Source organism: Cottoperca gobio, chromosome 11 (assembly GCF_900634415.1).
Source record: "Cottoperca gobio chromosome 11, fCotGob3.1, whole genome shotgun sequence".
NCBI lineage: Eukaryota > Metazoa > Chordata > Actinopteri > Perciformes > Bovichtidae > Cottoperca > Cottoperca gobio.
In genome coordinates, this window is record NC_041365.1 from 7,179,274 (window position 1) to 7,299,421 (window position 120,148).

General features: G+C 40.1%; 3 protein-coding genes across 3 annotated transcripts; 1 reads left to right on the forward strand and 2 right to left on the reverse strand.

Annotated features, from left to right (window-relative positions):
* Nucleotides 1-963: 963 nt before the first annotated feature.
* Nucleotides 964-28,702, reverse strand: necab1 (N-terminal EF-hand calcium binding protein 1). The gene is made up of 13 exons (XM_029443946.1): nucleotides 28,558-28,702; nucleotides 26,277-26,301; nucleotides 21,192-21,300; nucleotides 19,296-19,321; nucleotides 18,906-19,003; nucleotides 12,961-13,097; nucleotides 10,608-10,729; nucleotides 8,204-8,280; nucleotides 6,950-6,997; nucleotides 4,793-4,905; nucleotides 3,492-3,569; nucleotides 2,403-2,494; nucleotides 964-1,169 (listed from the first exon to the last, which is right to left on the reverse strand). Exons 1-13 carry the CDS (start codon nucleotides 28,645-28,647, stop codon nucleotides 1,138-1,140), a joined length of 1,047 nt encoding a protein of 348 aa, XP_029299806.1. The 5' UTR covers nucleotides 28,648-28,702; the 3' UTR covers nucleotides 964-1,137.
* Nucleotides 28,703-32,424: 3,722 nt separating this feature from the next.
* tmem64 (transmembrane protein 64) lies at nucleotides 32,425-34,308 on the forward strand. Its single transcript, XM_029443960.1, has one exon. It carries the CDS (start codon nucleotides 33,259-33,261, stop codon nucleotides 34,024-34,026), a length of 768 nt encoding a protein of 255 aa, XP_029299820.1. The 5' UTR covers nucleotides 32,425-33,258; the 3' UTR covers nucleotides 34,027-34,308.
* Nucleotides 34,309-43,855: 9,547 nt separating this feature from the next.
* On the reverse strand, nucleotides 43,856-104,303 carry ripor2 (RHO family interacting cell polarization regulator 2). Its single transcript, XM_029443903.1, is given in 23 exon segments — nucleotides 43,856-46,469; nucleotides 47,921-48,011; nucleotides 48,271-48,354; nucleotides 48,474-48,673; nucleotides 49,398-49,571; nucleotides 50,099-50,260; nucleotides 50,739-50,871; nucleotides 51,000-51,162; nucleotides 51,473-51,657; nucleotides 52,259-52,765; nucleotides 52,768-53,028; nucleotides 54,041-54,170; nucleotides 55,006-55,154; nucleotides 55,388-55,513; nucleotides 56,192-56,235; nucleotides 56,423-56,486; nucleotides 56,942-57,091; nucleotides 66,089-66,142; nucleotides 66,560-66,583; nucleotides 67,410-67,488; nucleotides 67,656-67,811; nucleotides 71,283-71,403; nucleotides 103,923-104,303. Coding segments are annotated over 23 exon segments (3,237 nt in total). The 5' UTR covers nucleotides 104,002-104,303; the 3' UTR covers nucleotides 43,856-46,368.
* Between the last annotated feature and the right edge of the window lie 15,845 nt (nucleotides 104,304-120,148).

The following is a 120,148-nucleotide window of genomic DNA, read 5'->3' on the forward strand; positions in this document are numbered from 1 at the left end:
CTAGTAAGGATGCCACCTGGGCGCCTCCCTAGGGAGGTGTTCCAGGCACGTCCAGCTGGGAGGAGACCCCGGGGAAGACCCAGGACTCGGTGGAGAGATTATATCTCCTCACTGGCCTGGGAACGCCTCAGGATCCCCCAGTCGGAGCTGGAGGATGTGGCCCGGAGAAGGGAAGATTGGGGTTCCTTACTGGAGCTGCTGCCCCTGCGACCCGATCCCGGATAAGCGGTAGACGATGGATGGATGGACTATTACTATTATTATTATTATTATTATTATTTACTATTATTATTATTACTATTATTATTATTATTATTATTTACTATTACTATTATTATTATATCATCATATCGACTCTGTAAACGCACTGGTAGGATTAGGAATTAAGTATCCATCCCTGATACTTGTAAGGGCGCACATTCTATATTTTGGATCACCATAACACTCTAAACAATTGTTTCTTGATCTGTTAGTTTTTTGTTATTGTGATAGCAGACAAATAGTCAAACAAACCTGATACACAACAATATATCGTCTTTATTTATGACCAACATATTTTTATCTTATTTGAATACAGAAACAACAGAATAATGTTTTAATGAGCTCCCTGGAGCTGCTACAAATGATACAATTATATCTGTCCCTCCCTCCCTCCCTCCCTCCCTCCCTCTCTGACTCTCACACACACACACACACACACACACACACACACACACACACACATGCACACACACACACACACACACACACACAGCTCGCTTCAGTTCTAATGGTCTACCCCTGGCTGCAGATAATGTCACGTCAAACACAGTGATGATGTCAGATCATCAGATGGGTCTCTGTCTGATGAAGTCACAGCGTCGTCCATGAGTGTAAACAACGACATACGTGTGGACTATTTCAGACTACCACCTATAACTATGAAGGAACACAGAGGTCATAAATAGTGTGTGTGTGTGTGTGTGTGTGTGAGTGTGAGTGTGCGTGTGCGTGTGAGTGTGAGTGTGAGTGTGCGTGTGCGCGTGCGTGTGTGTGTGCGTGTTAGTGTGTGTGTGTGCGTGTGTGTGTGCTGGACTTCCTGATGGGTCGACAGGTTGTTCCCATCAGTGCAGATCTGTGAAAGGTGCTCGTCTATTTTCAGTTGTTGTTGTTAAGGACCCACCATGACGCTGTGTGGGAAAAGAAAAAAATATTCACTGACCCCCAAAAATAACACCAATCAATGAGACATGGAACACGCTCTCCTTTGCATGCTGTGTGTGTTTTGTGTATTTGTATGGTCATTTAAATTAAGATAAATGTATTCAGCACTGCCCTCTGCGCTGCTTGCAGCTGGTTATTATGTGAAACGGGTAATGATGCTTGTGTGACAGAATTAAGATCAATTTGATGTAATAATGCAGGAAAAATAACACAAAGACAATTGATTAGAATATAAGTGATGGAAAAAAATGGACAAAGGCAGTTATTATGAAAAGAAAAGGCTTGAAAGTCTAACAGGAGATGATTATCTTAAATGTAATTTGACATAAGATTCAATATTTATTCAATTTGAACAAAAAATGTAACAAGCTTTAACACAATAAAATAAAAATAAAATCTCAATACAAGGTCTAACTTGTTCCCATAGCACCTGCTTTGAATCGTATCAGCCCAATAAATGGCCGTTATCAGTGGTTATCAGCGTCCTAGATATGGGTAAGAAGGGTTCTGCTACACCTACGAGTAGGCTCAGAATGATGTGTACAGTTTGCCCCTTCTCAAGTGTTGTGGTGGTAGTTTATTATTTGATTATTATTAATGGCCATTTAATGGGCTGACAACATTTGAAAATTGTGCGCTGAGTTGCTCAGTTGTCATGGAGAATGACAAAGGTTAGATTATAACTTTTAAATTATATTATTTAACTTGTTATTGTAAATATATAGTTACATAATCAATTTTTGTTCATAACTATTCATCCTCATACAGAGGAAGGCTATGAGATGTGGTTGCAAGTTAAGTAACTGGACTTCTTGTTGAGTTTTCTTTTTCTTTTCTTTTCTTTTTATGCATTTTTTGGTCAAACTGCTTGAGAATGAACCATCACGCTCAAAATGTATCTAGTTCATATATACACGATCAAAGATCTCCCGCCATAACCTTTTAGTATCGTTGAAAGCTTTGGCCTCCTCACTAGAATTTAAAATAAAGCTCTAAGTGTTTGAGGATCACTTGTCTGCACAGCGTGTCTTGTGATTGATGACAGTCGTACCATAGGGCACCAGAGGCTGAAGGGTTTACCCTTTGGAAGTGTAAGATCAGTCAGGTGAACATGATCTTGATCTTATTAAATGTGTAAATGCGATAGGTTTGAGCGATGTGAGTGGAGAATCAGCGGGAGCTGTAATGAATGTTCCTACCAGGAACCAACATGGTGCTTAAGCTCTCAGGAGTTTCCAGGAAGTCCACGTTCCCCCTCTGGAAGGTCTTACTGTAGTTGGTCTGCAGGTGACTGTGCAGAGGAAACAGGAAGATTCACTCACTGATCATGGATTTATAAATCTACTTATTCATTCCCACCATCTGCTGTTTTCTATAACTAACTAATTAAAAACACCGAAACAGTAAAACATGTTCCTAATAATACGTTTATTTAAAAGTATTTCATACTTCACTTTTGTACCTCACGAGGCAATTTGAAGCAAGTTGGCTTGCAAAAATAAAAGCATGAAATAAAACAGAAACACTTATACACACATATTCACAATCTAGTAATCTAAAATTGGCAGCGATTTAATCCAATTTTTATTTGTTTGTATTTCTGATTAAATCACTTTATATTAAATCAGTGTAAAGTCAGAAAGCAATGCCTGATGTACACATATTTACAGTGCCAATTTACCTGCCTGTTAGCCTGTACGTTTATCCTAATTAATATTTAAAGTTTTGCGTTTTTAACTGTATAAAATCAAAGTTGCTAAAGGAGGAACATTTGCAAATTGTCTGACAATATGGCCACCTTTATATCTAATTTTTCCACAGTCACTGGGATAAAATAGTAATGAATTCCTAATGGTATGTTATTTAAAAATTGAAATGCATTAGTCTTCCCCCTCTGAGTATGATAATTCATCCTGAAAATCCCAGCAGCATAGTATATGTATTCATCATTGAAACATTTTGTTTCAAGTTCATTTTGAATATGTACTGTGGAAAATATCAAATTAAACAGGGCAGATTAAATTAATATAAAGAAATATATTAAAATATAAAGACATGAATCAAACCTGATGAATTTTGACCACAGGGTCTCAGTTTAACTTTCAATAATCCCTCTTGTATCTCTGCTCCCGCTGCTGCAGTGACACTCGTGATTCCCTCGTTAGTTTCATTAAAGCCTCACATTGTACATGGTCACTAAACTCTTAGTGAAAGAACATCATTTGGGGATTATTTGAGCAGGCCACGCTGCATTAGTCATGATGCATATGGTGCAGCCGGATACTTACTTCTTCCACACGTTGTTGTGCTCCCAGAATTCATAGAGAATGAAGCGTGATTCATTTGCAAGCCGCTGAACTGCGATGCTGCCAAATGCAAAACAGGAGAGAGCACAAGTCATGCAATCACTAATTAGTGTGCTACACCATGTCCCCGAGAACAGCCTCTCTGTCTGAAATGTTTTCCACGCTCTGACTCGGAGCAGGCAATACGAATCTATTAAATAATACTTTCTGTGGCTTCATCCTCAAAATATGAGTATATAGTGTTTTGTCAGAGGCTTTAGTGTCATTTTAACTTGAAAATGAACAAATATGACTGCGAATTTAGAGAAATGTTCCTGTTCATTTGAGCTGCTGGATTTTGTATGAAACCAAAGTGACAGTTAATGTGAGAAATGTTTTCGTGCAAATGTTCTTTCATCGACTGACCAAACGTGTCGTTGTCTGAAGCTACACTAGAGCCAGAGCATTATTACACTGATTAATTCAGTGTTGCTCATACACTCATGAAGAATTCTCATTGAAATTATGAAAGAAATTAACAATTTAGAGACCCTGTATTTATGATACTTAAAGTAATTCACATCTATGAAAAAAAAGATTCTTAAATCTCTAAACTACAGAAGGGATGATGTCATTCTATGCAGATTATGCTGCAGATACGGTAAACACAAAGGTATAATGTGTCGTTTTGTATTTAAATGTTGCTTAAGATTATCTTTGTAGTTAAGGGATGTTTCTTCTATCTATGTTCTCAAAAATAAAATGAAAGAAACAAATGCTAATGATGATTCTCACATACATGATCTCGGTTTGAATTTCATTAAACATCCACAAAATTACTGTATAAGCAAAGAATACATGTTTTTATCCAAACAGAACTGGGTAAGCAAATGTACATTTCCTGCAACTTCATTAGAACCTGCTTGTGAAGTAAATTATGTTATATGGATCACAAATTTGCCTCTGAAGTCTTAACAATCTTAACAATCTATACAGCATCTGTCATGAGATGCTCAGTTAAGAAAAATCCAAACATTTGACCAAAACAAAAAGAGAGAAGTATGTCAGAGGGGAAAAAAGGAAGAAACCTCATGAAGAGCAACAAGATAATATACTAATTAAATGCTAATTGTTACATTTTCGGTGCTGTGAGGACTGGTTTTTACTTTTTCTTTTGAATGTATCTGTTATTCCTGTGTCCCTCTTTATAAAACATTATGCAAAAATGTTAAAAACTAGAGAAGAACACAAATATCATGTTGTAAATCCCTGAGACAAAGTGAACAAAGAGAATATAAACTGACTGTAGACATCCAGTCTGGGCGCAGGCACACTCCATGTACTGTCTGAGAGCCGAACGAAACTCCTCCAGCTCCTCCTCCAGCACCGAGAGCTGCCTCTGGACTATCAGGATGTGCTGCGAAGACAAAAAAACACAAAGACACACATACATGTGAAGGCACGCAAAGTCAGAAGGTCAGGATCTGCTTCTGGTGGAGAGAGAGTCTGACAGAGCTGGAGGTGGTTCAGAAATCTACTGGCAGGGTTTTACATTGGTGCAGTGAGATAAAAGAAAACTGGCGACTGATGCAGAACTGTGAGGTGAACACCGGGACATTTACCCCCTCCTTAAAATAAAAAAAAATAAAAAGAAAAAAGGATAAATCATATCAGGTTTGAACGACAGGGAACAAGACAACAAAAAGACCTGCCATAATCATTTCCTGTGGCTGATGGGGAATTCTTGACAGAGGCAGAGAGGCTGATGGGAACAGGAAGTGAACGGCCTGCCTGTTGTGTGTGTGTGTGCGTGTGCGTGTGCATGTGCATGCGTGTGTATGTGTTAATGACGTGGGTCAGTGTGTGACTGATAAAACGCCTCAGGATTTTCTCTCAGTGGCTAATTTAGGAGAAACACACACACACACACACACACACACACACACACTAGGGGAAACATGCACTCAAGCGTGTAAACACAGACACCAACACAGTCACACTGTTGTTGGTTTTCTCTCGGCAGCACATTTATTCCCAGTGACACACACCAATTACATATTGATTAATTCACACACTGAGATGTCTGCATGATGAGACATGACAGTTATAGAATTAAAAATTCACATGCGTGGTTTAATTTATGTTGCTGTGCTATGATACTCCTGGTATACATGTTGGGATACTAACTATTGATTTAAATAAATGTGAAATTAATAATTGTATATGTACTTTTCTCTCTTTTATAACATTAAACTAAATCTTTTTGATTTGTGGACTGGTGGCTAGAAAGAACAAGACATCTAAGGATGTCATTCCGTCATTTTCACTTTTTTCTTACATTTTATAGACAAAACATTTAATAGATTAATTAAGGAATTGGCAGATTAATCACTAATGAAAATACTCAATAGTTGCAGCTCTAGAAAGCTCATATTTCACATGTGAAATCAGCAATTTTCCTTCTTTTGTATAATAATAATTGATGAAAAAGTATATTTTCCCTATGAAATATAGTATGCCAGGGGTCAGCAATCACATTCAAGCACGGGCCCGTTTTTTTGTCAATTATTTATAGGGGGGCAATGTGTTTAAGATTCAAATATATTTATAAAACATCCTTACTTTGGTTGATGCCTTAGATAAAATCTCTCATCTGCACACTGTTTCAGTCAGACCTGTGTGTTTGCTTCTGTTTTGGTCAAACAAGCTAAACCTGACTCAGACTGCGCTTGTGATTTAATTCAAATGAAGTTTTTTGGACTTTCAGCACCATGCTTTGATTAAATAACCTGCAGCAGCATGACGCACAGTCATCTTTTCTGAAAATCCCGTGTCTACATCAAGTAAATATATCATGTGAAATGTCCAAAAAACACGACATTTGAAACATATGAAATTGCAATTTAACTTTCCCCCTACACACTTTATTTTAAACAATCTTTAACCTAAACTTCCTTCGAAGTTGCTCAAAATATATGTGTCCATCGTCACCAATATTTAGTATTAAGGGTCTTAAAATATATTTGATTTATAATCTCTCTTTCTCACACACCTCCATTCCTCCACGTCCAATATTAAGTCTTTAACAGAAATATTGAAGATGAAGACAGACGGAGGGAAGAAGGAATATCGACTGTCAGTTTTCAGCCCTGCTGTTGCTATGACGACTGCTGTGTGGAAAATTTTAGCGTGGACTCCCTTTTCCAGTAAAACTACAGCGTGTGAGTACAGAGTCATACAGAGTCCTTGTATCTTATTTATTTCCATCATGATGTTTTCTTATGATGTTTTTATGCTGTACATGTTCTAATGTTATATTAGGCTATGTGCTGTCATGGGTGTTTTTGTGGATTATTTAAAAAATGTTGTGCTCAAAGCAAATCCCCCGAGTGGCAATAAAGGTTTCATTTATTCACCGCATCAAAAACATTAGAAAAGTAGATTGAAGTCAGAAAACGAACCGATTTGCTCTCCAAGACCTCCTCTTCAACAGGCTCGAGGCGAATCTCCTGCAGAACAAATGCACAATGATATGATGCCCTGATAGTGATAAAGGTTGCGTCCTGTTTTGCACAATCTCTTTCGAAATTTCTTAAACCTGCAATAACTGGCCACTTGGGGACAGCGCAAATGCAATCCATATTTAAATAAGTGACAATAAGTTCGCAAACGATCAGATTGCAACGGTGCAAACAAAGGGAACCAAGTTGTACCAGCAGGTCACAAGAGGAAGACGTTTGTCAGAAATCGGCTGTAGTATTGGCCTGCATGAAGCATTATCATTTTGATATGTTGTTTTACTATTTATTCTTAAGAATATTCTTGTGTGAAATGTTTTGCAGATAATTGTTTATTAGCATTTCTTGTAGAGGCAGCAATCAGCTCAAATCATCATCACCAAACAACAGGGAAAGAAACAAATTACCACAAGGGAGCAATCAAATCACTCCACAAGATTAAATAGCACTAGGGAGACACAATCGGCCTATTAACATGAAAAACACACGGTGGTTCATCTATACATATAGTGTGCAGACTTCCTTTTGGCATATATTATGCCTATGTTATATATTCTTTGTCTTGCAACGGACTATTTTTGCCTGGATGTGTGCACACTTGTTCCCTATTCTGAAGCTTTATTTACTTAACACATTTCATACAGAGGGGACATTCAAAGTAGTGAATTCATTGCCAATGCAATACAAGTAATTTAGTGCTGCTTACACTGTAGTCCACACATGAGAAATTAAATCATATTGGTTTGAATATAATCCAAATCTTAGTGATTATTTCCCAGATAAACCTAGAAACCCCCTAAAAAGAGCCAGAAGATCCAGCTCCCTTCAAAGAGCCGTAATTCCCATCACTAATTTAAACAAAATAGAACATTCGCTTTTTACATTTTCCTCTCAGATTTATGGACTAAAATGTATATTTCATGCTATGTTCAACATATGCAGATAGCAGCTGGGAGAGTTTGGTGCAGCTCATATTTCCCGTATACTGTACATATGTGTATGTGTCCGTGCGTGGGAGGGTGTAGTTGGGTTCAGTTAATTTGTTGATTATGATTATCTGGGTTAATTTGAGAGAGCGATGTAAAGACCAGATGGTAAGAGGAGACAGACGAAGATTAAAAACAACAGAAGCTAAGACGAAGACGGAGGCAGGAATGAGAGGCGATTACGGAAACAGGTTAAAAGGAAGGAAGTCACCTTCTTTTCGAGACGGTCGATAAGCCTCTGCAGTCTGTTGACTTGGATCATCCACTGGCTGTCTTCTTCATAAACACCTAGTGACACAGACATGGGCCAGAGAGAAAGAGTAAACAACAAAGGTGAAGGGATGAGAGCTGCTGCACACATTCACTGTATTTCAAACACGTTTTCCTCCTTTGATTGTTTCAACGGAATACCTCTAAAATTGTGGCGGCGTTCCAGAAGGCATTTCCTGGTTTCCTTTCATGTAATGCAATGCACGAACATGTCAATCAATAGAAAAGCTTTGAGGCCTGTAATCAAAGTTCATAAAGACTCACATATCTCCTAGCAACCACTGCTGGTGTCTTAATGGAGGTCTAATGGAAAACTGACTGTGCAATCAATGATACATACAACAACCAGGCGGGGAAAATAGAAACAACAGAAAGAGCTGCTGAGGTGAAAGATCAAGAAGTGAATCTGATGATAAAGGGAATTTGTCTGCTCATTAAGATGGTTTGAATACAGTAATACAACGGCTGACAAAGCAAGTGCCATTTCTCATCACGACATATTCTCAATTAGAACTTAGAAGAAGTCCATCTAAGAGGTGAGCAAGCGCTGCTTTGTTTCCGGTTTGTATATCTACAGTCCCAAGTCTTTCGGTTTCCCTTTTTTGAAAGTCGAATTCAGGCTACCGCCACCTGCTGGTATGGAGAGTTATTTCTCTCACGCAGGCGCACAACTTACGTACTAGTTGGGCGTTGGCTGTAGTCTTTGCGGTGTGTTCAAGTGCATCTTTTGGGCCCAGATAGTCGTCGTGAGGTGGCGTAACAGTCGGCCTTCATCGCCGCTAGTTCTTTGATGTCGGTTTGGTGTGTCTTGGCCTTTAAACCTTTGGAGTCCGGGGCTAATTTGGCTGTTTTCGCATACTTTTGATTCTGCCTTACTAAACCCCATTAAGAAATGTTTAGCATGTCAATGTTTGGTAACTTTCTTTTCAGCACAACCTCACCTATATAACCAGTGTTCATGTGAGTGTGTCTACGTGCTCTATGCGGTCAGCAAAATGAGAGTTGCTGTTTCCTTCTGTGTCAAAAAGCGTTTGTGTGACTTTACTTTGTGTGCTGCTCTGCGGTCCGCTGTGTAGAGTGTTTGGTGGGGTCGGTGCAGAATAAGCGGGATGCCACGCTGAGTGGGCAAATGCTACATTTGAATGTGCAAAAATATTTTGTTATCAACTTTATATCATCGTATCTCCGTTTTTACTTGGTCTATTTGCATGAAACAAAGACTGGCATAGAGTTTCAAGCCAGTGCTTTCGACAGCAATGTTGGCCGGACTGTTGATGCATCCAAGAGCTGGAAATCTTCAATATGGCTGCCAGATACTGTCTTATTATTGTGATTCATCTGTGGATAGTTCACTATCAGTATAAGATGTTCAAATATTTCTATATTACCTATTTAATACCTACAGAATTGCTTTTTAAATATAATACAATACAACTTTATCACCCACCATAGTGGAAGTCAAGTTAATTTATAAGGCCCAAAATTCCAAATTTGTCAAAAGAACACAAATTATAACATCATGTTACAGGCAAATATTACAGGATACCTTTCTATAATAGTAATCATATCAGTAAGATTACAATTATTATGTTTTACTCCGTTTGCATTGAGAGTAAAGGACTCTGTGGTTATTTCTGGATTCATTCATGTTTAATGCTTTTCGCACCGCCCAATGTTGAAGGAATGTCTGCTGTGTGCCGCCCTGCGTGAGAGAGAGTGTGTTGTGTTAATGTTTATATATATATTGTGCACTGGCAAAATGTTTGGACACATTTTCTTTTGATGCCTTGGCAACATTGTTCTTGAAACTTGCATCACAAGTCAAATAAACATCATCGAACAAACTGCAGGCCGGTGCTCTGTATCACAAACCAGCGAGCGCTAGGCTGATCAACTGTATACTGTAGCTGCTGATGTGTACTCATGAGGTGAGTTTGTGTTCAGTGATTCTCTTACTTACAATGAAAGTATTTGCACACTCACAGCACTTTTAAATTGAGGTCTTACATCTCCAAACCTCCGTCTGAGCAGCACAGACAAAGAACCAGAGCATACAATAACTTTGGATCAACACACAGGAGCACACGAGAACACAACTCTCCACTTCAATCTCTCTCTCTGTCTCTCACTCCAGTTTCTCTCTCACACCTTCACGACCTCCCTCCCCTCCCCCTGTGCTCGGCTCTCCGGCCTGTGGAGACACACTGACTCCGGCTGAGCAGCTTTTTTTCTGCCAGCTGCTACAAGACAACACAAGTCAAGAGTGGAACGCTACGGTATGAAACAGGATGCACTGATTATTTATTTATACAAACAACATTGGACAGCAGAATATTTAAACCCACTTGAATTGACGAGACTGAGGAGAGGGTTGTTGGGAGAGAGGCTGCTGTTCCTCTGAAGCCTCCGATTGGAGCGACGACCCGACCACTGGATGGACAAAACCTCTGGCTTCAGGGGGCCCTGTCTGCAGTCAAAACAGGGAGATAGTTATCAAAATATTTGAGCATATTTTCTTTTAACTGTGTTGCAGTTGCATTACAGTTCAAATCCTTAAGAACATTGACATTTGATGACCTTTCGTTCTGTAGTTTTTGTGGTGCACTGCACACACCACATGGCAGATGGGCCCAACAACATTCTTGGCTTGAATTTGGTCTCAGCTGACTCTCAAACATAAATATAAAATGAGACTGTAATTTAATTAACTAGATAAATAGAATCTGAAAAGGAAGTGCAGTAACTCAAAAGTGAAAAAGAAGAGGGATAACGTTTTATTATTATTATAATTAAATATTCTTTTGCAATTTAGGTGACAGAAGCACACAGAATAGATGTCTCAAGTTGTCTTGGTAACATTATATCTGTACATGTATGTTGTGTTGGTCTGACAGTGAAGCTAATGCCAGTGACAAGGTACATGCAGCCGCAGGGTGACATCACCTAAGATTTATCTTCGTGCTGTCAAGTTATTTGTTCCCGTATTTTGAGAAGACCTCAGGGTGAGTGTGTGTGTGTGTGTGTGTGTGTGTGTGTGTGAGTGTGTGTGAGTGTGTGTGTGTGTGTGTGTGTGTGTGTGTGTGTGTGTGAGTTTTGTGCAAATGGAAGAGCAAAAAGGATGCATTGTTTGTACATACAAAATCACAAAACATTAATATACAACATACGTGCAACATGATATAGAATAATTCACAAATAAAACAGGTGTTCGCTAGAAGCAAAGGTGCCTCTTGAGAAGAACAACCCCGTGTCTTTATCACCACATTCTTTATGAAGCTATTACATTTGTCAATAAATGTTTCAAATGTATCATATTTACATGTTTTATTCATTGACTGTAAATGAAACGTTGATGTAGCCACTGTAACGTCACCCATCATTTTGTGGACTACGGTTTTGAAGTCGCAATCTTGTTTTTTTAGAGCCAGAAGTGACCATATTTGGATGAGACAATGGAGCTGGGGAGAGATATGCATTGCTATGCCTCTATGCTGATTGACAGGTTGTTGTGGTAGCGACTTGTCAATCGCAAAGTAGCGACTAGTCACTCACTAGTCAAATGTGTGCTTGATGGAATCGATGGCGGGTTCCTCCTGGTCTTCCAGTGAGTCATACTGTATTCTCCGCTATGCTGCAACTTTAATTGCTCAAACCCATCTGAGATCAGTATTAGAGCAAAGATCAGCAGTCTATGTATTATCAAGTCCATCCCACCGCCTTTATGTCAAGTGGGACTGAGTTCTAAAATCAAGAAAATGATTACTGAAATATCTTTATAGGGCAAATGTCAACATATTACATAGATGAAAGTAATATCACTTTTGAAGTGAACAGCACAAAGCTACACGCTCAGCTCTGAGTCATACCATGCATCCATGAATACAAGCTCCCGTTGGTCCTCTTTACAAATTGACCACAGAAACCAATTTGAAGCCACCAGAGAAACAGTCTCGTCCTCTAGATGTTTGGAAGAACAGAGTGATTGCATTTAGAGGCACGGGGGAATTATTAAAGCGTGCTTGAGAATGATGCTAGAGGAGAAGAAGCTGCTCTGGGACTGAGAGAGTGTCACACTTTGAGATGACATGAGAGGGAAATAGAGAGAAGGAGACATTTAGAGGATGTGAGGAGAGGAAAGAAAGAGTTGTTGGAAGTCGCTCAGATGTTATCCAAGCCCATCATTTTCTGCCTCTGAGAATAAGTGTAAAAATGGTCATGATGAGAAAAGGGACACAACAATCCTTTTAAACTGAACTTAAGCAAAAACATGTCAAACTGGAAGAAGTTGGCAGCAAATCGCTGCCCGGTTGTTGAAGCTGTAGCTCAACTGTGAACACAGACAGGTGGCGAGATGCAAAAAGAGAGAGCGTCATCACCTGTCCTTTAAATAGCTTATAGATATTACCTGCAGGGGAGGTCCACCTATATGTACACACACACACGCACACTATTATTATTTCAAGCATCTAACTAAAAACTGGAAGTGCCAAAATACATTTCCAGGTTTTAAAAGTACAGGGTAGGAACTTGTTGTTGGACAGTACATACTTTAAATGTAAAATGTGGGATATAAATTAATATGTGTGGTTTGGACAAAATTGTTACACTGCATGTGATAACTGTAATTATATGTGCCATTGAACAATACAATTTGTCCAAGTTTTAAGTACCAATTATATGTGTGAGATTAGCGCTTACTTCTCCTGGCGAGTCTGCTCGGCTGTGGTTTCCATGGCACACTCAAGAGAGCTTTGAAGTGAATGAAGCTGATTGGTTGTCTCCTTCAGCAGGAAGCGGGTCACAAACTGCTCAAGGTGGGTGGACTCCTGATACTCCTGTCAATCAAGAGGAAGAAAAGGAGGTGGGGGAGTTTGAGTAGGAGGAATGATAAAAAGAAAGGATGTTTCACATGCAATCAAAAGTCACTCAATGTCCAGACCTCCTCTGCTAATTGAAATATGCCAACAATATTATTCATTCAGAACATATTACATAAGAGAGCTGCAGGAGAGGATAAAAGAAGAGGAAGGACATTTACAATCTGGGGTCTCTTATCTGCTGAAACCTGCCTCTTAAATAGTGTTTAGTCAATCTTAAATGGATGATAAGAGGACAGCAGAACAATACAAGTTGAATAGGGAAGATGATAAGAACTCAAGATATATGAATGCCTGAAAAGTGGGGAGTTTTAAATGAGTGCACTATATTAACAAGTAAAAACCGGGTTAAGATTGTGAGTTTCTGTATTCTTTCATTTTACTTTAGACAGACGTGTAACTCATTCAGTCATTCATGTCATTAATGAATCGTGTCTGTGCCTCAAACTTGCCATTGTGGTTAATATTCTCAAACAATACTGGTTTGACTTTGATAAATGAATGATACAAAATCTACTTTGTCAAGCATAGAACTGGATTTATTTCCAGTGTTGTCCCAGAGGGCCACCGAGCATTTAAACAAGATGAAAACAGACTTTCCATCTCTGACATTAAAGGGGTACTCAGGTGATTTACTTCTGCACCTTCATAAAGTTGGAGGACTTACAAAAGACATGTTAGAAAAAGAATGATCCAGATTTGGTGCAACAGAGGCAGAGATATCTTTTGGTCCCTAGAAGTAATCAAGCTTCAAAAACAACTCAAGATAACATGAAACCATCAGTCATGATAAACTGAGCTTTATGTGTAAGTGGAGTGCCCCTGTAGGAAATATTATATAATAGGAACTAAACATTTTAAATGTTTTAATCATATGAGCAAAATAATATATTTTACAGCAAGCAGATGACATGTATTATAGAAAAAAACAAGTTATAGGACATTATACAAGATGGAATTTGAGTGAAATATTGAAGGACAAATATAATATCACAATGTTTTTCAGTGAAGGAAACTGGGGTCGTAATTAATTAATTCCTTTGGTGATTGGTGCCACATGTACCTGCACAAGGTTTTAGTAAACAACGTGTTTACAATGTGAACATCAAAACATTCATTTGCATATTCAATCAAATTCACATGTAAGAAATGATTTCCTCCATACCGAGTATTTCAGGCACAATCATTTTGTGAATAGCATATTTATCATTTCTTGTATTCTCGGGAAAAAATCAAACTCAATGACATTTTGGAGAGGCATCATTTGCAATGCCTGGACTGAAGCAGGAGGGCTGACTGCTGTTTGGGATCTAATTAAAGGAGAGTGAATGATGCTCGGTATAACAGAGTTTGCTGTTTGCACGCCACACCTGCTCCCACATTTTGAGCACAGTGACTGTTTGTACACTCGACTAATAACGAGGGGTTTGAAAGGAAACACTAATGCAAGTTAGATGAGAAAATGACTAATGCATGAACATGATTGCATGGATGGCAAAAAGAGAAACATGGAGAGAGAGAGAGAGAGAGAGAGCGAGAGAGAGAGAGAGAGAGAGAGAGAGACAGACAGAGAGAGAGAGAGAGAGAGAGAGAGAGAGAGAGACAGAGAGAGAGAGAGAGAGAGATTGGTAATTACTGTGTTTTCTTAAAGTACAATGAAGATGGCTTTAAAAGGTGGGTTAGTTTATCAGACTGTGGAAGTGCACACACACACACACACACACACACACACACACACACACACACACACACACACACACACACACACACACACACACACAGATCTAATTACAGCATGTTCCTGTAACTGCGAGAGAGCTGAACTCTTCTCCAGAATACAGAGCAGATCATTAGTCTCATTAGGCTTTACCCATCAGTCCTGTCCAATAGCACATCTGACCAAAGATTGAACAATTTGTCCTAACACAATCTCTAGCTTCCACAGTGCTGCTTTAGAAGAAGAAGAGAAAACGGTAGATGTTATTTGATCCCCTGACATTCTGACTATCAGCACACACACACCTGCACATTCACTCAGTGAGAGTGAGTCACGACAAAACTGGTAAAGGTCAGTCTCCTGGCTACTATTGAGCATAGGTTACCTCCTGTGAACTGTGTGTGTGTGTGTGTGTGTGTGTGTGTGTGTGTGTGTGTGTGTGTGTGTGTGTGTGTGTGTGTACCTCCCCAATCTGCAGTCATTTTAAACTGCTTAATGCCTGATGTCTTTTAGCCTTTCTCCTGATTTTCATTAACGCTAAGATTTGTCAGTTGGTTAGCTTAGCTAGCTAGCTGCACAACCGACACACCTGACAGATACAAGGTTTAGATAGTTAGAAAAAAACACTTACTGTACATTACTACTAGGCTAAGTTTGAACTTGACAACAGCTCCTGGTGCAGATTACATACAGTATGTCCATTTTACCATCCAACCACAGTGCTTGCTGGTATTGTTTTTATTTAATCTTTATAATTAAAAACCTTTGCATTATGAACATGCACCACTAAAACTACAATAAACTGTGAAGCGTAAGAACACAGCAACTTCCTCTCGCTGCAGGTGAGAAACACCTGAGACCTGCTAGTAAAGGTCAACGCTAAAGGAGGTTTTGCATAGGAAGGCTGTAAATAGCTTTGGCAGAAATATCTGTGAACAAAAACTGCTTTGATTTAGAGACACAATCTTGTTCCAGCTCCCCCGCACATGTGCATGGATCTTTCATGACACAAAAGCGCACACACAATCAAGCACATTAGCTTGTACGTAAGCTAACACAAATACACACTGACAATCTTCCAATGCAAAACAAGAGGAACACCTCACAAATGCACACACCAGCCCCCTCACACACATCCACAGCCAGAGACCGCCCACTCATATACATATACAGTTAAACAGAGATGGTCGAGCTTTATTAAAGCAGCATCTGTTCAGCCTCGCTCAGCCAATAACTGCTAACAGAGAAATGCAGCTTGTCATATGTTTCTTCTCTCTCTCTTTTATTGTTCTGTGACAAATAAATAATTTCACACACCGGCGAGACATCAGCAGTGTGTTCACAGTCTGGCGTTGTAATTTGATTTCAAAGGTATTGCCTTGGTCAATAACTCCGTAATTCTGTTCAATTTGTGCAGAGTAATTTGTTTTCATTTGAGCACAAATATCCATTTTAGACTGTATATCTGTGATGGAACAACAGTGTGTGGATGGGAAAAACCTCATTTGTGAGTTTTTCCTGTGCACTTTTCTCCTGAAGCTTTCAAAAGTCCACAGCAGGAAGAATAATCTTGTTTCAAAGGACAAAACTTTACAATAATACTAGACGCTGCTGCTGCTGTTTCTCCTTTCTCTCTCCGTGCTTTCTCACTTACAAGTCTCAGCTATTCTCTTGGAGAAGAGAAAATGATTTGAGGTGCAATTTCATTCTCGCACTTCATAAGAGCTTGGCAGGAGTTGCGGTCTTCATGAAAGATTGCAAAGGAATTGCAAAAGTTTCATTTCCTTTGCACAGAGGAAGGCACATGTATTTCACTTTTGTTCTGCTGAAGGTCCGGCCCTTTTTGAGAACCTCATTTCAAGAGAAGTACCTTTCTCTTTAGGTGAAAAGGTTATTTCAAGGAAGTTGGTTCTCAACTACTTTATAGCAGTAGTAATTTACTTCATGTTTGGTTATGTGTATCTGTTGAACTCGTGTTTTATTCGATGCAATTTCTCTTAAAATCTCGCCTCACTGCCGACTTTTTTCTTTTCATTAAGTGTCTTTATCTGCAATTGGCATTTATCTTTGTCACCACAATTCGTAGGTGTTGAAGTTGGATTACTTCATGTGTTACCTCTCTCTGTCATAACAAAACAACCACCATCAGCAAATGAACGTTTTGACTCCCACTCTGCTTCTGAAGCAGCCATAATGAGACATGTGTGATTTAGTGCAAATCTGAGTGGCGATTTGAGTTTCACAGCTTGTGTTATATGTGCCAGATGAGATACTGCAGATAACAGAGGGTGGTAGAAAGAAAAATAAAATCTCCTTGCAGACACAGTGTGTTAGCCGCCTCTCTTCCTCATCCTAACATAATTTCTCCTCATCATTTGTCATCTGAGATCATTTACCTTCATCTCTCTCTGTTTGCCTTGTTAATCCCTCTCCAATAATATAAAAAGGTTCTGCTACAGCTCTACAGTAAGATCAAGAGGACTTAAAGCTTTTTCCAAAGCATGATCAAAAGCTTTTTGTTTTGTATTGCAGTCAAAACTCATTTAATTCCTCCTCTATGTTGGCTACAAGTACAAAAAGACTCATGTTTTGTTCCGTGGGTCAATTGGTAGCATGCATGAGCCCTGGTTCATCCTTTTTGGCTCTGTAATGGAAATTTTGACTAATGGGAGATCTGAGGAAGCCAGTTGAGCAGCAGAGGAGCATGCTGGGAGACATTTGCAGCGTGGAGTTTAGGCCACACTGTGAGTAAATCAAACATCTCTTATTATTATTATTATCATTATGTGCACTGCATGAGATGTCAGTGTGATGTTCACTGTGTGTGTATGAGTGTGTCACAGAGATTTAAATAAATAAAATAATACGGATATGAACAGATAATTTGCTCTGAACAGCATTTTCTTTCAGTGACCAGCTTCACACAATTTGCCATAAATGTTACACCCCTCTCTTTTCAGAGTCATCTCAAATCAAAACACACACACACACACACACACACACACACACACACACACACACACACACACACACACACACACACACACACACACACACACACGGATAACTCACTCTTAACAGCTGAGTCAGGATATACACCACAGATAAATGTCCACAGTACCATTTAGAAATGATATATAATGATTGTGGCTCATCAGATTGAGGCTCTTTCTTGTGTATTTAAAAGTAATCCAGGTGGTTATTGTCTGTTAAATTTGAATGGAAACAGCTATGGTAATGTTAGTTTATTTATATAGCACATTTTCAATTGAGGTTTATAGTAGCCAAAGCAGCAATATTGAGGTGTGGATAGTATTAGGTAAGATACTCAGACATTGAGAATGTTTAATCCTTGACTGCAGTGCAGGATAAAACTTTACTGATGCTCATAGTGCGAGGGATGACACTGCAGATTGGACGGTCCACCACTTTAGTCAGGACTGAAATATGTCAACTATTTGATGATTTGCCATGAAATGTTTTATGCATAAATTCTGCATGTCAGGATTCCAAATGATTTTGATCCTGTTACTTTTATTAGCACCATCAGCAAGGTGACATTTATGGCTACTGGATGGATTGCCATGAAAACATATCGATGGTGCCAAGAGGATGAACCCCGGTGACTTTGGTCACTGACCTTTACTCTAGCGCCACCAACAGTTAATGTTAAACCTCCTTTTCCATTTACTCTATAGATTTCCACCTGGACCATTAACAGTAACACAGATTTAATTTGACTTGGTTTGGACTTCAATTGGTTCAATTACACATTGTGCATTATTATGTGATACATGTGGGCAGATGGTCAACATATTATGTTACTCTGTATATTCTGTGAGCATCTAAAGTTTTGCATATATGGGGATAAATGGCAATGTAACATAGATCTAAACAGTGTATGTCTGGAAGACACCCGAATAATGATATGATTAAAGAACATTACATTTTACACATACATAATAGGAGCTTTGGAATACACCCTAGTGTGTTATGTTGAGAAAAGCAGGTTTATCTTTCCAATGGCGGTTTCATTTATATCATCTTACCTTCTTTGTTTTATCCATGGCCTTCAGTATGGACATATTCAGGTCTTCTAAGGCAGCGAGAACATTCTCATATTCACAGAGGTGCTTGGAGAAATACTCTTCACACCAGGAAGAAAAGAAAAAAAGAAGAAACATTTTGTGAGCTAAACAACTAGGACAGGGCTGTAGGTGTTTTGTTGAAGCAGCACTATGTGACACCCCAGTCACACAGCCTGTAGGGGTTTGGTCAAAGAGCATGTGACCACATCTTACTTGGTTCTTATCTTATGCTGGGAAAAATGTCAAACAGCATTTGTGTCTATGGTGTGCGTGACTGTGAGGTAAAGCTAGATAAAGCTAGAACAGTACAGCTTATTTCTATTAAAAGTTGTAAGAAAAGAATCAACTTACCACAGAGTTCATCGGTGTCCACATTGCTAAAAAAAGAAATAATGAGAGAAACATTTTAATAAAAACAATTCCTCAAAATAAAAAGTTTCCGAGATTAAAGGAGGTGATAGATTAATATTTCATCTCTGTAAAAACCTTTTCTGGACCGACTATGATTTGGTGAATTATTGTATGATGACAAATGGGGCCGAGTAAAATATGTCATGAATAATTGAATGTTTTAGTTGCTTTTCCCCCCAGAGTTGTGCCTTAGAGACCAATGGTCCAGACAGTGACTCCCTCACAGGATGCCTGAATGTGCATATGTGAAACAGAGAAATAGTATAACCGTACGACTTGCTTAAAGAGACACTTTATTCCTTGTTACAATGAAGGAGGCTGGGGAATTTCACCAGTTTTAATTCTATTCAACACATGCTCAAAGCTGTCGTTCACAAGGCAGAGAGTGCTGAAGCGTTAAATCAGTCCAAACACTAACACTAACACTAACCAGGGGTTAGACACTGAATTGAGTAAAAGGCTTTTACTTGGGTGGCTTGAAAATGGGTATTTTTGGCCTTTTAATGTCCATTATCTATGAATGGACCATGCACAAGTGAAGCATTGACTACAACTGTATTGTAAAGAGGATGAGAAACATGATGAACCATAGTCGTGTTTTACACATCATAGTCTTTCTGTGTAACTGCAACTACAAATTATTCATGCACAAATTAAACTGTCTGCGCAATGTCTGTGCTTTTTTACAATTTAAATAACCGAGTAATCTTTCAGTGTTCAACGTCAACCTGAGCCGGCAAGCCAGGCAGACCACACAGCTTAAGTGACTCATTCTTTAATCAATACGGGATTCAATTTGAGACTCTCTAATGACTTCCTAACACCTATTGCATCTGTGAGATGAACACAGAGGAAGGCAGATGTTTGTTTTGGTTTAACCGTTGGAGTTCTCTGTGATTTAGCGCAGTGATGACGACGATATGTCAGGTGAAGGTGCAAGTAATATACGTTTGTTTGTGCATCTAATTATGCTGTTGACATATAGGAAAAACTTTGTATAGCTCATTGCATAGAACATTGTTTAACAAAGCTTTAGTGGCTAACACGTAAATTACACATCTTAAGATACTCTCATATTGAGGATAACGAATTGTATCATGGATAATGAGTCATCGGTAATGTAATGATGTCTCATCTCTCTCCCTTTGACTGCGGAGCCTTTCAATCAGCAGTGATACCAAACTAATTACAGTAAATACCATGACTACCGATCCCATCACTAGAGAAGCCCTGAGAGGCAAGCTAGAAAATTAATTCTGGTGATCCGTTTTCTAAGTCTTATTTACTAAATAGTTTGTTTATGACTTAATAACAGGTGTAAAAAAGTAGTGCAACATTGAGTAAATATAATTTGAGCATTAAGTCAGTAATGGACTGTCTGCGGTGTATCCTTTGGATAAGAATCCTCTGCCGTGATGTTATGATCTATATCTTCAAATAAACCCTGATTCAAGGTGTTCCCCCATCCCTGAATGTGAGACTACGTTAGCACAAGAACATTGGATATAATTTGATGGAACACAAATTTAACAAAATGCCACTTCAGTTCCATTTAGTCCATTTTAGTGGTACGCCTTCCAAATAAAACACTAGAAGGTCGGGAGTTCAATACCAGGCTGCCACCATTGTACCCCTGAGCAAGGTACTTAACCCTGAGCTGCTCCAGGGAGACTGTCCCTGTACTTAGTTCAATGTAAGTCGCTCTGGATAAGAGCGTCTGCTAAATGACCTGTAATGTAATGTAATGTCCAAACAGCGTCATCCTCCATCATCCACATCTCAATTCTGACCTCCATAGAATAAAATAATAAAAAGATGATATAATGAATTACTCACTCTGTGTTGTGAGTGTCAATCGTGTGGAAAAGCTCCTTCAATTCCTCAGCTGTCAAGACTCCATCAGAGAAGTAGGCTTTGAATTCATCAAAGGAAAGCTTTCCATCATCTGGGGACGGAGCACAACATGATACTTGTCAATAGAGTGTCAGGACATCCTGTGAGGTGAAGTTTCTCTCCTTGTATAAATCAAAGACGTCAAAGGTTCAAATGAGCATGGGTTTGTTGTCTGCAGCTGTGTTGGACATAAACATGTAATGAAATGTATCATGGAGGTGAAAAGATTGAATTCCTCATCTTTACATAAGGAAATTGGTGTAATAACGTTTCTGATAGTGACATGAGATAACCTAGATAAGACACAGCATGTTATAAACTGCAGGGGCTGAATCAGCAAGAGACGGCATCAAGCATATAAATCAAATTCCCTTCACATTGGACATAGCGATAATACAACGTAACGAAAAAACTCCACAGTGAAACATTCTTCCTTGTTTTTATTATATTGTAAACCTAATATTCTTGATCACATCGGCTAATTACCTGTCATCTATCTAACCCTATACTTGTACTTCCTAAGCACTTACAACTCTTTCCTTATCCTCCTTGTCTTAGCGACTCTCGCTAAATCCTCAATTCTTTACGCTCCGGTCGGCTCTGCTAACGTTAGCTGCTGCAGCTCGGCAGCTAGCGATGGCATCTCCCTCTTCTGCTCTCTCCTGCTCGGTGTGTTTCATGTTTAGCTATTGCTCTGCCTCCTTTAGTGATAATGGTATGTGTATTAAATGTAGTTTATACGCAGGGTTGGAGGCGAGTTTTAGAGGGATAGATGAGCGGCTCCGCACCATGGCTAGTCAGCGGTTAGCAAGTGTAGCTGTTAGCAAGCCCCCTATAGTCGGTGCGGGTCGGCCAGTGGTATCTCCTGTTAGCTGTCCCCCGGCAGGGCCCGAGCAGCCGGGAGACTGGGTGACTGTCCGAAAGAAGTGTTATCAGAAGCCCACGGTTCACCACCAACCGCTTGCTGTTTCTAACAGATTCTCCCCACTCAGTGACACACCAGCTGAGAAGCCAACTCTGGTTATCGGTAGCTCAATTTTGAGATACATTCATTTTGAGACACCAGCGACGACAGTCACGTGCATTCCGGGGGCCAGAGCGGGCGACATAGAAGTACATTTGAAACTGCTGGCTAAGGCTAAACGTAAATACAGTAAGATTGTTATTCACGTCGGCGGTAATGACACGCGATTGCGTCAATCGGAGTGTACTAAAGTTAATGTGGAGTCGGTGTGTACATTTGCCAAAACAATGTCGGACTCTGTAGTTTTCTCTGGTCCTCTGCCAAATCTTTTGAATGATGACATGTTTAGCCGCATGTCATCATTCCGTCGCTGGCTCTCACGGTGGTGCCCAGATAGTGATGTGGGCTTCGTAGACAATTGGCGGACTTTCTGGGGAAGACCTGGTCTGATTAGGAGTGACGGCATCCATCCTACTTTGGCTGGAGCAGATCTCATATCCAATAATATTACAAAGTCTATTAGTGGACCTAATCCATGACAACCCAGAGTTGAGACCAGGACAAAGAGTTGCAGTCTTACACACTTCTCTGCGCTTCTTTCCGGGCAGTCATAAGTTTTATGCCTTAAGGACATAAAAACTTGGATGTCTATCAACTTTTTGATGTTAAACACAGACAAAACTGAAGTTATTATACTTGGCCCTAAACGCCTCCGAAACGCATTTTCTAATGACATAGAAGCTCTGGATGGCATTAACTTGGCCTCCAGCACCACTGTAAGGAATCTTGGCGTCATCTTTGATCAAGATCTGTCGTTTAACTCCCACATAAAACAAATCTCAAGGACTGCCTTCTTTCATCTACGTAACATTGCAAAAATAAGACACATCCTGTCTCAAAATGATGTAGAAAAACTAGTCCATGCAGTTGTTACTTCAAGGCTGGATTACTGCAACTCATTGTTATCAGGTTGTCCCAAAAAGTCGCTTAAGACTCTTCAGTTGATTCAAAATGCAGCGGCACGTGTATTGACAAGAACAAGGAAACGGGATCATATTACTCCTGTATTAGCTGCTCTGCACTGGCTCCCGGTAAAATACAGAATAGAATTCAAAATCCTTCTCCTGACTTACAAATCAATTAATGGTCAGGCTCCAGCATATCTTAAAGATCTCATAGTACCTTATAAACCAACTAGAGCATTACGCTCCCAGACTGCAGGGTTACTTGTGGTTCCTAGAGTCTCTAAGAGTACAATGGGAGCCAGAGCCTTCAGCTATCAAGCTCCTCTCCAGTGGAACCAGCTTCCAATTTGTGTTCGGGAGGCAGACACACTCTCCACATTTAAGAGTAGGCTAAAGACTTTCCTTTTTGATAAAGCTTATAGTTAGGGCTGGCTCAGGTTTGCCCTGGATCAGCCCCTAGTTATGCTGCTATAGGCTTAGACTGCCGGGGGACACCTCCCTGCTCTCTTCCTTCTCTTCCTCTCTCCTCCCCTCCCTCTCTTCTTCTCCCTCTCTATCTGTATGCATTTATGTAAATGTATGTTACTAACTCACCATCCGGGGTATCATCCCCGGAGTGTCTGTCTCTCATGTGGCAGGTTGCCACTGATAAAGTTTACGTCAGGATCATGAATCGTGACAGCGCCTGCTGACCTGGTCCTGCTGGACACCGGGAAGCCTTATTGACATTTTCCTGGATTCATCCATACTTTCTATTTTTTTTTTCCAACACAACATAATTTCTGTCAAATGTTGTATTTGTACTATGTTGTTTATCCTGTACACACGACATCTATTGCACATCTGTCCGTCCTGGGAGAGGGATCCCTCCTCAGTTGCTCTCCCTGAGGTTTCTTCCATTTTTCCCCCTTTAATTTTGGGGTTTCTTTTAGGAAGTTTTTCCTTGTGCGATGCGAGGGTCTAAGGACAGAGGATGTCGTAACCTGTACAGTCTGTAAAGCACACTGAGACAAATGTATAATTTGTGATATTGGGCTATACAAATAAATTTGATTTGATTTGATTTGATTTGAAACCTCATGGTAAAGGGTTCATCACCATTTGTTCCATTACACCAACTTGGTCATCTTAAAGAATCAGTCATTTTTATGCTTTGAAGCTCTGCAATTATGCTTAAAAATGAAAAGACTCAAGCTGAGTGAAATATTGATGAGGTGAAAATAAACAAAAATTCAAAATGAGGAGCAGCAAACTGAATAACCTGCAGCAAAATGAAGATAATCATTTTCCACACAGTTCTGGCTGCAGTCGTCTGTTTGTGTGACACGAGGCGGCTGAGCTTTAAATGTTCTTTGCTCTGGAGGTGTGTCTGTCATGTCACTATGTGAACAAGAGATGCGCAAACATAATCAAGTGCACAGTGACTCAGAAATAATCTTGGAACGGACATAAGTGCTGTTTGCATAACACTGAAAACAAACAAACATGTGGGATGACTTCTTAGCTTGCTGCATGACAAGACACATGTCATGCCATGTTAATAAAGAGTTCTGATAAGCTATTTTTGTCTCTGTCAAAATGTCACATGAAACCCGATTATAGTTTGTTCCTTAAGTAAAAACACTCAATGTGATGTGGTTTGATGGTGAGATACCAACAATGAACGTAGCTGTGTGAATATCTTACATGAGGTGTCAGCAGGTTTATGTTTGACATGTGTTAGCTTGACACAAACTGTCAGCATGCAGTCATACAAACAAATGGTCTCATCTTCAATCTGTAGGAAATACTTGACAGATGGTCAAATATAAAATCAGCACATTGTTAGTTGTTATCCTCAAGTCAATTAAATTAAAGCCAATTTTATTAATATAAATATAATATCACAAATCCCAACGTCGGGATTTACAATCTGTATAACTCTTTCTTTCCTTTCTGACCCTCGCTTTGGATAAGGAAAGCAACTCTCCCCAAAAATGTATGTGATTCATAAAGGTATCTTGCCTTCTTTGGATAAGATTTCTTACTGTGCATCTATCTGCGCTTTTATTTGCATTACAGGGCCATTAATGGAAAAAATATGTATTTAAATAACGTCTATACTGAATATCCCACCCAAAAACATGGAAGAAATGCATTAAGAACAAAACCTTAAGAGGAGCCAGATGAATAGTCTGGCACATGAAGGATTTCTTTTAAGAATAATCATTTTACATGACATTTAAAGTGTCAATCAGTCAGTTTCAGAGGAGCTGGTATGTTGATTTTGTTATCCATGTTTTCAGTCTTTATGCTAAGCAAAGATAATCAACTGCCGGAGACATATTTACTTTGCAGACATGAGAGTAGGCTCAATCTTCTCATCTAAATCTAGCAATACTTCCGAAAAAGTCAAACTATTCATTGACACTTTAAGTGATTCATAGAGACATCTTGTCTCCTTCTTTCAGCAAAAAAACCCAGAATGTATCTACACTTCTATTAGCATTTCAGGGCTATAAATGAAATGATACCTTAGTTATTCAAATGTTGTTTAGATAGGCATACTGTATGAAGGAAAAGGCTTTTAGAACAGAATCCTATATGTGAGCTTTGTGATTTACTGCAAGTATAACATATAAAATGTTATTACTGTTTTTTGACTGCAGACAAATGTAGAACAGTATATCCGACTGACTAGACTTCATAAATAAAAATACAATGCCATAAAATATAGAGATGTACTGGATTCAGGCTCCTGCGGTCTCTGGTAAACAACAAAACAAACTACATATTTTGATAATGCTGCACAAGATAGTGGAGATGAAACAATGGCGTAATTCTTTTCCGTGAACCTCCAGCTATACTAAGTCATTAGGTGTGGCCTGCCTTGATACAAATGTTTGACGTTCTTCTTCGTTAATGCTCTGATACTGAACATCAGTGGGTATGGTCAATTCCTGTTTCCATGGAAACTGAAAGAAGTCTCAGCACAAAGTCATGACCAGAATTTCATTGAGGAAGTAGTTTTTCAGTCACACGAGAAAGAGGTGCAAAACGTGGTGTGTGTGTGTGTGTGTGTGTGCGTGAGTCTGGAAGGACTTTTGGTGTAATATTTACCATTTTTATCAGCTCTCCGTAAAATCTGCAACAAGAAAAGGAAAAGAAGAGGGATGTCAAAAACGGTTTCACATTTTCAAAGTGAGTGTGAGTGTGTGTGTGTGTGTGTGTGTGTGTGTGTGTGTGTGTGTGTGTGTGTGTGTGTGTGTGTGTGTGTCATCGATCACACTCTCAAAAGCAGTGTGTTATTAAATTATTGATAGCGCTGTCCCAGAGTCCAGAGGAGATGAAGGGCAAAGTGGCAATGTGACCACCTCAACAAGCTCGGCCCACTTTCTCTCTTGTCAGGTTCGTACTGGTGAAGAAGAATCTTAACAGTCTTCCAGTCTATTTACACATCATCACTATAGGCTAAATCTGACAGCATAATGTGCACAATCTAAATTTTAAAATGTCATCCTTCCATTTTTGGATGTTCCTAGCTTGGGGGACTTCAGCTCTTTGCTACAAAAGGGGTAAAAATACTCATAAAAAAACATCCACCCACCTTCCTCTAGCTCTTGGCAGTCTGTTGTGTGCTCTGACTTACATAATTTGTTCTCCTTAAATCAGTCTTTGTCCCCAACCTATAATCTTCTCTCTGTCTCTATCTCGTTCTACCTTTTACTCATCTCTTGTCCATGTCTAATGTCTATCATTAATCAATTAAAGTAAATACAACTTTATTTATCTCTGCAAGGCAATTGTATGCAGCAGCAGCCTCGCCACCCATGTCAACAAATACATAAATAAATAAAGAACAAATACACAAAGTTAAAACTATTCTTAACACTTCTCAATTCCTTCATCCCATGAGGAAAAAACTATTTTTATCTGCTCTTTAAACTCTTCTACAGGCAAACTGCTCTTTCTGTACTTATTATCTCATTATTAACTCTGTGTTGTAATTGTATTATGTAATTCATTCTGAACACACAACATCTATTGCATGTCTGTCCGTTCTGGAAGAGGGATCCCCTCATCAGTCTCTCTGCTTGAGGTTTGTTCCATTTTTCGGGGGAGATTTTCCTTTTCCGCTGCAAGGGTACAGAGGGTGACGCTCTACAGATAGTAAAACCCGCCTGAGGCAAATTTGTCATTTAAAATATTGGGCTGTATAAATAAAATGAGATTTTGATTTGATGTGTATGACATTCATGCAAATTATATTGTTGAAAATCATTAAGAATTGTGGGCTGATTGAATTTACTCATACCGGGCTGATAACTCATCTCATCCTAATGAATATTTAAACAAATAACAAATCTGGCCCCACATCAGCATCAACATCTTAAATATAAAAGTCAAAAGAAGACACAGCACATCTTTTCAAGGATGAGCATTTGTGTTTTAATGACACACAGACGACTGAAGCTATAGGAGATGTCAAGAAACAACAGAAGCAACACTCTCGCCTCTGAAGACAAGCAATGATTTCATTCCCTGCGGAAGATAGAGCACCTGTTCAACATCAATGAGACTTTTGGTGTTATACAGATTTCCACCTTTAATAACTCTTGGTTTACCATGTAGGGTCTCCTGTCTCTGAAAACACTGAAAGCTGCCAACAGGTTTAAAGTTAAGACATCACAAGTGAACGAAGGATTGGAGGAATGAGGAGGAATATAATTAGGTGATGGTTACTGAGGAAGAATGCAGTGCCGTGATATAGGGGGGAGCACCTGAAAATCATTAGCTGATATGCATAGAAGACGTTATGTTATATTAAATATTTAAATCCTCATCATCTAAGGGAGAGCTATAACCGTTGAAAATCCTTATGGTATTCTTTAACCTTTTAAAACATTCTCAAAATATGATGTCCTGCCTAATTGAGCCAGATTTATTTTAGGAAAATCTGCATGAATAACATCCTGACTTTTATAAAAAACAAAAAGAATTTGAACACTTCTTTACCTTCTTATTTGGTTTTAAACACTGAAATGGATGGCCAGCCTTGAAACATTACATCATGAATCTAAATTAAGGGTCAGCCATGTCAAATTATTTAATTATATAAAACAAGGACCCCTCTGCACCATGCATGTATTAGGGGGATCCAAATTAACTTAGGTGATCAAAAAACCTCAAACAGATAACTATTAAAATCACGGAAACATAATGCATCTCTTGTTAAAATGCAATAAAAATCAAAACATCTTGGAAGCATGATAGTTGTTTTCCTTGAGATTGTTAGGTAGTCTAAAAAAGTATAATTTAGTCCAGCAGTATTTACTTCAGCTTTTGCATTAATAGTGAAACTAAAATACATTGTGTATCATTTCAAAATGTTTTTACTTACATCAATGAAAATCGACATTCCCTTTTTTAGCTCCATTTGAGCTGTGGGCTCCTCAGACACAGCCTGAACCTCCTCTGAACAATCCATCATTCAAAATGTAGCTTCAGTAGTAAACTGCAGAGGAATGTGTCGGCTTGAACCTCTTATCTGATCAAAGCCAATGGTCAAAAAGAGCGACTCTTTGACGCTGTCAAGTCGGACGGAATAAAACGCACAACTTCCGGTTTAACGTTTCACAGGTTAACTTTTTTTATTTTTGCTAGAATATCCTAACAAAAAGTTGTAATAAGCTTTGCCCTAATTTCAAATCACTTGTTTTTCAATCAAACATTATCTTAATTGTTATTTGGATACTTTTGAGGTCATTTTTTCCACCCCCCCCCCCCTACACACACCGACACCTCTGCTGAATCCATTTGCTTTTATTTTGAAAGTAACATCACTAAACTTCCTGCCATGTACTGGCTGTCTCTGTCGGTCTTGACATCACCTCAGCTGCTGCTACGATGAGTCCAAACCTGCGTCTCCGTTGGAGGACGCAAAGTGTCACTCAAATACAAATTATGTTTTGTATTTTAATATCGTCGTGCAGAGGCTAATAAACTAATAAACAACTGACAAATAACTGAAGAATACTGTGACAAATAACATCACTTTAATCAAACATATCGACAGTATCACAGCAAAATAAGCAGCAGCCATATGCCCAGATAGGAATGCTATATGTAGACTTGTATACGTTTTTATTTAAAAATATATAATGACCAGACAAAAGGCCATGTCAGCTTGAATGAAACAAGTCGTATATAATGTCCTCTCAGTGGCCTTAGACATTTCTTCCCATGGTAGACTTAAAAAAGGTGACATAAGAATACTTTTTTAATCGCCATATCATTTTCTATTATTCTTAATGATGTCTTTTATTTCATTTAAATATTTGATTATCTACTGTCTTTTTATTGTCTATTTACTTTCTTTTAAATGTGTTTTTTTAAAGCACTCTTATATGAAAGTGCTCTATTATTATTATTATTATTATTATTATTATTATTATTATTATTATTATTATTATTATTGTGTTGTTGTTATTATTATTATTATTATTATTATTATTATTATCATTGTTATTATTATTATGATTTCTGACGACTTTTTAAATTGAAAGACAAAGACTAACTCTAAATCTTATATCTTATATATTTCCAAACATACATGTGATCCTTTAACTTGACCATAGTGGTTGAATCTTAGTCATTATTTATGTTCGTATCGATTTATTTCATCAAGTTGTAACATCATAGTAACAACAATACAAATTGCACTTTGCACACATTCATCAGTTGAGAATAATAATATAGGAACATACACTTTAGTGAGAAACACTTTAGACACAAACAAACAGCTTTGCTTGTGAAACCGTCAGATGTAAAACCTGTTGATACATTGGATTAGATTGTTGTCAAGTCGTAAATGTTTCCACATAAATACAGAGTAACCCAACTCATAAATACACCCTGCAGGGTACTTGAATTGGTTGTAAAACTGTGTAACAGTTCCATCTAGTGGAGTGTTACAACATCACAATCCCACCATAACACCACAGTAAACATGAACATCTGTAAGTGTGAAGCATTTCATGTGATCTATGTCTCTATCTATGTCTGTTTATGAATTCCAAATGAAAGCCTTTGAGAAAGTGGAGGCAACACAACGTTTTTACTACAATAAAAAAAACTTTCTTTAACCACAGCTGGGAGAGTCAGGCGGTGAGCAGTGGTAGATGCATGAATGCACGTATTGTCTGCTTCACTCCCCTCATTATGAATTTATGGTGAGCATGCCAAGCAGGGAGATTCTCCTCAGGCTACTATATTTTACTGTATGTTCTCAGAAATATAGGAGAATATTAATGCAAACTCTATTGCATACTAGAAATCCTGATTTACTTTTAATTAACAATGTATGAATTCAATTTTGTGAATGTGTATACGTAAATGATTGATTGACCATACAATTCATGTCATAGAACAAAACTAAGTACATTTACTGCAGCACTGTTCTTGAGTAGCCTACCCTTTTGAGATGCTTGTGCTTCACCTTGTATTTCCAAGTTATACTGCTTTATGCTTCTACTTGACTTCATTTTAGACTTTTAATAATTTATTTGACTAGCTGTGGTTTAGTAGATGAAGGCTTTGCATTAATATATGATCTACTAAACAACCCAACAGTAGCATAAAGCGACCACCTACACAACTTTAATGCTGCTTACATGTTGATTTGTCAGTAAATCTAATAATATGAATTATATGATAGTATAGCCATTCTGCTTAATGTGAACTTCCGGTAGCCTTTTTCATAACATTTACATATTTTTACTTAAACAAACATTTGAATGCAAGAGTTTGACTTGTAACGGAACATTTTGATAATTTATAGTTCATTTTTCAGCATAGTTTAGAAACATTACTCCTTACAGTTAAAGTAAATAACTAATTGTACTTTTTAAACAAAAAACATGATAAACTTATAAAATATGATGCTTTGGGTTCAACAACCCAACAGTATAAAAAATCATTAAAGCTCCACTTCTGCAAGATACATTAAAATGTATGTTATGGATCTGTGTATTAAGTGTAGATGTTTACTGTGTTGATTTTATAGCCTACATAAGTATAAGATAAGTACATCTTCCATCACTGCTTCCTAATTGATAAGCTTCTCATTCTTGAAACTAGATATGTGGCTGGATTTGAATGCCCTATTCATTTAAGTAATCTATCGAAATAATGAATGGTAGTACTAAATGGTCGTAGTTTGTTTTGCTTATGTGGTAGCACAGTGGCTGACAACAGAAACCATTCATATATACAAATTAAAAATAACACAATGAAACAGGTTTATTTCAAAAACGGTAACAAGGCAATGTAAGCATGAGGCACTGTAGTACACATAACATAATAGATAAAGAAAAACAAATAAAAAGCAAACATAAACTAAATTAAAATTTAAAAAAACTAGGTAGGATTTAGGTAGCACATGAAGACAGTATATAGCGTGTATATTGAATTTTGCTAATAAGAAAGAAAAGGTGATAACATACCCTACATTTTCTTGACAGGTATTCCATCAAGAAAAACAAACAAACATATAAAATAAATTCATTTTTGAGTTTGAGTTGAGTATCTAACTTTCTGTTTAAAAAAAGATTACGGTCATAACAAAAAGTAAGGCACAGTTCCAAAAATGATGAGTTGTCATTTTATTTCTGTGGTGACAGAAGGAACGAAGAGGGTCAACATTTAGCCTGTATTTTACAATAACTGAATTAATTGGATAAATGCTCTGCAATATTTTCAGAAACACATTTTGCACCTTATTCGAAACATAAAAAAAAGGTTTTACTCCAGTTTATGCTAATATACAAATTATTCCAAACAAATACAGAAGCAGGTGTACTAGTTGTCCCTCTGTGTATTAATTCCCTTATACGTTTATAACTAGAGTTTGTATTAAAAAAGGAACTCCCTATGAATAATTCTGGTGGAGTAGTTTACATGAAAACATTCTTTGTATTTCCATTTTATAATACTTTATACTTCTGCTTTACTACATTTTAGATGAATATTATGAGCAGACTATAGATTATGATGTACTAAACAACCCAACAGCAGCCTACATAAAGCAGTTCAAATGAGTTCTAGCTCTACCATCAAACTACTCCATCCATAATGGATAATTGATCCAAAACAAACATAATTAGTCGTGAAACCTCGCAAAAGACTCTCGCGATGACTGACGGATCGCTGTGATTGGATCAGAACGTCCAATGGTTGGTCACGTGGGCAGAGGGTCACTTGGCATTCTGGGACACAAACAGTGGGTCGGTATGAAAAGCTTTAACAGCGTCAATAGCAGCAGTTTCTTTCCACTGTGGAAGAAGGCAAGCGACGAGAGAAACAACAACAGCCAGCCTGCAGAGAAAGAGCAAACTGTTTTTTTTATATCCGACTCGTGCGACTTGTTTGTCGCTTTGTTGTCCGGGAGAAGCAGCGTATGAGGAGGCCAGCTACGGAGGTTTAATCTCTGAAATGCAACGGTGGACTTTATTCATGCAGCGAGCTAGTTAGCTAACGAGAGGAGTAAGTTAGCCTTGTAGTGATTTATGGTAGTGCGTTAACGTTAGCTGGATGGCAATGTTGGTGGAGTCATAAAAGTTGTTGTTCTTGCATAATTTCGACTCTGGTCATCTCAGTCTAAAGAGCAGTTGGATTGTTTCACTCACAGCTTTCCTGCCCTGACAGCTCCCTCCGTCCATCGACTCTTCACTGTCCTGAGCTGAGGGGGGACAACTCTGAATATGGCGAGTGTTTCAAATAGAGACTACAAAACTGGCGCTTTTAGGTCACTGGACTGGCACGTTGACCAGCTAGTGTACCCAAGATAAACATTGTTAAATTGTACAATTCATGTAATGGTCAAGGAGAGTGACTGATTTCCTCTGTATGTCTCACTGCAAGCAATGGGATACCACTGCTAGATCCATCTTAAAAGCACATAGACCCTTGCCTCCGTTGAAGTTCAACAAATTGATATTGCTGGACATGGACTTGCGCTGGATGTGAAGACCGTCTGGAAACCTCAATCATCACAGCTGTCTGAGCCTTGCTGCGGGTCCCCAGAGCTTATTTGAGGGCCAACATGTCATCAATGTCAGGGTCCACGACTGTGCAGCTTTTCACCAAGCTTGTCAAGCATGCGGTGGGCAAGGCACAGATTCAGCTGAACCGCTGGCTGCAGAGGACTGCCACAGATGAGTGTGACAAAATTGACATACTGATATGCAGCGCCTTCGAAGAGACAGGGGCCGGCATAGGGAAGTCAGATGGAGACCCTGAGGTTATCAGTGACACCGGGGGAACGACCTTCAGCAACAGTGGAGAGTTCAGACACCCATGCTGTATCACCACCTTTTGCTTCAAGAGTGCCCTGCTGGCATGCGTCCTGACTGCTGTGTGCTTCTCCTCGGTTGCACTGGTTCGCCAATACCTCAAGGACCTACTGCTCTGGGTGGAGAGCTTGGACAGCCTCGTCGGAGCCTTGCTGTTTATAGTTGGTTTGATTATCGTGTCGTTCCCGTGTGGATGGGGATATATTGTTCTTAATGTCGCAGCTGGCTACCTCTACGGATTTGTGCTGGGCATGGGACTAGTTATGGTCGGAGTTTTAATAGGGACCTTTGTGGCACACCTGGTGTGCAAACGACTATTGACTGACTGGGTGCTGAACAAGGTTGGGAACAGTGAACAGCTCAGTGCTGTCATACGAGTGGTGGAGGGAGGAAGTGGACTTAAAGTTGTGGCCTTAGCGAGACTCACCCCCATACCATTTGGGCTCCAAAATGCAGTTTTCTCGGTGAGTATGAAAACACCACTACCAAGCCTTTCCTTTTCACTTTTTAATTTTTAGACTAAGCGATTAATCGTCTGGTCTAAAAAATGTCAGAAGATAGGGGAAAATGTCCATCCCAGTTTCTCAAAGTCCAAACCCCAAAGATATTTTGTTCATTATGATATAGAATAGAGAAAAGCCAGAAATCTCCATATTTGAGAGTCTGAAAATAGCAATTTCTGCCATTTTTGCATGAAAAATTACTTTAGCTTTCCATCCACAACCAATTAACCAATCCATAAGTCGACTAATCGTTGCAGCTCTACTTTTTACTTTAAGGACATCAGCCATTCATATAGTGTTTATTGTGAACTCATATGGGTTTTAAGCAGAAAGGTCACAGCAATGATCCAGGAGGAGAACTCTTTAACTCCTAGAGGGCAGTTCAACAAATCACTTGCAGTCATGAGAATCAAACCTGTGGCCTTTTTGATTTTAGAAAGAAACTATTTTCTTATTGCTAGACCAAACTACCACACAGGGGAAATCATAACTTGTCGGAAACCAGCCTCAAGGAAGAGACCGGGAGTATCGCATGTAGAATTTCAACATTTTAGTTGATGAATTTCGGACGTTGAAAATAATACTATTCACTATTCAAGGCAGACCACAGTCGCATAGCAGGAAAGAAAATATAAAGCCAATCCCCAGAGAAAGGGAACTCATTCCTCTTGTGGAAGGAGGAAGCGCTCCCATGAAATGGAAACTATTTTTGCCTAAGGCTATCAATTATTTTATCAGTTCGAACTATCAATATTACATTTGTAAGTCCTAGTTTGGATTTTCTTATTTGGAGCAATGTTTTTTCTGAACTCAATAATGATCTGGTGATGTTAACATCCGGTAGACTAAGTCTTGGACATTGTTTTGTTTTTTGTAAGGTAAAGCTGAAGTCATTGGTCAAGGCAACACAGACCATGTGGCCCACATTATAAAACTAAACAATACCAGGATATTGTTTTCACCTGCACTCCTAAACTAAACCCTTGACCTTCATACATGGCATGAATAATTTACGACTCGCTGATTACCCTTCTCAGTCAACTCATTGATGCCTCCAAATGGTAAAAGCCTAGAGGGATGTGTCACTGTATACTATGAAACCAGCTGGGAGGTCATGCAACATGAACAATGTTACGCCAGTGGTAATTTAATGATTAATGAAGAATACCGACCTACGGATGAACTTGATGTTATGTGATGTCAGGCCTGGCTCTCCAGAGTGTTTCAAGCAATACTGCTGCAAAAAAGCTCTTATCACTGTCTCGCACCAGGTTATACAATATCTCTCACATGGAGCTTGAAGTGCCTCATTAGTAGAGCTGCAATCGACAGAAAAATAATCCCCAAATACTTTGATATTTGATTAATCCTTCGTTATTTTTTATTCTTATTATTCTTTTTTCAGCCTCTCAAATATGGAGATTTCCAGCTTTTCTGTTTTTATATTAAACTTAATATCTTTACTTTTTGGACTGACAAAACAAGACATTTAAAGACATCGCCTTGGACTTTGAGAAACTGGCATATCTAAAAACATCTATTCACAATCCAACATTTTGACCTGACAAAGCTCCGACTGGGATGAAACGTTGTCCATCTACACAAATTTGATTTTGGAGTCAGTGTGCAGGCTTTTTCATCAATACCTACATGCAAGCACACCTTTTCTAAATTTTAAATATGAGGCTGCTGTCATAAAATGCATAATTTTAAAATGACTAAAATATAGCATAGAAATGTGTCCATGGATGAAGTGATTGACACGTCAGAAAGCAGCTGCTTTAAAGTGCAGTCAAAGTCATCGTCAATGCTGTATTTCATAGATTCTGTTTAAGTGAATTAGTGACATTTCGATTCCCTTTTAATTTTTAGCTGTTAAGGTCAAATACTGTTGAATATTGCACCATGTTTATAGAAAAATATCTGTCGAAGAGAACCAAAATGATGTTGAAGGCAGAAACCAACAGAAGCGCAAACATCCAGAAGTGGCTGCAAAGAGGGGAGCTTGAAAGGCATTTATAGCTAAAAGCATGAAGGAGTTGATGCACAGGCCTGAGGCAGAAAAAGGGAAAAATAAGATGACGTAAGTGAGATTCACAAGCACAGTAATTGCATGTTGCCAAACCAGTAAGTTTTCTGGGGTGACTGATTTACTTGGACATTTCTCGGGAGATCGGGTATTTGGCTTCGGCTTCTGACAGCTCTATATACACAGTCACAACCAGCCTACAATAAACACTCACTGGGTGCAACTCATTTGAAATATTCTCCATTGTGTCATAGCTTTATCGACCAAATAAAAGCACCCATTCAGTGTGTGTGCCCTCTCATAGTAGTGTTTTGATGTTGCATGTTACAAAGACTGTGATAAATGCAAAGGCAGATCCCACTGCTCTGATTGCATAAAAAAAAGTAAATGTTTTTTACTCGGATTTTATGCAGATGGGAGTGCGTTCTTCATACTATGGCAGTTTTCCTAAAAAGAAAAAATTGCGATATATCGCCTTGCTTGTAGTATTGCAATACATCGCAATATATTGTATCGTATTGCCAGATTCAATACACAGGCCTAATTGAAAGCTATTCAATATCTCTATCCCATTTTTAACACACAAATTGGTGCAAAATATGTTGTTCACAATGATATAACCCAAAACAATTATACCCCTACAGCCTCCTAAATTAGTATAGAGTTGAGTCGGCAACTCTGTTTCACAAGTGTAGTATTTATTACAGGTAAACTGCTGAGCTATTTATGCCTTACGCTAATTGTAGTATGCTAGCATTTTGGGCTGCCAAAAATATTTCTGTTGTATTTTATTGTAAAGAGAGAATTTGTTTAAATTAAGATTAAATAATACTGTACAATCAAACAGCTTAAGCGCCTTGCTACATGTTAGTATTGGATTTGTTGTACATTTACATTTTGCATTAGTGACGGTTGTAGGGCTGCATTACTTTCATTATCATTTTGTCTTTAAAGAATATTCCCATTATAATTTCTCACAGTCCCACACAAAGATAAGATATTCAGTTTATTATCACCTGTGACAAATATAAGCATCAAATCAAATAAAAAGCATTAATCGATTACCAAAATAGTTGCTGATTAATTTTTGCAGATTAACTCATTATTAATCAATTATTCATGTAGAGGGTTGACGTACACTTTTATCTGGAGCAAGTTGCTCAACATTTATGACTTGAGACGAAACTTACAGATAAGTGAAAATAGTAATTTGGCAACAGTGAGGTGAGATAATCCCAAGAATCAGATGACTGTAGGTGCTGCAGTAAATGTTTGTGCTGCACTTGGACATTGAGCAATTGGTTGGTATGTGAGATGCATCTCAAATTGAAATGGGGTTTGACATTAGAGCTGAACAATGAGTAGTGATTTTAGCACGAGTTAGAAACTGACGTGTTCTTGAAAATGAAAGATTTTGAAGTTCATTTTAATTGAGGATGCATTGTTACGGTTCTTTTGTCGCAATTAAGGGTTAAAGAAACTTTCGACGGTGTGTTTTTAAGTTTAAGGTCCAAGCTAAAAGAAAGACAGATTGTGATGTTTGTCCGTGGTTCATACTTTAGACTCTATGGTTTCGACATAACGCTGTCCAAAGGTTACAATTTGCAATGATCATGGCTGTAGCTTTAACAGTTGTCAGAGCATTGAACTTACTGTTTCATTCTGCAGAGGTGAACATGAGGTGTCAAATTAAACGGATTGTTTACACTGTGTTCCCTAGCAGCTGCCACTGTTACTGGCATTATTGGTGGTCCACAATCAGATTGCAAGGGTCCAATTAAAAGCCTGGCTAATTGACAGCCTAGTAAAATACTGTTTTTGTAAAACAGAGAAAAGCAAACAAATAGCTCAATCACAACTGCTACAAAAGTGGGTCATATTTGGTTGTATGCCAGTTTGCATTTGTCAAATTTCCATTGGCTAGTTTCATCTCATGACAGCTGTTTGTAAATGCAGACTCTGTGTTTGACTCAGTGTCATGACTTTTGAGATTTGCTCCCTATGACATATTTTAGGTTTACAGATTTGAACGCATACAGTGCCAAGAAAAAGAGCGTGAAGCCTTTGGAATTACCTGCGTTTATGCGTAATGCATCCATAAAATATAGTCTGATCTTAATCAAAGTCACTGTAATGCAAATACACTCTGTAAAGTAAAACACTCGGATAATTGTTTTCCAAATTAGCATATTTAATAAATAATCTCTATTAAACATTCAAATAGGAAACTATAACTTTTAATACCACATTTATAACAATTATGCAAAAAGGCAATGAAGTTCAAGATGAACCACTCTATCAAAGAGGTTTTTGTTTTTTACTAATGCGCCTGAATTTTGCACAAATCGTCTGTATCCTAATTACAGTTGAACTAGCTAGCATTCTTTTGTGTCCATAATCAATATTTTTAGATTAACAATGTATCAAATAGCAATTTAAAAACATTGTGGTTAACCTTCAGAGAACGATCACCACAATCTGCAGCTCTCTTCTGCCTCACTCAGCTTTTTATAGCAAGTTTCAGCTCATTGTTTAGCTGTCTGGCCCACAACTTCTCTCTCATAGCATTTAGCAGATACAGATATTTCCCTCAAGAGTTGGTAGAGACTAAAACAAGACCAACAAGAAGAATATTACTTTCATTATTTTTTATCCAAAGCAACATACAATAAGCATTCAACCATTCGGGTACAACCTCAAAAAGTGCTTCACTTCAGTTACAATGATCTACTTCAAGTGCTAGTGCTACAGAAAATTGGACTGGCCAGGTGTCCAGAAACACAACTCTAAATTAACAATAATATAGCTCCTAAAATGCTGAATGTGCAAAGAAGCAACTGTTTGCTAACAACTTAAATGGTCATTATATGTCATATGTCATATTCCCCCAAGCTGCTCCAAAAAACAGTTATTGCAGGTCTATTAAGTAAACATTCAAGGTCGGTGTGACTGGAGAAAATCACACAAACCACACTTTTTTTTTTAATATCCTGCTGGGGAAGTGAAGGTCAGAGTGGAGCCTTTTGCTGGGGAGTTTAGCCGGTCCTGCCAGAAGCAGGCTAATAAACTGAATCCCTCTAGTTCACCTGCCTCCTCTGCTACACTTTGACTTCCCGGCCCAGAGCATGTTCAAACCCATCTCTTAACTGTACAGGCTTGTTATTAAGCCCGGCTTATATTGTATCTTTATTATGTTATTCTCCACAATAAAAGGTGAAAATAAACCGTGGATGGGTACTTCATGGACCTCACAGTGGAGTTATGTGTTGTCTGCTCTGCCCTTGGTAAGCACTTTGCTGTGGATGAATAATAATAATAAGCTTTATTTGTATAGCACCTTTCATACAAATATTGCAGCCCAAAGTGCTTCACAGCAAAAGCATAACAATTAGTACAAGAGTACAATAATCACAGTGTTGATGTAAATGAGTCTGAAGTACCATTATAAAAATAGCAGAATTAAAATTGTATAAAATAGCAGAATTAAAATAGTATAAAATAACATTGGAAATCATGCCTAGTTTCGCTATCTGTGCCGTACTTAACGACCCTACTGCCGGGAAATCACATTCACCACATCATTCTTGTAAATGTTTTAAACTATCAGAGCCATATTTTGAAAGCATGAGATCAACAATGGGCCCCTGTGGCCTTTCAACTGGTTTACTGCCTTCGGTTAAAGCCAGTTTTCTCCAATACACATTTATCAGAGAAACTTCCTCTTTTTCCCGTGGTTAAACAGTGTATTTGATCTCAGGCTTTTCAAAAATGTACTCTGAAATGTATCTCAGTTACCTTTACACATTCAATGTTAAACCAGGTATAGCAAATATTAATGAAATCATTTAAATTAGTTTAAAGTGGCATAGAGTAGCAGCATTATAAAAATAATAATAATAATTCACCATTAAAAGGCTAAAGTAAAGAGATATAAAATATCACAATTAAAAGGCTAAAGTAAAGAGATATAAAATATCACTATTAAAAGGCTAAAGTAAAGAGATATAAAATAGCACTATTAAAAGGCTTAAGTAAAAAGATATGTTTTTAGCTTACTTTAGAAGATACTGAGCGAGCTTGCCTCCCTAATGTCTGCAGGTAAAGTGTTCCATAGCTTTGGTGCATAATTGCAAAAGGCTGCATCCCCGATTTTCTTTTGGATGTTTCTGGGAACATTTAATAAACCAGTAGTGGATGATCGTAATGTTCTTGGGGGCACATAGTTTATTAGAGAGTTGGCAGTGTAACTTGGTGTGGGTCCGTTTAAGGCTTTGTATACAAGAAGGAGGACCTTAAAGTCAATTCTAAAAGTTACTGAAGCCAGTGTAGAGCGGCTAACACTGGACTGATGTGGTCTCTCATCGTGGTTCTAGGCAGCAGCCTCGCTGCAGCTTTTGTATGAGCTGAAGTCTCTCCGTTGTTTTTTTTGGGAGGCCGGTAAAGAGTGCATTACAGTAATCGAGTCGGCTTGAGATAAAAGCATGGATTAGTTTTTCAGCATCCTTTTGATTTATAAATTGTCGGATTTTAGCTATATTTCTAAGGTGGAAGAATTATGTTTTTGTCACCTTGTTTATGTGGGATTTAAAGCTTAGATCTGAGTCTATGATAACACCAAGACTTGTGTTCAGGTTTAATCAAAGGAAGTTTCCTCATGTTATTCAGCGTCATCTCTCTTTTTGTTACAGGACCTACTAGTAGGATTTCAGTTTTGTTCTCATTTAATTTTAAGAGATTATTGCTCATCCATTTATTTATTGCTGACAGACAGGTGGTGATGGAGTTAATAGGTGTAGTATCATTTGGTTCAGCAGAGATGTACAGTTGTGTGTCATCCGCGTAGCTAAGGAAGCACACATTGTGTTCTCTAATGATGTCCCCCAGTGATAGCATGTATAGGGAGAACAGTAATGGACCGAGGCAGCTCCCTTGTGGAACTCCAAAGTGGGCATCATGCTTCTCTGACACATGATCTCCAAGCCTGACAAAATACTTTCTCCCTTTGATATATGTTCTGAACCAGTTTAATACACAGTCAGAAAACCAGTTTTTCTAGACGATTAATTAGGATGTCATGGTCGATCGCTCAGGTCTAGGACCTTGTTTATATCAGAGTTTAGTCTGTGGTCACTAATTATTTTAGTCAGAGCAGTTTCGGTAGTGTGGCATGCTCTGAAGCCTGATTGAAATTCCTCCAGGATGTTGTTTTCTTTAAGAAAGGAGTTTATTTGGACCGAGACTATTTTTTCTAGTATTTTGCTGATGAATGGAAGGTTAGATATTGGCCTGTAGTTGGTCAGCGTATTACTGTCTAGGTTAGGTTTCTTTAGCAAGAGTTTTACAACGGCTGTTTTGAAGGCGTCTGGGAAGATGCCCGTTAGAATAGACATGTTTATAATATTTAGGACGTGACTTGAAATGCTGTCGAATATCCGCTTAAAGAATGCTGTGGAGGTGGAGGAGTTACATTCATCACAGTTTTATGAAGCTCAGTTAATGTGATGCAGGTGAATGTTCCCATGGTTACATCACAATGTTTGCAGATGTTCTCTGTGTCTGCATCATAAGTGTTGCTGGCTCTGATTGAAGTTATTTTATTATTGAGGAACAATGCGAGTTCTTCACACTTTGATGCAGAGGACTGCGGAGGGGTGGGGGCAGTGTTCAGTAGTCAAGAATAGTATTTTAGAATTTCCAACATTCTCTGTGATAATCTTAGAAAAGCAATCCTTTCTTGCCAGCTGCATTGCTTTACCATAGGCAGTCATGGATTCTTTGTAGATGTCAAAGTTAACTGTGAGCTTAGTTTTCCTCCACCTTCGTTCAGCTGCTCTACAAGTCCTCTTAGTCTGAGTAACATTGCTGTTGTTTAACCATGGGGAGAATCTGTCAGTGGATTTCTTTTTGACCTTTAATGGAGCAACAGTATCCAGGGTAGATGATAAGGTGTTGTTTAGATTTTCAACCATGAGATTTAGGGAGCAGTCTGAGCATGGCTCAAATGAGAGAATGTTTCCTCTGCTGTGTCATCTAGTATTCTTTTTTTGACTACCGTCTCTCTTTTGGTCTTTGTTAAGAGTAGGTTAGCATCAAAAAACACACAGTGATGGTCAGATATTGATAATTCGATTACTGAGACCTTATCAATGTCCAGCCTTGTCGTTATCACTAAGTCTAGTGTGTTACCATGCTGATGAGTGGGTTCACTGATATTTTGTTTTAGATCGTAGCTGTCTAGTAACTTTTCAAGTTCAATGGTCTTGGGATCATTCTTCTTAATTACGTGAATATTTAGGTCTCCATTCAGGATTATTCTTTCACATCTAGTGATGCTGAGTGAAATCAGCTGAGAATTCCTGTAGAAATAGTGCTGAATATTTTGGTGGCCTGTACAATGTGATCATGAGCAAAGATAGTTCTGCTTTGAGCTCAATAGCAAGATATTCAAATGATGTAAATTCACCCAGGTCAATGTCATTACATACAAGCATCGCTGATAAGATAACGGCAATCCCTCCACCTTTCTTATTTTGCCTGACTGCCTGATAGTATTTATAGTTTGGAGGACACGTCTCAGTCAGTGTTGCCACACCAGTAATGTTGTTTAACCAGGTCTCAACTAGAAACATAGTTCTTTTGAACTATCAGATCATTAATCAAAAAAGATTTGTTAGACAATGATCTGACATTCAGAAGAGCCACTTTCAGCTGCAGGGAGTCTGTGATAAGAAGTAAAGCCAGCCCTGGTTGTGTACTGATATATCTAAGATAACCAGACGTATTATGTGCTGAGCGCTGATTATTTTGGCTGGTAGTAATCAAGACAGGAACGGCATGACATATTAGAACATTTTGGTGACCAGTTTGGGGGGGGTGATGTCCTTGAGTGTCCATGAGTGTACTTTTAGTGTACACTGAGGGGGAGGTGCGGGGGATGTCTGGGAGGGGGAGAAGATTGGGGGATGATGGTGGTGAATGATGGTTTAGAGCAGGGGGTTATTTGAGGTGTCAGTTTAAGACCATCTTTCACCAAATTGTTCATCCTGTCGTTAAAAAGGAGGAAGGGAGAGGAAGACGAGGAGGAGAGGGAGGAGAGGGGGTAGGATGCCTCAATGTTACTCCACAGAATTCCAACTTCATCCATGTCTGGCGGGGCAGTTGAGGGACTGGGGTCCTTGGAGTGCAGGCGTCATCATGGTGGTTATCTGGTGATGTGGGGGATGGTGTCTCCTTGCATTTAGCCAAAGTTGGGTGGCTAATGGCGTAATCCATGTTCGAAGTGAACAGTTTTTCACCAGATCTGTTGAGAGAAAGTCCATTTCTTCGGAAAAGGCCTCTACGCTGCCAGAACAGATTGAAGTTGTCAATAAAGTTCACTTTGTGCAGGGGACAGGCAATTGATAGCCACCTGCTGAGCCCCAAAGTTCTGCTAAAACGATTTACTCCTGACCTGGCTAGTGGGATGGGACCACTGAAGTATGTTTCAATGTGTTTAGAGCCTAGAACTTTTAGCAGTTCAGTAAAGTCCTGTTTTCGTGTTTCCTTTTCTCCCCTTGAGATATAATTTTACCCAGCATGGATAATAATCTTGGTCACAGATTTGTGGGTAAACAGCATTTCTGGAACTTTTTCTGTTATGTCACAGATCATTTCATCAGGGAAGCAGTATGTTTTGGTATCTTTCTTACCGTTAATGTTAATGTTAATGCCCGTTACAGTAGAGTTCCTGATAATTAGCGTTGCTGGCTCAGTGACATTGGTCTTGACAGACATTTAAGACTTTCATTATTAAAAAATAAATAAAACACAATTTGGTAGTTTTAATTATGCAAAAATAAACTTTATTGCAACTTTTGATGAGCAGAGGAAATACTGCTAACCACAATGGAGAAGTGTAGTATGCAATTAAATGATCAGTACAGAAGCAATTGACCACAGAGATGGATAAAGATCAATTTCTGAAAAGTGTACCAAGTTATTCTTAAAACCAGTCTCTAAATAATTAAAGATGTGCACATTTTGACAACTTGTACTTTGTGGTAATTAGGATTTGAACTGCCAATGACTCAACTTGACTTAACACTGGTAAACTGCAAGTTTGTAAAAAGAAAGTAACTCAATCAAAAAATAAATGGACCAACACTGAATGAGTGGATGAATAAGAAACTTTACCAAAATACTGCAATGCTATTCACATCATGGAAGAAATAAAAGTAACTGTTACTTAAAATATGGACAATGTTTTGCAAACACCTGTATATAAAAAAAACAAAAAACTTCTTCAGTTTTTAGTAACAACTTCACACACGTACAGATTATATTACAAAAGGAAAAATACATTTCATAAAAATATTACCACTTGCTTTTTTCAATATGGCTTTTGGACTGTGCAGTTAGAACCAAACACGATTCATATATTAAGGGTTTGTCTTATTTTTAAGTTGTGCTTTTAAAGATAAGTCTGAGTATTCTGGCCAAAATGCAAATGTTGAAATGCTAAAAATACATTCTCTTTAATGAATTATGAGCTTTTATAATTTAAAAATCACTTCTTCCTTTGGTTACAGTAAATCTTAAGTAATTAAAAAAGTAAAGTAACATTTCAAATATATAATGTCCCGTTACGTTCAAGACCTTCTGGGGAAAAGAAATCTATAATATTATTAGACTATTTGCAAATCTTAATCTTCTCCAAAACAGTAATTCATCCAATATAATTCCTTCAAAATAAAACTCCAAATAAAGTTAAACATGAGATCATTTGCATGATAACAACAAGTACTAGTAAGTACTAGACCTGATCCGAAATAGAACATAAATATACATTTCATATACACAACAATGTCCTCTGCACTATTACAGTACAACTCCAAAGAATATTAGAATTCCAAGTAAATAATAAATAAGATGTGTGAACAAATGTGAGTTTTGTCGTCGTGCACTAGCACAAGACTCAGTAGTACAGTTTCAATGACAAAAGGTGGAATTAGGCGCTTACCTCGGGTCAGTTTTTCCACATTGCAGTTAGGATGGAATTAAATCAGACCCAAAACAGGACACTTCATTCTGCAGCTTCTCAGAAGAAAAGCTTAATTTCTAATCCTGCCATTAGCTCACATACTGTGTGAATGTATTGCCCTGGACTTACTCCGTACCTGGTAGGAAAAATATTAACAAGAGCGTATTTGTGGAGACCTGCCTGCCTGCCTGCCACATCAAGGCTCAAATGGTCAAAGCTGACTTTCTCAAAATGTCTTCTCATGTCAGCTAGGTGCTAAAGAGTCACGTATGTACAGAGAAATTGCACTTGTTCAACTGCAAGTATGAGGAAACTCTGATATAAACTGCTGAGTGAGTGAAACGTGTGCACTGTGCTGACCTGTTTCCCATCTGCCCTTCAGTTTCTCCTCTTCCTCCACTGATAGATAGCCAAAGGTCAAAATCTTTTCACAACTGTAAACTGCTGTTAAAGTAGGGCTTTTAAACCACAACATCGCTTCCTCTTAGAAAGCCATTCTCAACTTATTAATGGTCCTACTTGCCACAAAACACACATCTTCCAAGTCGTACAAGAATCCCTGAAACACAAAATGGAACAGTACTAGAAAACAGAACATAAAAATATATTTCGAAAACAAGCACATATATTACACCGGCCGTGTAAAATATGCCATATTTACATGCCTTACAACAGTGCAAATCCTCCGAAAGCGCCAGAAAACATCTCTAATGATAGACAGTGATTATACAAAGATCATAGTTAGTATATTGCCACGTGACACGAATGACTCTGCAACAATCAAGATGATGGTTAATCAGTGAGTAAGTGATACAAGTGTTTTGTGCAGTGGTTTGTTGACAGAGCTTATGTGAAGATGCATTGCTCACATTCTAGTTTCCACAGTCTTTGGAGCGGCTTTGAGCGTCTTTGCGTCTAGTCAAAGATGTGCTCTCCAGTTAAACTCAACGTGTCCGGTTTGCTTGGCTCAGAAAGCAGGGAGTAGAAGGGGGGCGGGGGGTGTATGGGTGTCTGAAAGTGGACTTGATGGAGGAACTAGGAGTGCAAGTGTGTGTGTGCAGGAGGGGTATACTGTTGTGTGTCTTTTGTGGTTAAGACGGTTTGTTTGGTGTTAGTTCCTTTCAGGAGGCAGTATCAGTAAGAGCAGTGATCTAATGTGGAGATCCTTAAGTCTGTGCCAAAAAAACAGATCAATAAAGTGATCAGTCATTAAACAGCCCTGTGCCGTGTGGTAGCTTAGGGAGGAGCAGTGCTGTCCTCCGAGGTCAGGATGAGATATCATTTGTGATGTTTTCGGTGGCACGATGGCTCAGAAGGCAGTGGTGACAGCGTTTCCTCGTCGTGTTCCCAGGCGAATGATTTCCCCCGGCACCGTGTCCAGCTGCTCGTACGCCAGCCGCCCTTCCTCACCTGCCAAAAACACAAAGATCATCTTTATTTGTATAGCACCTTTCATACAAGAATTGCAGCCCAAAGTGCTTCACAGCAAAAACATAACAATTAGTACAAGATTAGACAGAGCATTTACAGTACAATAATCACAGTGTTGATGTAAATGAGTCTGAAGTACCATTATAAAAATAGCAGAATCAAAATAGCAGATAAAATAGCAGAATTAAAATAATATAAAATAACATTGGAAATCATGCCTAGTTTCCCTATCTGTGCCGTACTTAACGACCCTACTCCCGGGAAATCACATTCATCACACCATTCTTGTAAATGTTTTAAACTATCAGAGCCATATTTTGAAAGCATGAGATCAACAATGGGCCCCTGTGGCCTTTCAACTGGTTTACTCCCTTCAGTTAAAGCTAGTTTTTCTCCAATACACATTTATCAGAGAAACTTCCTCTTTTTCCCGTGGTAAAACAGTCTACTTGTTTTGAAATCTGAAACTCTGAAATTTATCTCAGTTACCTTTACACATTCAATGTTAATGGTGATATTTTATATCTCTTTATCTTAGCCTTTTAATGGTGCCACTTTAAATTAATTTAAATGATTTCATACATTTTTGCTATGCCTGGTTTAAAAGGCTAAGATAAAAAGATATAAAATATCACCATTAAAAGGCTAAGATAAAAAAATATAAAATATCACCATTAAAAGGCTAAAGTAAAGAGATATAAAATATCATTATTAAAAGTCTAAAGTAAAGAGATATAAAATATCACTATTAAAAGGCTAAAGTAAAGAGATATAAAATATCACCACTAAAAGGCTAAAGTAAAGAGATATGTTTTTAGCTTACTTTAGAAGATACTGAGCGAGCTTGCCTCCCTAATGTCTGCAGGGAAAGTGTTCCATAGCTTTGGTGCATAATTTCAAAAGGCTGCATCCCCAATTTTCTTTTAAAACAGAATGTAAGACGACACTTACATGTTTATGCACCAAAATGAGTTTAGTTTTGATAGATAATATTATTATATGCAAATTAAACAATAACAAATTAGATTTTTCCTAAAAAGGAAACCAATTAGTTGTTCAGTCTCATTTTCTTGTTCGTATATTTACTATTGCTCTTTAATAAAGCAAAAGTATTTCTTATGCGATTACTGAATTAATCGGTGGAATACTTGATTAGTAAAATAATTGATAGCTGCAGTCCTTCCTGCTACTTCTCAGATTGCAATGGTATCCCTGCCATCAATATAGTTCAGCTTTCACAACAAAAGACAAGTGAGATATGGTACAATCCATGCACAGGATTTAAGATTCAATAACTTTATTGCAACCTTATGAGGTATTGTTTGTGGTAACTGTGCATAAAAACAATTCAAAAATAAAAGAAGTTTGTAAAAGTCTAGCAAAAGACCAAAGCTGAGCAACATGTGATTTTCCATAAATGTCTCACTAACCAAACGTGAGCAGGGTTTCTATGGCGACATGGCGAAGCTCTTCATCAGCTGAATCACACAGCGAGACCACCGCCTTGATGCTCTCTACTGCCTGCAGACAGACAGAAAAGCTCTGTGACGAGGGCTGATTGCTGATTTAGAACGAGTCACGGTCAGTAAATAGAGGAGCAATGATTACAGTGGCCAACGTACATAGACATATTACTATGACCATCCTTTCATCTTATTGGGTATCTTTGAAATAGTATCTGTCAGGAAGAAACTTTGCCTCAATGAACACAAATGGAGACCTAAACCAGCTCCAAATCTACACAGTATCACGACTGTCGGTGATATAAGAGGCCACTGACCTGCAGACAGCTGAGAGCCGAACAGGCAGCCCTCTGGCTCTGAACTCCAGCCTCCGACAGCGCACGGGTGTAGCACTCCACTGCCTGTAGCACAAACATAAACATTCAACATGGCTTAGAGCATGTGTCAGAACTATTTGAAATGTAGTTTGCCTCTACACACACATCTCTCTAACATGCTCCCTCACTTTATGACTACTCACTCTGGTCCTGAAGTGGCTGTGTGATGCAGAAGAGAGGTAGTCGGCTGCTGCCTTGTTGACCCGAGGGTCCTCTGCAGTGAGCAGGGAGGCCAGGGCCCTCAGGGTGCTGTTTCTAGGCCACAGGGATGACACGGACACCTCCTCCAACTCTGCTAGACACTGAGGATAATCCCCACTGCACAGAGCCTCTGCAAACACATCTGAGTACGACACAAACGCAGACATGCCAGGAGGTTTATACTATGGCTATGACACCAAAAGATTATTTTTATTATCGATTATTCTGCTGATTATTTTCTAGATTAATCGTTCGGTCAATAAAATGTCAGAAAATAGTGAAAATGATCCATCCCAGTTTCCAAGGTGATGTTTCTAAATGTCTTGTTTCGCCAGTCCAAAACCCAAACATATTTAGTTTAATATGATATCAAACTAAAAAGGAAATTTCCATATTTGAGACAAAAAATAAAATAGCATTTTTTTTGCCATTTTTACATAAGAAGAAATACTTTAACAATTAGCAAAATAGTTGGCAAATATATTTCTGTCGATCAACTAATTGATTTGTCGACTAATCGTCTAGTTTAGACATTACATGTCCTGTACAGCGTTAAGCACAGGCACCTTTTCTGTACTCCTGACCTGACCTTGAAGTTTGATTCTCATCAATATCTTTTAAGTTTGAATCCAGGAATTTATTTAAGAAACACTCAATAATTGTTTTCTTCCTTTTTCACAATCATACTCATACTCAGCTGTGTTTTTGTGTGTTCCCTTCCTACTTTCTATTATGTGAAGGTGTTGGGTTCTTGTGGACAGAAAATCTAAGTGAAAAGTTGTACAAAATAAATCATAGTATTTGCACATGACTTGATAGAAAGTTGTAGATCTGTGTTGTGACTGTCATTCCCCCCCTTTGCTCACCTTCTCTGGCCAGATGCAGCAGGTGTGTCTCCATGTCCTGCAATTCATGCTGTAAGATGTAGCTGTGGAACTGAAACACTGTGAGGACGTCCTGGGAGAGCTCAGCAGCGAGGGAACTTTGTGTCGCCACCAAATCGTTCCTGTCCACCATCTCACCCACTACGACACCAATGACTGCGGGGAAAGAAATCTGAAGTCAGGGGAAATACTGGAACCACATTTGCTTTATGAAGATCTATTTAATATTAACTATGCATTTACTATTCATTTAGTCTCTTTAACCACGTTATATACATAGCATATTGTTATATTTTTTATTCTCCGTCTTTAATTGTGTCTAACCTGTTTTCATCAGATTCTCTGGGTTTAAATTGTGTTTAAACTTGTTTCTATTCAAATTTTGTTTTTATTCCCACAACATCTATACACATAATATATGTATGTCTTTATGTTTATATGTATATACATGTATGTCTGTCTTTGTGAAGCACTTTGGTGCAATACCTGTTTGCTTTTTAAAGTGCTACATCAATTAAATGAACTTGAAACTCAGCAGCTCCAATGATTTAATCTTCCCTCAGGGTAATATTTAAAATCAAATTAATGACTCAGATAAAACCTAACAGTAATTAAAAAAAACACAAACAAAAACATGTAATTTGAAGTGCAAACCTTTGGCTTGAAAATAGCAATGATCCAACCTGAGTCAGCGCTGTGTGGGTGTGTCTCCTGCAGCACTGCTGTGTAGCGCTGGTTCATGTGTTTGAACACTCTGTCCAGTGTGGTGTGAAAGAGTCCTGCAGACCCGCTGCACTCTGACCACAAAGTCATCAGCTGTGGGCGCTCTGCGAGGCCCGGGAGAACTGAGAGAGAAAAAGGACAAAACAGAAGGTCAGATGCTACAAACGCTCAAACCAGAGAGTATTTTCTGTTGCATGGTAATCATTTGTCATAAATACTAACATAAGAAGCAGTAACTAGTTACATGTAATGGCATTAAGTAATTAAATCACAAAATAAATGTAATTTTAATCCGTTACAGTTACTAAGAAAAGATGCAAGTAATTATAGTTAATAATCACATGTGTTAATTAATCTAAACATCGAGCTTAATTGCCCAGTTAAAAACATTTGTTTGAACATAAGTCAAATATAATAAATTACATTACTTATTACATTTCAAACAGGGTAAATAGGGATCTGTAAACTATTACATTTCAAAAGTAACCTTCCCAACAACAATTAATGGCAAAGTCTTGATCTTGCATTCTTGACAGGCAACGTTGCACGGTTAACACACATAACGATGGAGCAAAGTGGTTTTCACTTGTTGCTACCTACCATCAGAAGCAGATGTAATTGATCCCAGTCTGTCCACACTGATCTCTGCTAGCTCTTCTAACAGCTGAGTCTGTGCGGACAGTTTGAGGAGAAGACTGCGACGCTGCCACACACCTACCCCGCTGCTTAACAACTGCCATTACAGGTAGAAACAGAAAGGCATGTTGCAGTTAATGTCAACTATAAGTATTCATTTATACAATTTATATAATAACTATTTTTATTTATACTCCAAAAACATGATGTCACAAGGATCTCTACCTGTATGAGGTGATAACAGTACTGCAGGTGGATGACAATCGCCACGTCTAAGTTCTCGTTTCCAGTTGTGAGCGGCAGGGGGCTTCCTGCCACGCTGTTGCCCACCCCGGTGTCCTCTGTCAGGGCTTCACTCAGGTGTCCTCTGGCTTCTGGATGCTGGCCACTGAGAGGCAAATACCCAGAGTCACCACCGAGTGGCAGCAGCATAACTCAGAACAGTAATCTACTCTACTTATGATGTAATGGATTTCAAATCGAGTGCTGCTTTGATGAAAGATAATTCAGAATTTCTGACCAATTATTTCATGAATACTTAAAAACAAGCACCAAGAAGTGTCCTACTTCAGCTCTTACTGTGGATTTTTGTCTGTGATACCTCAACAACAGCATTTAATTTTCAGCGTAGACCCTTCCAAACAGCATTGAAACACCGAGATACAATAACATGCACTGTGTCAATGTCTCCCATTTACCCGATCCTTTCTCCGTCTGCATCAAAAAGCGGAGACCTCTGTGGGGTGGTGCTGAGGATGGCGTTATAGTCTCCAGTATCCTCGTCATCAAAGTCAGAGGTGTTGAGGAAGTCAAAACTCTCCAGGGCACTCTCCACTGTCAGACTGAGGCTTGACGACCGGCTCCTGTGACCCGGGAGACGACACTGTGAAGTGGAAGAAGAAGGGAGAACATAACGGGTCAGTAACTCTTTACTCTTACAAATAATGCTCAACCATTTTTTTCTTGTTGGATTGATGAGGAAGTTTAAGATTTAAAGATTATTTAATGTATTTAGTTACTTTTTTGGACAAGGAACCAAGTAAAAATATGTTATGTTCTTTCTGATGTTGACTTTCTCAGGGACGGCTTCATACCAGGAGGCAAAGGGACTTTTGAACTCTTGAGCTGCTCACGATGACACTTAACCTTTATATACTTACTGTTTTACAAACTGTTTACACCTCTATGTGTATATATTTATTGCTTCTCATTATGCACATACATTTACTACATTTCTGTTTACATTCAGTTTATCTATTTGCAATTACTATCCACAAATGTATTTTGTATACGTTTATATTTTAACTATTTTATGTCTAAGATTCTCCTTTACTTTCACTTGCATGATTTTCCTTTTTACATTTACAAATGATTGCTTCACTGTAACGGTAGTGTATTTTACAATCAATAACTTGAAGCCATGTTATTTTTCTAAGATCTTGTGCACATATAAATTAGAAAGGGAGACGGAAAGATTCAGTCACCTTGAGCAGATCCTCCAGACGCATCACTTCCTGCTCCAGGTCCTGCAGCTCTCGGCAGCGGTGGGTCAGAGACTCCAGCCTCATCAGCAGGCTGTGGATGGCCTCCTCCAGGCTGCTCTCCAGGAAAGCCCTGCTCCCCTCTCCTGCCCAGCTCAGACTTCCTCCTCCCTCCGTGGAGCTCCCACTTGGCGGCACAATTTCTGAAGAAGTCAGCCTTTTCACAAGCTGCCTGGTCAGGCTGCCCGCCTCCTCTGTGTCCAGTTCCACTGGTTTTAGTTCATCAGTGTGATCTAAGAAAACATCCTCTGGAGCCACCGTAGACATGTGGCCGTCAGAGCAGAGGGACGGAGCAGCTGAACCGCAGTTGGAGCCAGAATTTCGCTGGGACTCTGTGCGCTCCCACTCAGAGTCCTCTGCCACCTCAGCTTCATTACTGGCACAGGTGCCACGACTTCCTCTGCTACCTGTCTCCCCATCCTCTTCGTACTCCTCCTCCTCCTCCTCCTCTCTTCTTCTTCTTCTTCTTCTTCTTCTTCCTCCACTAAATGCTCCTCAGCGATGGAGTCCTCCCTTGTTGGGAGGATTTGTGTAGGTGAAAGGTCCATTTCTGGTGGGGTGACTGTGATTTCAGGGTTGGAGTGGCGGTGGGAGTGGGAGCTCGGGGCAGGGCTGGGCGTGGAACCAGAGGTTTCCGAGAAGGTGAAGGAGAGACGCTTGCACTCGGCCACGCCGCAGCCGCCATTCTCAAAGATATCATCTGGTAATGTGGACTGAAGGAGAGACAGCACAGTAAATATGTTTAGCAAAAAAGATGGAAGATTAAGATATAGCCTGAAATCAATACATATAAGATGAAAAAGTACAAAAGAAAGCTCTCTCAAAAGGAAGAAGAGATGGCAGACATACTTAAATCATCCACTCTAACTCCAATTTTCTTTCTAAATTCTTATCACCAAATCTCATAAACCAAGATAGAATCACATTAAAGTAAATCTGAATAGAAAAACATAATAAGATCACATGCAAATACACATGCAGTCAGCCACACATGGCCTTCTGCAGCCCACAGAAAGGGACTGGACAAGCCCAAGTGTGTCCACACCAGCAGAAGAATACATCCCCATCATGTCGATGAGGTAAGGGGCACACAAAGTCAGGTTAGGAGGGTCGAGGGGCCACAACACACTCACATAGACCTCCAGACTGGATTTTGGCCTTGGCCGGAGTGAGGCCAGGTCACCAAACGAGCGACTGCGCCTTAGCTTCTCTAGCAGGGTGTCTCGGAGCATGTGTAGGAAGGAGAGGCGCTGGCGCTCCACGGGATATGGCCGCCACTTCTTTACACAATGCACGCAGGCAAATAGGACAAGGTGTTGGGTATTCAAGTGAGGGCAGGTGAGTGAGATGCAGGAGGGATGGATAAACGTGTAAAGTGGGACAGAGTGTGGGTAAGGGGTTTTGATGTGGAAATGCGAGGAGAGGAGGATAGCAGGGACATGGGTGAGGGTTAGTTTAGGGGTAGCACTGGCGTTGCTAACATAAGCATGATGCATTAACAGAAGAAATGTGTACAATATAGGGTGCAGTCAGGTTAGTGTGCAGGGACTATGGCGGTGTAAAAGACCAAATGTCTTCTCTTTCGCCACAATTCTCCTAATTCTAACCCTAAAACACAAGTTAAGGGGTTTCTCTAGCCTAGATTGTGACCGTTCTCAGTTCTATAAAAACGACTGTTTCCCACCACACTAATGAAGCTAAACGAGGTTTGTATGTTGGACTCACAAAGAAGGAGGTGTCCTGGAAGGTGGGGGTCTCCGGCGTGCCCTGGCTGTAGACTGACACTCGTCTCTGCAGTGCTGTGGCTTTGCTCACGTTACCAGACGACAGAGTCAGGTCCTCGACGTCGAAGGGGCTTTACGGGGGAATGAAAACAAGACACTTTATGCAATTGCTCTATACGGGATACGTCTATGTCTACCTACATGCACTGTATATGTGATTTCTTTTTTTCCACAGAGGACGATTTATTTGCTTAGTAAACTTCCATAACCTGTAATAACCTTATTTCTCCACCAGATGGCAGAAAACAATAAGTCATGTAGACTGAATTTAAAGCGAGGCTGATAACAGTTACAGATATACTGAGATACTGACTGTACATGAATCCAAATAGGTTTATTTTAGTGGACTGAATGTCAAATAAAACAAATGTCTGGTACATTTTAATGTAACTTAAGCCTCCCAGTGACAGTGCTACAGCTATCTTATTACCTATACTGTGTTTTTATATTTAGAGACTTGACACTGTGAATTAAAGAAAAGTTGTTTTTTTGCATGTCTCCACGGTAAACAAAGAATCCAAAAACGTAGAAAAGTCTTGATGAATTGAAATAAATGGCCAAAACTATATCAAAACATCCGTTTACAAACTCTCACACATCTCGTGCAGAATAATAAGTCTAATTTATCCAGTCGTATGCTCCTAAACACATGCTTTCTTTGTTAAGACCTTATTATTGCAAACATTTCTGTACGAGACACCCATTTACTTCAATTCATCAAGAATTGTCTTTGTGTTTGGATTGTTCGCTCACCACGGAGGCATGCGAGAACTATGTTATCTTCAAGAATTCGAGGTAACACAGGGCGAGTACAAAAGCTCACGTTGGGGGTGAAGTATTCCTTTAAAAAGAAATCAACTAATTAAATAACTACATAACATGCTGTACGTATAAAAGTCAACTTACTACCACGTGACCTCCAGGTTGAGTTTGATGGTTCCCAGGTCGTTGACGTCCACAGCCACCACCTGAGGCATGGCAGTAAAAAGCTCCTTAGTCTCACAGATCACGCTGCCCACCAGCATGTGAGTGGCCAGGCCTTTCAGCTCCGTCACCTGATTGAGGAACAAAGAAAACATTTATTTACTCCTCAGGTCAGGAAAACAATAATACATCTGACATCAAGACATAAGTCAGATGATTGTTGATGAATGAATTCAATAAGGTCATGACTTATAATCAGAATGATCAACAATCGGTCCTGGATATTGTGCAATGAGAAGCAAATTTGATTTTTTACATTGTTCTTTCCTTTACAAAGTACATGTTTCTGGATTTCTTTCACCACCTTGATGTTGATGAGGTCAGTGATGAGAGGCATGAAGACCATCTCGTCTCCGTCCCAACTTTGTCTGGAGTTCACCTCAATTCTTCCCTTCAACTTCCACCGCTGGCGACCGTACCGCATAAAGATCTAAAGTTAGGAAGAAATGGGAAGGCAGTGTAAAAAAACCCCCCAAAGATTTAATACACGATGAAAGCCTCATAGAATATACTTTGTGGCAAGACTTTAAATAACAATAAGATGGGTCCAATGGTGGAAGAAGTATTCAGATCTTTTACTTAATCAAAAGTAGCAATACCACGAGGTAGAAGTAAAAGTCCTGCATTCAAAATCTCAATTAATTTAAAGTAATAAAGTATTAGCACCAACATTTACTTTAATGCCTAAAGTAAAAGTGCTCATGCAGAATGTCCCATCTCAGAATAATGTTTCATATTAATTATACATTGATTTTTACTCGATTGGTTGATTTCTATTTTGAATTATTAATCTAAACCTGCAAAGTAACTTGTAACTAAAGCCGTCAGAGAAATTAAGTGCAGTAATATTATAGAATATAATAGCAGGATAAAATGGAAACAATCAAGTACACGTACCTCAACATTGTAAGTACAGTACTTCAGTAAATATATTTAGTAACTTTCCACCACTGGATGGTTTTTATTTTATCATTTCATTCTGCTGGGATCTACCAAACTACATTTATTGCTTTAACTAAATGGTTTTTCAATATTTCACACAGGGATTTCAACATGAAAGTACAGTTGTTGTAACAGCCCTGTGTTACATAAATAAAGAAGAACTTGCCTCATACTGGTCTCCAGGACAGAGCCGAGCAAAGCCCGCCAAACCTGTCAGAGAGGAAATTATAAAATAAATGTTGTTTTCAAGTGACTTTAGTATTTAGCTGGATTTACAATGCAGGTGTACAGTAGGTAGGTTGTGTAGTGATTATTAGTTGTCAGCTCATCACCAGAAACATGATTGTAAATCAATCAACATTGGTATGTGAATAAGTTAACTTGTCATTTTTCTCACCTTTCATTTTGATATGAAACTCTCCGAGCAGGTTCTCCAGTTCGCTCTCGAACGTGCCCATATTCTGCAGAAGGGAGAGAGATAACACTGATAACATAAACAGCCCTTTGTTATGCAAGACAATAACAACAATAGTAATCAAGTTATCTTGAGAGACTTTGACAAAGACAGTCAACAGTAAGCTGCAGAGAAGGCAGGACGGCTGGTGTAAGCCCTGCAGGCAGGGGATGACAGATATATGGGTTACTGGGATTTAAAGGTCACTCTGTAAGTACATGACAATACATGTCAGTCTTAACAAATGACAGCAAGCAGTAATCTGTATTAGATATTTAAGTATGTTGTGGATATTGGCAGCTGTGAGCCAATGTTTGATGCATATTGTTACATTTTTGATATACACAGACTTTTGATTGCAAGAACCCAGTAGTAGAAGCAACATGCTGCACCCCATTTCTCTGGTGCAGGTGTCGAGTCATTACACCTTTAAACACCGAGGGGGATTCTCTATGCCAGTACCTCAGTGTATTCCTTGTAGCGGCGGTTGACCTCTGCGATGCTCTCTTTGGTGCCTTTAGTGGAGGGAGAGGCCGAGAAGGCCTGCTTCATCCGGCTGGCACCTTCCCTCAGACGGTTCTGGATGCAGAAGGCCTCGTACAGCTCGTCCACCTGAAAGCACAGACAGAGTCCCTCCATCTTTAATAAATGTTCCACAAGAAAGGCCGAGCATACATCCAAACACATGCATCTCTCACGTCCATTAGTGAGCACACTCAGAAATGAAATTAAGCAAGTCTTTGAAGTTTTAAAACCCTCCATACGTTAAACATCAAAACATCCCTGGGCAGGAGGCACACTTCCCCAAAAACTTCCAACTGACATCTAAATTATTCTGGATGTGTTCCCATCTCACTGGGATTCATTCAAGGATGCCCAACACAGCTTTAGGCTTAAGCAGTAGTCAGCAATGGGTCTGCAACTGAATGAAAATTAATTTTTGAAAATGAAACACTCATGAAATGTATAAAAGGAAGGTCTAATTTACATTTTACAATGTTCAAACTCCAGCAAAGAGGCTGCCAAGGTAAAGACACTGAAAGGGTTGGTAGACAGGACAGTTATCAAGAGAGATAAGAGAGAGAGAGAGAGAGAGAGAGAGAGAGAGAGAGAGAGAGAGAGAGAGAGAGAGAGAGAGAGAGAGAGAGAGAGAGAGAGAGAGAGAGAGAGAGAGAGAGAGAGAGAGAGAGAGAGAGAGACACGACTAGATAAACTGAGGAGTCTGAACAGAGCAGATACAGCTGGTATGTATCAGTGTGACTGTTTTCTCCAGTGGCAGACGCTTGTGTCGTCCAAGTCTGCGAGCCCAGTGGGACACTCCCAAAGAGGGGGAACAACAGACGGCGTTTAGAGCTCATTTGGAGACGTTTGCCCGACTTCAGTTTGCAGCACTAGCCTGATCTAACCCAAAACCCACAGGGAGAGGGAACGACTGCATCAACATCCTGCTGTCTTACTGTGAGGCTGAAATGTTGGAGTTTCAACTGGCATGAAATCACAGAGATGATGTTGTAACCACAGCAGCAATAGTTATATTGGGCCCAACGGTGAGAAATTAACGTTTCTGGAAAGCCAAAGGTGATGGAGCTTGTGTGGTCTAAACTCTGTTGCTACTTTCCTAGTTTTTACAAGGTAGCTTTAGAATTCTTTATTTATTTTAATTTGATTCTAATTTCTTAATTACCTAAATGCATTTTCTGTATGTTTTCTAGTCTTCTCAGTGTGTTTTCAGTTCACGAGAGTAAATTGTAACATTTTGGTCGCCTGAAAATGTACGTTTTAGTGTTCGGTTGTACTTTGGTCTATCCTTTTGTGTTACTTCTGGTTTCAGAAAAAAACTAAACGCAACCAATGGGTGATATCACGATGACTAAGTCCACTTGTTATATACAGTCTATGTTCAAAACCAGATGGTAACCTGATGGTGGTGCTAGTGGAAAAATCAGAGGATCACCAAAATCAGCAGGATTCATCCTCTGGGGACCATGACTGTCTCATCCATCCAACAGTTATTGAGGAATTTTAGCCTCGACTAATGTATTGGATCAACCGGCCTACAGTGCCGACTGCTAGTATGGCTGAAGTAGTCACAAATGATCAAACTACATGAGTCAAATGAAATGATTAGCTCCCAGAGCAAAGTAAAAGTCCATTATTTCAATTCAAAGAGCGGGAACAGAAATTAACTTTTGCCAAGTCATTCTCACAGAAACCACAATTTACCAGCAGTCCAGATTTTCAGCATCCTGTCTGTAAAATTCCCTGCCTATCCCAAATTCACATATGATTGAAGTGGCAGCCAGGGAAAACAAAACACCTCTGGTGAGCCTCATCAAAAGGAAATATTGCAGACTGCCTGATGCGAGCGCTGAAATATTGATGCCTCGTGCTCTTTGTGGCACTCATTAGGGAGACATGGGAGAAAATGGGCCATTCTGGCTCCTGCCATACTAATAGCTTCTCTGAGTGTTTGTTTGTGTATCTTTGTGTCTGAACCATACACTGCCAGTGACTGTGTATGTGGACATGTTTACATGCATTGAGACATGTTGTGGTGGGTGGGCACATGAGGGTTTAACATGGTAAAAAGTGAAAGTGGGATGTTTCTGTTCCAGAGGATGAGTAACAGAGCCTGATGATGTATAATAACGTATCTGGGCATAAATGTATACAAAAAGCATCCACACCAACTCCACCTCAAACAAACCAGCACCCTCCCACCCCTGACTGGGACCCAGCCCCGTCTGTCTGTCTGTGGTATGTGGTGTATGTGGTGTATGTGGTGTATGTGGTGCATGTGGCGGGGCTGCAGCAGCTGAGCTGAGCCAGCTATAAAATACCTTCCAAACACAACTGTTATTCTCGGCTCTCAGTTTCGTGCAGAGGTGATTCAGAGCCAACAATCGACAGCTTTAAAACACGTTTGTTTACAATAAAACAAGGGGAAAACATGAGCAGCACACTCAATATTTGGTTGTAGAAGAAGTCAAAAAGGAAAGACATTCATCCAGGGTCATTAGCACTGATTAAATCAAGTAATACTACATTATAGAGCTCACATAAATGAGTGGACAACTACAATGAGTTATTCATTTGGAGAATATTATGTGTAACAAAAGTGTGCCTGAACAAACTGGGGCTGATGAATAGCCATCATTCTTCTCAGGCAATCAGTAATCATATCATTATCAGCTCATTTGGCTAATTTTTGTCCCTAATTACAATAGCCCCTTGCTGCCTTCAAGGAAATGTCCTTGTGAAGGTCAGCCAAACTCCACTCCAGAAGACGGCCATCAGCATATTGCTGCGCCTCGAGCGCATTTCAACCCAGAAGAAAAAAAGAAACGTAAAAGGCAAAACACAAACAAAGACAAGACCGAAACCTCAACACAGGCAGATGGATACAATATGCAATAAAAAAACAGACATTTACATATATATTACACATTGTTATATCTGGCATAGACATATCAAGCTTTATGACTGTGTATTTAATATTTTCTCGTCCGTTGTCTTCTTTTTGTATTATTGAATTGTTCAGAAGGATCTAAAAATAAACACATAGTAACATATTAACTTACAGTTGTAGGTTTAGGTTAATTAGAAAATGAATGAACACCATCACTATGAAAAAGCATGGCTCTATGTACAAATTAATATCCAGAAACTTACTTTAATAAATTGTATTATTGATCATATTTGTTCATGAACAATATCATTAATTTAATTTTCTACAAACAAACAATTACAAACACAAAATATGGCACCAGTGTGCTCATTAAAAGGGTTATTTAAACACAACAATCAAACCTGCTTTAAAATTCATCCCATAGAAAAAACATCTGAACCTTCTTAATTAACCAGATGTGAACAGATAGTAAATGTAAATGTATTCTGCATTGAGTCCTGTAGTGGACACAAAGTCCCCGTATTAATTACAGCTCAGTTGGCCGACAAAAAATTAATGGCTCAGAGACGCAGAGAGGGATTACGGGAAACTCTTTAAATGGGGAAATCAATTATGCCCGGGGTGAGGATAATATCGTGTTCACATTTATGAAGGGTGAAATATCCATTTTAACTTCTTATTTTAATTCCTCCCAAGCTAATCCTTGTGAAATTACAAAATAATAATAGTTGTTTGGAGGTTTGACAGAGCAGTCAGGGGTAAATGTGGTGTCTTTTTATTAAAGTATCCCTGGGAGTTTCGAAGGATTGTCTCAGTATCTACTTTATATCGGACTTTAAACTGCAGGATTTTAAACATGAGCAGAGAATCTTTAGGATATGGTAGGAATCCTCTTAAAATATGGCCATTATCCTGGATTGTAGGATGTAAAGTACACACACACACACGCACACACACTTTGCCAGAGGGCGAGTGATTATAAGCAGATTAAAACAGGCGGGCCACATCAAACAGCATCAAACACACAAGACCCTCTCTGGGGAACTGTGGGCTGGTGTGTGTTGGCGGCTAGATTAGTATTCAAGGGAAGAGAGGAAAGCAAGGCCCCATATTAAAAAAACAAAACAAAAATCACATGCAAAGTATTTACAATCATTCTGGATTGAATTTGCAACATGATTAACACACAATTTCTCTCTTTGTTGCAGGAAGAGGAGGCGCTTGGCAGCCGCTCTTCTCACCTTCATTCTCTGTCACTCATCTCCTTAATGATGCCCTGCTGAAACTAGCGGGCAACACACACACACACACACACTAGACCATATCTCATGCAGGACATCATAGGGGTTGTATTGGGCCACCTGCTTCCTCCATGTGTGCCAATTACTGCTGCAGACATCTGCAGGCAGTCAGCAGCACAAGCAGGAACAAAAGACGGGGCTCACACACACACACACACACACACACACACACACACACACACACACACACACACACACCTTGCTGATGGATGATTGCTAAGTCATCCCTCACGGCAGCTGTCCTGAGCACAAACTCTGACAACACTTACTTACTGTAGCTCACAGCTTCTGAATATATAACTGTGAATGAACACCGTAAGTGCCTGACAATGTTTTGACTACACACTAAAATATATTCAGTTTAATGAGAAAATCCTTACTGACTGATCATCCAACTTTCGTTTCCACACATTCATTTTTATATTAGCTGTTGCCCATTTCCTGCGTATTGCTCTACTGAGAGAGCAAATTCTTTCTCTGAGGTTCTCATTACTCTACTGATGGAAAAATATATTAGGTGACGGTGGTTTCTCCTTCTCTTTACAGGCCGATCAGCACCACTTCTCTCCTAAACACATCGACACGGCTGCGCCACAATTACGTGCGCTGTAAGCTTCATAATGCTCGACATCAACCGACATATACACCGACACGATATATCTGCAAATAAGTTAATATCGTTGATGTATCGCTCTAGCTCAACAAAACATATTAACCACAACCGGCTTTTCAAACTGATAGATATACAGTACACATATTTGCCTGAAAGCAACTGATAGACCTGACAACTCTGTAGAAATTGATAATTGAACAAACGCGTAGTTTAAGAGCTCTGTTCAAGGCTAATTATCAGACTATTGTAGGTAACACAGCATCAACTACGGCCATTCTTTATATAAGGATGAGGCCTGCTATTTGTGTGTGTGACAGTGTGTGTGCGTGTCTTATTTAATTTCCTGACGATGCTTTTGTGGTTGGCCGATCCTCTTAGTTGGACGTTCAGCAATTGATCTTACTCAATAGCCATCTGCTGATGCTGAGGTTTGGGAAATGGACCTTTTGTGTGAGAGTGTGTGTGTTTGTGTGTGTGTGTGCAAAGTCGATAGCTGTTTAAAGAGCAAGCAGGGGGCATCATGGGCTGCCAGTTGACTTGGCATTGGCATGCTTTTTATTAATGAATCCAGCATGCATTTCCTCTTCCCCATTTCCCATGTACTTAAAACTATTTAATGTGCAGCCAATAAACCGCAAAAAGTCAGACAGTCGATGAAAAGACGAGGGTTTGGAGTAGGAGCACTTGCACATATTTAGAATGAAAGAGCACAGGGAGTGCTAGAGTTAACTTACTTTTCAGTTACGCTTTTCGCCTGAAAAGATAAATCAGTCACTCCTTCACATATTTACAAGTGCGTTCAAATCTATTTTTGCACAGAGCCCGAAAGAACAGAAGAGCTACAGAGTAATGTTGGATGCTAAGTGGAAAGGCTTTGAGTGTGTGTTTATTTGAACTGCATCCTGTGACAAGCTCACAAGACAGAAAAAGCAATGAATCTGCTGTTTTCACTTTGTTATAAAAGGTCAAAGTTGAGCATGCAGGCAGATACGTCTACTGAGTTTCTAAGACAACATCAGCGATTGTCAAATGACTCTCAGACAATGTTTCTATGTTTCCTCCATCTCCCTCCTCTCATCTTCTCTACACTTTCGTCTTCAACCCTTTAGAAACACTTCCACAAATCTGTCTGAGGAAGGTTTCTTTGTCTTCTGTCGTATTGTTCTGTACATGTGTTTGATTTTGGACAAAGGTGAGTTTTTACGGTCTGTCAGGATGTATGTGAACATAAAGGGTTCAGGTCACCCAATAGCTGGCTCCTCTGTTCCCCTTATGACTTCAAAGGCTTCGTCTTGGAGTAACCATGGTTACCTTCAGAGCTGCGCTGTTTTTTGGGTGTGTGTATTCTGATTGCCTGCTGTCCCGACTGATTTGATGCGCAGCGAGGGAGACTATTACAAGACTACAAAAAGGAGATATGGAAGAAATGTCATAGAGCTGTGCAACCTTGGATGGGATTAATATCCCCAACTGGCAACCATGGAGGAGACTACAAAGGGAGGAAATAGGAAAAAAGTTTCCCTACCTGGCAACCTGTTGCCTTAGCTATTAAAAACAGCTGGAAACTTCCCTAATACATCAACACATGAACCAGATAAGAGTACTGCACCGGGTCAGGTAATCAGCAAAAAAGTTGTGTAACAGACAAAAAATGATATAAATTCTTGGTCACGAGTAAAAATTAACTGAAGGATTTTGCAATATTTTTAACATCTAAATCAGCTAATACTATCATGCATAATCAGCTGTTAGGTTCTTTTTTTATTGAGCTCTTGAGCGCAGCCAGTGAAAGACTTTAAAGTGAGTGACTATGTAGGCTGTGCTTTTAATAACCTGTCGGGTCGCGGGGCTTAATAATAATAATAATAATAATATAATAATAATAATAATAATAGGGTCAGGTCTGGATTTGACTTGGAGATAATGTAGGTCATGGATCGGATTTGCAGGTGCAAGCGGGTTTGCAAAAATGGACCCTAACCTGGCAGCCAACTTGACAAAGTCTGTTGAGCGTGGAGTAAAAACGTAACACGAAACCATCAGCCACTGTGGAGATATAAATGTCTAAAGAAAACAGTATTGCACCATAAATGTGAGGGCGTAGGTTTCATGGATATACAGTATATCTCAAAAGTGAGTACACCCTTTAGATTTTTGCAAATATTCTGTTATATCCTTTCAGGGGATAACATTATCCTACTGAAACTTTGATATAACTTAAAGTAGTCAGTGTGCTGCTTGAATAACAGTATAGATTTATTGTCCTTTGAAAATTACTCAGTACACAGCTGTTAATGTCTAAACAGCTGGCAACAAAAGTGAGTACACCCCATAGTGAACATGTCTAAATTGTGCCCAAAGTGTCAATATTTTGTGTGACCACCATTGTTATCTAGCACTGCTTTAACCCTCCTGGGCATGGAATTCACCAGAGCTGCACAGGTTGCTTCTGGAATCTTCTTCCACTCCTCCACGACGACATCACGGAGCGCACGGATGTTGGACACCTTGCACTCCTCCACCTTCCTCTTGAGGATGCCCCACATGTGCTCAATTGGGTTTAGGTCTGGAGACATACTTGGCCAGTCCATCACCTTAACCTTCAGCTTCTTCAGCAAGGCCGTTGTCATCTTGGAGGTGTGTTTAGGGTCATTATCATGTTGGAAAACTGCCCTACGGCCCAGTTTCCGAAGAGAGGGGATCATGCTCTGCTGCAGGATGTCACAGTATATATTGGAATTCATGTGTCCCTCAATGAAATGCAGCTCCCCAGTGCCGGCAGCACTCATGCAGCCCCAGACCATGATGCTGCCACCACCATGCTTGACTGTAGGCAAAACACATTTGTCTTGGTACTCCTCACCAGGGTGCCGCCACACACGCCGGACACCATCTGACCCAAACAGGTTTATTTTGGTCTCATCAGACCACAGGACATGGTTCCAGTAACTCATGTTCTTGGATTCATTGTCTTCAGCAAACTGTTTGCGGGCTTTCTTATGCATCGGTTTCAGAAGGGGCTTCTGTCTGGGGCGACGGCCATACAAACCGATTTGATGCAGTGTGCGGCGTATGGTCTGGGCACTGACAGGCTGACATCCCACTTCTGCAACCTCTGCAGCAATGCTGGAAGCACTCGCACGTCTATTTTTGGAAACCAACCTCTGGATATGACGCTGAGCACGTGGACTCAACTTCTTTGGTCGACCCTGGCGAGGCCTGTTCCGAGTGGAACCTGTCCTGGAAAACCGCTGTATGATCTTAGCCACTGTGCTGCAACTCATTTTCATGGTGTTGGCAATCTTCTTATAGCCAAGGCCATCTTTGTGAAGCGCAATAATCCTTTTTTTCAGCCGCTCAGAGAGTTCCTTGCCATGAGGTGCCATGTTGTCCAGCATTCAGAGAGAATTGTGCCCAAAACACCAAATTTAACAGCCCTGCTTATCATTTACACCTGAATCCTTGTAACACTAACGAGTCACATGACACCAGGGCGGGAAAACAACATCATTGGGCACAATTAGGACATGTTCACTATGGGGTGTACTCACTTTTGTTGCCAGCTGTTTAGACATTAACAGCTGTGTACTGAGTAATTTTCAAAGGACAATAAATCTATACTGTTATTCAAGCAGCACACTGACTACTTTAAGTTATATCAAAGTTTCAGTAGGATAATGTTATCCCCTGAAAGGATATAACAGAATATTTGCAAAAATCTAAAGGGTGTACTCACTTTTGAGATATACTGTAACATCAGTATACTATAAGCTGTAGGTGGGTGACTTCAACATTTGACCTAGAGAAATACACAACACTGAGAACATAAAACCCTTTGAAAGGTCTCATCAATGTGTCATATTAAGAGGATATTAAGCTGGGGAACATAGGACCTATGGGACATAGACACGCTGTCGTTTCCACCTTTCTCCAGTCCTGCTACGTCAGGCTTAGCTAGCTCAGCTAACCAGCTGCTGGCTATAGATTCATACATGATGGACAGATATGAGAGAGGTATTGACCTTCTCATCAAACTATTGGCAAGAACGCAAACAAGCACATACCCCAAATGTCAAACCAGTATTGTTATTTCTGAGCAACATTGGTGCAAGTTGGTAGAGTGTGTGTGTGTGTGTGGAGATGATTAAAGTGAAAGGAGGTACTGAGATGTGAAATCTTTCCAAGTATAAATGGAGAAAACAAATCGGACTAAAGACTCTGAAAAGAACCCCAAACAGACGGATATATTTAACGCATTGGCTGATATAAATCACACCAGTTCTTACCTTGCTCATGTGAAACTCCAGACGTCTCATGTATCTCTCAATGCTTTTGATTTGCTGTAGAAAGACAGACATCACAATAATTAACTAGTAAAGAGAATCTATAGACTTATAGGTCCATATTACAGGATATAATGAGGCACACTCTGCAAGCCTGTCACAAAGAAAGTTACATTTGTGATTAATAATGATCATTAAATGTATGTGACAAGTTGGCAACATGTTTAACTAAATGGTATCTGTTGTTTTTATATGCAAATACAGCTAAATCCTCTCCTGTCCCATCATACACTTCCTCTCTCTGTCCTCCTTTTTTCTGCATCATTTTCCTCAATCCCTTCAGCCCCTCACTTCTCCCTATTTTTTTTTCCTTCCTTGATCTCTCTTCTTTTTCATATCAAAGATTCCCCCAAGGCCAGCATACACCAAACTTGGAGCGGTTGTTACAGCAGACCCTCTCCTCCATCAACTCACCTTGTCAAGATCATACAGCACTCCCTGGAGAGAAAAAAAACACACGCACACAATCACAGTTAGTACCGAAGGACAACACACCTGAGAGTGCTTAAGAAATGCAAAGCAGGCTGTAGTTGTCTGGCATAAAAAAAAATCCTGTTAAGCCGCCTTTCCAGTGGCAGCCTTGCCTCTGCATGTGCACAATATGTGTGTAACTGTGTGCAGTGTAACAATTCAAAATGTGTTTGCCATGTGTGAATCTGACACTAAAGTCAACGTATTATTATTGTATGTGATGCATTATCATTAAAATGAAAAATAGAACGGAGCTGAAATCTAAAGTGATCAAAGTGATTTTGGACTTTGAAAGAAATAGTTTTACATTTTTGGAAATACACTTATTTACTTTCTTGCTGAGAGATCCACTCTCATGCGTATACGTTAAATATTTAACTAGTCAGCAGATGATTAGCTTAGTGATTAGCATAGCCTCACCGCAAACAGGGGGAAGCAGCTTGGCTTGGTTTAAAAGTTTGAAATAAATCTGCCTACCAGATCCTCTAAAGCTCTAAACCTTCATTTGTACACTTACATTTTTGTATGATAATATTTGTTACTTGGTGAGCTCTAGATCTGGATAGCTTTGGACAGAGCCAGGCTAGCTGTTTCCAGTCTTTATGCTAAGCTAACACTTATTGTCACTTGATATTTACAGTACAGACATGAGAGGGATATTGATGTTCTCAACTAACTCTTGACAAGAAAGTGAAAAGACATATTTCCTAAACTGTCCCTTAAGATTTGGGTGAGGCAGGACTTATCGGTTGCTTTTAATGTAAATTATTGTACGGTAGCGGTATGATCTCACCAGGCGAGAGTTCCTCTTCATGTCCTTCATCAGAGACATGAGTTTGTCCAGCTCTGTTTGATGAACTTCAAGATACTCACTATGGGACAAAAAAGAAAAACAGCTAAAAGATTAATACAAATTCTAAAAGAAGAAACTTTGAACATTTGATTAGTTGTGTAGAAGAGGAAGACATACGTTGCATTGCTCGACTGAGTGAAGCGTGTGTACGCAGTATAAGTGTACATCAGTGTTTGTGTTACTCACTCCAGGCCTTGTTTGAGTGCATTGTAAACTTCCTCCAGTCTTTTGGGCTGTGGCTCTCTGGAGCTGCTGCCTCCCTTGTGTCCCGACAGGTGGGTCTTCTTTGGCTTGGACTGAGGCTTCTTCTGCACCGCTGAGTTCCCCATGAAAGAGTTACACCTACACACAGACACACACATTAGTGAGTGCAACTGAGGGTCCTGTGTGCAGGAATTTTCTTAATCTTCTCTGCAATGATGGATTGCGATTCACATTTTTCCAAATTCCTTATCAAAAATAGGATACAGGAAGACTTTCTCTTCAACTAAAGACCTACTGAGATGTAAAACAGTGGTCCAGATAGTTCAGAGCAGAGGTTTACAAACTGTGAGTCACACCTCCCAAGGGGGGTGTAGGAGAGTTGAAGAGGGAGAGATGTTCAGACTAACTCGTGCAGACACAACATTACATCTCATATTAAATATTTAACATGGGATTTCTAAAGTATTGCAGATAACCTGGCCTGTAGCTGCCTATAATAATGTAACATTAGATGAAATTTCTGTATTCTTACAGCATCGTGAACATGCCCTTGGGCCAGTCTCAGTATGAATTCATCTCATCTGTCCGTTAACACCAAGATAACTCAGTCAAACAGGACACAGCTCAACAGCGAACATATCATTCAGCAAAAACCTGTCAAACATGCAAAAGTGAACACATGCAAACATGTGCTTCCCAACCCCCACTTTCTGTGTTTGACCTGTGTAAGGCTTCTATTTATCTTCTGCCGGAGTGGGCTTACAAACACGCACCTCAGGCACAATCACACTCCAGGCAATCAATGACATTCGAGTGCTCTTCTCTCTCATCCCCACAGACCAACAACAGCGGTACTGACTCAAGGGGGGGATGCCAACAAATGTGCAAAGAGTTAAATTGAGTTCATTAGATCAGTGGTTCCCAAAAGGTGTGCCGCGGCACACAAATCCCGGTGTGCCGTGAGATTTTGAAACAATTAGGCCTATTGCATTTGACTGTACACAAGGTTATGAATGATTTTTTATTTACTTCAGTGTTTCCCCTAGGTGTACTGCTCTGCAGGGTGCTGCCTGGGCTGGATGAGGTCCGTGTGTAGCGCAGATTTTTTAAGTTCTCTCCTCACCTTTCCTCCGCTCTGTCTCTGACTGTAAGTGTGTGTGCTCGCGCACGTGTGTGTGGGTTCGGAAGCGGAGGTCCGCCCTTCGCAAAGCAGAGAATGTAAATACGCAAAGCAACTGAAACGTGCACATAAATTAGATAAATAACATAAGCGTTTAGTTTATTTAATAAAAGAACACCTGTTCAATGTGAAAAGTGAGTTGTGAGTATAATTTAAAAAAACGTCTTGAATTACAGGGGGGGGGGGGGGGGAGCGCAGTGCAGGGAAACACTACTTTATCGATACTTTGTCCTACACACTTATTTCACAATATAGAAACAATAGGTATTTTATGCTTTGGCCTAAATATAAATAAAACAATCATTAAACAAAAAAAAGAAATCTGTCAAAGCGAACTCGTTTTAGCCATTTGCGCATGGTGGGAGATTCTCCCATGATGTCTCCCATGTCTCCCATGGTGGGAGAGTGTGACACATAAAGGCTCTCTGCTAGTGTGAAGGAGAATAGCTTCTTACAAGGACCAGGCTAAATAAAGGTTCACAGAGTGATAACAGTGACACTTTGTGTTAGAGAGGGGACTTTGCCTGGATATGAACACAGGTGTGCCTTGAGATTTTGGCTTGGTCTTTGGTGTGCCTTGGCCACAGAAAGTTTGGGAACCACTGCATTAGATGATATATTTATATTAAAAGGCAGCGTCAGAGGCTTCTTTAAATGGTATCATATGTGTACAAAAGGGCTGCAACCCATGATTCTTGTCATAAATGCATCTTCTGATTATAATAAATTAATTAACTAATCGTATATAACCCGTTTTTCTCCACAGTATATCCATCTCACATCAATCCTCTCTCGCCTTCACATTTCAGCTTTTAAAACCATTATAGATTTAGCTGACAAATGACATTTCCCTAGATTTAATGAAACGATCCCAGAGTCATATCAGGGACACCGCAACAACCAATTCCAACGCTTGGAAGGTGCCCCGTCTTGCCGCGTGCCCACGCAGCACAAGTTAGCTAAGCTGCCTCAAATGTAGGCCATCGCTGAATGAGAGCGTCGCTTAGCCTTGGGGTCACACACACACACACACACACACACACACACACACACACACACACACACACACACACACACACACACACACACACACACACACACACACACACACACACACACACACACACACACACACACACACACACACACACAGAATGGTAACTTGTCAGTCGCCCACACGCCCGAGTCATTTCAACCAATTGCCCCAACTACTAGAGCGAAAAAGAGGGGGAAGAGCATCTTCAAATAGCTTCTCTAAGCAGGACCAGGGGCTGCTGAAGAGGACCGGGCGTCGACAGCCAAAAGATTGCAACAGATATTTGTGAGAAGGTTTTGTCTTGTGATGTTTGAGTGAGAGCCGTCAAAGAGGAAGGAACGCAGATAAAATCTCTCAAGAACTTTAGCGATCTCCAACATCTCAAAACCTACTTCTGGCTATGAATGAAACACTCATCCAGCAACTGTGTGGTTATTCAATAGAGTGCCGGTCACCCCTTAAGAATTCAGTTCCTTTACAGGATCTGGAGACTTGCTGTGGCTCGCTGAATGTCTCAGATTATTCAGTCAGTAAATTCCTTCTTTGTCTGAGAGTGATGTTTGAATCTAGGTCTGGTTCCAGTGAGGTATTTCTGAAAAGGGATACTTTACAACGAAACAGCAAAGTGGCAAGCAAATAAAGGTTTTGTAAGAATTTTTACAAATTGTGTTGATGCCAATGTTGTCCGTTCTGCAGGGGTATGTAGGGCAGAGACTCAACAAATACATATTTTCATTACAAAGACACGATATTGAGCTAAATACTTAAAAAAGGTTTCCCAGAACTGACCTTTCTTTAAATCCTCTCTCATGGGTTTTCTTTTCTCTTCTACAAAATCACAGATTTTACATCGATTCACCAGGTGTTATGTTTGTATGTTATGCAAGTGAAGGAATGCCAGTGAAGTTACAATGGTTACTACTCTTAAAGCAGAATGTAAGTTTTACCAAAAGATAGAGGACTTTGTCTCGCTGTACTACAGGTCAGGTGAGGTTCATATTTAACACAATGTATACAATAAAAAAGCTAATAATCTAGAATACTTCTGCTGTAATAAATCCTGAGAATACTTGACCACTGTATCACTGAATAATAAGAGGGTGGTGCTGCTAAGACAATACTCGGTACATCACTACCTTTAAGAATACCATAATGATGAAACAACTCTTTAATGCCTGATCTACTGTTAACTATTTATTGGATGACCCTCCTTAAATGTTCATGATCATTAACATATTTTCTAAAGAGCTGCACCTCCAACATCAATACTGTTTCTGAGGATATGATATTTTAATCTTGGCTGTTGAAAATCAATTTGCCACCCTGACCTCAATTGTCATTTCAGAAATTAGTAACATCAGCTGACCACAGGTTAACAGTTTGAAAGACTTACCGAGAGCGTCGTTCCTGTAGCGTGCTGAAGCCAGCGAAGGACTGACTCCGGATTATGCCGTTGGGCCCTCCGGGGGAGTGGGTTCCGGCCGCCATGATCTCCGGGACTCGGGACGACACTCCTGGAGAAGAACAAACACAAAAATCCATTACCTACAAATCCATAGACAATATTTAGACACCTGGTGACGGATTCAGAATCAAGGTCAGTAATACATCATGGGTACAACAAAAGCATCCTATGAACTCAATTAACACCTGAAGCATGTCAGCAGGAAGGTTAATTAGAGTGCGGGGAACATTGTGCAATGCAGGACAAGGTAGGCACTGTTGGTAACGCTTGCTATGGACGAGCAGCATTCAGAGCCTGCACTAACACGTTTCGACTACTCTGGCCTACCTGTCACTACTCAACTGCAAACACACCTCAACTGTTACCGTTTCATGTTTTCCTCAGGCAGGTGTCACAAAACATGAGGCTTGTCACTTTCTATTAAATGTTTTCTGCATATTTTCTAACTGAAATAAGAGGTCAACCTCTGAAAAGGCATTTCATCAGACTGACTTTTTAAAAGCAATAGATGTAGTACAAGCACAATTGAGGATTGCGCCACTGATCTGTAGCTTTAAAGGCTATGATTGCTTCCTAGAAACCAATGTATGTGTTTCCAGGGATAAACAATCCAGACCGTCCTATGGCGGAGTTATCGAATCAGCTTCTCCTTTAGTTAAAACACCTTTTTATCACTGTGTCTATATTTAGCAGCAGCAGCCTGTAAAATTTCATCTCATGTTTAGTTTTTTTTTATAGATGATGTGCAATTCAACATGGCTCACATGGGAAACAAGCTGAAAATAGACCTCCGCATATAGCATCCGATAATGATGTAGCAGAGATGAAGTGAATCTACTGAGATAACTGAATGACAGTTTCAGCTAACATGTTGAGATTTCGTCCAGATCACGGTGCTACTAGTAGCAGCAGGTTGGCTTTTAAACTTAAAAGGGCAGTTCAATAAATATTTTAAAGGGATAGTTTGAATGTTTTTGAATTGGGGTTGTACGAGTTACTTATCTATAATCAGCATATTACCTACAGTAGATGGCGGCCGGCACGCCCCCAGTTTGGAGAAACAGACAGGAGTTACCGTATATTGTTGTCGACAACCCCATTGCAAACAATCCACACTATCCATTTGACAGGGATGCAACAATCTGCTGCAGTTTTGTGGCCAATACTGACATTATTATTGGATCAGGTATCAGCCAGACATGACCCATCAACATTAAATACAGTTTTCACGTAAATGTCATTATAAAGTTCAGTTAATCCACTATTCATGGAGTCACACCGGGCAGCCAGCAGTGCCACAGCAATCTCTGGCCTCATGTTACCTTAAATAAATATATGCAGTGAGAAATATGCATCAGTCTAATTCAGAGATGGAAACCCTGCATGAAGAGAAACTTAAGCTCATGACCAACATGCTGATCCATGTGTTAATAATGTGACTGTAAACACTGCCGTGAGGAGGTTTCATGTCTGCATCACTTCAGAACGCAGCTAAAGAAAAAGTATGGTGAACACACAAAATGCCTGGGAGGAGAGAGACAGATTTGTCAAATCAAATGTAAACTCCACTAACAAGCAGAGGAATCAGCCCGTGAAGCCTCAGTATTCAGCTCTCCTGTGTGCCTGCTTCTCTTTCTCACACAAACAAGATAAACCGTCCAGCAGCGTTACCAGTTAAACAACTTTGAACAAGTGATGAGCAAAACACTGCAGTGTCTGTCGGTTTGTGTGTGTCAATCTGTTTGTGGGGCCTTGTGTTTGTACGTGTCCTGTTTTTTATTCACTGATCCATCTGTCTTTCTGTCTCCAGAGGACAGCCTACCTCTGTGTGGGCCTCATTTTATCATATAAATGCAAGCATGTACACACAACACACAGCCTTCGTCCAGAGACAACTCAGTGCTACAAGCGATTAGTTAACCTCCTTTGGCCTGTGTGACAGACAGAGAGCCACACAAAGACCCGGCACAGGGACCGAAGAAAGACTCAAGCCTTGTTTTGCAGCCTGTTCAGGCTATTAATAGCAACAAGCTCACTTTAACAGTGAGGACCCTGATGGCTGTGACTCAGTAAATGAATCATCAGGACCAGTGGTCTGTTTTGATTGGTAAGCTATAGCCAATAACACATATTGTTTGGGTCTACGGACTGGTTTATCTAGGAAAACATATGTCCTATTCTTTGGAGTTAATTTTGAATTGAAGGTTCACGACCATAGAGTGTATATAAAAAGTCTCAATTGGTTTGTGGACTAACGTTTTGAAGCCTATATTTTGGTATTTTGTTTTTTGAAACCAGAAGTGACACGAGAGGGTGGAGATAAGTAAAACAAAACGTTAAAACAAGACATTTTAAGCGACGTTAAGTTAAAAGAATTACCTTCATGAACTGAAAACACACAGTGAAAGGGTTAAAGTTCTAAGACTAAAATACCGCAACAGCACCAAGACCAGACCATACTGTGGTAGCGACCTGTCAATCACAAGGTAGCCACGCCCTAAAACATACATTGCTTTATAGTCTATTTAACTCTAAATGGGACCATCATTTACAAAGGAACATCATGCTGTATTGAAGAAGACATGAAACTAGCAATTGAGACCATAAACTCAGGAAAACATTTACTGAGGTAATAAATCAAGTGAAAAGTCGGATCATTTTCATAGACTTCTACACAATCGGACTTCTTTTTAAACCAAGGGATTCGCCCCACTCCCCCCTGCTGGCCATTAGAAATAATGCAGTTTTAGTTTGTTGCTAGTTGGTTGTTGCTAGTTATTGTAATGCAATAGGGTTCAAATTAGTATCACAAAAACTACAAAAGTCAATATTCTTTATACCAATTTTGCTAGATTTAAGTCACAACTTGCTCAGAATCATTAATTTGGACAACAGATATGTATAATGTATATGATTATATCATACGATTCATCTTAAATATAAAATTCATCCTTGTATAAAAATATTGCAATATTGTCCCTAAACAAAGTTGGTAGCAGGTGAAAGACCTTACAGGAGAGCAGTAATTTGCACAGATGCTTTGAAGCATTTTGGTCCATTTTGGTCTCTGGATGTTCAACAGCACAGTCTTCTGCGGAGCCACGTTTGTCCCTCTGACTTTCTGACTCACTCTCCTAAAAGAAGAGCAGTGGGTGGCAAATGATACATGATGGTAGATTTTGTTACCTAATGCTCTCTGGGTAATCATAGAACTGGCTGGACACTGTTCCCTGTATTTCAGCCGTTTCCCAAAGATTTAGACGAAGGACGAGTGAATGTGGACACTTGAAAACTAAAACTGTACATAATGAGAGCAGATGGTGTAAGATGTTAGTTTCGAGTCCCTTCAATACAGTCCTGATCCCAAATGGTACAAGTAGGTAGTTTTGCCGATGATGAGGACCAGAGGGAATAAGGGTACAACTTACTGCCAGCAGAGAATAGATGTGAAATAACAGCACTTACACAATTCAAACGGGGAAAAGCTTCATATTTAGAGTCACACAGTGTGCTCAAAGTCAGTGTTTGTCCTACATTCATTTGTCAGGGACTCGCCCACCCGATGCTGGATAAACGAGACACTTAATAAAACATTTAAATCATCTTTTCTCTCTCTCAGTAACAAAACAACACCTGCGTTTTATCAGCCGTTTCTTTCAAGCAAATCATTTTTAAAGCAACAATGTCAAACATTTTCTGCTTCCAGGTTCTCAAATGTGAGGATTTGCTGCTTTTCTTTGACATATATGACAGTAAATGGAATATATTTAGGTCTTAGTCTGACAGTCAGATTAAACAAGACATTTAAAGACGTCATATTGGGTTCTTTAAAATATTGTATTATTGGTTCAAGAGTAACATATTTGCCATTTATTCAAAGTTACAGAAAATGTGTTTTTTGCAGTAGACATTTTGGCATAAGTGGTATGCTCAATGTGCAGGCTTCTGGGTTTTCCCAAAACTTTCCCAGCCTTACCAAGCCCCTTCACAACAAACTCCACATTTAAAATCAATGGTCCCCACGTATAAAGACACACACACACACACACACACAAACACTCCCTCACAAAGAGTTGAGTTCAGTCACTGAATCATAAAATCCTTTCCTGCGCAGCTCTTAGTGTCACCGCTCATCTCGTCTAAAGAGCCTTTCAGGTACAACAATGCCAACTCTCGCAGTGTGTTCTGGTTTGGTGCCAGCCGTTACCTCGTGTTGAATACAGCCGCCATTCAGTCCATTCACTGGGCTTTCTTCTCTGGCGCTCACACGGTACCAGCCTCAAATGCCCTCGATGAGGTGCAAGAGTGTGTTTCTTTGTGGAATATGTGAACATGAGATTGATCAGTATGCTACGCTGCGGCTTGGCAAGAGTTGACAAATGATACACACAACCCTGTATTTCTATACTTGTGAGGACATCCATTGACATAAAGCATTCCCAAGCCCCTTACCATCACAACTATATGCCTAACCCCAACCTAAATCTGACCCTAAAACCAAGTCTGAATCCTCAAACAGGCCTTTGAAGGTCTGTCCGAAGTGGAGGACCAGCCAAAATGTCCCCCCTTTCCAAACATTTCCTCAATCTCAAGGTCTAAAACTCAAATTGGTTCTCACAAAGACACAGAGACACACAGACACAAGTAAAAGGCACCTGGCATGTGAGAGCAGAGCACCTGATTTACTGTTAGCTCTCCAAGGTCCATGTGCATTAATGCATTAGTCCCCCATTAGTCCCAATGTTAGTGCGTGTGCATGTGTCCCAGGGGTGAGGAACTGACTGGATAAGAGCATGAGAGATGAGAGAGCGTCTAGAAAGACAAAGGAACTTCTCGACGGACCACTACGACACGCAAAGAGAGGGTCACGTGACTGATGGGGAGTTAGCTGAGGCTAACACTGCTCACAAGCTAATCTAATAACTTTACTGCTGGCAGAACACTACTGGCTGTGGCTGTGATATTGCTTTTTTTTTTATAGATACAGTTCAGGAAATATTATGTCTGATGTTTTTTGCTGTATGGAGTTATGTAATGCGCTTCTTCAGTTTACTTTCTGTGACTGTGCAAGTAGACTAGCAATGCTCCAAAAAATGTGCCTCCTGATGCCTTTTGTTGTCTCCTGGTCGGTCAGTGTTCTCCTAGGAAGACACATGACAGCACCATAAAACAACTTCACTCTTTCTTTCCTCAGCACTCGAACATCCACAGATTACAACATCCACCAAATAACCGCATAAGAGGACTGTTTACTCTTTTGAATCCTCAACTCATGTTTGGGGGTTTTTATTCAGCTCAGCTGAGTTAGAGAATCATTTTTGGGTTTTAGGACAATGAAAATATGAAAAATAGGCTGAAACTCAATTTTAGGGACATGTCTAATATGCTGTATATTCGGTGTACGTGAACAAACTCCGCTGCATCTCCAAATACTTCAAAATAACATCACATCCATCATTCAGAGCTGCTCGTCTGCACAAAACACACACTGACACTTTGTTCATTGAGCCCACCTCACTCTCCTGTTTTATACAGCCACACACACATTTAAATGCGCATGAATGGGTATTTATGTGTAAAAAAAACATTGTCAGTCCAGTGTTGCATATTAAGAACAGGAGCCTAATTTTTAATGCCTGTATAAATTAGCCTCACCATGGCAACAGAAGTAAAAATGGGATGAAGTGTGTTACGTAACACAACGGTTATGAGCCAACTGCCAAGAAGTAGGACACACATCCTCGTGATACAGGGCCGGGGCTTTTAAAGCACAAATTCTAATTTGGAAAAAGCGTTTTACAGATGCTGCTTTAAATGTCATCAAAAGTGTCCTTAAACTGCTTTCATTGTCCCCTCCTTTCTCATTTTGTTTTTTTGTATTTAATGTGTCAGGAAGTGCAGCCAAAAATAGAAAGAAATTAAAGAATAAAGCAGCCAGGGGACGAGGAGAGATTTGTCAGGAGAAAAGTGTAGAAAAAGATGCAGCAGTCTAGTTACAAGATACAAACAAACAGGCCACTGTTGAAACAGAACACATCTAGGAGATGTAAGGGATGATATACTGTTTACATGACTGGAAATGGACTAACATTTTCCAACACACCCTGCAGGTTTCAAGCGTGTGCCTGAAAGCTGCTCAGTTATCCCTTGATGAGTCCATGTCTGTTTAAACTAGTTCAGTCAGGAGGTCTGCTGGCGCGGCTCCAAACTGGGATAAAACTGGCTGCAAGCTGCCATCCCTCAGCCAAAGACACATACTACATTGTTTGTTGTCTTTTTATTTTCCTATAATCCTGTTAAAAACTGAAAACATGAGTGATGAAACCTCAGAGTTTGTTTTTGTTTTACACGAACGCGGCTTTTTAAGGACCTCTCAATTAAACTACAAAGCCAGTGCCTGTAAATCAAAAGTTTCCTGAAATATTCCCCTTAGAAAAAAACAAGACTTGCAGCAAGACATCTGGAAATGTCAACTCTTTACAGATTACAGTCTACATAATGCCATGCATGCATAAAAGTGCATAAGATTAATTTTGAAATGAAAGGCAGCATGTTTTAATCCCTCTTTCATCACGTGTCCCATTAACCTGTTGACCATTTTGGAAAGAACATGTTTTAAATCCAAAGTTCCCTGCAGGTAAAGTGTGCGACGTTGACAAATCTGCCAGCAGAAAACACAACACACACACACACACACACACACACACGATTATACAGTCCTATAAAGCAGAAAGATCATGATATTAAGTGCTTAGTCATCTTTACTAAAAGGCTTCTCAAAAAAAAGTGCTAAAAACGAGGAAGATTAAAATGGAGAGAACCGTTTAAGGTGTGAACAAGTGTAATGAAACTCTGAAAACAACCTCCCCAAGTCAGCTCACACACACACGCTAAATAACTTGACCTGTTGACAGAGAGGAATTTACCAAAAGATTTGAACCTGAGAATAGAGACCCTGTTATGGCTGCAGTCACCTGTGGGATGATAAATAACATAGTCACCAGCTTGACTTCCAGTGATCCCATCACACAGACAAAACACACAAAAGAGACAATGGCAGTACAGAAATGTCAACACGTCCTGTGTCATGCAGGTATGCAGCCATGATACATCAGGTACAAAAGAAATCAATAGCTTGGTCAAAAGTCATCTCTATAAATGTAAACAATGCCTCTCTGTAACAGTCATTTTGAATGGCCACAACGGTGGAACATTCCTGAAGGTATGCAAACATTTAACCAAAAACAATGAACTGACATGGGGCAAAGACAAAGTAACTGATGACTCATTTCACAAGTCAGACTCCAAACAAATAAGAAAAACTAATCAAATTTGATAAAAGAAAAAGATTTGATTTCTGCTCGTCAAGAAACTGGAACAATATATTAATGAAGATTTATCAAGAAGAAGTTTATCAGGCGTAGCAGAGTAGGGGGGGGGGGGGGGGGGGGGGGGGGGCGAGCCTGGCTCTGTCAAGAAGGTAAAATAATCTGCCGACCAGCTCAAAAGCTCACTAATTACCACGTTACATCTCACTTGTATAAGCCCCCTTGTTTTCCAGTACTCATACTAAGCTAAGCTAACCATCTGCTAGCAGTGGCTTCAGACTTTACCGCAGAGACACAAGAGTGGTATAATTCTTCTCATCCAACTCTTGGCTTCATTTATGCTTCACCCTGTTCATCAGGTCCTTATCTGGACAAAACTAATCAAGCCGCCTGAAATCCTGACCCAAATCATCCAAATCTTCTGATTTTAGACCTCCTCCCATGGCGAATGATTTAACAAAAAAAAACAACTAAAGCTTTATCAGGTCAACAATAAACTGGTCTAGAAAGAAAATGAACTAGAATCAGCTGATGGTCAACTAAATCATGTGACGTGGTTTATTACCAAGACAGATTGGGATCCGGATCTGTTGCAGAGGGGAGTGTTGTGTGAGTGCCAAAGTGTGGGAGTTGAATAGAGTTTGTGCGTGCGTGAGGGCCGCTAACCCCGGTGCCAGCTCCATCACATGGTCAGAAATGTTGCCAACGAGCTGCAGAAATACACACACACACACGCAAACATTAAACCTGAAACATAATTTTCAGATACGTGTTTCAGAGGGCAGATAGGTATTTTAGGCCAGTGTTGGAATTATGCGCTTCAAATCAGTACAAGTAATTAGTATTTTTTAAATCCTTCTTTAAAGCCATCATGTTTGACATTTCCCCAGCATTCGAAGGCGTCTTCTGCACACCCCAGTGTGTGTGTAAGTGCATTTCCCCACAAATCATGATGCATTATAGACACTCAATTCAAATTATAGGTCATCTGTGTCCTTGTGGGGCAGGAAAAATTAAGGCCAGGATATGAAGTGGCATTTAAATGTACAGATGACCAGATTAACTGAGGCGTGTCTGGACTGATTTTACAGTCAGGCAGCTGCGCCTGACATTTCAGCAGCGGAGAGCAGCGTGTAATCACTTTTGAGAACTGTAAGCCATACCTCTAAATGCACTATCCAGATTAATGGACTGAAAGATTATTTTTTATGACTTTTAATACATTATTAAACAGTATAGTAGAAAGCAGCAGCAGCTGAGAGACAGGAGCTTAAAACACAAGCACATGATGCGTCTGCTGCTGACTGAGCGTCGACACACTGACTGACAGCAGAGGCATTAAATGCTGCAGCCAAATGAAGTAGTAACATGACAACATCCTCATCAGAAACGCTGATAGTGCTGCACATCCACAGCCACCATGTCACCAGGATGATCCACTCTGTATCAATGCTGCTTTGCAAGGATTATGGACAAACAATACAGCAACTAGAAAGACACTCAGAGAGCGCAGACCTCCGGCCGTTTCCATTAGTGAAAATGAATGGGTGTATCCGCCCCATGATGCGGATCCGCTTCAAAATGTAATGGGTTCTTTCTTGGCCCGTGATACACCCTTCCACCAAGTTTCACTAACATTGGAAAAGTAGCTTTTATGTAATCCTTCTGACAAACAAACCAACCCAAATTTAAACATCCTTCTCGAAGGTAATAATAAAACATATCAAACACAGAGTGCTCTGCACAGATCACAGTTTATATTTGAAAGCCTGTTTGTCTGACTGATTCAGACAGTGACACCATAACACAGCATGCAGCTTCTGAACACAGCATTTTTGGCAGCAGAGATTTCCAGAACGTGGATCCCACTTCCTAAAAGCCTGTGCTGCTGAGCTTGTATGACCATGAAGGGCTGGAGGAGGATCTCGCCTAAACTTATTGAAAGTCTCACAGATTCTGTGCCATATTTTTGATGGTTAGTTCATCAAGCTGTACACATCAAAGTCTCTTTACAGGTTTTAGGGAGTACTACTGCATATGTTAAAAGTGTTGTACAAAGCCATGATAAGTCTGACAAATGTCTTCCAGTGAGAGTACCAGACTTCTGTAACCTGCTCCTCATTTCTGCTTGAGGCTCGAGGCTAAATTATCGGACCATAACACATCAGAACCTCCATTTGAGATGCATTGTGGGTAATGTAGGCACCAGGTTTTGAAAGGGAAGAAGAATACATGGAACATAAAAAGATGATATATCTTATCTTTAATCCTTTTTTTTTTTTAACTGTCCATTAGGAGTCAGACAATGTTATCAAATGTCTTATTTTTTATTCAACCTTTATATAGACAGGTAATCTCATTGAGAAGCGGGGACAGACAGAATATTTGTGCAGTGTTACATTGTCTATGTAGAAAATGCACCAAACTTCACCAATAGCTATTTTTTAAATGAACTAATCTAAGTAATTGGTGGACTTTTATTTTTCAATGACTGAATGACTGTCCTCTTATCCTCATCCCCCACACTTATTGTTTCCCTTTCCTTCAGTGTGCCATGTATATATTGCTATGATACATGTCTGACTGACATATTAGCATCCCCCTGCATCCGGGCCAGCAAGAGAACCAGTTTTCCACTTGCTCTTCTTCTTTGATTTGTCCAGTAGCACTATGTGTGACTGTGATTGAAAGTGACCACCTATGCTGCAGCGCTGGAATGCAGTTACCATAACAGGATTTTGCCGGTTATTTCAGCTCCATTTGTTATTTTTAGCAGCAAAAGAAAGACAACATTCTTTTCACTGATAGCTGCCACTGTGATAATACAAGCTCAAAGCGTTGTAGAACTATGTGTGAATTGGCCGACCATGGGAAACCAGCCAGCTATTGTCACAATTCTTTTGGAGGGTGGCAGGACTGTGAGGTGTGCTCCTGGGCTCCAGGACACAGCTGTGTTTGGCAGCAATGGAAGACATTAAAAAAAGGGCACAAAATGTGTGAAAAACTGCACTGCTGACAATGTTTGAACTCAAGAAACAGCCGATTATGCTACAATTGTACACTGTGCGTCAGCAGCCAAACAAACATACTGTGGCCTACATCCATGACCTTCATGTCTTTTGTTTTTAATGCTTTTTCTGGTTATATCCATTTCATAGTACATCCTTAAATGCACACTCTCACTCACAAGCAATGCATTAAACACTGTGGGTGTGATTTACAAACAGAAGTCACGGTGAATTGCTGTTCCACTCAAAACTCCTGCAGCCTTGACTAAGCTATTACCATAATGTTATAACAACAGAAAAACAATTTACAGAGCGGCTGGGCAAAAAGCAAGAGCACACGGCTGAAGCAAGAAAATTAAAATTACAGAAAAAGACACTTCCATGTGTTCCTGAAATGAGCTCTCCCTAGCAGAGAAATACACCGGAGGGGATAATTGTTCCTCTTCTCCCTAAACTGTGGTTTCACAGTTAAATATTTCAACTAACTGTGGAGAGTATCACGCTGTTTGGAGTAAAGACGCAGCAGGGAGCCGGGCACTGGGAAGATATATAAAACACATTTTCAAGCTCTGCTACCATGGCCACTTGTGGAGCATTAAACTGGAAATTAAAACCATTATTCATCAAAGTTGTACACAAACATGAGCACAGTCACTACTTAAAAGTTCAAATTAGTGTTGATAATTTGGATTATGGAAGTAGGCATAGTTCTATAGACTCGAGATGAGATGGAAGAAAAAGAAACAGCAAAAGCAAACAAACAGAAGAGACACACAGACAACAAGGAAAGAAACAAGGAGGATTCAGACCCAAGAACATGCAAGTCTGTGGACGATGCTACAGATAAGCAGCTACTCGGACACTTAAACATGTCATCCATCCACCTTTTAAAAAAGCCGATCATCGTGTGAACTCATTCACCTGCCTTGCTCACTAACCCCAGCCTCTACACTCACAGCTGTTCACATACTTCAAACACCGGTAACACACATCTGGTCACACGGAGTTCTTCTGTATGGATTACTGCCGTTCTTTATTCTATTTTTTATGGCTTGTCCGCTTTTATCTGCTGTGTAAGACCGAGACGTAGCGAAGGGAGGACATGCAGAAAAGGTCAGGAGACACTCAAAAACACACAGTTCCCAGTGGGCTGTAGCCTCTGAGCATAAGTGCTTACTAGGGCGGTGTAGCTGAAACACTTAAAGCGTGATCTTTTCAGATCATAATAATAATCGCACAAAAAGACAAATCTACATCTGCAATATAACGAAGGCTCATGTGCAACATTATCCAAGTCTTTGGTAGCCACAGAAATAATTTCTTCCTCAAAAAGTAATATATCTAAAAGGATTATCCCCCCCTGTATTTTTCTACAACTACAACTCACTTTCCGTTTAGTGACCCTATCATTTTTAAATGTGTTTTTACAACCGATTTTCAATCTGACCTTTTCCTTTACAACACGGGCAAACAAAGGACAAAGAATTCAATCTTCTAGTCTGATGTGACATTTAGGGACCCCACTCCTTCGTGGAGGACCACATCTAGGGCAGCAACTAATTATTATTTCATTATCCATTAGAAAGTTAAAAAAAAACAAAAAAAAAAAAAAAAAACAAGAGGTTCAGAAAGGGTCAGACAAGGAAAAGCTTTTAATTACTCGTATAAAAAGGTGTAGTCCAAATATTTTGATTTAAAAAAAGTGTCCAAATCAAACAAATCAATGAGCAAGGCACTTAACCCCAAGTTGCTCCAGGGGGACCTGTCCCTGTAGTTAGTTCACTGTAAGTCGCTCTGGATAAGAGCGTCTGCTAAATGACCTGTAATGTAAAATCAAAGCTGTAGAAGTTATTCTGACTTTTAGTATGAGTCGAGCTCCGGCAGTGCTGGATCCTACAATTCCAATAATGCAACTTGATTTGTCATTGGACCCTTGTAAATGTCACATGATTCAAACTCCACAATAGACCGACAAGAGTAGTTCAGTTGCCCTTTAAAACGAGTAATCACTTATTATCACTAAGGAAGAGTAATGTTCTGGTGATCAACTTATCAATTCAGCACTGCATTTCCAGCTACAACATCCACATGTTTGGGTTACTATGGTACCAAAATGAAAATCATAACACCAGGCAGCTGCGACCTTTAAGGACATATTTTGTTGTAGCAGAAGAAACACAATTCAAAAGAGAGAGCGTCATCATGGCAACGATTTGCCTCACGACGAAGGAGCAGTGTCATCCCTCCCTCTTCCCTCCTCCTCAATTCATATGTCATCCCACAGCTGTGTGTCACGGTCACTCCGAGGCAGCTGGGGAACGGGAACACCCACTTTTCCGGTGCATCAGAAAACTCATCTTTTTGACAGAAGTAACCACAAAGGTGCAAAATGTCTCCTCTCAAAAAGCTGCAAAGGTGTCTAGGACTAGATGTGATCACAGCGCTCAGTATTCATAAGAGTCAAAAACTAAATTTGCACAAACAGCGAGGAAGAACAGTGAGGGGCGACAGAGATAACAACCAAACAAGCGGAGTCAGGAGGCAGGAAAAAAAAGCGCATCATTGATTGTTTCTGAGAGATCCATCATCACAATGTTGACAGCACATGTACAACTTATTACAAGTAGCTATGGAGAAAACTGTCAGGACAGCTAGCACTGGATGTGTCACACACACCAAAATGATAGCTGCACGTTGTTCCCGTGCTGGCAAACAAACAAACATAAGACATAAAGCCATCATGACAAACAGACAAGGGGAACCAATAGTGTCTCTTCCAGCTGCTGGACGCTGCAGAGGGAGCGCACCAAATACCAAAACAGACAGATTATCAGCTTAAAACCCTAAAACGCTTATGGCAATCATAGCGCTGCAACAGCTCCCAGCTGCTCCGGCCAGAGGTGTGTGTGTGTGTGTGTGTGTGTGTGTGTGTGTGTGTGTGTGTGTGTGTGTGTGTGTGTGTGTGTGTGTGTGTGTGTGTGGGGCACATGATGGCCAGTGTAGAGTATGTAGTGCATGCGTGTCCCCTCATAGCATGGTCACACAGTTGGAGTAGAGATTAATGGGCAACACCTCCACCACACACACACACACACACCAAGAATGGTGTTCTGATCTGTTCAGAGACAACAGGGGAGGGGGTGAGGACGAGTTCAAACCCCCATCCATAAATTCTCCGTCTGTATCCAGGAGGAGAGTAGAGGAAAGGGGGGCGGACAGATGGGAAGGGACTGTGAGAAACAGAGGCGGGTGGAGGGAGGAAGGGAAAGTGGGGGGGAAATAAAATAATGAAAAGATGGAAAATCCAAGGGTGGACCAGCAACCACAACATTGATGGTCGTCTCTCTCTCTCTCTCTCACACACACACACACACACACACACACACACACACACACGTCCATTAGCAGCACATAATTGTTCCGGTTATCATATTTCATACATCACTGCCTCTTACTCATGCGGTCAGCAGAGAAGAAAAAACATTACATGTCATTTAGCAGACACTCTTATCCAGAGCGACTTACATTGAACTAAGTACAGGGGCAGTCTCCCTTGCTAAGGGTGGTGGCAGCCATTGAACTTCCGACCTTCTAATGTTTTATTTGGAAGGCGTACCACTAGGCCATCACCACCCAACACAAACATACGTGTGTAGTATAGTTATTTCCTCACTCCACAGATTGTGGTTAAGCAGCACTGCCCTCAGTAACTATTATGCTACTGTAGCTACTCTCAGTGATGCACCGCTGAGAGGACTGGTTATATAAGGAGCAGAGGACCTGTGAGGACAGCTGAGCAGACACAAGATTTACTTTTCTCTTCTTTCGTTTTATCTCGCACCTAGAAAAACAAGATAAGAGTCCACACAAGGCTCTGAGGCTTTGAGCTGAATGCTAAGGTTGGCATGGTAACATGCTAACAATGACAATGCTAACATGTTGATGTTTAGCAAGTATAATGTTTACAATGTTTGTTGTTTCCTTTAAACCTTAGTTCAACTTCAGTGTTAGCGTACTAACATTTGCCATTTCATCACCACGTGATATTATATTTATCACCAACAATACGATATTTGCTGATATCACAAAGTCTGCCATGATTTTTATTTTTTCACAATCAGTTACATTCAACTCACAAAAAGCAACTAAACTTAACTTATTACTGGGCTCTTCCAGACATTAAAATGAAAAACAATCTATTCTTCTTGATAAAAAGAATAAAAAATAGACCTGTTGTCACTATAAAGCGCCACATTTCTCATGTTCAAGCACTGTTTGAATGCTTAGTTAAGGCCCTGTCACACATATCCGTATGACAGAAACGTATGCTGGCGCATACGAAATATCGGCAATAGGTTGACATAAATTAAGGGTAAGTTGTGATCGATTGAAGGACGCAGACGACACGCCAAACACGGCGAACACGCCAGACATACACAGTTCCGTATGGCAGAAACATGCCGGTGCAGCTCAAAATGTGTCAGAGTCCAAATACGTCCAACTTTTCCACAGCGGTGTTGTAGCTGACGTATACATAACGAATACATAACAAATTATTATACGTATGTCAAACATTGATAGCGTATCACTTACTTATTTAAAACGTATCAGAGCGTCTGGACAACGGAGCTGGAAAAGTGCCATCTGGTTCACGTCATGCTGATGCTGGAGAACGGCTAACATGCTAGCTGTACTGTAGAAACACGTTTAATAAGTTACTCCATCGTCTGGCATCATCTTAACATAGGGTAGGAATAATTTATCCACTCGTTATCAATACATTGGCTGTAGGATTCACCGTCAGCCGACGTAGCCTTTATCTAACGTTCCTCTAACGTAGTCACGTAGGTATTCACGTAAGTATTCACATACTATATTTACGTAGGTAAGTATTCAACTACGTATTCACGTATGTCTAACGTCCCGCAACGTCTGCATATCTTATGAAGCACACGTTGGGTACGTCCGGTAATTTTGAACATGCTTGATGAACAGTTAAGGGCCGTCACCAAAGTCACCATGTTTCTTTCTCTGGGGACCACAAGTCCATCCATCCAATAGTTGTTAAGGTATTTAGGTCTGGACTAAAGGAGTGGACAGACACTCCCATGTTGCTAACTTGGCAAAAAAAACCTCTTCTACTCTCCAACTTTAAGTTCTTCATCTCTTCCCCCTCTTCCTCCATTTCCATCTTGCCTCCCCTCCCACCTCCACTCCTCATTCCTCCCAGCTAGTCGTCTCCACTGTCCCAGTCAACCCTCCACTCCCTGCATCTGCCCCTCCCTGCCACATACCACTTAACCCTGGTGTAACAACTACAACCCACCTATTTGACACCAGAAATTCCCAACACACATAAAATACCTCCCACCCCCACTGAGGAGGCTGTGATTGTAGAGTAGAACGTGTCAGGACAGGCGAGAAAGGCCAGACCACCATCTTGAGACCAGATAACCTCTGACAGAGCAGACGGGACAGTCTCTTTATCTGCGGTCACTAAAACACAATCTAAATGGAGGTTTGTCAGGTTAACTCAGCCCTTTGCCCAAAAAGACTTGCTCCAAACTAGGTAGATGTGAAAAGTTGAGAACTAACTCCGTTTCTAAAATATTACCAGTGTGCATGCAATGTGACAGACATATCAAAACAACCGTCTTCTAAATTTGTGAACAGAATGACCCAATTTCCCCAAAGGGAACATTAAAGTTTCATCAGAGAACAAAAACAAAATCTACTTTTTGCCAGTTATTTCAAAGCAGCTTCCCTGACGCAGGCTGGGGGTCGAGTTAAATTTGGATGTCTGGATCACGGAAACTCAGCAGGAGATTTGACTTCATTATTTAGGTCGTTTTTATCATTTAACTCTCACAGTGTATCCACAGCGTTAAAAAGTGAAATCCTTTTCCCTCCCCGTCCCACTTTACCATTCTGCAACCTACACGCCTTATGAAATAACTATCAGCTGTGAAAACTTTGAGACACTCCTCCTGTAAGAATGCAAGGCCTAAATTTCCCACCCCCCAAAAAACCACACTTATGCTCACAGATGGAATAACATATGTATGTGCATGCAACACATGCTGCACACAGCCACCCCCGCACACACACACAGGCAAGCGATATTCCCAAGAAGAGCAAGTGTGGGTGTTCTTGAGGAAAAGAAAAGGTCAGGTGCTCCGTGTGTGAGACGTCAATAGACTTTAAAGCATGAAAGTCTTCATCTTGGCTGCTAGCACAATGCACCTCCACGTCATATTTCTCCTTCTTTTGGTTTGCCTTCATACTCTGCTTCTATTGAATTAGACAGCCAATGAGGTTACTCTAGAGCGATGACGCTAAAGAAAAAGTCAGAGGATCACCAAAGTCTTTAGGATTCATCTTCTGGTCAACATGAATATTCATACAAAATGACAGATATTTCAGTCTGAATGAAAATGATGGACCGACGCTACTAGAATGAGAGATGATTTCTCTAACTCTGTAAGCTATGACCTGAAAAAGCCTAACATCTAATGATAGTTGACCACATTAACCAAATCATACAATATCACAAGACACGCTTTAGGGTTTAGTAAAATGGCGCCCTGGATATTACGATGCTTGTCGATATTGTTGGCATGACGTAAAAATGGATTGATTGTATTGATTATCCTCTGCTATATGATGTTTTGACTTCAATTGGTGGATCATGCACCCCTTCATGGAAAAGTCTAACTAACAAGTCAATAATAATAATAACAATAATAATAATTAGTCAATTAATCAAGTAGTTGAAATTAGCAGGCAACAACTGTGATATTTGATCATTTCTCAAGCAATGATGCCAAAGTTTCCAGGCTGACACCAAAGTTTCCAGGTTCCAGCATCAAGAGCATCTTGGGTTTTGGAAAAGAAAACTAGATATTGAAGATGTCAGCTCAGACTTTTTCATTATTTTCTGACATTTTATGGTCAATTAATTGACTGGTAGATTTATCAATAATGACAATATTCTTGTTACTCGTTCAGGTGATGCTGACATTCCTTAAAATCACATTCAACATCTGCAGTGTTGTTCTTGTTCAGTTTAGGGGAAAACCCAACAAAACGGCAGAGCGTCTGAATTTCCTCCAAACCACATCGGTCATAATTCCTTTAATGAGACTTTGGAGAGAAAGAGGAGGAAATGAGCGCATGTGTGTTTACTTGACCCTGCATGAGTAAGACAGTGAAAGTGAAAGACAGGCAGCGAATGAAAAGCCTGCTGGTGTAAAGTAGAGAGAAGGTGAGCAAAGTCTGGGAACAGACGCTGGTCTTGCATCCCTGCAGCCCGTCTCGGCTTGGCACAAACACGCTACCCCCCTCGTCTCCAGCCCCTTTCAAACAGCTTAGCCATGGCCCAAACAGGCTGGCAGGGAAGCAAAGCACTTCCACTTAACCATATCAAAGTCAGCCTGGCACTGCACTGAAAGAGCATTTAGCCCTGAAGATAAAAATGCCTTTTTTCTCAGAAACAGCATGAGCAGCCCGGGGAAAATCCTTGCTGCAAGCTGCATGCTTATTTTTTCCTGTTGTTTTGTTTTATTTTCCGTGTGTACTGGAACTGGCTGAGAATTGAGGACTTGTGATAGCTTGAAAAATGGTTGCTTTTTCACCAACTTGGAGGACATGCAGCTGAAAAGATAACGTCAGCTCAGTTGGTAGGCTTTTAAAAAGGGAGGGAATTTTAAAATATCAAAGAATTCACACTTGTCTCTTGGTATGTAGGGTGTTTTTAAAACCCAGAAAGCACGACAAAAAAAGATTTTGCAGACCATCTGGAAGGTAGAAAGCTTCTAACAACTGGAGATATGAACAGTTGGCTGCTCACTTTGAAAACAGTACTGCTGCTCTGGTTTAGCTGGCAGATCCACTTTTGGTGGTATCAGTGTACAATACATGACAAAAGACTGATGCACTTTGACCTCAACAAACCTGAAAGGGCATTTTTTAAAATCACTGACCTGATTCTCTCGCATTGTACATGCTGTGTGTATCCTTTTGCACTGATCAGTACATTACACACCCACATGCACAGATGCACACACAGCCAGAAGCATCACAACAACATTTCCCACAATTTAAACTTGTTTCACATGTCTCCAGGAAACACAAAGCGACCTTAGGGCCAGACATGACTTACAACACATCATCTGTCAAAGGGACCGAGACCGAAACAACACATATTTAGGAGGGATGGAAATGCTCCAAACCTCTGTAATTCACAGTATTACTAAGTGTTGTTACGACAAACGTGAATCAATAAAAACATTTCAAACTATATATTCAGGAAAAAACTAAACAAAAAGCGAGATATATTCATACTACTGACTGATCCTGTGCACTACCCAGAGATTTAAGTCAAGAAAACTCGATTAAAAAATGTAAATATCCGTGGATTATGAGGATTAATCTTCCACTGAGGTTTATATTTAGTGATCCACTAACCCACTGCCCCGGAGAACAAGCTTTCCCCCCACAGTTGAGAGAAAGGAGTAGTTTTCTGAATGAGCGCACCTCTGCACACCGCACAACCCCGTGTTATTGACCGTGTTTAGCCTTAATGAAGTTGCACTGGATGCTGCTTCAACTTACCTCTGCAAAACTTCACGAGTGGCTCCTCAGTGGCGTCTCTGCCTGTCTACCTGTGCCTCTCCATCCATGCGTAAATACAAAGAATAGAGTGCGTTGACGTTTTCAGATGTTTTGCGGCTGTTTGCGATATAAATCAAAAGAAAAAATCTCCCAAAAGAATGCACCGGGCGCCCGGATGAGCGATGGATGGTCGACGTTTGTTCCCTGATGAGACTCGATGCAGCGGCAGAGCAAACACTGAGCCCCTCAAACACATTCCAGTTTGTGTTTGCGGCGCTCCGCCTGCACAACGTCGAGCCAATCAGAAGCGGAGGATGTCACAGGGGGGGGCGGGGTCAGTCTGTTTTGTGCCCCAACGCTCCCTTGTGTGTGTGTGTGGTGGAGTTGCACGTGCTATAGGTGCGCGCGCCTTGGAAGCATGAATCAAGCTTGGAGTATGGCCTGTCTATTTCTCTTTGTCTGTCTGTCTGTCTCTTAAAATCAAATTAAATCAGCTATATTGCTATGAATTATGGCGTAGCAATACTGCCAAATATAGAGTACATTATACAGAAAAATAAGAAAATAAAAAGTAAATAAAACCAGAAGAAAATCGTTTTAATTTAGAAAAATAATACACTATTTTTATATTTAGAGAAGGCAGTCAGAACTATTTTTTGTTAACTGATACCATAGTCAGTAAACCTTTTTATCAGGTTAAGTGGTACGTCAGCGGAGTGATATCCGTGTGATTAAATTTACAATTGAACAGTAAAGACACTTATTGTATCTCCTAGTTCAACTCAATAATTTATTGCTGTAAATGTAAGAAAAACATCAAATTAAAGATCTTAGACTTATAGTTCCTATGGATGTAATCACTCTCTCCTTGACAAGCTTAAACATCCATGGAGGTCATGAGTTCAAGTGCAAGTTCAGCAAATTTTGAATAATTCAAGTTTTTCTTTTTCTATGATATGTCATTTATGTTTTGTTTTATCTGAGATTCCCTTATTAATTAGTTGTATAAAGGTATGTCTGTGCAAATCACTGAGTTGCGCAAAAAGTTAATACAAAACATACAGACCTTTGAGGACCTTTAAAACGCGTAATGTGTAACTAACTGTCGATTATAGAATGTAAACTGCACTTCAGGGAACTTAATTCTGAAAAAAATCTGAAGAACATGACCTCTCTACAGCTCTTGGCACACAAACAGTTCATTGTAGTCTGTGTCGTATTGCTACAGGCATTAGCTGGTCTCTCTCTCTCTCTCTCTCTCTCTCTCTCTCTCTCTCTCTCTCTCTCTCTTTGCACACCAGTCCGGCCTGCAGGGCCAATCCACCCAGATTTAACCAGCTGTCACCTTATGAACTGTCTCGAACATTTCTCTTTGACCTTGTACTCTGGACAGCAGCAGGGCCATTTTTGTGACGGAAAGAGAGCGGATATCTTTTCTGCCTTGTGGGTTTAAACCAAACTTTTGCAGAGGGAGCGTACGACCTGGCTTCACTCTGCAGCGTTCTACCAGTGCATTAAAGAAGTTTTATTCGTACCCGTAAATGTATTGACAGGTTGTGAACATAATGGTGGGATGGGCTTTTTCAAAATTGCCTTTCCAATCCATTCGCCTCAAGTGGGTTTACAGCGATTGCTTTACCCTGGACAAATTGAATTACATGGAAGGGAACCATGAAAAACACAAAACAACAAAACAAACGGCGTGAAACACACAGGTGCTGCTATTTGAGGGCCGAAGAAAAGCACATTTCTGCGTCACAACTTGGTTTTATGTAGAGCGACTCGTCTTGAGTTGCTCCTGCCAGCATAATTGACTTCCATAAGTGGATATGCTGTTCCGCTGAGTCCATACAAATCCAATTCAGCTCGCCCTCCCAAGAAGCAAAGGGAGCAGAAAATGGCTTGTCCCTTTTAATCCATCAGTTTGGTATTAGTAGAGGAAGGGATTTCATAATGACATGTTGGTATGATTAATTTTAAAGGGAAGGTCTAGGGGTTTTCCACCTCTGGTCCTTCTTATTAGTCTGAGTAAGAATTTGGCAAGAACATTTTGAAAGAAATTATATCTGTTGACAAAGTACCAAAAGAAGGATGCTGATAACCTTTCCAAAAATAACAGCAAGGAGAAAGCTTTCCTCGGAGGGTTGTTGGTTTCGAATCAACAAGAAAAGTGGACAAAGAAAATAAAAGCTATTTATATATGGCTTCAATGCCGGGAATTAAGCTGTTGTGAGATACTGTAAATGCTGGAAGGATGGAAAGAGTCACGAAGAAGCTCAGTACTTAGCTTACATGATGACAAACTACATCCACTGAGGTAAATCTTGAGATGTAGTAAAAACCTCCGGAAAATGAAAGATTTGGTTAAAGACAGAGACCCTTTTGAACCAAAAGCAGCAAAACACTAGTCCCTCTTCCTCACGTCACAGCCCTTTAAAGGAATAGTTTGACTCCTTATCTACTTTCTTGATGAACGTTACATTTAAGATCGAGGCTAAAGTTGTCTCTCTTGAGTCTCAACTGGGTGCCTGAAAACCTCACAGGCATGACAAGGAAATAATCCTGCACATAATCCTACGTAAAACCAAAATATGTCGTATTCACACTTTAATTGTGGAACCTACGGACCAACCAAACCAGATGTATCGTGTTAATTATTGAGATTTCGAGATGCTGGTAGGAGGCTAACTGCTACCCCATGTTTCCAGTCTTCACACTAAACTAAGGTAAGCGGCTGCTGACTGTAGCCTTATGTTAAACAGTAAAACGTAAAAGTGGTATCGATCTTCTCATCAAATACGCATATTTCCCAAAAAAACTTCTTTTAAGTTCAACAAAATAGAAGTCTACTTTTCCTCATAGTCCCTTAAGCAGCAGCCGCTCCACATGTTCTGCTGTCAGTGAGCTTTCCCATCTGAGGCTGCCAAATTTATTCAGTCACACACCTCAACCAAACTGACCTCATAGTCCTTCTCTGTCCCAGTTTCTTTCTCTAACTAACTCTAATTGGTCCACTGTTACATGTTCTTTGGAAACTCATACAGCCTGCATCCTATTTTCCTCTGTACATGCTGGCCAGAACACATTCAGGGAACTCTGTAGGGTTTCAATAAGCTTCTCAACTAGCACTAACGCACACCCCTCTCTTTTCCTTGTCGACTCTCAGCTGCTGAACAGCTCAGCCTGTAATTATGGCCGTCATCAGCAGCCCCTGACTATCGGCTATATTTACTGAAGAACCAGCGCGCACAAACACACTCACTGTACACGCACGCAAACACATAGAAGACCATACATACTTACACCTGCAACCACAAGTGTGCACACACACATGCATACACACACACACACACACACACACACACACACACACACACACACACACACACACCTCTATTTATAGCAGGTGCCAATCAAAATCACAGCAACAGGTCATTTAGCATCGGGCTAATCTGCATCATCGGCTCTAATCCTCAAGAATTTTCTCAGGAAGCAGAAAATTCATTCTGGCTCACGTCACAGTGTCGTGACAAAGTAGCACTGTGAATTTTCATTAACTCCAGATATATTAACATAACTTCAGCAACTTAAATTTTCCATCTTTCCTATTGATGTACGATTCAAAGATTAAAATTACACTGACAGGAAAAATGATTTTATCACCTTGTTGAGCAAATATATTATATTGTAATATACAACTATATAAAAAAATATTTGTTGGAAATTCTATATATTTATTGCTGAAGAAACTTATTCCCTGAACACTGTGGATAAAATGTACTTCACACAGTTCATACTGTACTTAAACTGAAATAAAGTTTCACGTTGTGACTTTTGCAGAATATTCATGACCCTCATTAAAACCCACTCCGATCTCTTTACTTCTCTCTCACTATAAACCACAACTGTAGATTATTGGGTATATAAACAGTATGTAACCAGGTGTGTGTGCCCATTCATACACAGAAAGTATGAATGAAATCCTCACTGACCTCCCAGCAGAGAAAGTCCTTTCCTTCTGTAGCAGCCACAACTGCTGTTGGTCACCACCATCGATCTCCTGCTCCGCGTGTAGCGCGGCATTGAAACACCTTCTGTCTCTCACTCCACCACCAACTGTTCGCTGTGTTATTTAGTTAAGCATTTAATATGTCCTTCATACATAGTCTTTATCTTACTGGTTTACTTTATCGTTTTCTCTTAACATTTCCTTCGTCTCTGCCTGACAACGTCTGACCAATAACCAGATGAGTCAGAAAGACCATGTGACTGGAGGGCAGCAAGGTCAAGGCAATGGGATGTACAGGCACAGCTGAAAGTGTGTGTGTGTGTGTGTGTATATGTGTGTGTGTGGGACACTAAAATGTCAGAGGAAAATGCTGCCTCCTCTTCGGTTACTTGCCCTGTTTTAGTTGACTCATTGTTGGACTTCCCAAGTTGTAAATACCAAACTAAAATTCCAAATAGTCAACTCAACGTCAAAGAAACACAAAGTATCTGTCTGTACAAAGTTGCATTTTATACTGTGTGTCTCTTCAGAGGTGAACCAATAACAGGCTGTATATTGCCCTGTGGCACGGCTGCATGATGTGGCTCCTTTGGTCTGTAATGACAGGTTGATGCTGCAGGTAAAGCCTCTGCTCTGAGGGGCTTGGAGATACTGCAGGTCTGCATTATGCAGGTAGGTACCAACAATATCATCTGCAGTATTTATTTTAAATATATATAGTATATATCAGCAATACATCAAATAACAATAGGTAATGTGAAAGGGGTCGCTCATAGTGACTGCGCTCTTTGCCGGTAATTTCCTCAAGTGAAAAATATTGCGTTTACCGTTGCAGGCTATTTGCCCAACAACACACAGACACAATTAGCAACTAGCAGGTGAAGAAAGAGCCAGATGTGTTTTTTCCTCAGGAGTTGGTTGTGACCACAACAGAGTTAAAAGAGAGTGACCTTTGACCTTAATTATCATGGTCAGATGTGCTTCTATTGTGTTATTTTATGTACATGTGGTTTAATGTGTCCTGTAAAGACACATTTCTTCCTTTGGCATGCAAAACGTCTATTCTATTCTTTTCTATTTTACTTCTGTTATTTATGATTTGGCACCACTGTATCTTAACTAAAGAGCAGGACTTTTTTTATAAACTTCTTTCTGTTGGGTGTATGTATATCAACTGAACGAAAGTGATGCTGGCACAGAGCACACATCTTACACAAGCAAACAACAATTATGAAATGTCCTAATTTAAAAACAAACAAACAGTAATACTCTGGTGACCAGCTGCTTAATAAGCAACACTTGATCTCCAAACGCACACCAGGTTACCCCCTCTGTGAAGAGTCATGGGTGGTCTGTTACATTTGATGCTTTGAACAGGATTACCTCATTGTGAGGGGGTTCCACACCACAAAGTGTAAACCCTGCACGCCCTGTGTTGCCCGCAGCACAGATTGTCATAGTAACCACATGTGAATTGTAAAGGAAAGGTTAGCAGTACAGTGAAACTGCCATTTTAGGTATAAGCCACATTTAAACATCTGTGAGCAAAAAAACTGAGACCAGTTTACACTTAGAGACAAAGAGAGAAGGATTTCTACTCTTGCATCATCTGTCTTACTGGATGTTGCACCATTAAAAATTCACCTCAAGTCCCAAAATGCAAAGAATGTTTTCTTCTCTTTTACCCTGCCCTCTTATTATTTATCTCCTCCGTCAGAGAAAACTGCAGAAAATAGTAATAGTTTGAGTCTTATGGCAAAAGTAGGTCAGCGGAGGAGACTGTCAGAAGCAGGAAGAGGGAGATGCGGAGCGATGATATTCCAGCTACAGTAGGTCCCCTCAGGTCAGAGCTATTCCCAACGCAGAGCGTCCACTGACGCACAAACTACAGTACTGTCGTGTTCTTCAGTATGTTGCATCGCTGTGGACAGAGACGACATCTGTGCCAGTGGAGGTGTATGTGTGGGTGGACTGCAAGTGTGTGCATGTTGAGGATGGAAGACAATGCTTGTGTGTGTGACAGGTTGCAAAGGAGTGGGTCAGGGCACGAGTTATGTGTGTTTTTTTTTTTAATAGTAGTAGTAGTAAGTACATCAAGTCAGTTTTAGATCATTCTCTAACCTCCAGCAGTGACCTCATTGGCTCCAATGCCGCCGCTCCTCTCTCTCCCTTCTGCAGCTCAGATATCCACTTCCACCAAATCTTATTATCACCCTCAAAATTTGACGAAAGGTTGATAGACAGCAATGAGCATTGATTGAATTACTTCCTGGTCAGACTGCGACACTGCAGAACAGAAACCACTGCTCTGATGCAGGAAGAGTGCATTAAGTTATAATCATGAATCCATCCTATGATAAAAGTAGAGTTATGTCCAGAAGTATAAGGATTCACACCTGAACAGATGTGCTTGAATAGAAAAGGTATTACTACAATTGTTTTCTAATCTGGATCGAGTTGCACCAGCTATTTGTAAATCCATCAGTACTGTTTTTTCATAGAAGTTTTTAGCAACTACCGACCAGTTTCAAAACTAGTGATTTGACTAAATAACAGCTTGAGGGGGCCAAACAATAACTTAATCGTTTGCAAATGGAGGTATGACTTCATATATATTCATATATGTAAACACGAAGAGATACGAGTTTCAGTATTAGCAGTATACATTTAGAATGAGGGGGAGAAAACCTAACCTCAACTGCATAGTTGAGTATTTACATTATCAGCATACCATGTTATCATTTGAAGAGTATAACTTTGTGAAATAAAATACTTAATTTACATTATTATTAAACAGCATTTGAAGCAGATATTTTCAAGATGCAATTCCTGCCAATTATTTGTCAAACTTGTTTTTTGTATCTCTCTACATAAATACTAAGATGTCAGATGGTTCTCTATGCAGATATATCATCTCCCTCCCCTCGGCTCCCTGTGATCTCGAGTCTCAGAGGAGGATACAGTTTCCAGGGGTTTGCCTCACAAGACAAGTTCAGACAAGAAGCCGAGAGAGAAATGGATTTGTGAAATCTGACCTGGCTTCTAGTCTTGCAGCCTTCACTATGAGCTATGTGTATCATGCTGATGTCTTGAGTGAGAGTGAGTGTGTGTGAGTGTGTGTGTGTGTGTGTGTGTGTGTGTGTGTGTGTGTGTGTGTGTGTGTGTGTGTGTGTGTGTGTGTGTGTGTGTGTGTGTGTGTGTGTGTGTGTGTGTGTGTGTGTGTGTGTGTGTGTGTGTGTGTGTGTGTGTGTGTGTGTGTGTGTGTGTGTGTGTGTGTGTCCTCTGTTTCACCCTCTGGGCAAGAGCTGAAAGCTTGTACTGTAGAAGTAAGATAGATTTCATGTCATCAGCATGAAGATGTAATGAGACCTCCTCAAAGCTCATATTTATTTGTATTTTATATTGATGTTGTGATTTGATTAAAACATACACATGACTCCATAAAATTAAATCCAATGTGATGGCTGTGTGTGGCTGTAACATACAAAACTCTGTACATCCAATTTATCGGTATTTGTTTCTTTAGCATGAGCATCATTACACACATTGAAATGTTACAATGCGTCAGTTAGATGTGGGTTTAGGCTGACTGGTAATGATAGCTAATGATAGCTAACTCCTTCCTAATGTTAACTGTCAACTGATTTCAAGTTCCCTGTCATAACAATAAAAGCAGTTCAAATATACAAGATTCACTAAGCAGTTTATGGTAAGTATTTAATAACGGCTCCATGAGCATCTCTCAGTTTTTAATTTCAAGACTACGGTTAATTTTAGCTAACATATTTGGTGAGCTAGCAAAGCTAGACGCTACATGTGTCATCCGGCTATATTTACTAACTTTTACAAGCCTGGTCTCCCAAAAATTAAGTTCCCAAACAACAAACTGTGTTTTCTCCTGGATTATGTTTCTTTTTTACACAACAGAAATACATTTGTAATGAAAGTCTGCATCGGGAGGAGCTTGCGGGGGATTGCTGATATAAACAAACAAAAGGACTTTCACCCAGGAGACCAGTCTTCGTGTCCCTCATGAAACTAAAATACATTATTGACTTATTTTAATGTATGTAGAACATGCTTATTTCAAGCCAAGCCATGATCTTTTACAAAAAGGTAAAGTAGTTTTTGTTTTGTTTAAATTCACACCATTAACCACGTGTTTAAAACTGCGACCATAATACGGTAGGTTGTTTCCCTTAATTAAAATACAGTTTACCACTTGTTCCAAGAAAAGCTGCTGTACTGTAATGAGACCTACATTTAGTGTTCTTTTAAAATTAAGTCAGCATGTTGTGTCATGCCTTTACATACTCTGGCTTAATTGTTCCCTCCTTAAATCTCAGGTGTTGTTTAGCTGAGAACATTAAAGAAAAGCCCTTTGGCAAAGTCTGAAGCGAAGGCCTAAGGAGCAACACTACATCAAAGCTTTAACCCCATTCAGGTGTCGTGCCCCATCAATCCATTACATACACCCCTCCCCTCAGGATTTAAGAAATCCTCAAAATCTGTGGAGGGACTTTGGCTAAATGGAAAACTCCTATTAAATCTGAGTGATTGACATGTCATTGTGCCAAAAGAAGGTTTCAAGAACCAAACTAAAAAAACAAACAAACAATAGCTGTTGAGCCCGGCAATTAGTGGTTTTGTCATTTAATTGGTAGTCAGGGGAGGACTAGAAACGCATCCTATTGCACAAGGAACAGGACAAAGCATTCCTGCATTAGAGTGGATAAACTCTTCCCTAAGTCACAACTGAATGACAGGGATTTAGTTCAGTTTGACACACATAAAACTGCAAAGCGGCATTAAACAACACGATTAAAAGTCAAGTCTGACACGTCAAAGGAAGAGTTATTTCCTGTGTGGTTCTTGGGTGTGAATGCAATTCAGGGTGCTTTTCTTCCTCACTTGTGACTGAAGGCAGCTCTGTCATGCTTTCTAACCTGACCCAGTTAGTCAAACACAGGTTTATTTAGACACCAAACAGTAAGGCCTCTAACCCCAAGGCTAATCAACGAGCTCCAGAGTGGCAGTTGAAACTTCATCGTACCAAAACCTCTTCTCCTTTAAATCTGTGGAGTTTTGTAATGGACTTACAAGTAATACTCAACTATATTTTTGCTGCCATTTAGGATCTTCTACTGCGGCTTTCCCTCGGGACACACTACTCTCTTGTACTTTGCTTTTTCAGACTGTTTGCTACTCCACTGCCAACCACATGAGTACTGTAGCACAGCAAAATCAGGCCCCTTTCATTTACTCATAAAGAGAACGAAGGCGTTAAAGAGGCCATTGTGTTTATTTTGGTCTCAATGAAGCTGCTGTGCACTTTCACTGATATCTTTTTGTCATTTGATGTAGCCATTTTTTCTGAGAAATGTGCCCTGGGCATGTGTGTGGTGAAGTGTGATAACACGGGAAGAAAGCAGCGTTGTGTTTGTGTTAACATGTGTGTAAAAGCACTTAATGGCTCTGGCTGTAGTTTCTGTAACATCTGAATGGGATCGTTAAGGTCAGGCTGGTGTTGGTGCAGAGGTGATTTTGCAGAGGCTCATCGGGTACGACAAGCTGAGACTTTGTTTGCAGTACTTTTCTGTCGTCATACAGCATGCAACATTTCAAGATGCACGTTATTAATAGAATCTTTTTTTTCAAATTATTTTTATCTCTGCCATGGAGGGTTGTGTCTTCCGTTTAATTTATCTGTCAATTCATCAGAAGGATTACGGATAAACTACGCCCCCGATTTTCATGAAACTTAGTGGAAGGCTGGAGTATAGGCCGAAGAAGAACACATAACATTTTGGAGCAGATCTGAATCACGAGGCGGTTACACACACTATGTTTCACTTATGGAAACTGCCTTGACTGAGTTCTGCGCTCTCCGAGTGTTCTTCTAGTTTTTTATTGGTGTTCTGGATAAACTGTCCCTTTAATCCAGACGCAAATCACCCTACCTATTTACTGACTACCTCAGTATACACAGACCCCTGTGGTGGAATGTGTATATGTATGCGGGAACCACATTTCTAAATACAGAGGGTACTACTGGGTCAGCATGTGCTCCAATTTTCATGACCTGTCAAGTGTGAGTCCCTTTTCATGTTTCTGCAAAGTAACTGCTTTTTGCTTTGACTAAAAAGAGCGAGCACTGAGTGAGGCGGGAGTGAAGCTAAAACACATTGTTCCCACTGAGCAAAGCTAACCAAGGCTGTTTGCTAATTCATACGACCTGAACTGGACTCACTGAGAGTTTGAGTGAGAAGGAGAGGCAGGAAAAGGGAGGGAGTAAGTACACATGTGGCTGTGTATCCGCTCTGTTCAGGCACTCTGACATCTCTGCTGCCGGGCTAAAAGTAGTGCTCCTTTTGTCATAATTCAGTCTGAAATACAACAGCAACACATCGACAAGCTAGAGTAACCATGCTTTATGTAACATATTGTCTCTGGGAGTGCAGAGGTGACAGCAGATACATCTTACTCCCTTTTTATTACAGTAACTCTCAGGACAGTGCCACATTTGCGTTATGCTTGTAGCCGTAATAATTCAAAATGTGATGCTGGTTACTTGCTTTATAGCCTCTTGTCTTCATCTTTCATTTAATATTTTATTTTAAGCATTTTACTACTAGCTATTTTTACACTGCCAATACCATTGAACACCTTTTATGACGAATGTTGGTCGGTATCCAAACTGAAATATCTCAGCAACCGTTGGAAGGATTGCCATGAAATATTGTACACACATTCATGGTGTCATTGGTGAGCCCCTGAGTTTTCATCTAGCGCCACCAAAAGGTCAAAGTTTTCACTTTTCCACTGGAATATCTCGGCATCTATAATATTGATTGGAGTGAAATATTTCAACAAATAATTGGATGGACTGTCGTGACGTTTTGCATAGACATTCATGTCTCTCGCAGGATGAATTGTAATGACTTTGATGATCCTTTAACTTTTCTTGTGCCAAAATCAGGTCAAAAATTCAATTTGTCCAATACTTTGGTTTATGACCAAATGCCTGCAAAACTAATGGCTTCTCATCAGCCTCAGCTGTACTCTATGCAACAATTAGAGAAAAGCCAAAAAATAATCGTGAATCTATTTCCTCCCTCTGTGCTCATCTGGCGACCTCTTTAGATTCATCTTGTGACCCCTTGTGGGGGACTGTTGCAAAATGCCACATCCCACACTTCAAGATGAGTTCATTGAACACTGAATTCTAATTTTGTGGGTAAAAAAGCTCAAAGATTTGCAAACCCACAACTAATGATGAAACTAATGGTTTACAAAGAAAATAGGTCAGTGGTACATTTGCATTCAGCACCAATAAGAATGAAACACTTGAATATTCAACACAAAACACACAGTATACTTTATAACCCAAAGAGCTAATTAGAACATAAAATATAAGTGATTCATATTCTGCAACCTTCAGCTGCATCTGTGAATAAACACATTGATGCCTGCTGGCCAACCTCCAATTGAATCTGTTCACTGTGATTGGCTGGTTTGTTACAGAGAGTCATCTGGCTGCATACCTCCTGGCTGTATTGTTCAAAGGGAACGTCACATTACCATCGTTGTATCTCAGTCAGAAGTGGGTCAGTGGAGGCATTAACATACATTACACACCAAATGATGCAATATGTGGGAATATCCTCCTGCTCACTGTCCACTCATCATAAGTGGAGCAGCCGCATAGCACTTAGAGCCTGTATGGAGGTTAAATATGTCTTAATAAATTGTACACAATGCAAGCATTTGGCGTGCAATTAAACACTTCTATAAGCAGTTTAAAAGATGCATGTTTGTGTGTTACACAATTGGTTTAAATAAGTAATCAACCATTTTGAAACTGGTGTTTGTGTGTGGACTCCCGTTTTGAAGCCCCGAGTTTGGTATTTTGGCTGTCACTAACAAGGTTGGAGCAAAGTACAACAAAATGCTGAATGAGACATTTTTAGGTGACCTAGATGTTACAATTAACTTTCATGAACTGAAAACACACTGTGAAAGGATTAAAGTTGTAAGACGAAAACAAGGAGCGCACCCAAACTGAACAACATCGTGGTAGTGACCTGTCACTGCTTTATCATCTATTTTACTCTAAAAGGGACCATACTTTACAAAATAAACATCACGCTGTGTTGAAGAAGACATGAAACTAACGATTGAGAACATAAACTTGTCAGGAAAATGTTTACTGAGGTAATAAATCAAGTGTGAAGTATCTCATAGACTTCTATGCAACCAGAGTAGTCGCCCCCTGCTGGCCATTAGAAAGAATGCAGATTTAAGGCACTTCCACATTGCTTTCACTTTTCAGACCCGGAGGTTGCCGCTTGGTTTCAAAGGGCTGGAGGAAGATTCATCGGAGTTAAATGAATAGTTTGATATTATAGGAAATACATATTGGCAGAGAATTTTAATATATGGCTACTGCCAGCAGCCTGTTAGCTTAGCTTAGCATAAAGACTAGGAAACAGTTAGCCTGGCTGTAAAGTAGTAACACAATCTACCTCAGAAATTGTCCAACAACCAGAAGGGAATCAGAAAGTTACTGTAAAATATCTGAGGGTTTGGGGTTGAAAAGAAGTGAGTTTATCAGACCTCTGCAGCTCACTCATCATCTCCGGTACAACAGACTGAACTGTTGGTGGTTGAGTTGCATTGTGGGAAATGTAGACGCCAGGTGGGATAAAAAACATCTCTGGTTCTGCCACATCAATTTTTTAACTCGAGTCCAACAATGTTATAAAAGTGAAATGCTAAATTGGTGGAGTACTCTGTTAAACTCAGAAAACATTATACTGTATGATACACAGAGTGACATGATAAGTGCTAAGCCAATCTATGAAGCATCATTATCCATAATGCTTTTGCCACATTCCTGGTCAGAGATCATTTTTAATGCAAAAACACTAAACACCAGTCAATTATTATACAAGCTGACAGCACCTGACCCTTTCCTTCTCTTCTCTTCTGCTCATCACTCCTACAGGATCCAACGTAGGTTATGATTACTCACACAAAGTGTGTGTTGAAAAGATTTTCTTGTGGTGCATAATGCTTGCTCAAAACATCTGCCTGTTACACAAGAACGCCCACACTGCAGAAGGCATGGCTGCTTTTAGCTTTCTAAAAAAGGGTAAAAGTTGAAAAATCGATAAACAAACTCTGCACAGAGCTCCTGCAAAGTGGAACTGGAGAAGGAAAGCATGAAGTTATCACTAGTCAAAGATCGCTTACACTGACTAATTATTATAATCACTGCAACCACTGAATATGACTTTAACTAGCGGCATACTGAAGCGTTTCTTCCTCTAAATAAACACATTTTTGCCGGTAACCTTTTAGCAACAGTGTGTATCAGAGCTTACTCAACCATGTAGCAAACAACCCCACCTACGCAACTGAAGAGATCCCTCTGGGCCACACTTCAACCATCACTTTTACCCTCTTCTTAACCCCGAACTCAACCACAAGTCACAAACCAACCAATCTGACCTTGCTGCGATCCTCAAACAGCCGTTTCAGCCCTGCAGCCTACCTGTAAACTCACGCCTGCTTCCACACTTCACAACTGACTCTTGGCAAACCTTACCGTCTTGGAAGAAGACATCCTCCGCTTCTTCGCACATCATCTCATCCAGGTCATCCTCCGCAATATCGGTCATAGCCATCACTATTCTTCTTCTTCTCCCTCTCGTTTCCCTCGGCTGACTAATCGGAGCTTCAGATAGAGTGACTGGGCTGTAAAATTGAATCAACGCCGGCTCGGCCTCTTCGCTTTAGGCGACAGTCCGATCCCTGGCAGGCTCCTCACTCGAGTAGCAGAGGACCGGGACTGAGCTGAGATTCAGTGTGTGTGTGAATGTATAAGTGCAAGGTGAGGTGTATGTGTGTGTGTGTGTGTGTGAGAGAGAGAGAGGACTCCCAGCGACCTTCATTAAGTTTCAGCAGCAGTGCTGATTTCATAATATCCTGTGCAATGCTGAAGTGAGAGTGTGCTGTTTGGAGAGCACTTGTATGAGTAAGTGTGAGTAAGTGTGCGCATGTGTGTGTGTGTGTGTGTGTGTGTGTACTGTACGGGTGTTCAGTGGTGTGTGCATGCGTGTTGCCATATGCACAGTATGGCGCTCTAGAATGAGTCAGCCTGAGTGGTGATTAACAGGAATAATTAGATTCTATATTTTGAGCCAGCAAGGACATAAAAAAAAAAACGTGTTAGTTTGTGTGTTTGTGACATGGAGTGTGAGCTCTCCTTTTCATTCCTTCACAGCTCGCTAGGAATCATGGGACCACACTGATTGCTCTCTCTATTTTTTCACTTGGCCCACATCGAGGGGGCCTCAGCAGAGTTGATAACGTCTGCTGTTGCTGAAAGTCTCCATGGTGCCGCTCTGGAAGCAGCGAATAAACACACGCACACGCACACGCACACGCACACGACACTGTGGGAGGTTCTGTTTATATCTCTCGTATAATAATTGTTTTTACATTGGTAAAGTCATTCGAGTCAAAGAGCTTCAGTAGGCATCTGTGTTTTCGAAAAATAAATATGAGGCAAAATATTTTGGCTCATATTTATTGAAAAGTATTTATTAAAAAGTATTTTTTTTTTTAAATAGTTGTTATAGAAAGTTCATTCTTGCCCGGGGAAACATATTTGGTTTATATGTATCCTTCAGATAAAGTTTAAATGTAATGTAATGCACAAAGACAAAGTACAACTGGCTGATAAGATCGTCATCAGAATTAAATCAAATGATCATTAGCTGACTTTTAACACATTACCATTATAAACTTATTCAATTAAATATCTTATTCATCTCAAAATATATAAATATATTGAACTCGGAACTTGGAATACAGACTGTGCTTATTTATGGCAATAACACATAACTTGGCTCCCACAGTAGCAATGCTGCATATATCTTGAACATATAACGAGTCACTGGGACATGTTTGATGATCTGGGCGCCCAAAGAAAATTGGGTGTAACTTGTGAACTAAACTAACCCCAAAATGTTGTCACGTGTAATGACAGTCATGGGCAGGACGGCTCTACTGTGAAATAGTTTTAATCCAAATTTTGAAGAGTTTTGCAGCATGCACAGGAGGCCCCTTCCCAGTTCTTCTCAAGCATGTCATGTCCACGCCCAAATTACTGGTACTATGAAGTCTGGTCTCATCTTTTGGAAGTAAAAAAAACCTTACAGAATTGTGTCCTCTGTCTTACAACGTGCCTCCATCTGTGTTCACTGTGCAGTTTCTCTGACTCGCACATCATTTTCATAAACCCATTTCTCAACCAAAATAGAAACGTCAAGTCAATTTATTATCACTTTTCCTTCAGACTTCCTCTCCCCTGCCAACGCCTCGCTTTAAGGCCAAAGCTTAAGGGAACGAACATGGAGCTAAAACTCACCGAGGCAAGTCCAGACAATTTAGAAACATCACATCTATCAGGAGGTGGGATGTGGGGTCTGAAGAACATGTGACTGAACGTTGCTTTGCTGTAACTTGTTTGGTTAACAGTGATGTTCATAAATGTATAGGACCAGAGGATTTCTTATTTGTCTGAGGTCATTGAGGATGTGAGAAATAGGCGTTTCGATTATGTGTGTTAGAGATGCAGTGTGTGCACGTTATTCTGCGATTAGGCTTTTAAAAGAGGAAGTAAAAATAACAGTCACTTCTTAGCTGACGAGGGTACTTTTAGTCACCAGAGAGGAGCTCCACTGCTAAAAGCTTCTCATTCGGTCAGTGACAATGGTGATTTAGTTCAGTTAAATTTCTTTTTTTTTTTTTTTTTTTTTAAAAGGTACATTTTTGTTTGTACATGTACTAATTATTATTATTACAAAAAGGAGAATCATGCAAACTGAATAAAACAATCCTATAATCAACTCTAAGTTATTTATAATGCAAAAAAAGCCTGAAGTACGGGTCCAAGATTCTCCAGTATAACATTGTACACTGAGTATCCTCCAGTTTGTAGTTCAAATTGTGAAATGAAATGTGACAGAAATGTTTCCGTATTTTCTCACACACACACACACACACACACACACACACACACACACACCTTCCTGAGGAGCAACTTTCCCAGCAGCAACGGGAAATGCTGAAAGTGGTGAAATAAACTGCATAAACAGAACAAACTAGAAGCATGAAGATGCAGAATAACCACACAAACTACTTGCAAACACTGAATTTAAATTTACACTAAAATATTCTCGAACCTATTTGGTGGTTCACAGCAGACAGCAGGGATATTTTGACTTGGTGCTGTGATGCTAGAAACACGATGTGAGAAATGGAGAAACACCGGTCATGCAGGCGAGTAAACAGAAAGCACACTCGCATACAGAACCCTGACACATAGCAAAGCAAAGCACACTGTCTTATGCCGATACGTCCCACTCCCATCTGTTCACTGCTATAATCATCACATGTTCTGGTGACTGTGTCATGATATATGTGCAAAGCATTACTATGATTTAACCAAGAGTTATTCTCAGCAACTTGCATTCAGTTATAAAAAAAAGTTCCAAATCTGAGCATTCACAGACGTTTCAACTACTTTTTTTTCTTACTCTCAGCAGCAGCTTCTGACTATGAGCTACTTTACAGGCAGCAGTGCCAGAAAACAGGGTCACATTTTGGGCTGAATTTGCCTTGCTGCATGTCAATGACTGGATACATTGTTGTCACCAGCAGAGAAAACCCCCTGCTTTGGGAAATGCAAACGCATGCTGCTGGGATGCAAACATACAATGCCACAGACACACGTCCATATAACAATTCTCAACAATGCCACCAAAACAACACACACACACACACACACACACTACTCCGGCATTGCAAAGAGTAGCACAATCAGACCCGCTCGGTACAATGGTGTTGTTTGAATGGGGTCAAACAATGGAGCTCTTTGGCATCTGAATCGAGCCAGATGATGAGTATCCCAGGAGGCTGAATAGGCGGTTTCAGCCTCCTACACACTCGCTCTGGCCCTGATAATATGCATCAGTGCGCCGCCTCTTACTGTGGACTAAAATATCCGTTATTAGCAAGAAACCAGCAACTCATTAGCATCCAGGCTAATTCTATGGGGCTAGCTAATTTGCAAGTAGGCTACACAGCCTCTTTCACAGATGCTAAAATGGCCATGAAAAAACTAGGAAATAAAGTAATTAGCATAAGACGACAGTATTCCTACATTAAAAATGTAGAGCTTCTGACAATATTTACAGTCAACTCTTCTGGAGTAGCTGGAAGACTCGTAAAACCACAACATACAGTACAAGGAACATCCGATCAATCTAGCTTAGAAAACTCAACCTTTTTTTTTTAATAATCCTTCCCTGATTTAACATCAGATCACCTTTAGAAAGAAATTTGGGCGACTGCATGAAAAAGATGTTATTCATGCTAGCAGTTTCACTCCTGGGCTGTAGCTACTATTGAGGTCACTGAGTTCATGTCCTGGATTCTTTCTGGAAATGTGGGGCTTTTGGTAACGTGGGGGTATTTTAAATAACATTGTTAGATATTTAATAATACACTTTCTTTTTTTATTCAGGGAATATTTAAATTTGGCTAAATTTTGTTACACAGAAAATAAATATATTCATTAATTTTACCAGTGGGGTTACATTTCTAGCAGTTTAAACAAAACTTAACCAAACATTTATTTAGATTTGTCATGTTGGAAAATGAAAATTACAGACGATGTCATTTAGCAGTTAATTCAATATGGTCCCAAGATGTTAAAAGACAAAGAAAACACATCAAAACACAAGCTTAAAATAAAAAACTTCACAAAAAACGCCTGAAATCCAAAAATACGTCAACACAATTTAAGAGAAATAAAAAAAGAACTCCCACAACAAAAATCAATGACAGCTAAAATAACATGTTATTGCAGATTTCACTATAAATCTGTTTGTCTGTTCCAAAGAAAAGACCTGACTCCTATAAACCCCTCTCACATCTAAAAGACTTAATGTGTTTGGAAGGCTAATATAAAAAGAAACTGTGAAACAACAAAACTATAAACATGTGCGAATGAAGAGGAACAGGATACTGTTGCAACACGAAAAGCCAATTTATATCCTGTGGAAACTGGATTTCCGAGTTCAGGGAACTTGAGTAAAAGCGTGTTGTAAAAGCGTGTTGTAAAAGCGTGTTGTAACAGCGCGTCACCCCGGACTGTTAAGAGATATCAATGCACGGAGAGGCGGGTAGATGGGAAAACTGCAGGAAAAAGTTCATTGATGTCAGAGTGACTTCCTCTGCCAAACCCTGACAGAAAGGTATAAGTCTAAGGTGATGGATAAGGAGGGCGGACAGACACACACTGTAATTCCCACAAACTACTGAGAGTGAGTCAGCGAGGATGGAAAACAGACAGACGGGTAAAAAACGAGACTTCTTTTCTTCTTTCCTCTCCCATCGTTCCCTACACCCAGGCCTCTGCCTCTTTTTCTCTCCCTCTAAGAAGGATGACAAAATGGGATGATTGTGAATGGGCGCCTGGTTACCCTGGTTACAATAATGAGGGCATTGCGTGGTAAATCCAATTTGTTCTGGCACTCATTGAGGTGAGAGTTAGTTTTCTGCGTGTGACACGCTCGGGCTCCTTGTGTCTTGATGGAGGATGACCACAATGAACCATACTGTAGCCCTTCATGCACATACTCATGCATGTAAACACACCCACTTGAAGACACGCACAGACTCGCACATCTTTTCTAGGTCTCTACTACTAATGAAAGAAACAACAACAACAAACTGGAGATCACACAGAGGATCTTGACGCTTCGTTCCTGCAGGAAGTCAAAGTGCAGGGCATAATCACACTAAACACACAAGCATGTAAAACCTAAACTATACAAATCTTAGACACGAGAATGGATAGAAAGAATAAAAACTGAGAGCCGCTGCATAAAACACAAAATTAATCGGAATTGAAAACGGTTTTGATTCAAACTTCAGTTTCTTAGCAGCATCCACTGATATTATTCAGGCAAACACCACCTGGACAAACAGGCGGCCTGTTATTGTTTGAATATACTGCCTGGTTTAGTGTGCAGTAGGAAGCATGGTAAGATGAAAGGAAAACAGTCAACGTTATGTTAATAAAAGCAGGAACAACTAGTACATATACCTACTGTAAGCATACGGATATCGTTTCATCTTTATATGGTTGTACGTCCCGACTCTGCGGTACATTGCGATAAAGATCCCAGCAGACTCCTTCTTGTCAGTGTGAAGCCTACAGTACAACTCCTTTTGTGCTGTCACCAATTTCTATTCCTGTGCTCTCTCCCTGTCTCTCCCTGTCTCTATTGTATTTTGTCTTCCTCAGTTCCACAATTGGATCCTTTTCTCTCTCTCGCTGTTTTACTCTTTGCATTTCTGTCTCCGTCCCAGAGTGCACAGAGGGCATCAGACAATGGCAGCAATACAGCCGCCGCACGCCAGCTGTGCAGACTGGTACCACCGAGATGGCAGTGCCCATGTTGTGCCCTGCTGCTGCCGGCTACACCTGAAGGGAAGAGATAACAGGCAGCTGAAGCACTCAACCAAATGAACCAGCAGGCCACGGCCTTATCTCTGCTCATTTGTCTCTCACCCTCGGTATCAAACTTACACAAGACAATCTGAAGTAAAGTGCTTTTAAATGTTTAGATCTGGTGTTAATAGGATGGATTTGTTGATTATAGTTTTTACAGGTGGTGTAATTGACTGTTGGCTAAACACCACCCATCAATCCAATGAGGAGGCTGCGTGCGTTGGTGTCCAGCAGTACAAGTGACATTCTCCTGGCCTTTCAAATGCCAAAACTGCAGAAGTGTAAAGAACAGATTTAATGTGATTCATGCATTTATCTGCTCTTAAATAAGCTGTAATCATTAGTGTATCTGGATAACTAGCTTACAGTACAGTTGTAAACAAGAGTCACAAAGAGCACATCGTTTTATATTTTTTAGTTTCTAGCTAGCTACAGCTGATCCAATTTGCCAGCAACAGTTTCACATGACAAACATTACTTTGGTCGGAGACAAATGAGAAGCTGCCTTTGTGTACCTACGTATGTTTGAAATTGCGAACCTATTGTTTCACAAATTACTAAGAATTTGGAGGGGTGAATCTTCCAATATTATCTGCCTGGCAAACGTAACAGCAACTCAGAGCGTATGAAAGTACACACATGAAATCATCTTGTTATAACTGAGTGCATTGCTTCTGAGTCAATATTCAAGAAGTTCATTTAATATTGCATAATCTATTTTTTGACAGGGATACATGTTCCTGTTGGGGAGATCCAGAAGCCCAATGAGGAGGGGTGCAGCAGGGTGGGGCAATAGAGTGGTAAGAACTTTGAAAACCACAGTTTCCTTTCCCACGCCCCCCAGCACATCACCTCCAACACACATGAGAGCCAACACCTGTCGGCTACAAGGGGAAGTCAACTTTCAAAACTATAAAACACAGGCACTTGATGCAATGAACTCTACATGGGTGGTATTACCCGACTATATGACCTTCACTTTTATTGTTTGAGCTGCAAAACGCGTGGCATGATGTGCTGTAGACATGTAGCACTAGTATGTACACACTTATAATCAAACATCTGGATTCAAGCAATAGAGTGAGCAAGTTTTCATTCATTCATACATTTAAACAAATTCTTCCATGGTAACAGGAAGGAAGAATATCACAACACAGCTTCTGAGAAATAGGGTGTGGACGTGGAAGGAAGCTTGGGTAATAGTGTGTAAAATAACATTAAGAGCCAATTGCAGCTGTTGTTCTCTGAGAGTACAACAGAGTGCACATGTGCCACAGCAGTCATGAAGGATATCACAGTAAGGAATTGGGTGGAGGATTTATTCAGAGTCGGAGGATGACAGAACTGGTCACTGAAACTAAGTGTTACACATGTACAGAAGCCTTTCTGCCCCGATGGCCAGAGGAGCAGAGGCAGTGTGAGCTGGGCTGGAAACTGTAGTGACAGCTCATCATTGCGCATGAGGGCATTTAAAAAAACAAACATCTAAAAGACCTCTGTATGTGTGTATGCGAGTGTGCTTTCCCAGTGTCTGGCTTTGCATTTCAGAATAATGACATCTGCCATGACTACACATCTGTCATTCTCCCTGGAGTATGAAGATGTACTAGTTACACCAACCTTACACGACCTACATACATCTACACGTTTTGTCTAATAGCAATTTGTTCCCGAGACAGGTTTTTATTTGTATTAAAGCAGCTATTTTTAGAAATGCCATGGAAATCCTTATATGAAATAATGATGCATCACACTTATCACAAAGAAATGCATATGTTATATGCTAAGGATGGGTATGAGTTAAACATGTTTTAAACTGTTTCCAATACAATCCCCTGTGTTTTGAAAGTATATGTCACGTTTATGAATATAAGCATGTTTTTCCTACAAAAGCCATTATTCTTTTTAAAAAGGGGAACTCAAACAAGATTTTAAAAAGCATGGTCAAAGCAAACGCAGCAGACCCTGACTTATGGTCCAAAGTATGGGTCAAGATGAAGTCTAGATCCTACATTTCCCATAATGCACCCAATAGCTCATATTTGTTAAACCCTCCCTGTCTGGCATCTTTCAAACTCAATGTCCCCGGTAACGCAGGCTTTCTTTTAGAAATGTGTGGTCTCCAAACTCAAGCTGAGATGACACTTATGACATCACTATGGATATTATCAGGGTTATTTTTCATCAGAGCCACTAATGACATTATATAACTGATTAGGCAGGTAAAGTCATACTCCCCATAAAGAGTCAACTATACAAATAAACTTCTCAAATGCATACACAAAGCCGTTATCAAAGCACCTTATTTTTTATAAAAGACTTTGAGTGACTAAAGATCAGTCTCAAATGAAGATGTTTTGAATAAATAATAAGTAAATAAGACTAATCTGACGAAGCGAACAGCCTTCAATATTTAAACATTTGCATGCGAAGGACACAGTTTGTTGGTACTTACAAAGTACTAAGGTTTGACAGCCAGCCATATTTGTTGAAGCCAATATATTTACATTTTGTTAAAATAAATACATTTCTTTCTGAGAGAGACAGAGACTCTCCCACAGCATCGGAGAGTCGAATCAAGTCCGTCTTTCCGGTTCATCAGCATTTGAATGTTTCTTCTCATTGGTGAAGCCAGCATGGCTTTAACTAAGGCCAGCAACTCGCACGCAAGAACACACACACAATTATGTTCATCTGGCATCCTTCTGAGGGGAATGGACACTCAATAAAGCCACATCCTGGCCACCATGAAAACCCAGGAGTTCTACGGAGAAGCACAAAGAAGAAACTGGCAACCCGGTCCAAACCCACTGACATGGGAACTATGAGCTCATGAGCCAGTGTTGCCATATACTCAGAGGATGCCAAATCTTCCAGCCTTGGCCTTGAGACGCTGACACTTTTTTATCAGTCAGCATTATGCTATTCAACAAAAACTTCTCATTTGAGTCCCTATGAATGGAGTGAAACGATGAGAGGGGGGGGGGGGGGGGGGGGGGGGGGGTTGGTGTCTGATAGCAACATGTCTGAAGAACTGACAGAAAGTGATGATCTGGCAAGTACACAATAAATCCTGAGACAAGAACTTGGACACCCTTTGAAAAGAAGAGGAGACAGAGCCAACAGAGATTGAGAAAAGAAAGAGATTGGATTAAGTTATTTTATGTATTAAAAATGTAGTGACAATTTGTCCCGCAATGCTACAGATGAAATGCATCTTCTCTTTTTATAGCAGTGGTGGGATATTAAAAAGAAATGCCTGGATGAAAAAGATAAACAACCTCATCTGCTCATTGTATTCATCAAAGCATATTTTTCCAGCATTTTCCAGATATTGACCGTGCTGTGTTTCTCCATCATGAAGCGCTTTCAAAGTGTTTTCTTTCAAACATTGCACCTTGTGAGTCATCATGAGAGAGGCTTATTGAACACAACAGCCAGAAGACAAGGTCAGCCTGAACTTACCTCTGGATTGTAACAACAACAAGTTACTTTGTCGATTCTATTTGCTCTTTCCATTATACAGACATGTCAGAGGTCAGGCCCGGCTACAGTGCAGCCGGGGGCTGGCCGGTACTCAGTGTGACATGGTGCTTCAGCAGTGTAGGCTGTAGAATACTTGATTCTGAACTCTCCCAGCATTAAGTACATTTCCTACATCGTCTTTTTATGCTAATTTTCAATTTGCGCATAAAAAACATGAGTGAAAAAAGAAAAGAGTCAAAATATCAGAAAGAGTTTTTATGCTTTTTACTCTACTGTTTTGGTTTCCATCATCGCTCTAATGATGTAGCTTTTTGCCTCAGCAGGCAGCTGTTTTCAAAGACAAAGCTCTGATAAACCCACTGTCCAGCACCAAATGGCAGCCAGACCAAGTTATCGACTAGCTTGTGAACATAGTGGAGCATTCAGGAGCCAGATATTCCCCTCAGGAGTTGGTGGAGACCAAAACAAAGCTAAAGAAAGTGAATATTGAGCACTGACATGCTAGCTATATAAACCTAAAAAGTGATACATCAGGGTCGTGTTTTTAATTTGTTTCCACTTCCCCCATAAGGTTTCGTTTTTACAGCTCAGTTCACAAATTAAGCGAAAAATAGCTTTAGTTATTGATATGTAGCCATGCTGGTCATTTTAGTTATATTTGTCCATCTGTCTTAGACATCTCTTCATTTTAAATTGCTCTTCACCATAAATCAAATTCACCTTCACATTATTGGGACAGTAGCAGAAATCTCAGAGACAGGTGAACAAATAAAAGCAAAACTATCTGCATGGCTTGATACAGTGGATAACAGGAGAACATTCTACATGTACGAGTACGAGATCAGTGACTGAGAATAATGGAAGACTTCCTGTGAAACACAAATATAAATCAGCGCTACAGCAGAATGAAACATGTACAACACGTGCCCCTCTTTGGAAAATGTAGGCAGAGTTTTATTTTGTTCTCCCTTCTCTCTGTCTCTCTTTTTCCATTAGTCTTTCTCTCTGTGTTCACAAGCAGCCCACGCAGCAGCCCTGCTTGTTGACTTTATTGTGTGAAATTACAGAGAAAGGGCCAACACGGATCCACACTCGCATGTGCCCCGAACGCTTGTGAATTTAATTCTCTTCAGGGTGAGAGAGTTGGAGAAACATGCAGATAAGCAGGTGCAGAGAGAAGAAAGAGAGAGAAAAGGAGTAGTGTGAGAGAGAAATTAAGGTAATGAGGGGGGGAAAAAAAGAGGGAAAGAAAGTATGAGTGAGCAGCGAGAGAGAATCATCAGCTCCAGCTGACAACTGGAAAATGAGCCGAGGCAATATGTAATCTCCTCTGATGTAGTTTTACCTCCCAACGCCGCCTCCTGCATCAGTGGCAGCAGAGGCTACAGTAGTGAGAGAGGAGGCGCGTTGCTATGGAGTGGGAAGATTTTCAGAGAGTGAGCACCATTACAAATGTGGTTGGAGAGGAGAGGCAGGGGGGTAATGAAGATCAGGACAGAGGGACGTCGCAGGGCACGACGACGATAAGTGAGAAGAGAGGCTGAAGGAGAGAAGAGAAAGAAAGCAATAAAGCAAATGCATCAAGGGCAGAGGTGAGGGACAGAGGTGCAGAAAAGAGAGGGGGGGACAACAACAGAATAAAGGAGAAGATAAATGAGTAGACAGGGCATAGAAACAGAACAATACAATCTGGTAAAGTGTTTCGTTTTAACCACCTCCATTATGGCCTCAGCTCCATTTAAAGTAAAAAGAAAAAAGGCCTGACAGATAATTAACGAGACAGTTTTCTCTCTGCACGCGCATCTCGTCAGAAGAAAGCGACCGTTTCTCTTTTTCAGCCTCTGCATTATTCATAAAATGAAGTAGCACTTTGCCCTCAGCGTGGTTCTAGAAACAGGAAGAAGAAATTGCAATCTTCAAGAGGAGGAAGAGAGACGTTTTCATCACATTACACACACTATGGCATTGTTGGGTGGAGAACAAGTGAAATCTTTTGTGTTGCTTCCCTTTCCTCTGAGTTAAGTAGAGGAACTTACAGTATTGTGTTTAGTGAACTGAGATGAAGACCGTGTTCAGAATTCAGTCATTATATAATCAAACTGTGGAGGCCCCCTACTGGTGGCTACTGGGAACATAAAGAGTTTAGGATGAAAACAGACAACAATGGGGACATTGTATACAAAATAGTTAACATTGACACAGCAGCGTGTGCAATATAGGCGTCATGGTAAGGCAATGGTCTTGTGGGCATTAGACTGTGCCCTAAAACTGTACTCAAGTTAAAATATGCAACTTGTGCCAGAATGTAAAGACGCTCAGAGGTACTTGATAGAACTTAAAAACAAATACCTACAACTAATACAGAATCTGACTGGACTCATGATTTACTCACTGCAGTCTTGTCCACCATATATCTAAAGTATTGACGGTACCAGTGAACACAGACAATGGATGACAAGCTAACAGAAGACATATTCATAAAATCTAACCAGCCAAAACAATGACAACAGCATAAACTGTCTTTCTGTGACACATCACAATGTTAGAGATGGTAACAAAATGAAAATGTGTTGAAGTCTAGCTTTCATTCACAGCTAACTTGTTTTCTGAGGCGACCTACATTACACACGCAAATCTGGAGAACTTTGGGTTTCACTGTCTTGCTGAAGCCCACTTCGACATGCTAGGATGGGATTGAACCACCATCCCTGAGAATAACAGGCACTTAAGCTACAGCCTGTCTAAGAAAAAAAATGTCACGCCCAGCATTACATTCATTTGACAGATGCTTTAGTTCAGGGAAATTTTATTTTCTCCCCCCCCCCCCCACACACACACACACACACACACACACACACACAGCCATGAAGCAATTAGGATTTCAGTGTCTTGCTCAAGAACACTTTGACATGCAGAGCCACAAACCAACAACCCTATCATTGATGGCTGAGTCACTGCTGTGTCATATAACCAATTAGCACAGTAAAAACAATATGATGCAAGATTAAGCAATTTGTTTCCGTTAGAATTGAACTTATCTAACTCCTCATCTCCCCACTGTTCCCAAAACAACAGTAAGGTGTATGGTCTGATACACACCGTTTCATGCATAGTGACATAATATCTACAGTATCTATGCATGCGTCTATGTCTCCGTGCATGCGTCTATGTCTCCGTGCATGCGTCTATGTCGTCTCAGTGCATGCGTCTATGTCGTCTCAGTGAATGCGTCTATGTCGTCTCCGTGCCTGCGTCTATGTCTCCGTGCCTGCGCCTATGTCTCCGTGCCTGCGCCTATGTCTCCGTGCCTGCGCCTATGTCTCCGTGCATGCGTCTATGTCTCCGTGCATGCGTCTATGTCTCCGTGAATGCGTCTATGTCTCCGTGCCTGCGCCTATGTCTCCGTGCATGCGTCCTATGTCTCCGTGCATGCGTCTATGTTTCCGTGCCTGCGTCTATGTCTCCGTGCATGCGTCTATGTCTCCGTGCCTGCGTCTATGACTCCATGCATGCATGCATCTATGTCTCCATGCATGCATGCATCTATGTCTCCATGCATGCATGCATCTATGTCTCCATGCATGCATGCATCTATGTCTCCATGCATGCATGCATCTATGTCTCCATGCATGCATCTATGTCTCCATGCATGCATCATGCGTTTATCTGCACAAGGCTTTATGAAGAACATAATGTGCATTATGACACAAGAGGAACATTGTTTCCTGTTAGCTGGTCAAAGTGTCATTAGGTATCTTGAGGTTACCATCAACATCATGCCTTTTAACTGCAGATTCTTTCATTTTCCTGTTTTAGTCACTCCCTGAGCCTTTTTAATGGTAATACAACTTTAATAAAGTCATATCAATGGTGCTCGACAAAATGGTTCCTATAAAATATTAAGTGTTTGTATCTTTGTTCACAATTGTTTGTTAAACACAAACATTGAATTCAATCCAATTATTTTACGGTCAAGGCCTCTACTCTGTGGCAGCTGCTGGTTAATCCTTTCAACCTCTACTCTTATTAATGAATACTCAGATAATCAGCAGTGGTAAAAGCCACTCAAAGGCTTCTGAGGAAACAATCAATAACCTTCAACCTCAGTGTTTGCTTTTTGAAGCATTGGCTTCCAAGCAATACTGCTGCTGACAGTCAGATTAAAAAGGCTGGAGGAAGCATGTTTACTATCGGAGAAACTACAAGATAATCAATGAGATTAGCACACAACATGCTGCCAATGTAAAACGATGCTGCATCTCCAAGTCTTCCAACATCTGTAATAGTGTCTCAGGACATTGTTGTGAGATGTTAAAGGTTGAGGTAGCCTCGTGTTTAATGATTCGTTTGATAGCATTTGCAGTGTAATGGCAGCTACTCAGATGTAACAGCAAGACACAGGCTTAATGTACTAAAGAACACATCCTGATTTCCAGTCTATTACCACTAGTGGGAGTAAAGAGGGGGAAGCCTGAGGGCCAAATGTGATTCTGGAGTTTATTTGTTGGTTACTTTTCAATTTCAGGGGAGACACTACAGGTGAAGTGTAAAACCAAATGAACTAATAGATATCCACTTACATCATTTTGAATGTTTTCTTACCACTAATCTGAAAGACGACATATTATGGAAGCAAAAAAACCCAAATTCTCAAAATTGATGAGTGCGAGAAAATATTCTGCGTTTGCCTGTAGTGTCTTCCATTCATCTATTTCCCCCCATCATTTCTATTTAACCTACAATATGTTTTCCCATAAATCCAGTCATACTTTCCTCCTTCCTGTGTGGCGGCAGTCTGCTGGCGACCCACCTGAGAGTGTATTGGTTTCTGTGCCTCCATTAAACAACATTGATCAAATGTCTTCCATACTAATAGAATTCCCACACAGGACGAGCTCTCTTACAAGCATCAGCATGGCACGTCTTTACCCCGTCATAACCACCGTCGCTCAACGACTCCCTCCTCCACACTGCCCCACTCTGCCTCCAGGCTGAAACAACCCAATGCTGAGCAAACAATCATCAAGTCTATCATGCATACACTGTAGACAAACAACCAAACACAAGAACAACATTTTATTCATCTCTAGGGAGAAAAATAATTACTTAAGTATGCAGAGAAACATTTCTCTCTGTCCTTCCTCGTCTCTACTTTGAAAACATCCTCGGATGTGGGATGAGAACAAAACTTGCACTTTGCTCAAGACAGACGTTGTAGCGACTAAATCCTTTCAGCTCAGCAAAGTTCAGACAGCAGCAGCCAGTGTGCACTCAGTTTCAATCGATCCACACTCCTAATGTACCACGGTGGTATGCCCTTAACCCTGCGCACACACACACACACACACACACACACGTTCTCCCTGTGGGTATGTAGCCAGTCATATGTCAGCAAAAATCTTTTAAAAATGCAATTTGTAAGCATATCCAATTATTACACCACTAGACCCACTTGGCACATCCGTTCCCTCTACAATCTGATCCTACACAATCAACACAGATGCCATTTCAATTAAACATTCCCTGATTCAGTCTGATGAAATAAACTGCCCTGTCAGCTGACCCCGTCTGTGTGTTTGTGCGTGTGCGCGCGAACTAAACCTTGTTGCTGACGGGATTTTATTTTAAAAGTTTCTAAATTAACACGTAAGAATCTTAATATTCCTGAAGTGTGTCAGTAATACTTGTATTACAGCTAGAGACGCTTCCTGCCTGAATAATTTCCCACCAAGCAGGTGAGCTGCGTGGTTTGCATTATAGAAGTAGGTCTAGAGCTGTGTCCAACATGTATGATTAATGCAGACGCTATTAAGAGGGAGTTTGTCATGAAAATACATAAAGCCTGGTGTATAACATTACTTAAAAACTGAGACATTTCCCACACAATACCACGCTCAACATCAATCTTATCTGACACCTAGTCCACTGTGGGGGATGGAAATGGCGCCTGCTTGGTGGAAAAAGAGAGAGTACCAATTACTGAGTCACATTACTAATTTAAAAACGCAAAACCTGGAGGATTGTTCAGCTTATTTACATGCTTAAAATCTTCAAGTACAATAGAAACAATAGATAAATGTCCATTATCCGATTTCAGAGCAGCAACAGTCTGTAGGAGTCACTAGAAACAGATGATTTCACTGGAAGCTTCTCAGGTTCACGGCAGCACTTAAGACAATTAAGGCAGACCCTGAGGACACATTTTTAAAGAAACACTAAACCAGACAGAGAAAAGCTGAATGTTTACAAATCAGGATTACAATCCTCTCATTCAACCCACAGACTTACTGTTGAACTCCCTGCGGTAGACATGAGGCCTCCAGGGTCTGTTTCGTATCCAGTTCAGGCGTCGAGGCATCTCCATGATGCCAAGCTGGTGCCCGTGTGTGACGGCCCCTCACCCATCAAAGAGCAGCACCCCGGTGCTTCTGCCCATCCCCAGGACAGATAGTCCCTCCAAAACATCAGTGGTGCCAAGAGTCAACTAAGCAGCCTGGCCCTTTTAAAGCTTTTAATTCACTTTGTCCTGCACTCTCTGGTAGAGAGCAGTCACAGTAGCTGTTGTGGTGCTCGGCTGCATTTCCCCTCCTCTGCTTTATCTTTTATGCATGACTCAGTGGAACCCAACTCCCTTAGTCTTGGGGAGGGACAGAGGTAGGACTATACCCAGGAATAATCGCCTATCGACGGCCATCATCTGAAGCGAAGAGTGCACACCCTGCTGAAACGTGATGCCTCTGCAGCGAGCCCCCGGGGTG

Bases quoted from the DNA above. Each gene is read 5' to 3' on its own strand.
- necab1 (XM_029443946.1), bottom strand. From the start codon at position 28,647: ATGATGGATTGTTCAGAGGAGGTTCAGGCTGTGTCTGAGGAGCCCACA. The intron at 19,322-21,191 runs GTGAGTAATTCA...TTCTTTTTTTAG, and splicing joins ATTGACACTCACAACACAGA to CAATGTGGACACCGATGAAC. The intron at 10,730-12,960 runs GTAAGCGCTAAT...TTTTGACTGCAG, and splicing joins GAGCAGACTCGCCAGGAGAA to ACAGGGCCCCCTGAAGCCAG.
- tmem64 (XM_029443960.1), top strand. From the start codon at position 33,259: ATGTCATCAATGTCAGGGTCCACGACTGTGCAGCTTTTCACCAAGCTT.